Source organism: Cottoperca gobio, chromosome 10 (assembly GCF_900634415.1).
Source record: "Cottoperca gobio chromosome 10, fCotGob3.1, whole genome shotgun sequence".
NCBI lineage: Eukaryota > Metazoa > Chordata > Actinopteri > Perciformes > Bovichtidae > Cottoperca > Cottoperca gobio.
The window spans coordinates 20,849,737-20,993,915 of NC_041364.1; the positions used below are offsets into that span (position 1 = coordinate 20,849,737).

Consider the following 144,179-nt stretch of genomic DNA (forward strand, 5'->3'; position numbering starts at 1 on the left):
ACTGCTTTTGTTGGTTTAATTGCGGCAGTTAAAAAGTCTAACATACACTTTAAACCTGGTGTTTGGAGTCACAATAAAATACACCGACAAGAAGGTTGAAGCTCAGCAACATATGCAAAGAAATGGTCTCTGGCGTAACACAACAGAGATGTGAAGGTTGTTTGTTCTGCAGCCCCAAAGTCCGTCACACCTTCCATCTAACTTGCATGTGGTTCTTTTTGTCAGTTCAAGAACTGCTTTTTCACCAGCCAAAAAGGAAAGAGTGATACAATGTTTATCTGTGTAGCCTGTCATTATCCATCACTGCGGTGAGTAAAGAATATCAAGCTGAGTCTCTTTACATGAGAGACGACAAGTCCAGGGAATGACTTAAGTACGAGACTCTTAAAAGTAAAGCGAAAATCCACCATAAAACAATGTTCACGTAGTTACTGGAGAAGGCAATCTGTTCTACATGCTAGAAGGCAGACAAAGATGTGCTTTCCTTACAATGTTGAAACAATATTTACAATTTAGAAAATACTGTCAGATGACAAAATTGATTCATTTTTTAATTAGTTAAATTTGTACACAAACAGAAACAAGTTGTGGTTTTACAGGGACTTGTGTGCTGAAACTACCCTGACCTTTTACATTTCTGTTTGTTTGAAATAAACAGATGCAATATGACGTGTTCATGAGCTCAAGAGTGTTTTAGAAATTCAGAGGCTAACTATTTCACAAAACTTCTCATCCATTCCATTCCTGAACAATCATTTTGGGGTTTTAGCTTAAAATGTTCTAAACTTTTAATTGCGTCTCATAATCCTCCTCAACATGACCCCAGAACAATAACGCATTGATAAAAGTTTCACATTGAGTAGACTTCATCTGTTGAAGAAGACCATGAGACGTGGTTGAAAGCCCTCGATAAAGCTCGTTAGTGGACTTTGAGGGTCGTGTCTAGATGGTAACCCTTTATAAGCAAAACTCTCGAGAGATGTTTAGGGTTTGACATCGTCAATGAATAGTAAAGTTAAGGACAAGTTGTAGCGCAGTTTACCAAATCAAGTATTACGAAATAGACTCAACCTACTTGTGAAGTTTTTATTTTAGGGTGGGGGGTCAAATCACTTTTTCCCCCGAGGTCACAAATGTACATTTACACTCATCCACCAAAAATGTTTTAACATCAAATATTCGTACAAAGGTGGTTTTTAAAGGTGGCCGCTTTCAGTCGGTTACAGTGATACGTTTTCACAGTAGGAAAAGAAACATCCAAATATTCAGTGTGTTTCAAATGATCATATCGTCTTCAGTGCAGGTTGAGACATTGTGAAAATGTATTATATTAAAATCCGTTCTCCATGAGGGCGAACAACAAGCTACTTAAAAGGGGCCACCAAACTTACGAGTATTACTTTAAGCTTTAATGCAAATATTGGATCCATTTCATTGTTGTGCTAACTGGCGATAGGTAATTATCCATGTCCGTCAACATTCCTGTGTAACTTTTCATTCATGAATTCAGTTTTAGGATGGAATTTCCCCGTCAAACAAACTCACCCAGTTTCTGTAATGTAACGTAATTGTTCAAGTTCCGCAGAAATATAGACATTTCATTATTAATGATAGCTGTGTGTGACTCAACCCTGCTATAGAGGAAACTACATATTCACACATCATTAAGTTTATTATCAAGAGCTCTAGCATTTGACTGATATTAAACAGCAAAAAGAAAATATCAGGATAAGTGCACATTTGAAACAATGGTACAAATCTTTTCTCAGACAAATAATGACATCATTATATACAGTATGCCACCCTCCCTTCTTTTTACCAACATTTTTTTTTTTTTTTACAATACAAAGCAACTTCATACTGTTGATGCTCTATAGACAATATAGAGGTTACTTTCACTTCAGCCTTTGTCATCGCACTGCAGACAACGCTTACTGGGAAAACAAATGCAACATGGCTGCAGTGTGAACAGCAAGTGAAAGCAAAGGTCCTAACAGATTACTGAGAGAAATTGACACCAATAATACTTTTGAAAAAGAAAGATGAAGTTCTTCAAAAAAAAATCCAGTTTCATTATTCATTACTCGTGTTACATAACCGTTTCTTGTGACATTTTCTAAAAGGTAAAATTTCCCATTTGTCATCGACTCTAACTTGATGGTTGTCAGAACTCATCACTGACAACCTGTCTACTCCAGTTAAACTCAGGTCAAGGAGAAATGAGACAAAGTAACACTGATTTAAAAAAAATACTAAACTTATGTCATTTTTTTAACGTGTGTCCGAACCTACTGAAAATCTCCAGTCCATAATAAAGATGAACATGCATCGCAAGACTAGAAAAGTACACTGATCTCTGGTAAAAGATAAGACCTGGATCAAACTCTGAAATCTTTTCAGTTTCTAATATTAATTCAGCTCCTTTCCGAGAAAGAAAGAAAGAAAGAAAGAAAGAAAGAAAGAAAGGGAATAAAGTTACACTGGGGTCACACCATTTTGCATCTCAAGAGAACATTTTATAAATGGGTGTGTGTGGAGAAACAGCCGTCTTTGACTTTGGAACAGAACCGAAGGCGCCAAAGAAGCCGCTCAAGGTCATGAACTGCACTGGTACAAACTACAAAAGTAACTGAATCCATTTCACAGGTCAGTTGAACCAGGTCATAAGCTATGGGCTCATGTGTGTCTACTGTACATAGATACAACACTTTCAGTGTTAAAAAGGATCAGGTGGTTAAAGCAGGCATTTTCCTGGACCCAACCTTTGTGTCTAAAGGAAGTTCATAAGTACTCAGCGTTGCCAGCGACGACCCAGGGGTGAAGCAATGATGTCACGGCAGGAAGTAGCCATCTTTACACATCTGGTCCGTTAACGTCTCATCCTCCCTGATTTACATTTCTAGGTTGTGATACTAGCCACAATAAAAGGCACATGTCACACGAAATATGGTGAGGTTTCTCTGCGCAATCGCAGCTTTCTAGCTATGCCAACGGTTTGTTTCCCCAAATGTTAAGTCCATAAATCTGTTGCAGTTGGGGCATAGTGCTTAATTACAATTGTTGGTGTGTCCGTCTAGTTACAAGTTGATCCGACCTATTGTAAATTATTGTTATGCTATGCTCACTGAAGACGCCCAGAATGGTCGCTATGTTTTAGAGGAACAGTTCAACATTTTGGGAATGATGCTCGTTTGCTTTCTTATTGAGAGATTGATGAGAAGCTCCGTCCCACTCTCTTGTCTACAAAGTATTACGCTGCAACAAGCAGCCAGTTAGCATAACAACTGGAATCAGAGGAAAACAGCTAGCCTGGTCGAGAACTACAGTTTGCACACTATAAAACCACAAATGTGTTTTTTGTACAGATTAAACAAAGAAGAATATTACGTGTTGGTTAGTGAGCTGTAGGAGTGCTGGCAGGTGGATTTTGGACAGAGGCAGGCTAGCTATTTCCGTTTCCATTTTTTGGCTAAGCTAAGCTAAGAACTTTGTGGCTCTAGCTTCATATTTACCGTTCAGACACGAGAGTGGTGTCTATCTTCTCATCTAACGAATACGAATAAGCATATTTCCAAAAATTGTAAAAAATAATCCTTTTGAGCACCACAAAGAGGGAAGCTAAATTTAAAGGCTAACTTTACAAGGTTATTCCTGAACAAATCCTCAGCGACAAGAACAATTTAATGAGCAGATTAAACCTGTTAAGTATTTGATTCCTCAACATTTGCACATAGCAACAACACTAAAGATGAAGATCGCTGGTAATATTTTCCTGTCTGAGATTTGTTATAGTGAGATTTATGATGCAATACGGTATTTTCACAAAATGCCGATAAGCCTACGAATGCACAGAGAAACCTTTGTTTTACAGTGACTTTCTCCCTTACGTTTTTTAATTCAAGCTAACCCTATTATCAATCCCCCTTCAATCATAAATCCACAAATACTTTCTACACTAGCCCGTACAAGTTACTGCAGTCAGTTTAAATTTAGGGTACAAATTGGAACAACTGAGAATGTACATGATCTTTAAAGGTCTTCATGCCACCTATGTTGTTCTCTATTTATTTTGATGGTGATGATGATGAGGCAACTAAGGATGTTTCCATGCAGAAGATTTATGAAGTCAGTAACTGAGGTGTCAACCGAACAGCAGGTGGGGACACTTCAAGATGAGAGCCTGAAGTCAACACATAGTTTTGTCTGATGTTACTTTGATGTCTGAACACTTGCACTGTTCAAAGTCACTTCCAGCTATTGCATGTCCTAAAAAAAACACTGGGCTAATATGCAGTATAAAAATCTTTGATCTATTCAGAGCAGTCAGGTGCTTTTTTGCTGGGCCAAATTCACAGAAATGGAGGAGTATAAATCCAAGGCACTAAGATAAAAAAGAAGCCTCATTACGACCTAGAGGAGTGGCAGAAAGTGACAGACAGCCGCTCCCGGACGGTAGTGAAAACGTTGCTCTTAATCCAGAAGAGGATTTCACAAAGGAGGCTTACAAAACTGGAATTGTGGATGAAAAATCTTGCTTCATTAAACCTGACTTTATAATCTGTTAGCGGTTTCACTAAACTTTCTGTGACTTGAACTGAAGTCAGGTGACATGCACAGTCCTGCATTTTAAATGCAAGAAGTAGAGGAAAGTTCAAATCATGCAGGTAAAAAATGCATTGCACCCTTATTGTTGCGGCAACACAAGATTACGATTGGTTGTATTCGGGGTTAGAATTCAGACACTCCCTACCATTTACAAAAGGCAGCAAAACGGAAATAACAAAATCAAATAAGATCGATACAAAAACGTTTAAGTAGGAAGTAAGAGGGGCGGGCCAGGAAGAATAAAACTTACAGCAAATTTTTATTTTGTCACGGTATAACTCAATGAAACGTTTTTTTATTCTACAGTAATACTTCAAACAGATTTTCTAGGAAAACAAAAAGGTTAAATACAAAGGTTTCATAAATTAAAGAAAAGCTCATGTGATCGGGTGACAGGAGTTCTACATTCACGATGTTGCTGCCCTAATCCTGCAACCTGATCAAGTTTGTCTGAAAGCAAAAGTTACTGTAATTTCACTGGTGTCCGTCCAAAAATGCTTTTGATAAATGTGAGTGAGTAGAAGAAGCCAAAGGAAGTCTAGCTCAGCCTAAGCCCTGTCTGTGAATGGTCCCACTGCTGAGGCTGAAAAGGATTAATCAGTCTGGTGCCAATGAGATTAATGAGTAAATAAAATGGAAGGCCGATTTTCTCTCTACATCCGTCCAACCTCACACTGGGCGGGTGTGTTGCTGAGGATCCAAGGACATGCGATGTGATCTCTTGAGATCTGTGGGACATATTTATTACGGTTATGCTTCTATAATGTTCTGGAGAAATCGGCAAGCAGCAATAACGGAGGCCAAGCAATCGGCCCGTTACGCAAGAGTTGGGAGAATAATTAAAAAAGGAGAAGCCTGGTGCTGCTGGGGACACCTGCACAAATATTGCCATGAATCTATCAGGACAGCAGGATCCTTTGTACCACAAAGTGTTTGATAACTGTAGTAAAAGCTTTAGTCATGAGTCACTGTTTCTTTTAGGACTGTATACGATTGTGAAGGTTTTACCCGTTTCTGGCAATTGTACGCTAAATTTAGAATCCTTTTGTCAGTGTTGAGATTTACAGAAGCTACTGTGTCTAGTTTTGTGTGCGATTCTTTAAGTGTAAAACATGTCAGCCCAGGACTCCCTAGTCTGTTTCTGTTTCATCTCCAAAGACAGCTCTGAATCACAAATCTTCTGCCATTTTTATGTTCTGAACTTAAGGTTACACATTTAGTAATGACTGATCAAGGCTCCCAGTTTCACTGTGGACATACAGAGCTTGTTCAGCGAAGTAAAAACCAATGGATTGATAAATAAAAGCAATGTTATTGATCTTCATGCAGCCTACTTAAAAACTATTTTTTTGTACAGTAAATTTCTGACCACCGCTCACAACTTGCTTTTCATGTTGATTCCCAGTCACTGTGTCCTGGTCACAGGTCATTTATTTGAAATATAACAGCAGTGCATGACATTTTCTACCCTGTTGAAGACTCTTAGGACTTAGTATTTTTGCTTCTGTAAAAGCTTTTTGACAGTTTATTTGCATCAAAGTGCCTCAGACTTATGTTTCCCCATCAGTACGTCTACTATGTGTTGAATTCATGCTTCTGACAGTCCAAGAGACTGAAGGACATTTCACGTTATCTTGGCAACAGGAAACCAAACACAGATGATTTAAACAATGAGATAAGTATTCGTTGCTCATGCATACCTGCTTGGATTTCATCCTTAAAACATGGACACTTTGAACTCTCCACTTTGCCGATCCCAAAGGCAGGTTCGACTTGCTCAAGTGTCAACATGGTGATCCAGGTTCAAATCACAACCCAAAAGCAAAAGGTTCCCTCAACAAACATCTCCCCGCCTGAAAGCGCTGCGTGTTGCTTATATATATATATCTATATCTCTATATAGATATAGAGATATAGATATATATATATAAGAAGGTGAAAAAGATTTTGTATTTTGGAATTTATAAATGAAGTTTAAAAGTATCGGTGTGTTGGATTCAGGCCAAATTCCCAACCTGTGGGAAACACTGACGCCACCCCATCCTGCCAGATCATCTCCACAATAAACATTGTGCAGTGAAATATGTTTAAAGTGTTCAGCAGGAGGGAAGGAACACATATGTCATGCTGCCCTCTGAAGTGGCTGTAATTCTGTGTTTCCTTCTCAAGCAATTATTCTATTTTATTCTGGTGTAAGAAAGTCCAAAGAGGGCAGTGGCAAGGAAAAAGAAGAAAACATCAAATTTTGTTGATTTAAAAAAACAAAACAACAATCACAAAATGATTTGCTTTAGATGGGTGAAGGGAGCACATTTGGGGTTAATGCCTGTGTGAGAGATGAGCTTAAGTCAAATCCCTCCTCTTCTTTTCCTTTTGACCAAAAAGTACTGTTTCTTTTATTTGTCACTCCAGAGAAGAACAGTCAGGAACAAACCAGAGCAGAACACTCAAAGACCTCAACAGAGCGGACCAGCAGATACCAGATGGCTTCACTACGGTAAACTCTTCCTGCTGATGAAATATGTGTATTCATGTGTTTGACAAAGACAGAGAAAGAAAAAGCGAGAGAGACTCTACGATGTTTTATGACGAGTTGCCTGTATGTGTGTGTGTCTAAGTGAGAAGGTCCTCCAGTGGTGCATCTATGACACTCCGTTCACCAGCGGGGGAGCGTCCTGTTTGTCCTTCTTCATCCCTCTGTCTCTGATGGGTCTCGGATGGTGATGGCGAGACGGACCATCGCCGCTGGCAATGACGCCGCACTGGGATGAGGAAGGCCCTCCTCCTCCTCCTCCTCCTCCACGCCCCCCTGAGGAGTGCTGCACGCTGCGCTCATTGTTACCGTCCACACGGATCTGTGGGAGAAAGGTAATAGGTACAGTCTGGATCCACACTTCACAGCTACAAGTGGAGGGAAATATGATCAAATGCATGATCGCTGATGAAGTGGGAAACATTGGCCAACTGGTTGCATAACAACATTTATGTAATTTGACTGTTTTACAACCATAGTGCTGCATTCTGCATGTACTGTGCAGTATCACACATACAGCAATGATGTTGAGATCCTTCGGAGCAAAGTGGCACACTGCTCCATGAAGAAGCAGCACCATGTTAACTAATGTGGAAAGTCCTTTCAGTAAAGTCAACCACTCTAAAACACAGCCTAACTATGAAATAAATAATGAAATGACTGATACTTGAGTTAAGCACCAGCATCACCGTCTTAGCTCGGATATCCCTTATCATCATTTAGCTGTTCATGCAGGGGAACATGTTCAAATCAAAGTGTAGGTCCGCTCTCATTACTCATGCGCTGTACTGGAGACGCTATACGAGCAAAGCTTGATTATTAAAGTTGGTTGTAGCAGAAAAGGAGGGACATATGTTTTCTGCTCATTTTTGGCTCAGTCATCCAGAGCTCCAAATCATCTCTCCTTATATGGATAGTTTCTACCTGACATGTCATCTCCTCTGGGTCTATCCTATGCCTGAAATAAGAGTTATTTCCTGAGTTAAGAAAGAAGAAGAAAAAGGCTTTCATTCCTAAAAGTAGGACCAAATATGTCACAGAGGTTTTGGCCAGTTTGGACAGATTCTCTCCACGACACACTGATGAGTGCAGGAGCAGAATGATGTCTGTGGGTGTTTCTATCATTTGTTGGTTTCTTGAGTCTGTGTGTGATTGGTGAGGAGTGTTACTGAGATATTGTTAGGATTGAAATACAATAGATAATAACTTTTTAGTGCTGTGTGTGTGTGTGTGTGTGTGTGTGTGTGTGTGTGTGTGTGTGTGTGTGTGTGTTACCTGTAGAGTGTCTTCCTGCGCTCTTGTCTTGGAGTCTCTGATATGACGAGGTCTTGGGTCGCTCCACTGCATGTCATCACCTAAACCAGGACAGACCAATCCTGAGTCAACAGCTTGCTGGCAGGTAGCGCTTTAAAATGGGCTTAAATCTGTATTTAGATTCAAGTCTGGGGAAATATATATATATTTTAATATAAATGTGGCTCTCCTTGAAAAGGCAAACACTCAAAATGAAAATGTATTAGCGAAAGGAGTCTGCAGGGATCTCATTTTGTGATTCATTCTCATTCTTCTGGCTATAATTGTATGAACCATCCAAGCTGTTATTTATTTCAGCTCACCACAAACTCATTTATTTCTCCTTCTTGAACACATAATCTCCATTCATTATCATCAAAATCATCTGAAAATGGAATACAGTCTGAGAAAAAACTTGATATAACTTGCAAAAAGATGGATGACAGCCAATGAGAATTACTGCCTACCTTTATACCCTCCCCCTCCTCTTCCTCTTCCCCCTCGTCCCCTCAGCCCTCCTGCTCCTGCTCTCTTCCTGCCATCTGCCCGTCTGGGCAGGGTCCCGCCTCCTGTCATCAGCTCCTCGGTGGGGGCCAGCGACCAATCGCTGAGCTCGTCTTTGTGGTCCGACTCCGTCTCGGAAGCGTTGGAAGCCTCTGAGTTGGTGCCTGGGGGAACATCGGTACACCAGTCGAACCTCATTCAACGTCTGAATAATAGTTTTGTTTTATAATAAAGTCAGCGCCTGGGGGAGAGACTCCATTTAGTACTTATAGCCTTGCATTAGCTGGATGTATTCATGTACTTTCTATTGTAATACCAGAACCACTTATTGGACCACTGTGCACACAAAGGGAAGTAATTACCTTTCATCAAATATGGCTGAAAATAACCTCGATGTAAGTCAGAGAATCAGCTCTGGTCATTGTGCCTTTACATCCAAACCAATAAGAGCACGCTCCTTTTTTGTGCAACAAGCACAGTACATGAAAAAAAGCTGTGCATTATTGATGTAGTACCTGAAGCGAAAGCCGCACCCCCTCCTCTTCGCCCTCTGCCACCTCTTCCTCCTCCGTAGGGCTTCCCTCCTCCTCCACGTTCTCCTGCTCCTCGCCCCATCCCCAGCCCCATGCCGTTATCGAACACGTAGGTTTTGTCTTTGAGGTTTCGGGGCCCCGTCCCTCCTCCACCTCCTCCAATTTGTCTCAGCTGCTCGTCGATCTGAAGACGCTCCAGGCGAAGCTGATCCACCTCCTGTGGACACGACGATTACATAAGAAGATTTAAACGAAGTGGTGACTCCAGGTGTCACTGAATTGGAACCTGTTCTAAACTTTAAGAACCCAAAGCATTTGAAGGTTTCAGAGCTTGAAGTAACCTGTGAGCGGTGTATGGTCACACATGTTGCCCTTCTTCTCGTAGGGCTGAGCCGAATGTCATTTCTTTAGAAGTTTCTATTAAGGTTATCAAATGAAGCAACTATGGATTGAAGCAGGATAGTGTGTTAGATTAAAACATGTTGTGCATTTTGGAAATGATTACATCTATCTTGTTTTCAATAAATGTTAAGTTTTGGACTTCACAACGCTCTGGAGTTATTGGAAATGTTTGGATCACACGAGTCAGAAACAATCCTACGCAGCCAGCACTGGAATCTAACTCTGCACAGAGTATCATTATATTAGTGTAGCCAAATCTTTATCTCCATCTGTGCACAAATACTGGCTTTAAACTAGATGAATTGACATGTAAAAAGTCAGTGCAGCCCTTCCTCTTGTTTTTTGCTCTCCTCTGTTACTGTGGGTAGAAGACAAACCGAGAGCAGTCAGGTCATATGAGCCATCGCTAAGCAACATTACTTCCACGACTAACTTGACTACAGGCCAAAGTTAAACTTTGCTGTTGTCGGGTTTGTGTGCTCTCTGAAAACCAAGACTGTGTACTCCGCAACAAATTGTTTTGGTTATGAGGTAAAAGACGCATTACTCTGTCACACCGCAGTGCACTCACGCGTGTGACGAGTGATTCAGAGGCGTGTCAGCACCATGCCTCGTCAGGGAGCCAACACAGTTGTAGGCCTGTTGTCAGGTCGAACATGACGACCCCATTACAATAAAGGCAGTTTAATTGTTAAAAAGGGAATGCCTTTGAATTGTTGCATAATAAATAAGTTGATTAACTTTTAGTTGTGAATAAGGACACTTAGTATTTGGGGCGAGTCAGTATTTTAAATTGTTATTTTAATGTAGAAATACATATTTAATGAAACATTTCATATCTTCTGCTGAAATTCATATATTTAATTTCACTATGTTTACAGAGCATCTTTGACGTAAAACTGTCTTTCAGGGGGAGCGAACTTCCCCGGTAGTGAACATTAAATAGGATTCGACACAACTGCAGATGTCTTTTGTGGTGTAATATATTACGCATCATCTCTGTGACGCGTTACGTCGCCGTCAGAGGGAATGGTCTGAAATGATAACTGTTGTTACCGTTGATCATACGCACCTTAAGGTAGTTGAGGTGATAGTCCAGCAGTACTGTAGCGTTGGAGATGCTTTCCTTGGTCCCCACAAAGACAAATGGCACCATTCCCTGTGGAGAGGTTGGGAAGGGAAAGTACCATTAAATTGTGCATCTGACCCATTTTTAAATGATGCATCGTAGCAGTAGGAAAGATATATTCATTGTTTGAGGGCGATGATTTAGGGGGGGTGAGTGATTGACAGTCAGAGGTGTTGGGCTTTTCTTTCCCACTGACCTCGTCTATTGCTGCCGCTGCTGCTGCCGCCGCCGCTGCTGCTAAGGGCTTTTTGTCGTTATCAGGCTCAATACGAACCCGAACCACCCCAGACTTATCAACCACTTCCTGGATCAGCTTGCCATTTTTCCCAATCACCTTCCCTATAAGGGCAAAACAATATCTTCAGTCACAGTGCTAGGACTTTGAAGTTGAGCTAATTCTTAAATAAACTCAAGTTACCACATGAATAAGCTCATGGTCTCAGTCGAGGGATTTTCCTCACCTACTAAGTTCCGGGGAACTTTGATGACATCTTCAGAGAACTCCAGGAAACTCCTTGCTACACGGACAGCCTCCTGGTCCTGAAACAAACACACAGGAACTTCTGTCACTCCCTTACCTCACTAAAGTTTAACCATAACATGGAAATATAAATAATAGGAAGATTTGATTGGATGTTTAGTACAAATTTCAACCCAATCAAGTGAGAAATAAGCAAGTGGTGAGGCTTAGAATACACAAACGTCTTTTGGAGAAGCGCTATAGGACTTTGCAAGGCTCCACAAACTCAACAGAAGTTTTCACATATTGGTATGAAATGACTTCTATGTATTATAGAGACATCTACCTCTCCGTATATGTGAAAGGTGCACGTCTCCTCGTCCAGGTCTATGTTAGTGACCCCAGAGACTTTACGCGCCTGCTGAATGTTGGCCCCGTGGGTCCCGATGGCCAGACCCATTAGATCATCCCGAACCACAAACTGCTCATGAAACCGTGACGCCAGCTGTCTGGAACTCTGCAGAAACATAACCAGAGGGACAAACAGAAAAACATGAACAAAAACACATTATAAGTGAGGAAGTAGAAGTTAAAGAGTAACTTTAGTAGTTGTTTTCACGTGTCTTTGTGCTTAAGTGACTAATGGGGACAATGCTATTTGAAACTGCTCCAGCATTGGCTGCAATGTAAACACTTGAAGTGTCTCGCTCAATACTGGATACATTTAAAAAATATATGTTCTCCCCATTAGAGACAAATACATGGGGAAATAGGGTCCAGGTTAACAAATACCAGCGTTACCTCTTAAGTCATTCCTGATGAGCAAAATCTTTCATAAAGCTAAAATATTTTTTTAACTGCAAAATGATCAAATGACACACATGCATAGAAGAACACAGTTATCGGTGTGAGTGTGTGAGTGTGAGTGTGAGTGTGTGTGTGTGTGTGTGTGTGTGTTCTACCTCCAGTTGTCTGTTGGCCTCTTCGTTCCTCAGCATGAGTGACAGTTTGGTGCGGAGGCTCCTGAAGTGCATGTCACTCATCATATTGGCCCGCTTTGTTGTGACCTCATTCACAGACTGCAAGAACAATCAGAGCCTAATTCACACAAAGGATCTGACTCTGGAATGTGTTACTGATGGAGCTCATCTACAAAATCCTGTCATATTGTTTGAAGTCACACACAGATGGACCCCAATCATACTGTATCAATAGCAGAGTAAAGAATCTGATTTTGAGTATAAAAAGTCATTTAAGCGACGGACAGAAAACGTCCGTCTTCATGTTCTTCAGTAGAAAAATAGTTTAACGAACCAAAATGACCAGCTGCTTTTTCTCCGAGTCGTAGGTGACATTGAACGCTCCCACGGCCTTTATAAAGTCTTTGTGTGCCGATTCCTTAGAGCACCTGTCAACACAGAGTTGCACAAATAATGAATGTCATGTACACATGTAGCCCAATCATAACCATTGAGTACACGCTTATAAGAGTTTGACTCTTACATTTAAAGGTATTTCACAATATAACCTACAGGAATGAGGTTCACACCTAACAGTAATACTGTAAATAAATGTTAAGTCCCGGGTGTATCAACAGAACATGAACGTGTGATATCCCACTCACATCTGCCGTAGATCCTCAGGTACTTCCAGTCTGATCTTGATGAAGGTGGTTTTGGTGGCTGGTTTATTCGGGTTGACCGGCCGTAACCGCTCCAGTGTCACGATCTCATTTAGCGTAGCGTCACATGCAGCGTATTCTATTACGTAAAACTAGAAATACATGGAGACAAGGATAGCTTCAGTTCCTAATTTGGCACATAATAAAAAGCAGAATGATAAAATATACGATGATATTGTAATACAGACTTAGAGCCCTACCTCTCCTTTGACCATGCGAACCTTGGCCAGCCACCATCCACATGGCTCCTTGTCATTCGCCCTGGAATAAACCTGGAAACACACACCATACCATTAACAACACTGCTACAGAGAATGTAAATACACACAATTCATACATAGATAAACTGATGTGGGCTCATTTCTTTTTCATCGCCATTGAAAAGGAGACACTACGGACTTCTGAAGCCATATAAACATATTACATAACAAAGAATGAATGATTTACTCGTGATCATTATGAAGTGAACAAAGGCAGTTTCTATAATGATTTTTGAGGGAGGGAGCGCAACATTAAATTACACAAAGCCTTTGTTTTCAGGCGATTACACCATTGTACCTTAAGTTCATAGTTGTTCTTGTTGGTGATTTAACTAAAACTAATACAGCAATTTATTGTTATTCATTTTCAATATTGAAAACATGCTGAATATAAAAATCAGGAAAAGAAAAGAGTCATTCAAAGCTTTTTTCTTTTCACGTCCTGCTAATGGATGTGTAACTCTTGTCATGATGACAGGTGCACGTTCACTTAATGCTTTGGTGAACAATATAAACTGCAGCAGGAAACAGTGACAACAACTTCTTGTGAACCATATAATCCAGGCGAAGATCAAAGTTCATCAACTCCTTATTTCCATTTTCTGTGATAAATCTGTTATCGGCCTAACCATCATATACTGCATCTATTGCATCTCTTCTCTTTGGCTCAACTACACTGTCAGCTGGTCATATTCATTCTCTAAAACAATTGTAAAAAACATTGAGTCAGTCCCACCTCGACCTCGTCACTCTCATTGATCTCCTTGCAGAACCCTGTTGGAGGAGGAAAACGAACATCCTGGAACGGGATTTGGCGCTCTGGCTGCCAACTGGGACAGAGGGACACAAAGACAGTTACAAAAATAACCGTGAAATTCAACACTGGCAAAAAGGTTACATTTTATAGCACATTATATTTGGTTGTGTATTACTCACTTGTTTTCAAATGCCACAGTGACCGATCCTTCGTGAACATCCTTCACAAAGGCCTACAATAATCACAGAGGGGAAATAACTCAAATTAGAATAGTGGGGGTTTGAGATACCTACAGAAGTAGTCAACAGTTTTGTACTTTAATCAAATTTAAAAAGGTTTACACGTGTGCCACCGAAACCTGACCCAAGCCCAAAGCTTTTAGCAAAGAAACAGCCCACATTCTTGTGTTTGGGCTTGAATCAGGTTTGGCTCGCTCTCTCTCTGGTTGTACACAGTCATGTCCATGTGTGTCAAGTATTGCAAGTAGGACATGCAATGCCTAGAAGGAAAAGAGAGAAACGGAGAGCCTAGTCTATGGGTTGCATTAGCCTGGCAGGCTAACAGTCAGGAACAATGACATGGAGCTAACAATACAAAAAAAGACATTCACAAACCCCCAATGATTGAAGGAAAGCTTTTCTATTACACTAACATAAAATGACTTCCTAGACCACGCCTGTACAAAACTCCTTACATGATTATGACTACTACCCAATGACTGAGTGGCCATAAAGCATCTTTTTTTAGATGTTCCCAAAGAGGAGAGAGAGTAAGCACCCAGCATCTTTTTTCAAAGTGCTACAACGTTTTTGTGCGGCCTCTCCGAACGCTTGGAGTTAAAAATCTGTCAACCACATGGACACTCAACCTTAGTCAAACAAAACTAACACAATCACTGAGTCAAATAATGAGTAAGTCTTAGAAAACGCTTTCAGGTTTAAAACCTTTCTGCCCATCAACAAACACTTGCAACCAAGAACAAAACAACCTGTAATAACCTCCAACCTATTGCTCCATTACATCCTGTACAAGTGACAATCTGACCACTTAGCATCGTGGATGCAGGCGTCACAGTGAACTACTGCACAGCACCAGTGTGTCTGAAACCACCTCTGTATCCTACAGCTCTATATACAGTGAACATTTGACAATATTTAGTAATTGAGGAACTTATACATTACATTTATTTAAATGACATTTTTTTATCCAAAGCAACTTATAATAAGAACAATTAATCATGTGTACAATCATGAGGATACAAACTCCAAACAATAAGAATCTTGCAAGTACATTAGCTTCAAATAAGTGAAATCAATTTAAGTGCAGAAAAACCTATTAAAATCAAATACACTTTGATACTACTACATACTAGTAAATGTAGTACAATAGTCTCACAGTCTAGCAGGAGATCCTTCTAGATTCAGATGTACTGCTGCACAAATATAAATGTAGCACTTGAAGTAGATCAGCATAAGATAAGAGAAAGTTTTATTTTTTGTTTGTGCTGTCCTTATGTCAATTTGCACATAGTTCCACCATTGTGGAGCCACGACAGCAAACAGGTGCGATACCACTGCCCACACCTAAACACACGGATCAAATCTCAACACAGAACAGTATTGGCCATTTGCTATTCATTAGGACGTGAACCATAGTCCAAGAAAGGTATCTATTTTACGCCATGTACTGTATTACACTTATTACTCATTTCAAGACAGCTATTATTGTTTCTATGAACAGACTCAGAGACTGACTCGATGCTTGTGAATGCACCTCTGCATCACAGCCCACATCAGCTATTTCTTTTCCAGAAACTCAAATACCTTTGAATGAAGTGAAAACAAAATGGCAGTTCAGTCTAATAATCTAGCTAGCTCTAAAGCAGCAAAGGTTGAGCAGTTGGCAAAGTGCCTTTTATTCTAAGTGGTGATTGAAAAAGTTCCCTTTGTGGATCCTGTTGAAATAATCTTGTGAAAATTGGCTAATTGCCTTTTAGTGCCATAATTTGAACATCTGCCAAATAATAAAAAGGTATTAAAACTGTAAGCCAAATATTACAGTTTGCATCTATACAGCGATGTTTGGCCAGTGCCACACCCAACTGAGGGACACAAGTCCATCCACTGCTGATGTTTCCACCTTTGACTTGTCTTAAAGCCAAGGGAAATCTATTTATTTTTTGGACTTATTCATATTAATGTCCAATTTAAGAATTTGAATAAATGCTTAATTTCTTCATACATTCCCAACAATTTATCTGGCATTGAATACAGCATGATGGTCCATAATGAACCCTGCTACAGTGCAGGTTGGCAGGATGGTTTGCAGGCCGACTCAACACTGACTCATTACATTTCAAAATGTTTTCTGGTGGTTGTACTGCACATTCATACCAAACATATTCATTACATTCGTCTGGCAGCGACAAAGCTTCTACTATGACAATAAATACAATCAATCACAATTCTCCGCAACCAAACGAGTAGAGCTACTCTTCGTTTTTAACGTTGATATATTGGACTGCTACCAACTGTGGATCTTGGAGAAGACAGTCACCAGATGAGAGATTGTGTGATTTTAGTTACCAACTTTCTTCTTTTACTCTACTAATGCTACATTTTTTTCTGACGGCTATGGTTATTAGTTATTTTACAGATTTTAAGGTTTTCCAATCACAACATTAGTTTATAAAATCTGAGTAATCCTTTCCATTTCCTTCGTTCTATCTTTCCTGCTCTCCTTGTTTCTCCTCCATCCCTTCTTCGACCGTTCTCAAAGCATGACAATCCACAAAACTGGAAATACAAGATGCATCCCACAGCAAAACTGCTCAGTACCGTTGAGTACTTTCACTTTGGCTACCTCGGTATATCATTTTACAAGTAGTTGTTTACATTTATTATAATAAGCATCTTTTTTTCCCACACTGATAATAGGATCAACACCAGTAAATGTGCCCAAAGATCCATGAGCAGGACTCTCAGCCCCTGCAGTGCAAAAGACAAGGTCCTAACAGACTCTCCCATTGTCTGTGGTATAATATGATCAAATAGCTGTTCGACCCAACGTTACTTGTTGACTCTTGTCTTAAGAATAACACCAACACGCTCAGCAGCCTTGATAAAACAAGAGCTACCTGCCCACTAGGGGAGCATACAGGCAAAGCAACACAGCACCCACATGTTTTGCTGTTATCCTGAATTAATTTAGCTCGCAGTTACTTTGAAAAAAACAAATTACGACCGAATTTGGGCACTTCTGCCTCCTCAACCAACCCCTGCCCATCACTGTATAGATAACACAAGATTAAAATCACGTCGACATTACCAACACTACAACAATTACATTGGTTTAGCAACGCCATTATCAACACCAATAACTCACAGATTTAACTAGCAGCATTGAGGTCACAGCAGCATCTTTGTTTACAGATTCCCAGCCTCCACCGGACACAAGCACTGAGGCCCGGAGATACAAGCAGGTATCTCTTCGCTAACGCTAGTCCGGTAATTTCATGTCAGTGAGCCTAACGTTGTGCATGGTATGGTAACTGACATGACAAAGCTCATCATAAGTCACTAACTTACCTTATAAAAGGCCCCACTTGTTCCCCTCACTTCCACGACTAGTTCATCCATGACGCAAGTTACTACAGCTCGCTAGCTAGCTAACTACCGTTAGCGATGTTAGTAGCTAGCTAGCTAGCTGGCTAGCCTGACGCTAGCCAAGGCAGAGTTTGCTATCGATGGCTTCGCTAGCTAGCCCAAATAGCCTGCCAGTTGGATGCAATGAATAGGCCACGATAAATGTGTGTGACCGTAGAGTTGTTTTCCGTTTTGCACCGGCTATGTATCTTGCGTTTGTTTCTTGTAGATTTGCAATTCCGGATGTATGATAAATCCAAGGCGAATTATGTAGCAGGCTATGTTAGCTTGTACTAGCTAGTTATGTTAATGTTGTGTGATTAGTGGTGAAGCAGCTACTGCTGGTTGCATCTCTCCATGTGACGTCTCGGCGGTCTTCCTCTACGGAAATCTGAGACTGGTTACACTCATCTAAGCCTGTGCTGCTCTCCACAGGTAATATTAATAATACATTTTATTTATAGAGCACTTTTCAGGGTACTCAACCATATATTAAAATGGTCTTCTGTCAGTAATAAATAGGAATGCCTATTTCACATAGCAGGACAATTCATTTAAATATAATAAAATGACCATTGTCTTTATCCTGCAATGAACCTTCCTAACACAAATCAAAACAGATAATATTATTCCAGCACTATAGCCCACTTATTTACTCTAAGGAAACATCTTTATTTTACGGAAGCCCTGAGAGGCAAGTGAGAAAAAAGATTCTGGTAATGTATTTTCTACTCTGATCTATATTGTTATTTTTTTCCTGTGTTTATGACCTAAGAACAGGTGGAAAAAAAGGTTTTGCCAGGATAATTTAAATCTAAATTCTAATGGCAGATTAGCGTGGATTAAAATTAATTTCTAGCCAAAAGAAAGACATGGTAGTATTGTTATATAACTTGCTAACACATTCCTTGTGTTTAGAGTGCTTGGAGAAATAAAAATTCACCTAGAAGAAAACATGAATGCTTTAAATCCTGTTTAAAACATGGGGTAGTGGTGCGCTTCAGCCTCTTGTGGCCGAAATGAGTATTACAACAACACACCTGATTTTGTCCCCTACCTAATTTAACAATATGTATTCAACAAAATAAAAGCATTATTGGACAAATACTGATTTCGTTTTTCTCTTGTCATGATTTGCCTCCTCAACACCACCTCCCACTCTGGAAAAATGTATGGTACCAAAGCCCTTTCACCCAACAGAGGGTTTCAGAACCTAGGACAGCGAACATTTTCTGTTAATATTATTTCTCTGACCTGTTTCAGGTTTATTTTATGAGATACTTCACTTAACTTTATTTACTTTATCAGTGATTGTCACTGCTCAGATCTTCCTACATTTATTCATATATTCAGCATTCTTCATAACCTTTTGGTAGCAAAATCACTAGCGGTCTGTTTCCGATCAGTTATTGTCTGTCTCTTGATAGCTGACTTGCCAAACCACATCATCCACTCCAAGAAATGTCTCCCCACACAAAAGGCCTTTCTGGAATATTTTTAAATGAATATATCTATTACATGCTGCAAAACCCCAACATGTGAATGTCTAACCATTTTTGGTAAGCTGTCATGGCACAGTGCATATTTGATGTCTACAGACATCTGTTGATGCAGTTTGTCTAAATAATATTCATTCACCGGTGGACCTTGAAAGTCAGTATGAAGAAGAAATAAATTAAATAAAAGGTTTTACCTCTCTGATCTTCTCACACTCTCAACATACGGCAGCACTCGTCTGCTACACCCATTAATGGACACATGATCTGCTTGAGAATTAAATTTTTCAGCCAAAGACAAGGAACAAGCCACATGTTGGAGGCAGAGGTGGAGACAGACTGAGGCAGAAAGCGTGATATATGGAGAAGAAGGAGAAAGTATTATAGGTCACTATAGAAGCTCTGACAGTGAGATATGAGACAGGCATAGAAACACATATAGGGATAGCCTATAAGATCAGGACAGAAATAGAATGAAAGGGCAGTAGAAACGGTTACAAAGGAAATGTGAAATTAGAAACAGGACGGAGAAAAAACTAAGAGAACGGAAAAACAGACATGAAAACTGAAGTTCCTGTGTAGGAGGGAAACAATAAATACCTTAGTCAGGACTCATGGCCAAAACAGACATGTTACTGAAAACTTCATCATGGTAATGCTTAGGGGGCACATCATCTCAAAGCTGACCTATGTTTCAGGGAAAGGTCTGAAAGATTGAACAAAGAATGAGGCTCTGAGTCAAGTGGAGCTTCTTCAGCAGTTTTATCAGAAGTCCCTTTGTGAGATTGTAACAACGACAATGTTACATATGAAACACAAAGTAGAAGACACATCTGATACAATCGAAAACAATAACAAACTCACAGCCAAAAAAAACATTGTCATCTCAAATTTAACAATTATAACATTATGAAATCAAGTCACACCATTCTTAAGGCTTTTGTTAAAGGAGTAACTTAATATTTTAACTTTCAATCTTAAAGATTTTGGAGTATCGACTAGGTAGTATGTACTGCACTATAAGGATGAGGGTGCAAATCTCTGTTGTAACTCTGATGAAGAGTTGAAGAGCAAAGTGCTGCTGTTCTACAGCTGACTGATCTCCAACTTCTATAGTGTCACACCAAGCTCAATGTAGCATACACATAAATTCATCCATATTAACAACATGTTATATAAATTGTTAGCCACAAAAATGGTAATAACATTTAAAAAAGTTAACCAATCAAGTTTGGACCTGCGTCAAATACACAGGTTGCTACAGGTCTATGGGCAGCAGATGGGAAATATCTTGAGGGAATTATCATACGCAAATCATAACCAAGAGAACAAATAGGTGTAAATGTGTAATTTTACAAAACACGTATTTATACAATTTTTCGACCCCCCTACAAATCAACAAACATTTCAATAAAAAAAGTTTAAGCACGCTGACGTAGCTATGATGCGTGGAAGAGGGTATGTGTCCATAAGTCCATCAGTCTGACACTTTTTGTAATAGCCTACTATTCAAAAATGAAGGAAAGCTATCTCGTGTGCAAACTCTCTGAAAATGAGCATAGAGCGGCGGGGGATGTAGAACCACAGCCGTGCTTGCGAGTTACGTTGGACACCATCATAGCCTACACCAAACATGATTGGTTGAAAACATGTCATGTGAGAAGTGATGGGTAAACACCGGAAATGAATTAAAATGAGACAGTGCACGTTAAAACCCTCCAACTAACTGGAGGCGTCATCAAATGGCACTTTTTGGCATTATTGGTTGTACATCGTACAGAGGGCATAATTATCGGACAAATGCGATATTTATTGTACATCTGGCAACGCTGATTATATACAGTATTCCCATATTGTGTTGGGTTTCATGATAAACATTTCAGCATCACGTTCATACAATTATTTATCAAATGAAAATGTATTTTGCTGTTTTTTTTCTTTGTGTTTGCACTGTTGAGCTTCGTGTGACACCATAGAGCTCCTCCTGTGAAGGGGAAAGGGAATGTCTCCACTTAGATTGGCAAATATTACATTATTATAATTTTAATTGGGGGGTTAACATGTTGAAACTATCTTGATCAATGACAGGACAGCTGCAGGCTGACAGTTTAATTTAATTCTGAAAATAGCTGAAGATAATGCCAATGTCCCATGAGTGAGGGAAACCCTGCTGATGTGTTGTACCCTGTACGACTGCAATTATTTTCATTATTGATTATTCTGCCAATTACTTTCTCAATTAGTCAATAAAACGTTTGGTGTTTAAAATGTGAAAAATGCCAATCAAATCTTTGCAAGGCCAGGATGACTCATTCAGACCACCAACAGTTTAAAACCAGAAGATATTCTGTCATATAAGACAACGAAAACAAGAAAATATTAACATTTGAGAAGCTGAAACCGGAGAAAGATTTGCCATTTTTGCATGAAAAATCACTTAAACACAAAATCGATTATCAAAATGGCCATAGATACATTTTCTGTCGATTGACTAATCATTTCATCTCTAGGACCCTGAGCAACTAATCACACATTGTGTCCTGACCTCACAAGGACCCATTCCCCATACTGATATTTATTAATGCCACATACAAAAACCTTTTATTTTATTTTTTTAACATTGTGACTTTTTGCAGATTTCAAAATGTCAAGGCATCCCTTTAAGAGCAAACATGGGTTTAAAAAAAATACACAGATCAACTGCAAAAAAAACGGGCAGCAAAATATAACAAATTCAACATATTTACAGGGAAAAGGGAAGGCAAGCAAACATACTGTACATTTGTATTCTTAACTTTTAGATCTGGGTAAAATACAAACTGGTCATGATTTCAAATGTGTGAGAAAGAAAATTAAGAAAATACTATTAGCGAAGCTAACTTAATTATACCTTCCTTATTCTTTTTCATTCATTTGAAACCAAATGTTATTTTATTCAGATCTGGTAAGTTTATGAAGGAAATGCAGGCACATTCTTTTTTTTTTCCACAACACGTTTTTCTTCTTATTAGGCTAGTACAGTGGTTTCAAATGTATTACAGCGACTAAATGACCTAGGCTATGCTAACTAAAGGTAAACAGAGCCCCAGATATTTGTGAACAGATGAACAGTTGTAGGGTGTACCCTGTGCTGTGACTGCCTGGTCGCCCAGAAATGAACTTCCCATACAAAGAAACTGCATTGTCAATTACGATTAGAAGGAATCGTATTTTCTCCCGGATTATGACTGTTTTTGATGTATTATAAATACATTAAACTCTGTGTAAGTCCACACGGGAACTTAAGTTACCTAATAAACATACTTATTGTAAGTCAAACCATGATGTTTAACTAAACCTAACCAAGCAGTTTTGTTTTCTTTTAATTTACATCGTTAACCATGTGTTTGAAACTGTGAGTGATTCGTGAAAAGATAAGTTTCTCTGAGAACGCAGTTTAGTTGTTTGTGTGTTCTTTTGCCCAGCTTTTGTTGAACCTATGGCTCTAGGTTGCATGTCACACATGTGGGTGCTTGATGATAATGAATAGAGCTTTTCTGGTATTTTTACAGTAATGTCAATGTATTCAGCTGTAACGGCTGCTTGATCCTGCTGCTTCTGATACAAACATGTTTGAAACTGAAGAGTTTCTGAATTAAAAATCAACGAAACCTGTTGGAGCTGTGGAGCCACAGTAGATACACTAGATAAGCACCATGTACTGAACTCCATAGCAGCGGCCCAGGTTTGAATCCGAAGTGTGGCCCTTTGTTACATGTTGTCCCCTTTTCTGTCTATCTTCCAATGTAATATAATAATGCAGACAAAAGAAATCCTGATACAGCTCAGACAATACCTGGATGGATTTTACTTGGATGTGCACAGTGTTTACATCGCTCAGTCGGATGTATTAATTAGGTCATCAGACTGGCAGCTTGTAGGGACTGAAATCTAAATTGTTTACATATGGCATCCAAATATGTCTAGGATTTCAAAATTAGGCAACCGTGTTAAAATAGGGTAAGATATCAAAGTGACAGCATCACAGTCAGGCGTGTGGATTGATGCCTTATTACAGATGCTTCATAGTAGCACACTGCGTCTGTGTGCACAGTAAATAATAAATATGGCTTCCTACAGTTTTTCATGCGGCCTGTATCATCCATGGCTCGGAAACTCCGGGACTCATTCCCTTATACAGACACTGGGCTTAAAGGTCCCCTCATAATGTACACCCAGGCTCAGGATGTGTAGTAGTATAAATATATCCATTCTGTATACATGGGTCACAGTTTTCTATCATGTTCCCTATCCTGACTGAAGGCAGTGATATTGATGTGGAGAGCATATAATCTAAGACTGACAGAAGGCCTTTACTTTGACAAATGTTCATTACAGAATACGGAATTGCTGACTGGCTATCTTGAAGTACGGCAAAGACTGGATGGTCTTACATTTGCACGCAAAAGGAAATCTGGATAAGCCACTGTGCCAGAGGGTAATCATAGAGGGGATATGTTTACATCAGGATTAGATGAGAAAAAGGAGCCTCCCCTTGACAGCCCTTCATTGTCAGTAAGGGTAAAATGATCTAACAACCTCTGAATCAATACGTGACATGCTGCCTGACAACCTCGAGGTGCTCTGGAAACCTTGTTGTCAAGGTCTTCCTGCATCGGTCGTTTGAGCTCATCCTTAACTTTTTTGCCCCATATTTTTTCCACATTAAGTTTGTCCAAGAAGTTCTTTCCCATCTTTTGTATTTGTGATCTCACAGTGATTTTATGTCAACTGTCCTGCTTGTGAAGGATTGACCCAGATAGACACGTTAAAATTCAGAGACGAAAAAAGAGTCTCATTCATCCTCTGAACTTGTTGATATTTCCACAGAAGAGGCTGTCAGAGTGTTTGGTTGGTTGTATAGACCAAACTCATCTTGACTGGTTAAAATACTTTGAACCTCTTTGCTACTTTTGCCTGACTGAGACAGGGGCAGTTTTTAAGGCAGTAAAAACAGCTCGGAAATTCTGTTTTCAGCTAGCATGCAAATTAAAGCCAATAAGGATAAGGCAGCAAAAATAAGACTGTGTTTTAATATGTTGCTTCAGATTGTTGTTGTTAGTAATGGCGGTTGCAAACACCAAACCCAGGCTGGTTTAGGAAACAACAGCCTTGCATCAAGACTGTTTGTTGTAGATCCCCAAATGACGCATCCCCTGTGTGGTGTTTGCCTGTGCACCCGGCACGCTGAAAGTACATTTACTCAGTTTCTGTCTATGTTTGAATATATGGAAGAATGTCTACACTATGCTGTAGTCTAAAAGGCAACATCGTCTCACTTCTGAATTGTTAATGAATCCCTTTGTCCTCTTTCCTCTCTCCTCTCTATCCTCATCCTCAGGCTGCACGAGCGTTGCCACTTCCACCCTTTCCTCCTCTTCCTTGAAACACATTGCTCTTAGTGTCAGCCTTAACCCCCCATTCCTCCTCCTAAACCAGAAAAGTTGCACTTAATTTCAAAGACTCTTGTTTTAGCCTCACTCTCACATCATCCCTCTCCTCCTCTTGCTTGACATGTACAGTTACTCTTCTCTCTTCCCCCTTCATTATGCCTCCCACTCCTCCTTTTCCTCAACAAGGACAATTACTCTTTGTTTCAGTCTCTTGTGTGAGTCGGACCCTCCCATCCTCTCTCTCCACGTCTCTGTAGAGCAGGGACTTCTGGGCTTTCAGGCGGCAGGCCAGCGACATGAAGATGGAGTCGACATTCTGACTCTCCCTCGGGTCCTTGGCCGACGTCTCAAACAGCAGCAAGTTGTGTGAGTCGGCGAACTTCAACGCCGTGTTGGAGGGCACCTGGGAAAGCACAAATGTTTAGTTGTAAACCTTAATTCAATTAGGAAGGTCAATCAAGCATTATATTGAGCTGTGGTCTTTGCTTGAGTACACTCACCTGTATTTGGTCCACAAGGTCACACTTGTTTCCCACCAGGACTCGAGGTACGGATGCTGAGACCCGATGGCCATTACACTCCTGGAACACAACAGACAATAGCTTTATAAACGTTATAAACTGTGGCCATGAAATTGTGATATGTGTCTATAAATATGAGCAGCTAAGTGAAAAAGAACATTACCGCCAGCCTCTTAGCTGTAATTCGAGGTAATTTATGACAGCTAAAATATGTCCCAGTTGTCGTAAAGAACTTCCAGTGCAAACGTGGCTGCCTAGCCACAATTCCCAGCAGCTCAATATAAATAATATCCAACACTAAAGAAATGCTCTTTAGTTCCTTCTGGTAAACAGCTAGGCAGTGAATATTTCTAAGGCTTTCATTGGGAAAGGTAAGAAAGGAAGGAGTGGATCTGGTATGCCTTTGTCACAGTTGATGGGATCCTAAAGTTTGCATTCACATATCACTTTACTTCTACAACGGCTAGTGACACTACCTCTTTAACTAATAGAACTTGCATGTGTTTGAGGGGTGTCAGTTTTCATTTGTCATTTTTTTGAATATACCCGTCCTTTATGATCTTAACCTCAATGGTGGGTGTTAGTAAACTGCGCTATCACTGAGCTATTGAATCCCCAGTATTGCAAATTCGGCTATTGCTGTTCTCTTTGTCAACGCAAAAAAGGAGGAAACTAGCTAGCCATGCTGAACGCACATCATGACACAAAACAGCTGAGAAGTAATGTGCAGAAACATTTTGGATTCAACATTATACATGAAAAGTCTTGATAAAGATTAGGCCATTTGCTGCCTTTTAAATGTAACTGCCCCACTGTAGCGTTACCACAACAGCAAATCAAGTTAACAAGTTAACGGTTAGCTTGTGACTCTAGAGGAGGCTAACAGAAACACATCAAATTGACCACGTAATGTTTTTAAGGTAAGGTTCAAATGATTTCAAACTATGATTATGTTAGCTCTCAATTGTTCGAATTTGACTTTTTTGAAAAGTGACAGCTAAAGCCCTAATATGTACAGCTTATATTTCACTAATTATAGAACTGTTGCTAACACTAGCACTACTGCTATTACTGCTCGTGTTACCACAAAACACACTAATATTACTACTCATTCTGCAAGTAGTCCTACTATTACTACTATAGACTATTTGATGCCACAAATATTTCTACTACTGCTACTACAACCACCTAATGCAACAACCAATTACTACTGATACAACTAGTAGTAATTTTATTACTATTAATACGGCTGATGTAACATTAACTAAAGATTGACTATTGTACTGACTATCACAGGGAACACTAGTAGCCACAGTGCCAGTAGAGGTAGTTATAGAGTGGAAGTTGTAATGGTAGTAGCAGTTTTAGCACACACATTATAGAAATATCTTTCCTACATACACGACTACAAAAACCCGTTTGAATAATTTATTTTCTAAATGAAGCCACGGTGCCCCTCTTTGTTTGCAGTGATTAGATTTGCAGCATTAGCATTAGCATTAGAGATGCTAATGGATGGAAACATCAGAGTCAACATATGGCTAATACATAGTTTTAGGGACTAGCCAGTGGGAGCAGTGGAAACTGGAGAAAGGCTGATGAAGAGAACATAAGGTAGTGCCTGTGAGAAAGACATGGGTTGTGCTCCTTCAACCCTTTCTACACTAACAAAGACTATTTAATTGTTTTGCAATGTATTAAGCCAGTTACCAACCTCTATCCATGTCTGTAGGTTGCGGAAGGAAGTCATCTTGGTGACGTCGTACACAAAGACCACTGCGTGGACATTGCGGTAGTAGTGTTCCACCATTGATTTACGAAAGCGCTCCTGGCCTGCTGTGTCCCATACCTGTACCTGTGGAGATAGACAAGATGAGACTGTGTTTTGATATTACTGAGGAAAAGTGAATATCTATGTATGAGCAGTATTTTTTACCTCCGCCAAGGAGGTTATGTTTTTTTTATGTTTTGTCTATTAGTCAGCAGGATTACAGAAGAACTACTGCCCTGATTTTCAGGAAACTTAGTGGAAGGGTGTAGCATGGGCCAAGGAAGAACCCAGTAAATAATGGAGCGGTTCTGAATCACAGAGCGGATACACACATACATTTTGACTTATGGAAATAGCATTGGTCGGTGCTCTCCGAGTGCTCTTCTAGTATTGCTTATGGTTTTCAGGATATCCAGGCTAAAGTCATAAGTATGTCATGTCACAGCATCCAGAGGGACAGAATCCAGACATCCAAGCTTATTATGTATAAAACATTTGATAAATTAGAAATATGAATCTGGCTGCAATAACGTGTCTAAGCCTATAAGAGCTTACGAGAAGCAGTACATGGCACTGTACCATGTCAACAGGAAAGAGTGCTCAGATATTCCTGGTTATGTGATCCCAAGAGAGCACTGCTCTATAGCACTAAGGGCTTTTCACCAACAAAGGCCTTCGGCAGGTCTGCCCTGTGCTGTATACAGCATTTGATGTATGCCTAAAATAAATGTAGTGACACACGCCCAATGGTTTTAAAACCAACATAAAACACCACATTTGCACCCTTTGTCACAATGTGTACAGGCAGGCTTGCCAGGTTTATCAAATGTTTGGGGTGTTATTTACTACAATGTCAAATAGCTGACTGCATTTTTTTCAATGCCTGTTCTTAGTTTACTTATATACTGCCGTTTACTTCCAGTGCTTTACTCTACAGCTGGTATTATACTGTAAGGTTGTAGCCTTATTCCTCAGTCAGTACACCTGTGCAGCATGTGGAGCTCCTGCATTATTCCCCCCCTTATGCACAGAAGAAGATATCAATTTCACCTAAAATAAAATTCATGTCAGAATGCAGACAGGGTAAAAATGATTTATGGCTCATGGTTTGTCACATATCCCGTGCTGTGTATTGTGCTTGAATTGTCAGCTTGCTGAATGTCTCTGTGTAATCAGTAGCACTTTGTATATCAACATGAACGTCTCCCAACACTTAGCAGATGAAGTGTTAGTAGTAGTGAAAAAGGACCAGATCTGCTATTACCATTTGAAAGGACAAGTCCGGCTATTTAGCATCAGATGTTGAATGTTGCATTTAATAGAGCTCATAAAATCAAAGCTGGGTCTTCGTTGGACACTGTGTGCCCCATCATATGACAGCAAGTTGAGAAAATTAATCTCATATAATTCATAATAAGGCTGTTATGATGTTATTTATAATTTTGGCAAAGTGACAACTTGAAAGTGTGCTTTTCAAAACCAGCCTAAATGCTTAGAAGCAGGTGGCAGAGAGAGAAAGAATGAAGTCAAATTTAAAATGTAAAATCTTGTAAAATGTGGACAGAATCTAGCCTGTCAATAGCTATGAATGTGCAACTTGAAAATCATCACCATTACTTTGACACCTAACTCTGTTATCTATACTTAGTGCTGCGCTTCGCTATTTTTAGTCCTCCGCTTTTGTTCACCTGCCAGAGGACTGGAGGAAAAAGAATCACCCATCTAGAACTATGTACAGTTAGTTTTAAGTGATCTTTTATTACATAATCATCCCGTTATACGTAAACTGTGAGGGGCATTTTGACTTGTTGGTTCATAATCTTTTTTAAAGCCCTACTGCGCCAGTGAAGTAGCCTTTAGTTTTTACTCCAACAATGTAAAATGAAAGCGACCACTACAGAGGCCATGAAAACACCATCTGGATGACACACATAATAAGATTTAAGCTTCCTGTCTCAGCTCTGGCAATAAATGATCCTGCTGGATGTAAAACCCCTACCTGCTTGTAAACCGACGTGTTGACACAAATGATATGATGAAGATAGTGTCATACCCCAAAACCAAAAATACAAATGTTCCTCTTACCTGTAGTACTATTTATCAATCTAGATTGTTTTGGTGTGAACTCCCGAGTGTTGGAGATATCGGCCATAGAAAAGTCGACCTTCTCTCCAATATAATGGAACTGCTGGCACTCAGATTGTGGGTTTCAAATTTCAAATTTTAATAAAAAGGTCAAACTCAAGCGCAATGTCTCTTTCCATAAATCATGACCTGTGCATTTTCGTGTAGGAACTATTTTCTTTCTACCGAACCACACCCGCCAACCATATCGCCGCGCATCTACTCATGGACGAGAGGTTCTCCTGAGCTCACTACGAATTAGCGTTACAGCTCAGACAAGGAGGACGCCTTTAATGTTTACATCTCGCACGTCACAATACCACAGGGAAATGGAAAAATATGTTTGTTTTTTATTTTGGAAACTGTCCCTTTTAAAGGTTTAGTTAAATGTACATATAAAATACATTTACACTTTTTCATAATGCTCATCATACTGTATGTGTCTGTGAATATCAATGATTCAGACAGGCTGACCTGGCAGGTGTAGTGTGTTTGTGAGTCAGCATTAGGGGGCATCTGGAGGTTGCAGACAGACTGCTCTACTGAGACAGAAAGGGGGGAAGGGAGCCCATGTGTGCCTGTGTATGTGAGATGGAGAGGTTGGATGCACACTTACCGGCCAAGTCAGGAGGGGGAAGGTATGAACATTACTCAACAAAATAAGAGATCTCGATAAAAAGCCTAATATTTGTATTTTTTATTTTAATTTTCACATGTTGAACATTTCGTCACATGACCTGTGACGAAATGTTCAACATGTGAAAATTAAAATCTTGACTGATCTTCATGATACTGGCCCATTATTACATAGTTGCACCTAAATTGATTTTACTATGTATGTGCCAATAAGCTTCTAAGTATGTTGGAAATCATAAAATTGTAATTCAGCAATTACCAGGATATCCTTATAGTACTATAGTCTACATTAATAATGCTGTTGGTTGTACTTGTGTAGAATTTGTTGTGACTGATGGGATATGTGGTTGGTTGGTTGGCTGATTTCATTTATGGGTTTAAAAGAGGACATTGTTAGCAAATTAAATACACTGTAATATAATTACTTTGTAACCCTGCTGCTTATAGCTACACCTTTTCATTTTAATTCATTTTAAACTAATCAGAGGTGCTACAGTTGTTAACAAAAGGTACCTGGACTTTTTCAGTTATTTTCATTTTTGATTAGGCTGCCTATCCTTCTTGATTACGTGATTATTACATCCAAGAAATGTCTGGAAATAGTGAAAATTGCCATCACAGTGTCCCTGAATTCAAGGGGACGTCTTTAAATTGCTTTTGTTGTCCAACCAGCCGTCTAAAACCCAGTTTACCATCATAAAGCACAAAGAAAAGCAGCAAATATTCCCGATTGTTCAACTAGAACCAGGTAATGTTCAAGCTTTTGCTTGAAAACGTACTCATAAAGATTAATCGATTATGAAAAGAATTGTGTCTATTTGATTAATCCACAAATCCTTTCAGATCTATCAGCGATTATAGATATTTACAGTTTCAGGGGCACCAGAATTTAAAGCAGCGCCCCTGTAAGTTTCTCATGGATTTAATTGTTTTCCAAGCAACAAATGACAAAATACAGGTTGATAGGTTTGCCAGCATCAGCTGCATTTTCATTAACATTAAGAAACACAAAATACTATATTAATTTCTCCATAGAAATATGTCTCCCAAATACCCATTGGGCTTTACAAGTGAATTAATTGGTTTGTCTTCTTACATTAGGCTACAAGGACACACAAGGACTATGCCGTCAATATGTGTTACATTTCTCCAACATGTAAAATTACATTTTGAATAAAAATGATCAATAAAGAAAAGTGTTGTTATGTTAGGGTAAAATGGAAGAATAGGCCCTGTGTGATCCACTGGCAGACTTTGAGCTGCAGCTGATCAACAAAAAAGAAAAGAGGTGGGGGAGGGAGTGAGGAAACACCACCGATCAACATCCAGCCCCTCTGTTGCTTTTACCTTGATAGTCTCCCCTTCGATCACCACCGCCTTCTCCCTGAAATCCACGCCGATGGTGGCCTCGGTCTTGTCCGGGAAGCTTCCTCCGGTGAAGCGGAAGGTGAGGCAGGTCTTCCCCACGTTGGAGTCACCGATGACGATTATCTTAAAGATCCGCGTCTGGATGCTCAGCTCCAGGGAGGAGGTGCTCAGATCCACCGAGGATGTGATGCTCGGGGCGGCATCGTTGCTGCTGCTGGCTCGGCTCCGGCCGGCTCTGTGTAAATCCATGGAGGAAGTCAGGATGGTGACATTGTCGTCCGCTCGGTTCCTTCGTGTGATTCCTTTTCCACCACCACCACCACCACCTCCGCCGCCGCGCGGAGCTCGGGTCTCCTCCTCCGGGGAATCGTTGGTCATTGTGCCGGAGGAGGCGATGTGCAAGTCGGTGTGCGTGTTTGGAGAGGAGACGGGGTAGACGGATGGATGGATGAGTGAAGGGAGGGGAAAGGAGGAGGAAGGAAGGAGGAGACCAGCGATGCAACAATACCAACGATGCTCTCCTTCAGTTGAGTGTGGCCTTAAAGGGAGAAGCATTGTAAAAGACAATCAGAGTTTATATAGAATAAAAACATTTGTTTTCTATGTAGTAGGATGATGAATACAAAAAAGATATATACTGTATATATATATATAATTATTATAATTATTCATAATAATTATTTTATTTTATACAACCAGATGAAATTGGTGGTTTTAGTGTTACCCATAGAAATTACATTTAAGTATCATAGTGATACAATGAGAGAGCCAAATGTAACACAAAGTGCATATAAACTCGCCAGTGATCCACACATACATACATCTCTTTAGAAATATATAGAGCAATTTTATATTTTTGACCATAAAAGCCCATTAGGTGTATTTGAGCACTTCTGAGTCCCAGGGACACACTAATGATGGAAGATAGCATTTATAGTACTGTACTGAAGTATGGCAAAGAAGGGGAAGCTGATTTGAGTTAAACATATTTGTAAATGTTGATGATAAACAGGTATCTTTCAAGATCTTCACAATAAAATATTGTAAAAAAATAAATAAAATTCAAACTAGTAGTTTTCAATCGTTCATGCCTGTGACCCCTTGTGAAAAAGCAGGGTCTTGCTGCCTTCACACTTCAGATGTCTGTGAGTTGTTAGCAGTTCCACCAAAAATTATTTCTCCTCCAGACTTCTAAGATGGTTTCATTTACACAATCAAATAAAAACAAAAACAAAGCTTTTATAAATGTTCTTTACTGCCCCATAAATCATATAACACCCACTAATTTCGACCAGCTACAACAGTAACATGGTTACACATTGATGCATCAGTATTAACAATCTAATGTCATATGTGATAATTGATCATTTTACAGAGAGAGAAAGTGAAAGACATTTTCTCACACCATCTAGTCATGTGATCTGATTAGCTGCTCATATTATCACATTCCATAAACCAAGATGCCCGTAATGCAAACTAAGCAGTGTCACCAGGAGGCCTGCTTAGTGTGGCCTTTAAGTTGCAAAGAATAACAACACAGGAATGTGAAAGACAGGAATTCCCTTTAATACATTAATACAAGATCATGTTTTCATTGCATTTAAATGAAACATTTTGACAAAAGTCAGTATACTACTTTAAGTCAATGGAAAATACACAAATTAATTTCATCTCAGTCTTGACTAAGAGTCTATAGCCATGCTAGCCGTTCTGTGAGGCTGTATTTAAATGCTAACTTGACATACTAGCATCACAAGGAACATTTTGCAGATGTTTAGCAGGTACTATTTAATATTTATCATGTTCACCATTTTAGATTAACATGTTAGCATGCTAACTTTCACTGAGAAACACTAAACACAAAGTACAGCTGAGGCAGATGGGAATGCCATTAGTTTTTGCAGATATTTACTCATAATCCAAATTATTCGACTAACACAAAATGTTGACCAGATGGTGGCTCTGGATGACGGGGACATGAATGTCAGCACCAAATGTCACTGCAATCCATCCAATAGTTGGAAAAAAAAAAATGTCAACTTTCCCTGACAAGAGGAAAGGTCAGAGGATCATTAGTCATTAGGTTTCCTCTTCTGGGGATAATGAAAATCTGTGCAAAAATGTGAGGCGATCCATCCAATAGTTATTTCAGTCTGGAACAATGTTGTTGACCAATCAACGGAAATTGCCATCCCAGCAGTCACGCTCCTAGCATGGCTAAAAATAATTTTACAACCGTAGCATACGATAGCTTCCTTCCTTGCAGCTTTTTGACCAATCCCACTATTAGAACATTTCTCCCTTTGATTAGTATGTAAATGGTATGCTTACTATTAGCTTCCGGTCAGTGGTGGAGATTCCTTTCATTATGGTAATATCTGTTTATAGGACACTTCCGTGTGGAATTAGAGAGCATAATGTTTGAAAAGCTGTCGTTAGGAGGTGTTAAACGAAATGCAAAGATAGGGAATCAGTGTTACTCACCGTATGCAATCTACCCGTGGGAAGTGCTGTCGTGTGATAGAGACGCTTTGCTTCCATTTTGTCTAAGAAAAACAACACACACACGCACACTTGTGCACACAGACAGAATGCACGTAGACACACACTCCCTGTCTGTTGATATCAGACTGAAATGTAGACAGAAATACCAAAACACTTGTTTTCCATTTTTAAGTCAATGTCTCTCTTACACACACATATATACAGGCACACCACTCACTATGTTGAACAATCCCTCACACACGGACACAATCTCTTCCTCACAGACATACACACTGTCTCTCAAAAAGACACACATAATCTCTTTCTCACTCATGCACAATAAACACACACACGCTGTGTCGAACAGTCCCAACGCTTGTGTCTGACAGAGCTCCCTTCTTCCTCAGTCAAAGAACAGTTTGTCTGGAAGCAAGGCTCAGTGGGACATTCACATTCTGGTGAAGACAAACCAACAGTGAAATATAGCCTACATTTGCATACATACACACATTTGGATGCATACGTCGTAATTCATTTTCTAATTTGTGATCTCCTTTGATGACTTGATAGCAGCCGCCACTCAATCTTTAGGAAGAATATGAATGGATAAAATAAAGGATCAAGTCTGTCTGTGTTATAAAAACGAATGTGTGTTTAAAAAGGTGCTGAATCCTTGTATTTTGAGAAAAATCTAATTTTGGTCCAAAATCTCACCCTTCAGAAATAGATATCACAGACAAAAACAGACAAACAAGTCATTGCTCAGAAGTAGCTTGATGACGTAGTGAGTATACTCACTGGGCTAGTTGGTGAACTACTTCAGCTGGCGAGCTAATAGTCCGAAAATTGCTGGGGGGGTAGAAAATAAAGTATCTATCTATCTCAGCAATTCTCATGGAATGAATTTTAGTTTTAATTGCTGGTATGAGCCTGAAGGAAGCTTAGTGTAATACTCATCATGTCAATTTGAATTAGGCAAGGTTTTGTTGTTTTAACATAGAAAGAATGAGGCAACTGACTGACAACAATAAAAACCTGTATGTTTTATTTTTTACTCATAAATTATGAACTTACATTTTTTTTTTATGTGCACCTTCGTTTTTAGCTACTGTAATCTCACAATTTAGATATTATTAACTTTTTCTTTCCCACCATTATGAACATGAATAAATGACATTGATACATACAGTAATTCATTAGCTGATACACACAGTAGAGCAGCTGTAGCACAGCAATAGGGGGTATTTGTATCCTCATAGAAAAGAGTCTCTGCTCACTAAAAGTTGATAAAATATGGCAATTTATAAGCACGAGTAGAATAATTATGACACTCCACTACTCATTACGGCTTGTTGATTAATTGTTAAGTAGTAAAATTGTGCTGAAAAATGTATTAACAAAGTTCTAAAGCATTTGTTTGTGATGTGAGCAATCTAATATTTGCCATGTACAGCTAAAATCACTGTACATTGTAATTCTACCAGCACATAGACAATAATAGTCATAAGAAGGACACATTACATTTAGATATATCAATCCCAAGAGAGAAGAGTCTCCATAATTTCAGTTGCAGAACAAGCATTGTCATGTTAAAGTAAATTGTACAGGGAGGTAAAAATGTACATATTATATTATGTCGTATGATGAATGTGAAATTACAACTACAGGGTAAGGCCAGAAAGGTAAAGCTTGAGTAGTGAGTTAATACGGCACTTTGAGAAGTGAAAATTCTTTTTAGGGCCAGAAATGTAGAATCGTCTGCACCATAAAATAAAAAACTGTCCGTGAACTCCACATTTGAAACGTCACTGTTCAGCGGAAAGTGCTTTGCAAGGGTCCTCAAGCCCAGCTGCAAGTCAGGCAGTTTTAAGTCTCTCTCCAGAGTATTATGCAGAATATTCAAATCCTGTCGGAAATATCCTCGTCCAGTCTTAATTCTGCTGTGAAATTTTCCCAATAGAATAATTATAACTGTCACTCAGACTACTTGTAGGTAAGTAGATTTAAAGTCTGTCCCGAGTGCATTTTTAGCATTGCATTTGTAAATGCCAGAGTTCATGAGCATAGGGTTCTGTATGACCAGACTGCCTTCCTCCGTCATGTGAATTCCTCCCTGCACTGTGAACCGGTTATGTGGAACCAGCGTTGTGCGTCCAGGCAACGTCCATGAAATATCCGGCTTGGGAATACCAGTCGCAACACAATTTAACTTCACTGGTGATCCCCGGTTGACTCTTGTAATTGAGGTCAGCGTATTGGTGACACGTGGTGGGAAAACCATTACAGAAACTGGGTAGGATAAGGTTGACGAACCAAAAGAGTTGAAAGCTTTACAGATGTATGTCCCTCTGTCAAAGGTTGCAACATGCCTGAGTTGGAGGGTACTATTGGCAAGAAAAGTTACCCGCCCAATGGTTTGAGGTTTGTCCAAAACAAGACCATTAGGTAGGGTCCATGTGATTGACGCCTGTGGCCAGCCATCCACAGTACAGGGCAAGTTGAGATTGAGACCGTAAGTGATCTTCATCCCACCTGGAAAGTAAAAAATATAACAGTAAGTTAATTTCTAATTTTTTCAATATAATACAAAAAATACAATACAAGTGAGGCAATATAAACGGATTTCCAATCGATTCTTCATATGCTTTAAGGATGTTTTCAAACCAGCATTGTTTAGTCTGATTGATTTGGACTGTGGTTTGATTTCCCCCTTGGTACGATTTGTAGATCTGAACACACAAATCATCTTTGGGTGCAGACCTAAACAACCGCACCAAGACCCTTTAGTTTAGAGGAAGTGGTCTCGGTCCAGTCACAAAGTATTCTGGAGCGATTGGTTTGTGATGGGAATTTGAGAAGAAAGAACCATCTTCAGGACCTTCTTGCTACCGCCCAAGACACATCAAATCAATAAGCAAAGTGAATGTTCTTACGCGACTTTGACTGATGTGTTTTGGTTGATTAGTCTGTGTGAGAAGAAATCAAACCAAGTAGAAAATACAGCAAGTTTATTAACCCTTCCACTGATTTGGACCAGAGCAAATAGAACTAGAGGTTTGAAAACACCTTTAGTCTCTTTATTGATCAAACTAAGGCTCCTTAATTTAAGATGAAAAAACATACCTGTAGTTCCCCTGATAACTGGCTTTCTGCCTGCCTCCAGCGCATAACGTTTCTCTGCTTGTCCTGCCACATTTTTTGCAAGGCACCGGTACACTCCCTTATCACTTGCAACCGGTTGAGAGATCTGTAGAGTTCCGTTACCCGGATGATGTGTGAAGCGCTGGAGTCTAACACCAGGTGTTAACATCGTCCCGTTGGGTAGAACCCATGCAAATTCTGGGTTCGGCTTGCCACGAGCGGGGCACTCAAGCATGAATGCCCCAGTGTCTTGCTTTATTGGTAAGATTTCAATGTTGGGAACAGCAAAACTTGGTTTCTCAGCTATTGATACCACATCTAATTCAACCAAAAGTGAGGCTTCACCCAGATTGTTTTTAGCCAGACATATGTACCTCCCTTCATCTGCTTTCCTTACCCCTCTTAGCTCCAAGCTCCCGTTCCGGTGGACTTGGAAGCGACCGCCTAGGTACGGTGTTGGGAGTGAATGGCCATAAGGAGTAACCCAAGATAGTCTTGGTTCGGGTTTTCCTTCCGCTCTGCAATCCAGGTGTGCGGTTTGGTAAGAAACAGCCAAAACCTTTGTGGTACTCCTTCCTTTCATGCTATTGATAAAGGGTTCCTGGACTTCAGCTTCAAGTTTCATGTTTTTAACATCATCCCCAGCAGAATTTCGTGCCACACATGCATATTTTCCTTCGTCTGCCAGTATTACTTTTTTCACCACTAACATCCCATCATCCATGATCTGAAATTTGTCTGACGACATAGATATCACATCATTTCTTGGTGAGATCCACATGATTTTTGGTGTAGGTTCACCAGTAGCCTGACAACTCAATTTAGCTGATTCGCCTAACTTTATTGTAACCAGTGATTGGGATTTTGACATGATCTTTGGAGCATTCGGCCCCACTTTGACGCTCACTTTTCTTTCATCCTTGCCCAGTTTGTTCTTGGCATAACACGTGTAGTCACCCTCATCTCTTTTGCCCATTTGCTGGAGAAGTAAAGTTCCATTGCCAAAAATAACATAGCGACGGTTGCGAAGGCCGCTGTCGTCCGATTGAAGGGCATTGTTGATTAAAGTACCATCTGGGAGACTCCAGGTAACTTCTGGATCAGGGAGGCCTGTTGCAACACAGTCCACCTAAAAAATGAAGCAAAGGACAAAACATTTGTGAATGAGGTAGAAAAGAAGTTCATGGCTGAATCTAGGCTAATTTTCTGAATAAAGATCTTTTTGGTTAGGTTTGTTTTTTAAATCATAAAATGTTTAGCTTTGTTGTAAGGTTGATATGATTTTAAAATTATTCTTGAAAAATGTTCTTGAATGTAAAAAATGCTTTATTTTCTTTTTTAAAGAAACTGACTCAATATAATAATTTGTGTTATATACTTGTTACTGTGTATATATTTTAATTTAAAGCTGCACAAATCTATATTTTGGTCAAACGATTATGTGTAATTTGAATGAATTTGAAACCATTACAATACTATTTCCCAACTCTGCAGTTTCTCTCAGATCTATGGAGCGTTATAGCATCTTTCAGCTCATTGTTTTGGTATTGCAGCCCAAAGGTTTGTGAACACAGAGATGCATTTAGCTGCTAAACAGTCAGACATTTCCCTCAGGAGTTGATTCAGACCAAAAAAGAGAAAATATTGTAATTACACTCATAGGTGGACAGAAACTCCAAATGGATGATAATGATTCATATCTGCTGGATGTGTAAATAGGCAACTGTTTGCTAATACTTTTGCTATATACACTTTATAAGGTGTTAATGTGTCAATGTTGTGTTTACAGCTGCCCCCAAGTGGCTCAAAAATAAACAATTAATACTGCTTTAAGATGCTGTAGGGACCATTGTCTTATTATAAAATCAAATGTATTTGTACACATAAAATCGCAAAATGTAGAAAATTAAATTGAATATACTAGAAGACACAGGTAATATGTAAAAGGGACTACAGTGTCTGATCTGGCCTATCCTATACTACACTTTAAATAAACTTTGAGCTAGCCCTCGAAATCTACCTGGAAATTCTGTCCAAAGGTGACCCTGGTCTGTGCAGTCCTCACATGTTCGATTCTGGGAGGGGTCATTAACACTTCCACCTGATAAATCAAATACATTAAGAAATGCAAGCAAATACATTAAAAAAAATTCAGTGAAAACATGGAAAATACAGAGACAGTCAAGAATTGATCACTGAATGACCCGCTGTTACGGCTTTTGCAAGCCTATATGCTTAAACATTATATCCTATTCTTAGCTGTGGGGACAGACCACATCTTTAGTGGAAACAAGTTGGCAGCAAAATGAACATGCCGTTATCTGTCCTGTTCATACCTGGAAAAGCTCCATGTCCTCCCCATTGGGCCGCTGAAAGACACACAGATAATTTCCACCATCCAGCTCTGTTAGCTGAAGTATCCTCAGAGTCCCATTACGGAAAACTTTAATTGGTCTCTCCGGACTGCAGGCCAATAGAGAAGAGAAATAAGGTTAAATTAAAGCAGTTAGTGATGTTTAATGGAAACTAAAACCTTTAAATGTATTCATAATATGGTCAGTAGTGAACCAATTCATAAATTAATGGAACTAAGTTACCTGTATCGATGTTCCATGATGGTCTTGGAGGGTAGCTGCCAGATGGTCCCTCTTGTGGATCCGGTAGACTCTGGACAGTGGAGGTAGACAGCAGAACTGTACATAGCTGAGACAGAGTGCTGTTGGGATGGTACACCATGGCGTTGGGTTGGAGGAATGGGAAGAGGAGGAGGCTGGTGGGAGAAGGAGGGTGGATCTGCCCTCACCTCCAGCTGGACGGTTCTTTTGGCAATGCCCACAGGATTAGTGGCTAAACACTCGTAACTGTGGAAAGATTGACAGTAGCCTGGTCAGAGCTCAGATCAACAGTCAGAGAAGAATATTTTCAAATTCACATTGGCCTACCTAACTTTAATTTGTCTTACATATAGCTTCAGAGGGATCTCAAACCTTAAATTGAGAGGATTATTTGACTAGGTTGAGCGAATAAGAACACATTCTGATGTAGCTAGGTGGGCCAACTAAAACCAGAACTGTATCTTATTATAGGGGTCAGTACACATATTTAACCAGAAATGTGACCAGTGCATAGACAGAAAGACTGAATAAGACTAAAATAAATACACATCGCATACCTTCCAGCATCAGCTGGTGAAACATTCTTCATATACAGCGTCCCATTGGGGAAGACAAACAGCCTGCGTCCAAGATACTGTGTTGGCTTAACATGGACACCTGCTGGGAGCGTCCATTTCAGAGCAGGCACTGGTTCGCCCTTCACAGAGCAGTGGACATACACACTCCTGCCTGGTTAAATGTGATTTTATTAGTTTAGATTACTTGTGACATTGCGAACATTTTATTGTCTTTTACCAGCCATATCATGAGGAAAGCTTTCTGTTATGGGAAGTTTGGAGATGTTAAAGTTCTATACTATACCTGGCTGAATGATCACAGTATCCATGGCATCTTCTCTGATGCTTGGAGGAAGAGCTGCCACATGGAGATGATAAGTGATTGTATCAGCACCTGCTGCATTGCTTGCGATACATTTATAGTCCCCTTTGCTGGAGAAATTGAGAGAGTGAATTTGAAGGGTTCCATTTTGAAGCAGAGACATCCGAGAAAGAGGAGTGTGAACACTCCCGATGTCACGTACAAACGTCCTGTCCGGAAGAATCCAGGAAATTTGGGCAGGTGGTTTTCCCGAAGCGAGGCAGTCAAGAATCGCATTTTTTCCAAGGTAGACTGCTATTTCTGTGGATGTGGGCGGCCGGATCTTGGGTGCCTCAGTCTGGACAGCTAGGGTAATGACCATGCGATCTGATCCAAAGCTGTTTTGGGCCGTGCAGAGGTACTGGCCTCTATCCTGAAGCTGGATGTTTTTAATAACAAAAGTTCCATTTTTGAAGACTTCAAAACGTGGACCATGCTTAGTGTTGGCTGGGATGGTGGCACCTGAGAGGGAAACATACAATAATAAAGAGACAATAAGTAGGGAGCAATTTAAACTCCGTCTATTTCCCCCAGAATTGTCTAATTTTCCTACATTCTGTAATCTGCTTTTTGACTTGATTCCTTTTCTCTCCCTTACCTGTGGAGACTTTGGTCCATGCAATACTGGGTTCAGGATTCCCGGTTACTTTGCAGGGTAGGAACACATCACTCTCCGCCAATACTGACACACTAGCTGTGGTTACCGTGTTAATATGGGGCTTTAGCCCACCACTTCCAGCTCCGAACACCCATGGGAAAGGAGGTGCAGCTGTGGGCCGCCGAGAGCTGATCCGTCCTGCTACAAAGATACATTTAAATCCCAAAAATAATATCATTATTACTTAATAAAATTCTATTTCTAATATAAATACATTGCATTTATCTTTTCAATAGTGCATCTACCTCCAACAGGCCACCAACCTCCATACAGTACTCCAGGGGTGGTGGGGTGGTATGGACGAGGGGTGGGAATGAAACCAGAGAATGATGATGATGAAGGTTTTGCAGGGTTCAAAGGTTGCAGGTTGTAAGTGTAAGAACCAGTTGGTGGTGGTGGTTTGGAGTTGTAGGGTCTATGTGGTGATTGAGGGTTGGGTTTAGGTGTGATTGGGGATGGAGGATTGTGGTAGCTAGTGCGAGGTTTGGGTGTCACCATCCTCCCCAGCTGTGCGATTCGATCGAGCTGTGCCTGGAAAAATTTAAATATTATATATAGGCCTACCTACATATTTGAGTATTAACACATTTTGGAATTAAATCCCATTTATGAGAGCTGGTTCATCATCAATGCCATCATTACCAACTCTGCTGCTATCAAAGCCAAATGTTGCTCATTCATTTTGTGTTTTCAAAGCACGAATAAACATTTAGATGCCATTAAGATTGATCATATTGTGTATACCCGCAAAACCACACGTCATCATACCTGTCTGTATCTATTCCTCAGCCTTGATAGAAAAAGTTGATCTCTGGTTTGGGTCCTGCCATCCACATGATGATTTTGTTGTTGATGATGATGTGACAGATGAGGATTTGGGAGCGTAACTCTGGAGTTTTCTGTTGTTCCAGAAACTGTAGTTGTGGGTTTCACTGTTTCAGCCGTGATCTCTGGCCGGTTAGTAACAACCGGGATTTGAGCCCAGGGGTGGGGGAGAGGCCAGGGTCGGTGCGTAGACACAGGGTGTGACCCAGGACCTACAAACAAATTGATCAAATATATATCATCACATTCCAACCAGGATTAGAGTGATGTCATAGAATAACATCAAACCAACATAATATTGTCTTTTTTTGAGTATATTAGCTTGTCATACTCAAGATAACCATATTGTTCTTTTTCCTGTATCTCTAACACTCTTTTATCAATCACATTTGGTAATCACACCTCATTTCAAAACAGTGTTTAAAAAAACAAATAATTACACTGCAGCTGTATTTACCTTGCCTTGGATGAGAAAATGGCCTTTGACCTGACCAGGAAGGGTAGAGGGGGTAGTGATGATGGTGTGAAGGCCAGCGGGAGGTTGGGGGGATTCTGGGAGGTTGGGAATGTCTGCCTGGGTTAATTTCCCCTTGTCTTCCTGTATTTCTGTCTTGGTTTGTGTGTGTTGTTCTGGAAGTAGTAGTTTGCCTTCCTCCCTGTTTGTTCTGATGGAGCCAGGGATGAACCGGCTCTATTATTGGGAACATATGGATCTCAGGCTTTGCTTTTGGCTTATTTACCTCTTTATCCTCTTTCGGTGTGACTTCTTCTCTTGTTCTGTCTCTTGTTGAATGCGAGGTAATAACCTTGGAAGATGAAGTTCTTACCTGGGTTGGTGTATTTTGTTCTGGTGAAGTTCGAGTGTTAGGTCTTGGTCTATTTTGTGTAGTTAACTGGATGTTATCCTGTGTATTGTAACCCTGTGAAACCCACTCCTTTACAGATTTATCTGCGTCTTTCTCACTGCTTTCTGAGTCTAGTTTGTGTTTTCCTTGCCCTTCCATTGCTGTAATTACCTCCCTCTCCGTCTCTCCTGCAAGATCTTTATTTTCTCTGCCATTTTCTTCAGTTTGAGTTCTGATATCAACCCTTTGGCTCTCAGATTCCTTCAGATTTTCTTCAACAATCCTTTCAGTTGGATGACGGGTACTATCAAGCTTTGGAGTGACAATCATCTTTGGATTAGGGGGAGAGCTACCTACATCCTTTTCTCTATCTGATGGTAATGTGGTACGACTGCTGTCAAGATCATGAGTGGTATGAGGGGTTTTACTGTTTAAATCTTCCTTGGTATCAGAACTACCACCATCCTTGTAATTATATTCTTCATAGTATGCACCTTCATCTTCCTCTGTCTGATACTCAGCAGATGAAGTTTCATAGTTTTGCACTGTGGTTGGAACAGGTGTTGTTGTCATAGTAGTAGTGGTAGTAGTCGTAGTTGTGCTTGTTTTTGGTGTGGTGGTTGTTGTTGGGGGAACAGTTGTTTGGGGCTTGTTTGATGAATGGTAGAAGGGGTGCCCGTGCGGTCGAACTCTCACCATTGGGGGTTTTCTACGTCTATAAGGAGGCCTTCTTCTGTTTGACTTACCAGGAACGATGTTGTGGTTCCTTCTCCCCTCTCCAGAGTGCTTATTTTCTGACTGATCGACTAGCTGAGGAGTTCCAACAGCAGGAGGGTCTGTTACAGCTTCTGCTTTTCCTGCAGTCCCACCAACACGGTTTGGGGTTGGTTCTGTATTTCTGGGAGGCGGAGGTAGTAAAACCTCCGGCAGACTTTCCGGTGTTTCAGAGTTATCCCCTTTCTTCTCAGTAGAATAGGCTTCAGTCTTAGCTTTTGTGATGATGGGGACATTTGTTGTCTCTTTCCTAATAACAGGAGGGGTGGTAGTAGGGGGTAAATTGTTCAAGGTAGTAGCAGTTGTAGTAGTAGGTTTGAACGCAATTGTTTGGACAGCTTCAGTGCTGGGCTCTGGTAGCGACTGCTCTGTGGGTAGGGCAACACTTGGTTTAGCATTAGCTTTAGCCAGTATTTCTGCCCAACGATTTGGATCTAATTCCTTAACAGATTTATTGGGTTTTCTCTTTGAATCTTTAATTCTTATTCTTTTTGAAAACCCATTAGGATTCCTTTGCTGTGTTCCTACCTTCTTAGGGAACTGTGTAGCAAAAGGACGTATAATTTCCTGGTAATTTCCTCCTGAACCCTCGCCCTCCTCCACGCCAACTAGCAAGTTCTGCTGCTTTTTTGCAGTCTGTAGTTTGGATCTGTCAGGGGCCTTTTCTGCTGTGACCTCCACCATGTGTGACAGCATGTCAACTCCATACAGATTTGAGGTCAAGCAGGTGTATTCCCCTGCATCTTCTGGTGTCAACCTCCTTACCACCAAAGTCCCATTTTTCATCATTTCTGTCCGTCTTGTCTGTTGCGTGGGGAGAAGAATTTGGTTTTTAGGTAAGTACCACATAGTTTGACTGGGCAGGACTGAGGTCACATCACAAGGGAGGGAAAAAGAGTGACCTTTTTCAACTACAATTTTCTGACCATTGAAAGCGGTGGGGCTGAGTGAGAGTCCTTTAATGGTGAGCCTCAGAGGCATAAAGTCCACACCGGCTTTGATTCTGACCATACAGTGGTAAAGGCCAGAGTCAGACTGTGTGGCATTTAAAATCACAAGTTCTCCTCTTTCAGAAATTTCAGTCCTATCAGTTGCATCTTCCACAATGGACAAATCTGGAAGCATCCACTCCAATTTCACCTCCGGATCTGAAGAGACAACATTGCACTCCAAGATAACCTTTGAACCTTCGAGAGCAGTCTTAACCCGTCCTGCTGTCCCTCTGCGAATTAGAGCCCAGGAAACAGCGAGGTCATTCTCATCTTCCGGCCCTCTATGGCTGTTGATGTGCTTGGTAATTACAGTAGTGAAATCCATCACCAGTTTCTTGGTTGTTGTCTGCTGTCTGTTGAGTCTCAAAGTGACTCTTGGTTGAAGCAGCCATGAGGGTTCAGCTACCAAATACCCTTTTAATTCTGTGAAATATGGGGAATTTTCATTTATGGCTTGGACATATTGATAGGTTACTCCGCTTGCATTTCCTCTCTGTTGACCTCTCTCCAAGATAGCAGGGCTTTCATAGTAATATGCGACCAATTGCCATAGATTTTGCAACGTCTCTCGATCAATCTCACACTCAAGGACAGTCACCAGTGACACATTGACAGTCAACTCCCCCGGTGAACGTGGATTTACTGTCCAAGTCATAGGTGAACTGTCTCCAGGGTGTCGCACATCACATGCCACATGAGCACTGTTTCCATGGCTGTCGGAGAGAACAACGGTCAGATGACCTAACGGCTTCTCAAAGTCACGGGTGTAGGGGAGGTCAGGCTCTGCTTCAGATTCAGCCCAAACAGGATTGTCCCACTGTTTGAGGGCGGACTGAAGAGCTGGTCGTTCACAGGTAAGCTTGTCTGGGGTCAGTCCCAGCCAAAGAGTCCCATTCAGAGTTTGAGGAGAGGAGCACTGGGGGCAAGTCTCACTGGAGCCACGTTCCTTCTTGCACTTTATTACGCCTGGGAGAAAGAGGGAGAGAGAAGAAGAGTAGGAGGAACAATAAGAAATGAAGGAAACAATCCAAGGAAATGGATGGAAAGGTAAAAAATAATACATGTATCTGGGATTCTAGGGGTTTGGAAAAATGCGTATATAATTTTATCTCTTCATGAGTTTGAGTTCAGTGAAGGTTCATGCATCCACTAATAAGGTTCTGGCAGTAACATAACCTATTTCAGATGAATCAGTCCATAAACACAATGATATATTATCAAATGTTCTTTTGATACAAACAGCTAGCATATGGGACTGGTTACAAGAAATATGAAAACGTAACAAGCAATGACAAAAGAGACAAAGCACATGTGTTATGGTAAATCTTTAATGAGAAAGACGGATAAAGAAAAAGTAAACAATTTAATACATTTTCTCGACTGCATGTGGATCAAATACGGTCAATTTATGAGTGCAGTTGTGTCCTTCTTATGTCATGCAGAAGCTGGATGGCTGACATACAATAATCTCTGCCAGTACTTTGTTCTACATCTGGTCAAAAACATGCATCTGAAGCACAGAAACATTGTTCTTTGTGTGCATATGTTCATAATAAAGAAATAGGTTACAACCAGTTATTAAGTTGTCTGTCTTGCCTCTTGGATGATTCATCTACACTAGAGTTTATTTAAAGGTTAAAAAAGTTTAATATGGCAAAAAGTTTAATATAACATAGACATGTGAGTCTTGTGTTCACAACATGTTTCCACTTCCAACAAGCGTCCAAACAAGTTAGCAGGTTTAAAGCAGCCCAAAAGTTATGATGCTTACTTTTATGTCATGTGAATGGAGGGGGTTGCAAATAGACCTTTTCTGTTTTGGTTCACTCTCAGCGCTCAAATAAAGTTGTTTTCAGCTGCAGCAGGTAGCTGTTTTTGCCGACAAATCGTTAATAAAAACTACTTGCCCAGCCCCAAACGACAAGCACACTAAAATATCACACAGCTGGTGAACATAGTGGAGCATTGAACTGAAAAAAGACCCATATATTTCCCTCAGGACTTGGTTGACACTGAAACTGCTAAAAGGGGGGAATGAACATCTGGTGGAAACAAACACACTTCAAAATGACTTTGTATGTTATGCTTTCAGCTAGTTCTCCTTCCCTCAGGTGGCCAAAAAAATTATTAATGCCACTTTATAAAAAAATAATAATCTCCCTTACGAACCTTAATATAGTTATGCAGCTGTAGATGAAAGCTTTTGGCACGACAGGAGTGAAGGAAATAGTGTTCTAATGTGAGAACATAAGATTAAAGCATTGATTCATCCTTACCGTCACGTGTGGAGCTCCATTCTACCAACCAGTGGAGCTGGCAGTCACAGGTCCAGGGATTACCATGTAGAGAGAGGAGCTCAAGCCTGGGAGCTGTCTTCAGTGCTGCGGCAGGGAGCTGCTCCAACAGATTGTCTGAAAGGTGTAAGTGTCTGAGACAAAAACATTGTATCATTTCCTTCATTCATTGGTCTGCAGGGTGACACTGGGATGGTGAATTGTGCAGAAGGTAGGGAAACAAATATACTGTAGTAACCTTAAGGTATGACATACAGGTATTTCAACTTTATATCTTTGAGCAATTTAGGAAATCTATGCATCTTTTAACTCTTATTAAGAACATGCAAACTCCACTAATTAAATGTTTTAATGACATTCCTGTAAGCAGGGTCACCTCCATTAAACAGATATAAATAGATGCTTCAAAAGTCCAAACTATTTATAAAAATAATAAATATTGTCTTTTTATTTCTTACTTGAGTCCAGACGTCCAAAAGCTTCCTAATAGTGACACCGTTATGAAGGTATGAGGGTGGATCTCTTTGAGAAGGTTCCCCTCCAGCTGCAGGAGTTTTAGGGAGGTCAGGCCAGAGAAGGAGTACGGCTCTATAAAGTCAAGGAGGTTGTGGTCCAGATGGAGACGGATCAAACTAACAAGGCCCTCAAAAAGACCAGGGTTCACCGACGTTAGCTTGTTGTAACTCAACTTCAAGATCTGGAGAAAAAAAAAAAGAGTTAGTGTTATACTGACATTTATTGAACATTAAAACTATAATAAGCAACTATCAAGGGGACACAAGGGACCGGATTGTGTAAATTATGATCCCAAATTATGAAGGGGCATCCCTTCCTCATAGTTTAATATTAGTGGTGTTTGTTCCAACCCAACACAAATTGTGACTGCTTAATATCAAATTGTATCTGCATAATTATGTTCCCATACAACGAAACTGAATTGTCAACTGTGTTTTGAGGGGAATGTATTTTACGTTACTTATTTACGTTTTTATATAAAAATCCATGGAAAACCCCGCAGGGAGGAGGTGGGGTTGTATGGGTGAGTAACCCACACACAGGAGTCTGGTCTTCGTGTCCTGTGTGAAACCAAAAGTCAATGTTGACTTATTTTAGTCTATAACGGTAGTCGGTAACCTTAATAACCCTAACCCTTTTTTCTAAACCTAACCAAGTAGTTTTTGTTTTATTTTGTTTCAATTTACAACATTAATCACGTGTTTAAAACTGCAACCGTAAGTATGCAGTTTAGTTGTATGGGAACGTAATTCTGTAGGATACATGGTTGGATGTATTGGCATGGATCTTCAGTCTATTTAGAGTTTAGGTTCTGATTGGACCCATCTGGACCCAACAAGTCTCAAGTGTCAAGTAATCAAAGTGCAACTAATTATTGGCTTTATTGTGGTTAAGGTATTGGGAGATTTGATTTGGATCCATTTGGACATACACAGTGGTGTTAGCCAGCCCCAGTGTGTTTCACTACTTTTACATATGCTTTCGCTACAAATAGCTCCAGCTATGATTTAGAGCCAGATATGGAGAAGGTAACAGATGCAAACATTTAAGAGGGTTTGAAACAAATCCAAGACACCACATCAACAACTGTAAGTATTTTACTACTTTGGCTTTACTTTGATCTTTTTCAACCATTGGACCTGAACAGAGTGCAGGAGAAACTGCAGACTCTTGAAGAATTCAGTCAAATAAGTTAAGATAGATATTTCAGGGTCGATGACTCCAGAGGTTGTATTCAAAACGGATCCAACTTACTTTTTCCACCTTTACATAAACAAACAAACTAATCTGTCTGATTTGAAAACACATTTAGAGATGTTAAGTATTAATTCTGTAGTTAAAATTCTAGGATACACACACACACACACACACACACACACACACACACACACACACACACACACACACACACACACACACACACACACACACTCTACCTGTAGTGATCTCAGGCTGTAAAACGCCCCAGGATTGACTGTGCTAATGTCGTTGCCATGCAACATGAGCATTTCCAGTTGCCGTAGGGACCTGAATTCTGACCCCTCTACCTCCGTCAGGCTGTTATAGCTGTTAGAGAGAAGAAACAGGACCAGTTACTGGAATGAAAGAGTAACAGGGGGTCAAATAGGGGGGTCAGAGGGATAGGAAACTAATATCAGTTAACAGTCGGTGCTTGAATGTGTATCTGGGCAATGTGACCTTTCAAATGACGGGGGGGCTAGCTGGAAAGAATCGATGGAAAGAAGTAGAGAGGGATCACAGAGACTCCTCAGTCAACCTTTGACCCGCACTTATTTCATCATTCGTCAGAGGAAACACACACATATCAAGAATTACCATGCTGTATCTACCTCACAACTTACCTCACACGTTTTGTCATCTTGTACACAAGGTGCATAGGAGCCATGTTACATATTTATATAAGCAATCAAAATACAAAGAACTATTGAAAAACCCTTCTTGGAGTCTTCAGGTTTCAGCACATTACAGCAGACATCTGACAAAGAGTCAAAGTGATTGCCAAATACAGTACTTAGAACAGTAGATTCCAGAGCCACAGACATTATTCATCAAAGAAACGCAACAGAGCATGTTGTCTATTGGCAGGGGCAGACAGCATTTGACAGATTTCAGTGAATGAGACTAAGTCAGGCCTTCCAACAACGGAAATCAGCACAGCACATTGTCTAACAGAGTGTACTATCCTGTAGTAAGTTCTTCAGCTGTAAAACTCACAGCATTCCTGGGTGCAGTTATCCCGACCCAATTGAATACATATGGGAGATTCTGCGTTTTTCCACTGCCATCAATAAACCAGCTCACAATATATCACCTAGAGGTCACTTTCATCCAGAGTGTCTTTCAGTACCATGATGCACATATTTTTAGTTCAGGTTTCCCCATTGGGAACTGAACTTCGAACCCTGGCAGTGTTGGTGCTTTGCTCTTATACCATGACCAAAGCTGTTGCATTCCTTCAGTACAGAGGAGTTACAAGCACTCACAGGATATATTTCATGGCACACTGAAGCAGGTCAAATAAATGTGGGTCATCTCATTAAAGACACTTTTGACTATGTAAAGAAAAAAAGTATAATAATAGATGCTCAGACACTGTTACTTGCAGTATTTTATAGTTTAGCAACAATTGTCTGTGACTTTTGCATATGTTTGTCTCGATCAAATGAATCGTACAAATGGGGTGATGGCTCACACTTTCGGATAATCTCCCCTCAAAGGCATTCAGGGTGGTGCACTCGATGATACAAGCAAAAAGTATCAACACTAGTTTAAAAAGGTAGGTAAAAACAGCTTCACTTTCTTACCTCCATATACACCTGGACAAATTGGGCAGGTTTTTTGGATCCTTTTATTCACAAAGTTACAAACATTTTTGGATGCAGAATCAGAAGTCAGACATGGTGAAAAATGGGGGGGGGGGTCATTCAGATGCCAAGCATGCCAAGCACTTATTGTAATTTGAAGCATCCTAAGGCTTAAAGTGCACAGCTGCACCTTCACTTTGTTTATTCAGTCCAGTTTCCTTTGTTGCACTTTTGTATATAAACTTTAAATTTCAGCAGCACTAAATTTCAAGGGAGCTAGACCTCTTCACCAAATAATCCACGCTCTTCCAATGAGACAGATTGCTATGAGAGATTGCTGGAGGGAGATAATTTGATTTCAGTTTTAATCATGGCAGACTTGTATGTGCTGTTTTCCATAATTCTTTCTTCTTTTGAAAGAGAACATGATGGCTGCATTAATTAGAGCAGCCACTTTTTAATTCAAACCGCATCTCTCTAAACTAAAGGAAAACAGGCCCAGAGTGTAGATAACACACTCCAATCATGCCTGGTGTGAACGTATACCAAATGTTTTGCATTAGAGAAAATCCCCTGCTCTGCACCCCAGTTTGAAGTGTGTTCCAGTGTTTAGAAAGTCAAGGGTGGTCCCATTCCAAATGTCTGTTTTGCTTAAGTGTCCTTGAGAAATTCCCTTTATTTCTATTATAACAGACTCCGCCTTCTACCACACGCAAAGAAAAGCCATCAGCAATCAATAGGGAATCAGAAATAGAGTATACAAAAGTGCAACAGTTCTCTGCAGTACAAACTGTGATCGTTAATGAAAACTGTGACTGAATATGTTCATCAACAACCTTTTGCAACATGCAATATTTTTTAAATAAAACCTTTACCAAAATGTCTCTTTATTTCTGTTGAAAGAAAAGGAAACAAAATATTATAGACTAGGTTTTTCTTTTTAGTGCAGCAGTTCTGTTTCTTGTGCTGCAATATCAGGACGACAGCGACAGTGCACAGTGAGCAACATGAGTAACTTACTAACTAAAGTTAAAGTTAACAATGACAATAACAGGTCATGGGCAAAGAAACAAAGATACTCTATTGTGGCTGGATTAGATTGATGTTACTACATAATACTACATTACTTTGTAGAGTTAGGTAAAAAACACTTTTAATGTATTTCCACACAGTTTTCTTTAACGGAACTCTTCAGAATAATGTAGTAGAATAAAATGCCCCTTGGCCTTGGAAGTAACACCGTGTCAGGTCACTACTGTAGCTAGTGAGCTGGACATGCTAATGTCTGTAGCTACATTAGAGCAGACAAACAAACTTTGTTTTTGTCTTACTTTGATTATTTGTTTTAGAGACAGAGACTGGAAGCAGGGGGGGAGGGAGGGGTGTGGCATGCAACAAAGGTCCCAAGGATGGAATTGAATTGAAGTTGCGGTAATGTGACACGTGTTGTAACCTCTCAGCTCCTGCGCTCCTACAAACATACTCTTTAACCCATTCCTTACACCATATGCTGTTCCTGTATCTTTGTTTTTGACAGGCTAAAAGAAAGACTCCATCCTCCATATTCTTCATATACAGAGTAACATTTTTAATACAACCCCATGCACACTGCTTTGTAGTAGATACATCCAAAGCTTGATGGGCCTGCTGTACTGTTCAGGAGAGGAGTCAAGGAGCATTTGTTCAATGTGGAATCAGCCTCTCACTGATTGTTGCTGCCATGTGGAAATCATATATTGTCCATTTTTGTAACTTTTTGATAGTTATAAGGGGAAATGATATAATATCCCATGTGTCTGTTTATGTGCACTGTATGTTTCCACCCTGCCATATGTCTTTACAATGGTTAGATCAAATCCATAAAAAAGGCAGATGTATGAATCTATTACTTTATTCAATTTGACCTGAAGGGGGTGGTGTAATTTAATATTAATATAACGCCTGCTGTTGCCAAACCCTTCCTAATGTCGTCCCAGTAGTGTAATGCTGGCTATATAAAACAGTATATCTGATTCGAGACCAAGACTATCACATAGCTCCCACAGTCCTGCTCCTTCAGTACAATGAGTTCATATGTAGACAGTTCACCTCATGCGGACTGCAGCTTGGCACCACATTGTAGCCTTTGTGAGCGTTTACCTGATGAAATGCTCTATCACATCACGGCATGTATGCAGTAGTGAAGAGCGGGAGAGCGACTCTAAGCACAAATGCAAAACACCTGTAATGCACTGATATCTGTTTCCACAATGGAGCCCCACATGCAAATGGAAAGCCTGCAGTGAACTATAGCATAGCTCTGGCTGCTGCTGGCCAAGTAGTTTACCATGTAAATATGTATTGTATGGAGCCAATTATTAGACAAAGCAGTTTGTTATACAAAACAGTGGCCAGGCTATTTTCCCCCTTTCCTGTAGGGCAGCTCCGTCCACATGGAAGTGATCAGGAGATGTATCCCCTCCGGAGTCAGCTCAGTACCACATGCTGGTGCTAAGCCCTTATCTTCTAGGTTTGAAGCAGATGTTGTCAAGTCAAATGTACCATAGGCTACTGATTATCTCGACTGTTCTCTTTGGTGTAAAATCGTCTTCTTTTGTTCTTAAGGAAGGATGACAACCAATGGAAAGCAGCAATATGGTTTCATGAGCTAACCCTTTAAGGCAAGAGATTAATTCCTCTCGAATCCATGGCATGAAAAAGGTGATCTCGACAACGAAAAAGCACTTGCCTCAGCATTTTGGTTTGAAAGTTATTAGAGGCTGTGTTGATAATTTGTCAGCCAAAGAAAACACTTATCTGACAAATCACCTACTCCACATTCCACATTAGTTCCTGCAGAGTGTTTAGTTTGCTTCCCCATGGGCTGCCATTGATAGCAATGTCTCAAGGCTTCTGTGTTCACGTGTGTTTATGCATAGTGAGTGAGTCTTACCCGAGGTTGAGTCTCTCTGTGTCTTTTGGGAAGATTTTTGGTATGGTGGTGAGGTGTCTGAACGTGCAGTGGACCTCTTTAACACCTGGACAGCTACAGCTCTGTGGGCAGGATGGGATGGCATGTATCGGGGAGATCTACAGAGAGGAGACGTTAACAACAGAAAGTAAACAGAGGGAGAAGGATAGGAATAAAACAAAAGACAGACCAGAGAAGATAAACGAGGGAAGACATGAGGAAGAAGTGAGCAGTAGAAACAAATTCAGAAAGTTAGAAAAGATGAGATAAGAGAAGGAGAAACAAACAGATGAGTTCAGACCTGTGCAGGCACTGACAATTTGGAAAGAAATCAATACTAAGTGGAGGAAATCGACTTGGGGCTTATATAATGAAATAGACCAGGTGTAAAACATTGTGCCCTCCTGTGCCCAATTCCCTCAAGATAAATAACAGATTTTATTAGACAAACTAAGGGGGCTCCATTTAACAACAACAAAACAACAAAATATTTCCCAAACACATGCATTTTTGCTAAAACCTTATCAAACACATCTGTTTGTCTTGTCTGTGTGAGTCCAAATTGTTTGAAATAGTAAGGTTTTAATTCAAAGAGCATGTGTTTGGGAGGTAGTGAGCACACGACTGGATAAATGAGACTTGGATTATACTGCCTTTTTTGATTCTTCGTTGACCATGGACACATTCGATTAAAACAAAGTATTTATTAAAAAGATTCAGGGTCACACGGTGTGAGTAATTGATGTACAAATGGTCATTTTGTGGGTAAAGTATTCCTAGTAATAATAACACATTCACATTGTCTTCACAGCAATGGAAACTGCTCTTTTTTGTAGATTTATGGTCACTTTATAAGTTACTTTTATCAGTCAAACTTTGCTGATTTAAGCAACAACAAGAAGTTGAGAGCTTCCACAATGAAGATTTACCGTTTGCCATAGCAGTGATGAGAAGAGCAGGGGAAACCACGCTGCAGCCAACCTGCAGAAGATGTTGGCGCACCACCACAGCGCCATGACTGGATGGCTGACCGCTCACGTCATTAATACACCTGCAGGAGGGGATGAAGTGATTTAGATGCAAGGATTTATGTCAACAAAAAGTAAACATTAGAAACATAACAGAGATAGGATTTATTGCAGGGCTGTCATGGTGGATTGTATCTTGTACAAGTCTAATAGTGTTATTATTTATTTAAACATCCAGCAGATACGGAGCAAAATTCCTTTGCGTGTTTTTGATCTCCAACAACTCTTGAGGAAAATATCCGGCCTCGTCTCATTCCCAGATAGTCAAATACCAACGTTTTGTTACGCCCCTCGGCATCTGATACCAACACACAAGGCTCCCTTTAGTGTCTGTGGACGCACCGGGCTTTCAAGTAACTCACTTTTTGCACAGGGGTGAGGACAGTGAGGGTGGACGGATGGGTCAAGCAAACACAGGACTTTCCCCCAGGAGATCACTGTTCATTTCCTGTGTGAAGCCAAAACTCAATGTTGACTTGTTTTAAGTATATAAGTTAACTTATGTAATGCTTACATTACATAATGCTGTACATACTTAACGTACGTACTGATTTGAACCCAAACCGTGTTTTCCTTAACATAATCAAGTAGTTGCCTAAATCTAAGTAACACCAAGGGGTACCCAGTGTGTTAAATCTGTCTGCATTGGGGATTAATGACTCAAAGTTACACTCCGTTACACAAATACTGTACAATACAACACAATACAATACAGCACTGACAGTAGAGTGGAAAATAACCACTTAACATGGGCACTTGTGGTTTGCTGCAGTGCCAGGTGGTTTGGCACTCACTATGTTTGTTTAAATGTTAACATGCCTTTAAAAACATTACATACACACACACACACACACACACACACACACACACACACACACACACACACACACACACACACACACACACACACACACACACACAGAAGCATTCACAGGTAGAACCAAGTAACGCACATACATACTTTGAAGTCATTAGAGGCCAGTTTGGGGTTTCTGGTTTCCACTTCTATCTCTGTGTTTTCTCCTCACAGCAAGGCTAATTCACCTAACAGCTGTGTGTGTGTGTGTGTGTGTGTGTGTGTGTGTGTGTGTGTGTGTGTGTGTGTGTGTGTGTGTGTGTGTGTGTGTGTGTGTGTGCTTTTGGACTTCCTAATCTGAGAAACATATTAGACTACATAGAGGTCAGTCAGGCTCACCGTTAATTTCAGTGGTGACAGTTCAGAGTAAATGAATTGTTCCAACTGAAAGATTATTTTCAGATTGTAAAAACTGACAACTGGTGAGAAGAATAACAAATGGAACAATCTCAATGCCAAGAAAACCATGTTTCTTTAGTACGAGGGTCCACAAGGTGAAAGCCAAGGACATGTTGGCTGTCCAATGTAACAATGTGATGATGTCAGAGCGAATGAGCGAATGGTAGTTACTAACTACCTTTTTGTTGAGCTTTTAACCGTATCTTGCGGTCGTCATTACGAGATGACCATGACATGCATTTGAAATATCTGAAAAAAGCTAACCTGCATTACCTCATTCGACCAATTGGGGGCGACGAGCTGTGAACACAACATTGACGTTTTATCACCTTCCAGTAAAATATTCACTCTCCTTTTAGTTTTGTTTTTGGTCTCTACCAACTCCTGGGAAATTATCTGGCTCTTCAACTGCTAATGTTACCTGTAGCTAAATGTTACCTGTAGCTAAATGTTACCTGTAGCTAAATGTTACCTGTAGCCAACTTTGTGCGTTTGACATTTGTTGCTGGGAAGGTAGTGCACAGAACCAACAGCCGAAAGACTCTGTACTTGGTAGAGCTGAGGGCAGCTGCCGAGTGGAGTGATAATACCTACGCCAAGGAGGTTATGTTTTCGATTATGTTGGTCAGCAGGATTACGGGAAAAACAACTGTCTAATCTTTCCTCAAATTTGTAGGAAAGACCCCGAGTGGATCCAAGTCAGGATTGGATACACGCATTATTTTTCACTTGTTGTTTGCACTCTACGAGTGATTACCTTTTACAAAGACATGTTTACACAATTACACAAAGAGTTATTGTTAATTTGAAGTATAGATTACAACATCTTTAAATTAAGATTATTGTGCCAAACTACAAGTTCAAGAAGGAACTTTCATTCTCAAAATATAAACATTTGCTGTTGATACTGTGTGTGCAATTGTGCATTAATTACCGCTGTGATAACAAAAATCTATTGATCCGCGTCCTCAGAGGTCAGGGTCAACTACAGAACAGACGCTCATTGTTGTGGTCAAGGATACTCCAGCAGCAGGAGGGATGCTTTGTGTCACGTGAGCTTGAACGTGTGCCCTCGTGTTTCTAATGACTTTGCCAGCTTGTGTCCAACATCATAAAAATTCATACTTCACATAACTTAACTTAAAAAGCCAGTAGCTGACATTGGTCATAGGATATACTATACCTATGGCTCACAATGAATGTCCCATATTGTCCTTGTAAATGTGGTAATCAGTTCTATAATTTCAATGACATGTTGAAAGGATATTGAATGTATTTTATTAGGTGATCTTCAGTGATCTTCAGTGAACCGCACTTATAATATGTCTCAGGTAGAAAACTAAAACCTGTTACTGCTATAGCTTCTACCTTGACTTTACGGAGCAATAAAGGTGTCCATTCAGTCTGTCTGAAGTGTTGAGGGTTAGGGTGATCACAGGTAAACACTGTCAGCCAGCTAGTTCTCTGCTCCTGCTCTCCTATAATGGCTTCACCAGATCTCCTGTGTTAGCACTTTGGAGACTGAGCAGACAGTAAAGGAAATTAGAGAGGAAGGGAAGGGAGGAATGATAGAGGAGGAGAGGACATCAGCATAGAAAGAGAAAACAGATGAGGAGAGATAAGACGAGAAAAGGGTGTCCCTGTACAATGAAATCACTTAGTACCCCCCAGACTCCCACCTGACAGAGATAAAGTACCTCCAGTGAAAGAGCCAGAGCACTCCCGCTTATCAAAATCATATGTTCACTGGCACATGGTGGTTTTACTCAAAGTCTTGCCAAAATTCATCATTCACTCCTTTGTTTTGTTCTATATGATCTTTCTTTACATTTTACAATCATCCACTTCTTCTGTGGTGTACTTTTGAACTTGATCAGTGACTGAACAACACAAGGAGTCATGCTGTCACAAACAGAAAAGAAAGGAAGCAAAAACAATATTTAATGAGCAGAAACAGGAAAGGCTGTAACTGCACCATAAAGGAATATACAAAAAGAAGATGGATATCTTGATAATAAACAGTTGTGTATTTGCCTTTTGGGCTTCATTAAACTCAATTTATCTCATGGGAACGTTTGATTTGAGAAGAAGCCTGAAACTTTCTCATAGCAATGTAACTTGCAGTGTAGATAAACAAATAAACAACAAGCTAATATGTTCCACTCATATCTTGTGGTATCTAGATATTTATTACCTCTGCAAAGAGGGTATGTTTTTGGTTTTGTTTGATGGTTTGTTTGATGGTTTGTTTGATGGTTTGTTTGTCAGCAATATTACTGAAAATACTTTTCATGAAACTTGGTGGTAGTTTGTAGCATTGGGCCAAGGAAAAACCCATTAAACTTTAGAGCGGATCTGAATCACAGGGTGGACACACACATTACTTGTCACTTATAGAAACTGCCTTAATTGCCGGAGATCTGCTCTCTCCAAGTGTCGTTCTAGTTTAGTTTTGGTTTCACTGACCAAGGTGTTAAGATCTCCAGCACTTACACTTGTGCCACCAGCAAAACAAACAGCAGAACAATGGAGCTAATTAAGCTTTGGTGATTAGGTTCGACATGATATGGCCTGGGAAGCAACTCGCTTTGTATTTCCTTGGCTGCATTGTTGACGTTGTTTCTAGCGGAGCGCTTGTGTTAACTAAGTCTGCAATGATGTTGGTGAGAAGGATGTTATGCTAACCTATGGTTATAGTAGCAAAACCACAGCAACAATAGGTAAAACATATATCTGGTAGAGAACTGACATTATTAGTCTTTATTAAACAAGGACCATGCATACAAAAACCTTAATCTCAAAGAGAAGATTTATGTCAGATTTAGCTATAAACTCATTTCTATCTGCAGTCCCTTGGCAGGTACACAGAACAATCAACAGACACTAAAACCATTCATTTACATGCAACATTACAGTCTCTATCACAATAACAATTATACAGGCAAATCTACAAGCACACATCAACTTATAAATATCAGCGCATTCATCCAGTGCAACTGTAAAATGACAATTATTTTTTATCAAAAAAGATGAATCACGATCAAAGTGTCAACAACGTCGAGAAGTTCTGCTCATGTGCTCAGAGTAGAAAAAAGCTCTTGAGACATTCAAAACTAAAGAAGTTGTATTTGAACAATATGTTATGCGAATAAATTCATTTCTATCAAAAACTTTTAAGGCTTGTTTAAAAAGAATCTCTGTTGGTTTCTGAACAGTCTTACTGGCCTGGGACCAGCAGGATATACAAAAACTATTTGAAAAATAATAACACGCATAAAATGTTTTTAGTGTTTCTATTGTTAATGACTTTCCAATGACAATGTTATATTTAAATGTTTACTCATGTTTTTGATATGTCTTAACTGGAATCCAAGATCAAACCAAACATTTAACCTGATTAATGTTTTAGATTGTTTGTCCATTAACACCAACCTGCGGATACACGGTTTGTTTTGTTTATAAGTAAAACTACTTTGTCACCTTTTTCGTTATATTCAAGGTAAGACACAAGTCACTCAGACATTTAGCAATTTTCAGAAGCGTTAATGAGAGCTCAGTGGCCACTTCTTCAGCATCACTCCCATGAGTGTACATGACTGTGTCGTCAGCATGCATCTGGATTTCCTCATCCTCACACCGATGACAGATCATTGATATATATGTGCGGTGCGTGTGTCTGCTATGTCTACATTAATGGAGGTGAGTACAATGTTATGCTAACCTAATATAGCAAAATCTATGATATTAAGACCTAGATTAATAAAGTGCCAGAATTTCCCAATGGCTTCTACTGGCTTCCTACTACTAGCTAGCTAAGGAGAGATTTTAATTAATGTCAATGTAATTAATGTGTTTAGAATGACGCTAAAGCACTTTGGGCACTTACCTTTTTATTGACCATCTCACACTATTGGAGGAGCTTTCTAAGTGTCTCAAATAGAAAAATGTATGTTTTGAACAAACACTCTAGTTAAATCCATATCTGTCGTACAATCGGCCTTTTCTTGCCAGACATTTTTACTTGTCATAGCAGGAAAAGCACATAATTGATAACTTTCTTCCATTATGTCCCAGCCCCAGTCATTGTCTATGGTATTAATTACAACTGTGTTTTTACTGCTATGATATATCACTCAATGGAGGAAAAGGTGGAAGTTTAACAGAGAGAAATTGCCACACTATTAAGGGCATTGGGTAGGTTCTTTGAGTGCTTATGCTGGCACATAAGTAACTATGGAAGAGTCACCTACACAGTTTCCTACTTGAGCAAGACATAACATATCTCACAGCCTAAAACTCACTAGTATAATCGGAATAATAGTCGCAGTGACGAAAAACATTACCATGTGTTTTTTTTTTGAGACGTCCGGTGCGGCTTCAGCTAGCATGCAGCACCACCAGTCAATAATTTACCAATCACACATGGCAAAGTTTGTTGTCTAAACTTAATCACTTAAAACAGATCAAAAGCCCAACCAGTCTCTTTAATACATGGTGTATCCCTTTAAGAATGTCTGAGTCAGGCCAATACATCTTTTTGTCAAAAGCATTACAATGACTGCCAGCCAAGTCACAGCTGCTCTATTCAAGATAACACATGTCCATTGAAGACTACAATGTGATTACCACATGTTTTCATGCAAGTCTTTAATATCATGTGCTGCCCATATACACACATTCAGAAATGTCTTTCCACATATTTCAGCAAGTTGAAACATTATGTTTAATGATTGACAAACGTATCTTTGATCATTTATATTTAAGTTATTCCGGCGTATGGTACTTTATTTACATGTATTACATAGTGACATACATGTATCATCGTCTTTAGAGACTGCTGAGGGTAAACAGAGTCCACTTACAAAACGTATAAGGGTAAAATTATGAATATGTGGGGTGAGAAACAAAATCCTCGTACTGGAGGTTAATTAGTCACTTAAATGTAATGTGCAGATTCCTTTGAGAATTCCTTTCCAGGTAATGGCTGTAAATCTCTCAAAGTTTGAGCAAGGCTTGCTGCAGTGGCACGGAGAGCGATCAGGTGGCTTTTAAGCAAATCTAAAATACTTTGTACTGTCTAGGCAAAGTTCAGCAAGCTTTATTTTGTCTGTTGCTTATAATTACTGAAAGCCCCTTTTAGTAAATCAAAGATGTGTGTAGCTAATAAATACTTAAAAAGTATTGAAACTGAGCGTCGGGTTGCCTAAATGGCACCATCATTATTGAATTGCACTTCGCTAATGGACCTGGTTGTAGTAAACAAAGGTTCCCAGGAACAGGCTGCGTTTGAAAGAGATTTCTTTGTCTTGCACACAGAATATTCAATCAATTAGAAATATTTGCAATCTTCAGATGATCTTTGAATCACATGGGAAGCCTTTTTACGGTGGGTTGTGGGCAAAAGTATGTTACATATATGCCAGAAAAGTAGAAGCGCTTTTGAAGAAGAGCTCTATATTACAGTTTTCCCAATAGTTGTGGACAAAGACTTGCTCAGTAGACCAAAGTAAACAGACTGTTCTCTCCTGCTAATTCCACTTAACACAAGTGAATCCACAGATGAGTTACTGTGACGCAAACCACATCTGTCACAACATGACAGGCGATATGAAATCAGATCATCAACATTTCAAAGTGAGACGACATTCCTCCAAGTCGCAAAGACAAATATGGCTCTAAAACTGTCACCTTTGAAATCTTTTGACACTCATTAAACAACCTCAAGTTATTTAACTGTCACTTTTAAATGAGGACAATTAGTCATCAGCCATACATCAACTTCTGAAAAAGACACTCAATCAATGCAAATGCTGGGGCTGTTGCATCAACATGTAAAGAGACATTTTAAATAAGCATCTCTGCATTAAAACCAGAAACAGAAAACTAACAAAGCTCAACACAAACAGCCTCTGTTAAAGTTACTTTTACATCTGGGAGCATTCAACAAGTTCTCATTATAAAAACCACAAGAGACTCACCTGGAAATAACTCCAGAAGGGGAAAGAAGAAACAGTTGAAGTGCAAAATAGACCCCAAAACAATTCCTTTAGTTTTCACAGCAGGCTGGAAAGTCACAGTTTTACAAGAAAAACAGACGTAAAAAAAGTATCCAGTTGATGTTGAAGCCTGGTGGGTGTTTGCTGACTTGTACCGAGTTTCCAAGGTCTGTGAACGAGAGAGCAGGAGAGAGGATGGAGTTCTATGTGTGTGTGTGTGTGTGTGTGTGTGTGTGTGTGTGTGTGTGTGTGTGTGTGTGTGTGTGTAGATAGGTTTGACCCTCTGTTGGTCCTTAAGGCATCTGGGTTTCAGATTAACTTCTTTCCCTCTTTCTCGTCCCGTTCTGTAACTGTGCAGTCAGGAATGCTGCTTCTCCATCCCCTCCTACACCTACGCTCCTTCCTTCACCTCCTCCATTTATCTCCTCTCCCTCCTTCGCTCTCTGAGACTCCTGATTTCCGTTTCACACAGGCAACCCTGCTGGAAACATTATCACTTTTCTGCTTTCACACTCCTCTTTGTGTCTTTCTTTTCCTCTCTCTATCGCTGTTTTCTTTCTCTTTACCCGCTCTGACTGTTTTTCTCTTCACCTTCCCAACCCTCCACCTTTCTCTCTCTCTCTCTCTCTCTCTCTCTCTCTCTCTCTCTCTCTCTCTCTCTCTCTCTCTCTCTCTCTCTCTCTCTCTCTCTCTCTCTCTCTCTCTCGTGGTACATTACAGTTTTTGAATACATATTAGCCAATTATTATAATCCGCCTATATATACGGAGCCTGTGCTAGCAGCTACACATACTGACACGTACTTTAAAAAAGTTGGCAGGCAGTCAGTATCATTCATGTGAGCTGCCTGGATAACATTACAGTGAATCCAGCAGGATGGGAAGGTTTTAACAGTCCAATTGTCCTTTAAGCCCTGATACTAAACTTAATACCTGCAGTGTTGAAACACCGTGGCACCATACCTCATCTGTGTGTCTGTGTCAGGATTGAAGACAGTTTTTGTCATGTAGAAATGTAAAGTCTGGGATTTTCATAACATGACTGGTGGCATGGAACGGGTAAATACGAGTCATTTTGCATGTTGACTGTGTAATAGGTTTGATCTTGTTGCGAACATTTGGAAACACTTAAGTCACTGACTTGCTCATTTGTTGCTGGAGTCAAATTCTAAACAAATCTATATGAATAGGTCTTTTGTACCAGAGCTCTTTTGTTATTGTGCCCACTTTTATTTAGTTTACTGCAGTTAGAGAAAAAAGAGCCGAAGCCATTCATGTTCGTTACACAAGCCAAAGCTTGTAAAACATTTAGAAACAGCCTGTTGGAGCAGCTGAAGAGTTGTTTGTTTTTTTCTCTTCTTTTTGTTTTCACTACCTCCCCCATATACTTTCCCTCCCAAAAAATGACAATGTAATGCTTCAGTAATACTAAAGAGAAGAGACGCAGCAGAGGAAATTGAAGTATGTGAGTTATTTCAGTTGATTCTAGCAATTCACCAGCCTCCTGCCAATCCCGTCTCACTGCATGTCTTGTACTTGTCCTTGGTTTGTGCAAGTAATGTTTCCACGGTACGTTTTACAATTGATCATCAAAATATAACAAGCTGTAAACAACTATTTATGGGCTGGTAAAAACACACAAATTGGACAAAACATTACGCGGAGGCCGAGGTCTTCCCCATATATACTGGTATCATTACGCTTTTTGTTTGGAACGGTTATCAAACCTATACATGACGGCTGAACAAGCTTCAATTTGGATGTATAGCAAAACACTTTACATATCCTCATAATCGTTATCCCTTATAAAAAATCCCTTTCTGACCTTTTCACAGGAAGCATGAAGAATCTCACGTAAAATGCTCCAATCCTGCTTTTACACCTAAAACGTCACTATGGCATTATACAACCCTTCATGTACTTTTTTATCTTTTTATTTACTGAAATTGGGAATTGTTGATTGTGAATTGGGATTTATTTAACGGAGATCAATTTATGTCCTTTGAACAATTAAGAAAAAAGTATAAATTCCCAAATAAGGACTTTTGGAAGTACTTGTAGCTGAGGAGTTTTATTTTGGCGCGCCTTTGATTATTACCGCTTATATCTAGAACCGAGCTACAGGACAGGCTAGAACAAGATTGGCACTTAAAAAATGAAAACTTAATTTCAGCTTTTATAACCTTTTGAGGGTGTGAAGGCCTTCAGAGATGCTGGGAGAGGGTTTCTCTTTAAAATCATGGTTTAAAGAGTCAAGGGAAAAGCAGACAAGAACTAATTCATTATAAAATTATCAACAGAACTTAATGTACCCAAGTAAAACGGTACAGCGCTCACAAGCACTGGCTTGTGTTGGACAAAACACCGTTAAAACAAATCAAAGCTTTCAGTTTGTAAGTTTTCCTCCATGTTGAAGGTAAATACTCCTACAAGGAGGATGGTCATGCTCACCCATAAACAGATGTCCAAGTCTACCTTTATATTACATTGATTCAGATATATTTAGATGTCAGTCCAAACTGTGTAACTGGAGGCCAACATTCAACAGCAGCACAAGAGCTTTGTTAAAAATGTCCACCGTCTGGGTAAAGTGATACCCACAAAATGACAAATAGAGCAAACGTTCATAAGATTCTTGCTCATCTGGGTTTAAGTTAAAGAAATGTCATCTTTGTTCAAATGATACCACAGATTTCTTCCATCATCATTCTCTGCTTCCAGACCTTGGCATCGCTGCCCATTTCTGAAATTTTTTACAGTGATTCAAATAGGTGTGGTCATTGACTACTGTTTCCCTGTTTGGAAAAACATCTGAACCATCACCATGGTGTGTTTCTTCTAAATACAATGGCACATGAACATAATGTCAGATGGAATATAAATTTGACAAATGATAGAGAAGGCATTCATATCAAAGAGAGGGCTCACTATTGTATATTTAGATGATGTATCATGCATTTATATAGAGTGACGTGCTTCATCACCTGTGTGCCAGCTGTACTACATGAATTCATTCATTCTTTTCTAATCCTTAGTTGGCTTAAACCGGAGACACCTACACTTTTACATCACTCAGCACTTTCTCTCTGCATTTTTCTGGTATCCAACACCATTGCATACACACACACACACACACACACACACACACACACACACACACACACACACACACACAAACTCACACACACACACACACACACACACACACACACACACACACACACACACACACACACTTCAGTCATCAGCTCATCATAGTGATGATGGCGCCTGGTGCCAGTACGATGGGCCAAATCTCACTGGCATTCCTGTGCCACCTTTTCTAACACACACAAATGTACATACACACATTCAAATGGGTCATGGAAGTAATAACAACCTTTGCATGCTGTTTTGACAGGCTTCCTTTCTCCCTCCTTGTAGTGTTTTATGATGTGTGTGAGCATGTGTGTGCATTTTGGAGAGGCACACCTGAACATCTCTATGACTCTTCCACCGTAGAGTTAAAAACCTCCTTTTCTCTTTCTTCTTAAGTGCCACCAACAGAACAATGAACAGACCCTGGGCAACCTGGATCAAACACTAAACAGGGACATTTTTTAAATTTGTTTTGCTGTTGCGGTTGCACATATCAAATCAAATCAAACCAAATGTATTTGTATAGCCCAATATCACAAATTATACATTTGTCTCAGTGTGCTTTACAGACTGTACAGGATACGACACCCTCTGTCCTCAGACCCTCGCATCGCACAAGGAAAAACTTCCTAAAAGAAACCCCATAATTAAAGGGGCAAAAATGGAAGAAACCTCAGGGAGAGCAACTGAGGAGGGATCCCTCTCCCAGGACGGACAGACGTGCAATAGATGTCGTATGTACAGGAATAAACAACATAGTACAAATACAACATTTGACAGAAATGATGTTGTGTTGAAAAAGAGAAAGTTTGGATGAATCCAGGATAATGTCAAAAAGGCTTCCCGGTGTCCAGCAGGACCAGGGCAGCAGGCACAGCCACGATTCCTGATCCTGACGTAAACTTTATCAGTGGCAACCTGCCACATGAGAGACACAGAAACTCCAGGGATGATGCCCCGGATGATGAGTTAGTAACATATATTTACATAAATGCATACAGATAGAGAGGGAAAAGAAGAGAGGGAGGGGAGGAGAGAGGAAGAGAAGGAGGAGAGCAGGGAGGTGTCCCCCGGCAGTCTAAGCCTATAGCAGCATAACTAGGGGCTGATCTAGGGCAAACCTGAGCCAGCCCTAACTATAAGCTTTATCAAAAAGGAAAGTTTTTAGCCTGCTCTTATATGTGTCTGCCTCTCGAACACAAACTGGAAGCTGGTTCCACTGGAGAGGAGCTTGATAGCTGAAGGCTCTGGCTCCCATTGTACTCTAGAACTCTATACTCTAGGAACTACAAGTAACCCTGCAGTCTGGGAGCACAATGCTCTAGTTGGTTTATAAGATACTATGAGATCTTTAAGATATGCTGGAGCCTGACCATTAATTGCTTTGTAAGTCAGGAAAAGCATTTTGAATTATATTCTGTATTTTACTGGGAGCCAATGCAGAGCAGCTAATACAGGAGTAATATGATCCCGTTTCCTTGTTCTTGTCAATACACGTGCCGCTGCATTTTGGATCAACTGAAGAGTGGGAGTTAAAAGACAGATCCTGATCAAAGATGACGCCAAGATTCCTTACAGTGATGCTGGAGGCCAAATTAATGCCATCCAGAGCTTCTATGTCATTAGAAAATGCGTTTCGGAGGCGTTTAGGGCCAAGTGTAATAACTTCAGTTTTGTCTGTGTTTAACATCAAAAAGTTGCTAGACATCCAAGTTTTTATGTCCTTAAGGCATGCTTGAAGTTTAGCTAATTGATTGGTTTCATCTGGTTTAATTGATAGATATAATTGGGTATCATCCGCATAACAATGAAAGTTTATAGAGTGGTTCCTTATAATATTGCCCAAAGGAAGCATATATAAGGTGAATAGAATAGGTCCAAGTACAGAACCCTGCGGAACTCCAAGACTGACTTTGACTGTCATGGAGGATTTATCGTTTACACATACAAATTGAGATCGCTCAAATAAATAGGACTTGAACCAGCTTAGTGTGGTTCCTTTTATGCCAACACAATGTTCCAGTCTCTGTAGTAGAATATCCTGATCAACAGTGTCGAAAGCAGCACTGAGGTCTAACAAGACAAGAACAGTGACAAGTCCTTTGTCTGATGCCATTAGAAGGTCATTGGTAACTTTCACCAGTGCTGTCACTGTGCTATGATGAACTCTATATCCAGATTGAAAAACCTCAAATAAACTATTATTATGTACAAAATCACATAACTGTTTTGTAACTGCTTTCTCAAGGATTTTAGCGAGAAAGGGTAGGTTAGATATCGGCCTATAGTTGGCTAAAACCTCTGGATCAAGACTAGGCTTTTTAAGAAGTGGTTTTATTACAGCTACTTTAAAGGATTGTGGTACGTAGCCAGATAATAGAGCAGGTTGATCATATTTAATAACGAAGTGTTAATTAAGGTTAAAACTTCTTTAAACAGTTTAGTTGGAATCGGGTCTAAAAGACAGGTTGATGGCTTAGACGATGAGATTGTTGAAGTTAGTTGGTTAAGTTTGATTGGAGTAAAACAGTCTAGATATATTTCAGGAGTTACAGATGTTTTTTAAAATGAAGTTAAGTCATTACCAATTGAGGGCAGGAGGAAATTAATTTAGTCTCTAATAATTATAATTTTAGCTCATGAAGTCGTCACTACTGAGAGATATAGGAACAGAAGGCTCTGTAGAGCTGTGGCTCTCTGTCAGCCTGGCTACAGTGCTGAAAAGAAACCTGGGGTTGTTCTTATTTTCTTCTATTAAGGAAGAGTAATAAGCTGCTCTGGCATTACGGAGAGCCTTCTTATACGTTTTAAGATGATCTAACCAGACTAAACGAGATTCTTCCAGTTTAGTGGAACTCCATTTATTTTCAAGATTTCTCGACTTTTGTTTTAGTTTGCGGATTTGTAAATTAAGCCATGGAGCTTTCTTTTTCTGTTTTATGATCTTCTTCTTAGAGGAGCGACAGAGTCCAGTGTTATTCGCAGTGAGGCTGCAGCACTATCAATAAGATGATTAATTTGGGAGGGACTAAAGTTATCAATGGAGTCCTCCATTATATTGATATTGAGTCCTGGTATTGAATTAAGTGCTGATGGAATCACTTCCTTAAATTTAGTCACAGCACTTTCAGATAAACATCGAGCGTAGGATATTTTGCCTACTGGCTTGTAGTCCAGTAACAGGACTTCAAAAGTTATTAAAAAATGGTCCGATAAAAGAGGATTATGTGGACACACTGATAAACTTTCAATTTCAACACCATATCCCAGAACAAGGTCCAGAGTGTGGTTTAAACAGTGAGTTGGTTCATGTACATTCTGACTGAACCCAATTGAATTGAGTCACCTACAATAATTACTTTATCTGTTTTAAAGACTAAACTTGATAAAAATTCTGAGAATTCAGATAGAAATTCAGAATAGGAGGGCACACAGTACACAGTACACAGTAACAAATAAAACTGGCTTTATTGTTTTCCATGTTGGGTTTGAGAGCGTAAGAACAAGGCTTTCAAAAGAGTTATAGTTTAGTTTAGGTTTAGGATTGATCAAGAGGTTTGAGTCAAATACATATACGAATCTTGCTAAAGGTACAATGTCTGGTATTGAACTCCTGACCTTTTCTTTTTTTTGTTTGGAAGGCATACCACTAGACCACTAGGCCATCACCACCCAATTATGTGTGACTGATGTATAAATGATAACATGTTTTATATTTCACAAACATCCATTTGTTCATATTTTATTGTAATAATACTCCTTTTTTGTATATTTATTTCGAGGAGTCTTATTTTGTTAAATATGCTTTTATTTTGATACTCCTAAAACTGGCACTTTCTGTGTTCGCGCCACTTTTGGGAGACTGTTTTCGGGTTCTGCTGAGGAGAGGAGGCATGTGGGTAGAGAGTTGCTCGGCGCTGGATGAGGCCTCTCTCCGAGCCTTGAGACAATAAATGCTGGTTAAAAAGGCAGATGTTCTCCTCATCGTTATTTCCTGGTTCCACACAACACAACGCAGAGTCCATCGTGGTGTCAGTAGCAGACCGGCTACATATACATTTTAAATTGATTTGTGGTTAGTTGATTTAACATATTTTACACACTCAGGTTCATGCTTTGAAGCGATTTTGCCACTTTACTTTAATTAGAAGAAAATAAAAAGATTGTTAAAGATAAATTCACCAACAAAAAGCTAAACTGAATTAACATCGCCGTTTGTATTTTTAACATGAGTCCTTCTAATTAACAGTATTTCAGTGCAAAACTTTCACAGAAAGTGGAAGCACACATCTCATAATTGAAACCAGGTCTGGACGTGGTCGGGTCAAGAGATCTTTCACTACATTGAGTTGACTGTTATCGGCCTTAGTGCGGATTTTAAATTACGTGTTTTGTTTGTTTTCAGGGTACAGTTATATTATTCTGTCTTAACTTGTCTGTGATGTTGTCGGTCTCCTCAGCTCCCGGTCGTTCCTTTTAAATCTCTCACCTCTGGTCTCTAATCTCACAAACTCAGAAGTTCTTTATCATACAGTCTTTCTCTCTACTTAATCTCTCCGGCTTCATATTTCTATAATCTGCCTGCTCTCTGTCTCTGTATTTCTTCACCCTATATTACAGTCCTGCAGGCTGATAAGCAGATTTCAAAACGTATCCCTTTGAAAGGAGCTCTCTAGTTTATTTGGAGTGGCTTTAGTGCAGGAGAGGCTTCACTCCAAATATTAGCCCGTGGATTACACTTGTTGACTGGAGCTCAACTGAGTTCTTGATTCAGCTGGCGCTCTGGTGTATCAGCTCTGGCTCTAAACCTGTGTTGTTTGTTAACTTACTCTGCCTCTGTGGCTCAGAGTTTCCAAGTTAGAAAGTCAAATTGTTAAATTACAATTACAAAATCATACAAATTACAATTTCTTTCTCCACGACACATCCCAGGCTTTTCTTCTAGTTAACGTGTGTAACTACAGTGGCTGCGTCTTGTGCTCCGAGTGCTTCCAAAGTGACCTCCTGTGTGACACTGACGGAGGTATCCTTAAAGCTAGGGTTGATAATGTCTTTTTTTAAACTTTTCTGTTATATTTGTTTAAATACATTTTACTTGACAGCAATCAATAACTCAAATGCTCTGACAAAGAAAGAAAAAAGTCTGGTATCTGTGGCTGTTACAGGACTGTAATAAGTCCTTTCATTTGGGCCGAACGACCTGCCTGTCTACCTGCATGGACTCTGCCTGTGCAAACAATAGCCATGTTAATTTGTTTATTTTCATTATGATGTTGACGAAAATCTGATATTGTGACAGCCCTGTTAAATACTTAATTCAAAATCATATGTCCTCTGCATTACATGAAAAGCATATGTAGGGTCTCAAGACAGGAAAGATGGACACTTGACACTTGCAAGACACATGACACTTGCTGAAAAAATCTGAATGAGTAATGAGCTTTAATATGATTTAGATTTTAAGGAATATAACTTAATCCTTCCACGTCATCTTTGTTTCACTGGAATTTGTGGTGCTCAAAACAGGTTAATGGTCAAATTCCATGCTTAGTATACACATTAAATTTAATGCTTTGCATTAGTGTGCATCTCAACACATTTTGTCATGCTGAATTTTATCACTACAAAAATACTTACAAAGTATTTCTTAATCAGTCACTGTCAACATTTATGATCTCAGGTAGATTTGTCAGCAGTGAGACAGAAGGACCTGAAGCACCAGTATGTTTCTCAGCTACTTCTCTTGTCACACATTTTCTTCTTCTCTCCTTTACTCGCTCCTTCTCAGATCCAAGATTCCTTCAACTGATGGACCATAAATCAGTCTCACGCTCTCCATTTGCGGTGAGTTGCACTATTTTATGTTTCCACAATTTCAAGTTTTTACATTTTTGGGAAAACAGAACTACATTTTAAAGGTTACTGTTAAAAAGTCACATTTTGTACGCTGTGAGAGTCTGATTTCACTTTCACGGCTATGATGTAATAAAAAAAAACTGTAACACAAACTAGTAAAAAGTAAATATCACCCTCTGTGATAGAAAGTCAGTCACTCTATATTTATTTCTTTTGAGTTGGTTCAAAATGTAAAGTCTGTTGTCAGGGTGCTCATGTGGTATGTTACACCTGTAACCGTAGGTCCTTTCTTCCTGCAGCAGTCAGACTGTATGATCACCACGGCCCCTGGTAGACCAGCGCACCAGGAACAGACTATTCCACCACTGTGAATATTGCACATGGCAATTATCACTGCTATGTGCAATATTCACTTTTACAACTTTTCAACTACAGTGTACTTACACTACTTTTACTGTATTATTTTCTATTTAATTATTGTGTACTCTCCACTTTACTTTCTTGTTCCTTTGCTGTAACAAGGTACATTTCCTCGTCGTGGGACTAATAAAGGATTTCTGATTCTGATTCTGTAACCAGGGCCAACAGTGATGTCACAGTGTACTGACACCATGGAGTACACTTCTACATCACCATCACTGTAGCAATGTCGTCATCAGCTCATGGCATTTCCTCACTTTTCATCACATGACATAAGACTTCTGTCCCATGATAACAGGTGGTTCAATATTGGGGGGGGGGGGTTCGGGGGCGTCGTCGTAGCTTATGTCTCTGTTGACGGCTGTGAATGGTCTCTATTTTTCTGCAGCTGTTCATTGGCATCCAGACGATGACGATTAGATACAATTGAATATTTATGAATATCAAGTCATGGCTAAACAAGTCTTTGAAAAGGACGCGATGGAATGGGAAATTACATGAGTCAGATGTCCAATTAATCCACGCGTGCCTAAAGCCAACTGTATAATTAGATAACCCTTTGATCTTATGGACCTTTCAGATATTTTCCAAAGACATAAGGTAGTAATTAATAAACAAAACATTAAGTCACTGTGTGGGTGTTACTGTACCAAACAGAGTTGACTGTATATCCTTCACCATTAAAAGATCTCTTTGACTCTTGGCATTTCTTCAGCATACCTGTTGCCTCCTGTAAATCCAGGTTCCATCCGAGGAGAGCTCATCTGACAAGGCAAACCGCAAATGTGCACATAATTATATCAGTTCACAAGCAATTACATAAAGGCAAGGTCCTGTGGTTACTATGTTTTTTCATCAAAATCTCCTGACAGCCAAGTTGCTTTAGATTTGTTTCGATTTGTTTCCAAACAACTTTCAGCCCTGCCTGCTTCAACAGGTTTCTCCTGGTTTCATGAAGCTTGATGTTGCTGAAGCTCATGGTATTCCTTAATCACTATACACAGATATCTGCGTACAAATGCAAAATCTGTAGACCATGGGGTCGGGAGAGTTCTTGTTTCACTTTGTAGTTTGAGTAATGTTGACCAATCACGTTTGAGCAGGATTTGGTTGTATGCAGGTAAACAGTCCGTGTAGAGAGCAAGAGAGGTAGAACGCATTGGCCGAAATGCAATCTCTGAACCCATCAGCTATCGTCTGATGACGATTTAGCTTTTTATTAGCTAAGAAATAAACTGTTGACTGAGTGTAAACTGGCTACTTGTGAAACAATCCGGTCGTGGACGTCATCTTTCAACTCCAATTCCATTCTCGCATCTCAAGTTGCTAAACGCTCCGTAAATACGGACCGACGCACGGAAGAGGAAGTCTTGGTCCAGAAATATTGGCCGTCGCCTTCAGAGGCAAAATTAGTTATTCCTCAAAGTATTAGCAGTTTGTTTTGAGAAGATTATTTTCAGTCCATTTAATTTCTCCCTAGAATCACATAAAAGCCTTTTTTAGTGTTGGCAGTTCAACTATGTTTTATAGGTTCTGGAGTTTGGTTTTCGATGTCTCCTGAACAGCAGTCGGTGAGCACTCCACTTTAATTTGCCACAACAGCCTCAAGGGTGACAACACGCTTCTCTCTTTCAACCTCTCCTGATTTCACTGAATGAGACATAGATAAATGTATTTCTTGCAGAGCAAAACTTTAATCTAAGGCTGTCAATGTTATAGTTCTTCTGCAGTGCCCAAGGCAACGCAGCAGTCTATTCATTTTGTTTTATGGTCCAAATATTTAAAAATCATTATAGTAGATCAAAATAAATATTGAGCATTTGCCAGATTAAAAGGGGAGAACACTGAATGAATACTGAGACACAAGAGAAGAACATCTCCAGTGTCTAACATTGATCTCTCAATTAACCCCCAAACCCCTTCCTCTCTGCTGGCCATCCGTCAATCCACTTTATTAAAGAGCTCTGAATCACTTCTGTCGTGCTCTAAATCTAAAACAGAGCCAGATTACTTCACACACAATCATAATACAGCCCTGAACACATCTGTAATTTGATGGTTTTTGGCGTTTGTTTGAATGGCAACTTTTATGGATATGAGTGTTGTACTTTGTGATACAGAATGATTTATATTGCTTGTATCCACTCAGTGATCTACTAAATACTATTAGCCATAGGAGCCTATTAGCCACACATAAGGAGAAAGAATGGACATTTTCTTCTCTCTAATCTCAAACATGCACCCACTACCAGATATTATTAAGATTATTGTGCCAGAACAATGCCCCGCCTAACGTGATCTCACGTTATCTCATTGGGAAGCAGTTGTAAGCAAAAAAGAGACTGCTGTCGTGTAACAACGTGCTGTAGTAATGCTTTGCAGTGAGAAAAAAATAAAGCAGAATGCTAAACGGTGGATGCGAACATGGTTGGGGAGACGTGGTCAACGCGGGTTGTCTATTCTTAAGCGACAGTCGTATGCTAGCTATCGTTAGGATGTTTAGTGTAGCTTGGCAACACCATCAGCTGCTCCGGCTTGTTTCTTTAATTGGTTATTGTTGTCGCGTTTGGAAAGTACTGACGTAATCATAATTTAAATGAATCTTTTTAAGTCTGCTAACAGTTTGGGAGGTTTAAGACTAGATCTTTAAACCCCTCACATTACCAGATAATCTGGGCCTAACACCGGTACTGACCGATGAGTTCTGCTCCGATTGTTTGGATAAATTAGCCCAACATTTCTGTAGTCTGAGTCCAGTTTAAGAGCCTAAAGCCTTGCTAGTGGCTCTATGAGGTTGCATACAGGCAAAATGCTGTTAGCTAATCCTTATCTAAATGGACGGTCTACGCAGCGCTGGTAATGAACTCACAACCGTCCGGTGTTTGGTTTGGAAGGTGTTCCACTAGGCCACGGATAGAAGGTGTTGTATTCTGTAGCCTACACATTGTAAAGCCCTTTCAGGCAAATTTGTGATTAGGGAGGTTGTGCTATAGGTTGACTTGACTCAACGTATATTTTGATATTAAATAAAAAATGTAATTACCTGGGTTTTCAAGTTATAATGTGGCCCCCAAGTCATGTTTTGAAGCCATACATGTGTTTCCATGTTATGGTAGCAAATGTCAGTTGCTAAGCATTAGAGTAAGCATGAAGTGGACAGCATGGGAATAGCAATAATCCGTTCAAAGGGGAGCTTGGCGTATTGACAAGATGTCCTTGTGGAACTGGTTAACATTTGGAGTGGACTCATTGTGAACTTTGTGAGTTACAGTCAAAAGATGATCTACAGCTCATATCATAGTCATGAATCATATTCCTCATTGTATCTTTATAAGCCCTGAAGGAGCCGGATGAGCCGCGATTTTGCTATTTTTCAAAGTTTGTGCAAGTTGCTTTCCTTGAACAAACACTGCACGCTGTTGCTACACAGCCTGTGACTCTCTATATTGTTAATACTGAAACACAGTATCTGATCCTCCTAACATCGGCTCCACTTTTAGCACACTAAAGCTGTGTAATGCAGCTCTTATGTTATGACTCTTTATTAAACCCTTAGCTATCCTTAGTTAGTTTTTACAGATAAACACAAGACAGCATCTGATCCCGTTGCTGCTCCTGCACATTGGTGGTTGACTACGTGCTGTAGGTCTGCTGGGAGAGGTTGAAACAGACCTGCGGCTCTTTACTGCATGTCGTACCCTCTCCCTGCCCGTTTCCTGTCTGTCTTTGGCTGTACTAATAAAATCAACAAAGCCCGAAAAGATTATCTTAAAAAACACACCAGGGGCGGAATTACAGAAATGTTAAGATCTTGGTTTTCTGTTTCCTGTTTTATTTTTGAAGTTTCATTCCCCCTTGTGTGTGTTTTACTTTCTGTCCTTGTGTTTCCTCTCCCAGCTGTGTCTCGTTCTTGTGATTAGTGTCTGCCTATATATCCCTGTCTTCCCCAGAGTTTCTTGTCAGTCCGTACATTGATGTTACCTGGTGTCTTCCCTGTGTCCCCATCGTCGCTACCTCGGGTTGGTCTGTGTTTCTCAGTGTTATTTTGTTACTTTTTTTTTTGTAAGCTTTTATAAAATAAAGCTCTCTTTTGGTTTAAATCATCGTCTGCATGCTGCATTTGGGTCATCACCTTCACCACACCATAACAAGAAACTACTCAACTGTTTGGTGATTAGGGTTAGGGCTTGGTTTGTATCCTACCTAAGGTTTGTAAAATGTATTAAACTAGCATCCTAACTTCCCAAAATATTAAACTCTCCTTACTGTCCTAACTTTCACTTTTTCACCAGGTAGTGTTAACAGTCCTTGGTCCTTGTGGCTGCTCTTTTATTTCTTTCACACAACAATGTCCACAGGCGTTACTGCCATCTTCCCCCGCTGTCTTTGTTTTATCTCCAGAGATGGTGTTGTTGGAAATTTACCAAAAAGAAAAGGGGAAAATCCTTAAACTCGTCCTATTTTAAGATTAAGTGCATTTTCGTTCTTTGCCGACACTCCTGGCTACACCTGCCTGCACATTCAACAGCACTCTTCAAAGCCTCTGTTGGTGGAATGTAACTAAGTACATTTACTTCAGTCTTTTCTTTTCGTACCACTTTCTGCTTCTACTCCACTACATTTTAGAAGGAAATATTATGTTTTACTCCAATACAATTACCTTTGAGCTTTAGTAACTAGTTGCTTTACGAATGAAGAGTGTTGCTTGTTATAAATGTAACTACCCAACAGTGCTGTATATCCAGGAACAGCTGAAAGGATTATTCCAATAATCGATTAGGAAGAAAATAATTTGAGTTATCTTGGTAATCTTCTCAGTAATTTTTTTTTTTTTATGCAAAAAACATTCCAGCTTTCAAAATATGATTTTGTTTCTTTCCCTTTTTTAATTATTTTAAAATGTATTCTTAATAAATTTAGAGGTTTGGACTATCGATTGGACAAAGCATAGTGAAGATTTCACGAAGTAACGGTTTTGATGTCACATAACAATCAATTGCTTAAGCAAGAAAATAATCTGTAGATTAATCCAGGAGGAAAATAAACATTAGTAGCAGTCCTAGATACAAAATAGTTGAAAATGGGCTCATCCAACTACAACAGTGAAATCATGCTTTTGTATCTATTTATAGTGTCACAGGGACGTGTTTCTGCATTGAGTACTTTTACTTTCTATACTTTATGAGCATTTTTTCTTATTATACATACTTTTACTTAATGATAGAATTATGTAACATTTCTGCATTAAAATGTCATCAATCCGCTTGATTGTCAGTATTGTTGAGTTGTGTACTTACAATATCCAAAATGTTTCCAAAAAATATTTCTTGAGAGAAATTTTTAATCAAAGTAACTGTCCATTTTATTTGGTCTGTTCTGGAGCATGCGTCAGCGTTTTGGTTGTCTGCCAGAAGTTGTCATAAATTAACTTTTTATAGATACTTTTTAGATCTTGATTATTTTTAACTGTATAACCGGTTGAAGATTTTGTCATCAGACAACAAAACAAACTGAACAAATGTTAGTGAACAGTGCCGGAGAAATGCAGATTTCTTTTTATGTGAAACTGCTTTATTCAGTGTTTTTACCCATTTTAATCACCAGGTCCGTTTGTTTTTGGAGAGGAGGAGACTTCTGCGGATAATTTGGCTCTCTGTAAAATCCTTCTGAAAGATAAACAATGAAGGAATCATAACCACGGAAAGCTGACAGAAACAACAACTCCCACACTACTTCAGGTAGTTACTTTACTTACTGAGATCTCTAGTAGCAGAAAATGACAGTGTGTGTTTAAGTAACAAGTAAAGCGTTAGTACTTTTAGAGTGTTGTATTTGCACTTTTACTCAAGTAGAGGATCTGAAAACCTCCTCTGTTGCACTGCATCCTAAAAGATGTGATTCTTGGAGGAAGTGGACACTGATCTTTTCTTTATGTTGTCGTTATCACACATGGTGCGATTCTACACATCTGTCATGCAGCAGGTGAGGTCATGGATGATGAAGACCCCGGGGAGGTCTCTATCCTGTACTGCAGCCAAATGAAGTCATTGGAACATAATGGAGCACTGCATGAGAGATGCAAGGGCTGCTGGGAGTCGAGTACCTGTAATCTGCAGGAGTATTGCATGACTAAATCGTGTTAAACTTCAAATCTCTATAAAAACTATTTTTTTATTCAACCACACGGTGCACATTGTTTTCTGTATTGGACAGACATGGCTGTTAGGCCAAGAAAATGTCTTCCTGTCTTTATTTCACACAAGGAATTGGAGTGAATATAACAAAAAATAATCTATTTATATTGGTATGTTCTATTCTATTAAGATTTGTTATGTTCTCATTCTAGTCACATATGGACGTATGGTTAGGACCCCCTGGTGCTACTTAGGTTTAGGCAACAAAACTACTTTGTGAGGTTTGGGAAAATATCATAGTTTGGGTCAAAATTTACTTTTGATACTTAACGCAAGTTACATACGTAAGTTAAGTATGTTACACAAGTTAACTTACTGTATTTGACGACCTGGGAATGAGTGTGGGCTGTTTTGGTGTATGCTGGGTGGAATCAGTGTATATCCTAAAGAAGTGAGGCTGTTCAGATGGCCTCAGAAGAAAAAAACCCAGAATGTATTTAGCATAAATAAGGGGGATTCCAGGTTTAATCTAGTCTCCGTAGCACACATACACTAACACAACCCATGCCTGAAGCTCACCTGTTGAACCTCCTGTAACATCAGGAATACATAATGCATAAACCATTCAATCCAGGTAAGCTCTGCCATTTAGCTGCAGGCAGAGAAACGCATAGCGGGGGAGAGAGCCACTCAAATGAACATCAGACATTCCAACAGCCGACAAGCCAACACACATTCTGTAGAGCGAAGGCGAGGCAGCGTTGCTCTGAACGATACACACACACACACACACTTTAAAGCAACATAATGTAGGATTCTTTATTTTGTCAATTTCTTTGCCACAAAGTGCAGCAACACAAGACATAGCAAGCCAGCTAATAGCAGGCTACTTACTAGTCCGTAAAGGCTGCTAAAGCCGGTTCCGTTATCTCGCTCAGGGTTCTGGTATGACACTGGCGCCGCTCCGCACCAGCATCCCCCAGACAACTTCATCCTCCCAGCGGTAGGCCTACACACTTCCCTGGTGCTAAAGCTCCCAGTCCTTGCAGCATGGCTAACTGACTAGCTAACGGCAGCTACTCTTAGCAGCAGTTAGCGGTTAGCGTTACTTTAGCAACAAGTAAATGTTTCTGTCCATCAGGAAACTCTCTGAAATAGCAAAGTTGAGGCAAAGCAGCCAAAGGACATCAGATGGGAAAACCAGAAAACCTTTTCTCCATTAAAATATGATCCCGTTTCACCAAAATTAACATAGTAGCCTACTGTAAACAATTAGTTGCATAGTACAAGAAGACACAATTCTCCCTTTTACCAGTCAGGGTAGCACCAAAATGATTTTAAAGTTGTTACTTTAAGGTAAAATAGTCACATAATGTTGCTTTAATTTCCACGGAGACAGAGATTTAATAAAACATATTTTCCTTGCATTAACTTGTAAGTGATAAATTAAATCCATTATGTATTCTAGTATATAAATGACCTAACATCAATGCTACTGTGGACGGTAGATGTCATTTCACATTACAATCAATATATATCATGATATGGTAAAACTTCTGTTTTTAGGTAACTAAATTAAAGACCTCACAGATGAAGGTACTTTAGTACATTGAAAAAACCCACATATAAGGATCCAATGTTACCATAACATACTCCAGCTCACTGTATTTGCAACATTGCCCTCAATGGCCAGTATGGACAAATCTGACAATGGACATATGTATATTGTCTTACAGTACACTGTATACCACATTGTCCAACCCTACCTAACCCTATACTTATGCATGCGTATGACTTGATGCTCCACCAACATTATTAGAGTTGAGTTACTACCATTAGGACTGGGAGAAGATTACTACTGAACATTGCCAAAACTTAATATATAGTATTTGGAATGCACAAATGAAGCATACTACATTAGTCTGAATCATCAAAGCATCATAGCTGCTGTTTTTCTAATGTGTTGGTCTATATGTTGTGCTTACACCGACACTAATGGTTACAATTTTGGGTGCATTAAGGCCTTTAAATATTTCATTCAAATAATTTAACTATTATTATTTAATCTTTTACTTCAATTATTAAACGTTCTGCACACCCAACTCAAAACTCAGCTTTTTAGAACTCATGCTCAGGTTGATGTTGGGGGGAATTACATGAAGCTGCCCAACTGTGTAATAATCAGAATGTCAATAGTAGGGTGAAGGAAATGCCAATCAAGCGTAGTCTGTACACACTCACATAGTGCTGAGAAGAAGTCTAATCAGGCAACATAAGTGAAATCACCTGTGTGGTGCTGTAATTCACAAGTGTCCATCGAAGAAAAAAAAGAAAAAGGATTCTGTTAACAGTCGATTCATTGATTACACAATCAACAGAAAAATAATTGAAAAACAATGAAAAGTGATTCATTGTTAAAGTTTCTAACAATAAAATAATGCCAAACATTTGCACTTTCTCAAATAAAAGGGACCTGCAGCTTTCATGTGTTTTTATATCGTTATAAATTTTATATTTTTAAATTTTGAAGACATCTCCTTGGTTGATGAAAATAATAAATGAATTATTAGTTGCCGGTAAAGTGAAAGAAAACAACAACACTTTGAAAGCTTATCACTCTCAGCAACAAAATCATTCACTCTTCCTACACTCCTCCAGTCATGTGACGGCAGGAATTACAGATAGTGTTTAGAAGAGTGTACCAATGATTCACTCTGAAATTCTCTCAAGCATCTAACTGTCACTTTTATACACACACATTTATGCAGCAGAGACGATGCAGCGGACATGACCCTGTGTATGTAAGGTTGTGCTGGTAGACCTAGGCACATCTGCTCTTGCCATCACGCACACACACGCACACACACGCACGCACGCACACACACACACACACACACACACACACACACACACACACACACACACACACACACACACACACACACACACACACATATTGATTTTTTTACAGTGGAAAGAAAGAGGGGAAGGGTGGAGAAGAACCGAAAGACAGACTGAAGTAAAGAGATGGAGGAAATGAAGAAGCAATTTCAGTTGGAGCATCTTTGAAAAACATTAAACCCCCTTGGGGAAAGAATACAAACTATAGTACGCATGTGTTCGCAGGATTTTACTGCATGTGTGTGCATCCTGTGGATGCAGAGTAACAAATCTGCTTTGTGTTATAACTCCTGCACCTTCCTTTCCTCCACCAGTGTAAAATCTAGTTTATTTCATTGTATGATCTGGAAAATCTCATCAACCTCCATCAACAGGTGTTAGAAATGTGTTAGAAATAAACACAGTAACACATGAGTAACTCTTTATTGGATTCATGTTCAAGTTATTTTGAACTAAACCTGCAGAGACGTGTTATTCTGCCTGACATTACTAGATCAAGATCAAGTGATTAACAAAATAATCCTTTGATAATAGCTCATAAGCCACATTTAAATCCATGACTGGACACTGCCAGCACACATCACATTCTTCACCTGTAGCTGTATTTTTTGCCTCTGTCAATCATAACACCAGTTGTTTTCCAACTTTTGGATACCAATGATAAGATATAATCTTGGCTTCTGAAAAAGCGTTTCAGAATTAAACCCATCTTTATGTACTTTGTTATATTAGGGGTGTGTCAGCAGATTTGACTCTAAAGGTATTTTAGAAAACAAAACAGGCCATTTTGGGTTTATCAGTATTATTATTATTATTATTATTATTATTATTATTATTATTATTATTATTATTATCTTTTTAGCTTATGATTTTTTGAGTATAAAACTAACTTCACTAAATAAATAATACAATAATAAGGCTGTGTTTCAAACCCTAAAAAGGCACACATATTTCTGGTTGATCGAATACAGCATGAGCTTGGTGCCTGGTGCTACATGGTGCTTGGTGTTACATCATATGTTAAAGAGGTAAAATGTTATGCTATTGCCATAGTGAAGGCCACAAGCCAAAGTTGTTCTGTATACTACAAGTGTTGTTTCTTGTGTCCTATTCCTGTCATAGAAGACTTAGGCATAGTTAATGCATCACAAAAACAAATCACAACACTTCTACTGGTAGCAATAACTACTGCATTTTTTTTAACAATTCAATAAAAAGTACACTATACGCTCTTTATAGGCAGACCGAACAGAATAATATTATTGTTGCATAATGATTTATTGAAATGTATTTCTCCCCTCATCCATTTCTATTTATTTATTTACTCATTCATCCACTCATTTTTTTCTTTCTACCGACCGATTGTCCTTTTGTTTGTTCCTTTTATTACTGCTGCCACAAATATCATTATCATTGACTCAAATACTTTTATGTCCAAACTGACTCCACACAGCTGCTTCCCTACAACAATTATTCAACACTTATACTCTTCTCCAGGCACATCTAGTTAAGCTCTCTATTTCAATATTCCATATGTTGTCAAGCTGTATCCACCCCTACGTTCATATCTTTGTTGTTGAAAATAAAAAAATATACGTGTGATTTCATATTTTGGCGTTATTAGAGATAGGCTACACATGTAAATGAAAGTTCCTGTAAATACGTGTTGCAATGGTTTATTTATCAATTTCTTTAACTTTCATCATTGGAGCCTTAGAGGCCCACACACATGTTGTGCCCTGTGGTAAATCCAATGAGTATGATAACAAACACAGTAGCCAGTAGGCAATTATATTTATGCCAGAAAATGCCGGTTGGTAATGTCCGTAATAAACATAATAAATGCAATTTAATAAAGGCTGTAGTCTCTTAGCACACGTAGTTTTAGTGCTGACAGCTGATCGGTTATTTTATATTACTTTTATTTTGTCAGCCTCTCCTCCTCCGTGCCCCCTCCCCTCCCCGTCAGTACTGTCCCTCTCTGATGACGCAGTTCAGTCGGTGTTTACCATGGCGGCTATCTGCTAATTGATAGCAAAATGTGTGTTTTATAGCTGAAGGAACAGTCATAGTTTTTCTAAAAAGTCAGAAGATATTTCTCTCACAATGAACAATAGAACCTCTTATTTTTATGACCCGGACGTGGGCAACTTTCATTATGGTGAGTTTGGTTGTCGTAGTGAACGGGCCTACAAAGGGAAATGATGCTAATGCAAGCTAGCCGCATGCTAATAACTTCAGAGGTGTTTTTGTTATATTTAATATGATCATTTCACGCCTACTCTGTGCATTTGGAGGTCTGGTGTATAGGGTTTCACTGGAGCACAATTTAATATTTATTACTATATTTTGTACTAATTCCAGAGCATCTGGTTTGTTAGCTAGCTAACGTTAAGTTACTAATTATATTGTCATTTATTAAAATGTCCCATCATGTGTCAGTCTATTTTCACTATCTGCGTGGGACGTCTCGGTAGTACAGTACAGTAACTTTAACGCTTTAAAATGCTCAGTTTGTAGTAAATAGTACATTTCCGACAGTATGCACCGTAACCGTGATGATACCTGCTTTGTATCTTTAACCTCATAGGATACAAATATACAAAACATCAGCGCTGAAGATTAATTAAAATATGTAAACAGCATATGATATACTTTGTGCTGTTATTGTAAGTTCACTTGATATTGAATATCTTTAAAGAGATAAGAAATAACTGCAGACTATCCATTATCCGACTATTTGTCTAAAGTGTAGCAAAAATATAACCACGTCCTTTAGTCAGTAGTGATTTTATTTATTTGCACATATAAAGTGTCGTTAGAAGATACCCCACCTATTAAATATCATTGGTCTTACTTAAAAAAGGAAGAGGATAAACATCAAAACAAAGATTGTACATTTCACAATGTTAAAACATTTATATAACTGTACAATTTACATAGTTTATGTTTACAAGTTGAAATGCATTACAATGAAACTTATGATGCGTTATACATCTTCGCTAATTAAAGTCCTTTTCAGATGTTTTCTGAATACTGTTATGTAGATGTTGACTTTAGTGATGGAAGAAGGTTGGATGGTCCTCTGTAGTCCAACAAAACACAAGATGAAAGTCTTTGGAGTGTTTAGTGAAATACGAGTGAATGTCTGAGCAAAACTTTAAAAGGTTTTGCAAACCGCTAAGCAAATCCTAAGTTATGTGTACATATTTATTTATATACAAAGGTCTGGTATATGTTCACATAAAAGATTGATAGAAGTCTCTTTGCATTCTGAAAATCATTTTGAGATAAGTGGGACATATCTATATCTATATATATATATATATATATATATTACAATACTTTTTATGAGCATAAATTAAGCTGTAATAAAAAGTTAAATTACCAGAATGATTAATCAATGAACAAACTCAAGATACTAATTTACTTCATAGTCATTTTACAGACAAGTTCAGTGTGGTATTTCCATTTTAATTTATTGTCAATTTTGCCTTCTCTATAAGGAACCTGAATTATTTCTATTAATACTTTTTTTGCGTGTGTATCTATGTACGTATGTATTTATATATATTTTAAATGTTGCTGCTCAGGTGGTTATTTAGATGACTTATTTCAATATTAGGCATCATAGAAGTCACTCTCATACACTATGAATGCAACTATGAGTCAAATATCTGTAGTGTAATGTGTAAACTGTGTCTGCCAGGTGCTGGACACCCCATGAAGCCTCACCGTCTGTCCCTGACTCACAGCCTGGTGTTGCACTATGGACTCTACAAGAAAATGATGGTGAGCAGTACAGAGAGATGGTGTTACACATTCACACCCAAATAACATCTGCGCACTCTTTTTATTCAACATAAAACACTAATATCAAGAGATTAAACTTATACAAAACTTCACACTGTATTTAATCAATTATTATTATTTTGTATTAGGTGTTCAAGCCATACAAAGCATCTCAGCACGACATGTGTCGGTTCCACTCTGAGGACTACATAGACTTCCTGCAGAAGGTCAGCCCCAATAACATGCAGGGCTTCACGAAGAGCCTCAACACATTCAACGTGGGAGACGACTGGTGAGTTTTACTCTCGTTCATAGAAGTGGATTGTTTTAGAGAACTTAAGGCCTAAAAGTGTTAAAGATTTTTGACACTTTTGCAATGTATTGTCATTGCATACTAAATTCTCACGGTTTCATCCATAGTCATCAAGTCTCAGGTTTAGTTTGTCTCATTTCCTTTGTTACCAGGACATTTTATTATCTCAACATCTTTAGGCAATGCTATTGCTCTTCGCACTCCTCTGAAATATTAGTAATCAGATGCCTGATTCTCCCCCTAATAGCCAGATTGACTGTCACTGTTATTAGAGGACTGACTAAACCATGACTAAAATATGTTGTGCCTGTGTGTTTCAGTCCTGTGTTTCCAGGTCTTTTTGAGTTTTGCTCAAGATACACTGGAGCCTCTTTACAAGGAGCTACACAGCTCAACCACAAGGTAAGCTGTCGACTATTCGACGATGCAAACTAAAGAGTCTGTTTCAAATGCCAATCTCAGTCGAATTGTCTCAGTGGCGGGAAAATGTGGTTATGAGACAAAGGAGCGTTCTGTCCGGGCTATATGATGAATGTCTGAGTTTACATAGAATTTATTTGTCACAGTAAATCCTGATATATACCCTATTTTGGTATAAATATCATATTAAGAATACTGTTAATGAAAATGTGTGCTTTCAATCAATCTCCTTAGTGTGCGTGAATAAATCAACATGTAGACTAAGTTGCAGCGATCCACATTGGCGGGACCGTCAGAGCAGCATCTTGGCGATGGCTCAGAAATGCTGCATAACGGCAACATAAGGCTGTTTCAAAACCAAAGAATACATTTATTAATCAGAGCACTCGCATAAGAATGTAGAATTTATCTCTGTCAAAAACAGCGACACGTATAAACATCTATCTCTCTCTCGCTGACTGTCCAGCGTCGTTTCCTTTTTGTCTGTCGATTGCTACAATGGGGGAAATGGAATTATGACCAAAAGTTTGTTTACAACCACGAGACGCAAGCAAGTTAATAAACCGCGTTCTGAGTGTCTTCTCCGATTCATTTCAGTACTATGGACAGTGCTGCACGTCGGCCGATCATTTTGTTGTTTTTGCTATTTCTCTAGAGCAGTGTTTCTCAAACTTTTTCAGACCAACGACCACTTAACCAATAAAAAAACACTCACGGACCATCTCACCCCAAATATCCAAAAACAATAGGCCTGCTTACCACTCCAACAATATATTACAAATGACAGCCTAATAAATGAGCTTCATGTGACCTTCTCTATATCGCTCGCTCACACATTAAATCAACAATACAAATACAACTACGGATTCTACAAGCATTTCGTTCATATGCGATTTAACTCCAGATAAGAAGACCATCTGTCTCTCCTGCAAACCACCATGTTGTGTGAGAGTTTGTACATCTTTTTTATGTATAACTCTGCTCTTTCTTGCAAGAATATTGATTAAAACTCTTATTTGATTTTGATCCTGACTTCGTGGGTATATTTTTCCAACAACGGTAAATGCTGATTGTACACATCAAATGAAACATAGACTACATTTATTACTGATTTTATTACTGAGTGTCAGAGTGAACTTACCCTCAGCAAGATACACAACATGCACCACATTTAGTACGACACAAACTTCTGCTGTGGATTTTCAAAAATAAAATACAATAACACTATGGTGGCAGGTCCAAGTTTAACAGGAATTTAACAATAAACACAAGTTAATTATTAAATGTAGCATAAATGTACCTTACAAAACACAGCAGATTTGCCTCATTCCCGATATCAGTCAACTCGTCCAGTTGCAGTGTGAAAAACTGGCTTTGGCGTAAACGTGTGATCAGCTGATCTTTCACATTTTCAGCCATGGCTGTTATTCGCCGCTGGACAGTGTCATTGGAGAGGGGGACCCTGTTAATTCTGTTGTTTGCTTTCTCCTCAAACAATAAATTAGTTATGATCTTGGCAGCTGGTTTGACTAAATTCTCACCTATCGAATGAGGTTTACCTGTTTTTGCGATGAGAAGGGATAGCCTATATGATGACTCTGTAGCCTTCACATTTCCCCCGGTGAAAGAAACTGTGACGGCGCCTTCGTCATTTGTTTCTTGAGTTCATCCCGTTTTCTCTCAAAAACACTTAAAGGTTTCCCAATGTAATCTTTGTGTTTGCTCTCAAAATGTCGCTTGAGTTCGGCGGGTTTCATAGCCTCGCTCGGCGGGTTTCATAGCCTCGTTCGCCAACGACTCGTAGCACAAAACACAGTGTGGATTGGGATCCTCTTCACCTCCAGTCCGAAAAAATCCAAATCTTATGTAGTCGCTGTGATATTTTCTTTTCACTTTAGCGCTGGACTTTCCACGTTCAAGCCGAGTTTCACAGCTTTCAGCTGGGTGGTGGTTACACGGTGAACCGCTCTCCTGGGAATCAGTAACGGGCACAAAATGACTTGTTGCTGCGGCTGAAGCACTTGAGCTGCTGAATCACCTGCATCAGGACGATGCACCTTGCCTGTCGCGTCAGATTGTTCATTTAATTTTCTTTTAACTGACCTGTCTTTAGCCATAGATCCATCTTTTCAGTTGACCGCTCAAATTGACCGCGCAGATCATTTATGACGTAAGAACATTAAACGAACCTTAAACGTAACTAGGCTACATCTATGCTACACTCTATACTAGTCATTTTTAAACAGTTTGAGAAACACTTTGAACTTATAATAAATTAATTTCAAACGTGACATTTTACCAATATTCTCGCGGACCACTAGGGGTCGCTCGGGGGTCATTGAGAAAAAGAAGGCAAGCTTGACCAATCAGATTTGACTATGTCAATTCTTAGTCTTGGACACGCCTATAAGACACACATGCAAACACACACCAGTGAAAACAGTGGCCTGCAGATTAAGCAGTTCCCTGTCACAAGCAGCACAGGCACTGATTTAGTAGAGTGTGTTATTATTTCAGTTGCAGCCACGTTAACTTCCTGTCCTGCTCTGAGGCTGCTGATAGCAGATGATGCCCAACTCGCTGCTCACCATCAGACAGTGTTACACTTCCTTGTTGAACTGAAACAGCAATACAGGTAGACGGGTCAGGACTGATTGTCATGGTGATTCTACTTTGTTTTCCAGATCTGCGACATTGCCATCAACTGGGCCGGGGGTTTGCATCATGCCAAGAAATTTGAGGTCAGAACAAAGTGCAGAATGTTGTTGTCATTCCTCTCTGCGAAACTCATTACATTTAGCTGTGAACAGTTAAAGGACTAAAATTATATTTCTGTGTTTGCAGGCATCTGGGTTTTGTTACGTCAATGACATCGTCATCAGTATACTGGAGCTACTCAAGTAAGAGGACACTTCTCTGAAGAACCTTCATCAAGTGTTTGCTGTGTCTGTTTCTCTCTTTACAACTCTGTGTGTGTGTGTGTGTGTGTGTGTGTGTGTGTGTGTGTGTGTGTGTGTGTGTGTGTGTGTGTGTGTGTGTGTGTGTGTGTGTGTGTGTGTGTGTGTGACAGATACCACCCAAGGGTTCTCTACATCGACATAGACATTCACCATGGTGACGGCGTACAGGAAGCCTTTTACCTGACTGACCGTGTCATGACTGTGTCCTTCCACAAATACGGGAACTACTTTTTTCCAGGAACAGGTACGAGCTGCTTTAAACATCAGACAACACCATCTGTTGATCAGACAGGGAGGGGGGTAATATATGAAAAAACTGAGCTTAAAGTTGTACATTTTCAAGAAGGAACCCCACCCTCTGTAAAAAGAAAAGAAAATAAGTTTAACCTACAATGGCCTTAATACGCTGTCGTAGTTTACTTGGTTTGGAGTACAGCCTGGACATGTCTGCACAAATTATACAATTTTCATTCATCTGCTTGGCACTTTAACTTTGGTATAATCACTACAAAGAAAACAACAGGTTTGTTTGTTCAGCTATTCTTTTATTTTGTGTCCAGCAAAGCAAATAAATGAAAAATCTAAAATAATAATATAAATAAGACGAACTGTTATCTGAGCTGCTTCAACGTGTGTGTGTGCGTGTGCGTGCTGCAGGTGACATGTATGAGGTCGGAGCAGAGAGCGGCCGGTACTACTGTCTCAATGTTCCTCTCAGAGACGGCATCGATGACCAGAGTGAGTTCACTTCGTTATTAATATGTAACATCTGTAGTATATAATAACACATAGAGCTCAGAAGATTCATACTGCTGTGAACTTGATCCTCATGTGAGCCACGGCCAACATCTGTGTGTGTTTCAGGCTACAGGCAGCTGTTCCAGCCAGTTATTAAGCAGGTGGTGGATTTCTACCAGCCGACCTGCATCGTTCTACAGGTCAGTGTGTAACTCTGAGTCTCTAATGCAGGATTCATCTGTTTAATTAGCACTTGTCTTCTCAGCTAATGGATCATGGATCGTTTGGTCTGTGTGTGAGAGAGAAAATGACAGATGTCTCAGTGTGATCAGGGCCAGATAAATCAGATTATAAAGCTGCATGTTTCATTCTCCTTCCAGTGTGGAGCAGATTCTCTGGGCTGCGACAGACTCGGCTGCTTCAACCTCAGTATACGAGGACACGGGTGAGCGGCTTATTTTAAATCTCAGTTTCCTAGTTAAAGTGAAGTGTCTCTTTTGGAAACACCGTCAAGCAGCTCCAGGTTTATACCCGTAGGGGAAATTGGGTTAAAGCGACAGCAAAAATTGTTATTCATAAGGTGAAATGCAAACAATACTGTATCATCACAAAACTAGAAAAAGAAAAGCTGTGGAAACATTTAAATATTTCCTCATGTTACTCTGAGCTGCAGAGCAGAGTGGAAATAAGAGTGTAAGAACATCAACGCAGTCCTTCTGGAGAGAAAGACACTGTGTAATTTACTCCTTTTGACACTTTCACTTCCCTGTATACATGTACTGTACACATGTACAGTACATGTATACAGTACATGTACAGTATACATGTACTGTACACATGTACTGTACACATGTACAGTACATGTGTACAGTATACAGTACATGTACAGTATACATGTACTGTATGCAACAGATTACTTCTAGCTCATGTTTAGAGTTCAACTTAGTAATAATGGAGGGCCTTTTTAAACTTGTGTGTGTGTGTGCGCGTGTGTGTGTGCTTTGTCTTTCAGTGAGTGTGTGGAGTTTGTAAAGAGTTTTAAGATTCCTCTGTTGGTGCTGGGAGGAGGAGGGTACACGGTGAGGAACGTGGCTCGTTGCTGGTGAGTTTGGTTTTCTACACAAAATGTGATGTTCTGGAGCTCCTGAGTTTAGTCATTGTTCACAAAAAAATGTTCTGTTTGTGTCTGTTGTAGGACCTTTGAGACTTCTCTGTTATTGGATGAATCCATCAGTGATGAGCTGCCTTATAGCGGTGAGTTGTACTGAGATATACCAAATAATAAGCTTTCAGTTAGTATAATGATGTAACCACACTGCACCTCAGTGTCTTTTTGTTTTCCTGTTGCCCAAAATGGCTTCAGCATCAGTTATGTGTTTGTAGAGTAGAGCTGACTGTTGATCATTTTAAATCTTTGGTGCCATCTGTTGGAAGAACAGTGTTTTGACATTTTGTATCCATGCTTTTTGAAGGAGTGAGAACTCAATGGAAATAATTTATCACAAACAGTTTGAACAAAACATCTCTCTTCTCGCCTTAACGTCTCTGAGTTCTGACCGCCCTCCTCCTCTTGTTTGTGTCCTCTGCAGAGTATTTTGAGTACTTTGCTCCAGACTTCACGCTGCATCCTGATGTCAGCACCAGGATAGAAAACCAGAACTCCCGACAGGTGAAACATCATCCCACTCTAATTAGCGAAAGTGTTGTAATAGTGTAGTGTGTCTGCTGAGATGCATTACTTGTATTTAAAGGGTTAGTTCTGATGATCAGGTACTTATCCATAGTCGGTGTATTACCTACAGAAGTGTACGCTATATTTAAACATTTCTACCACTTTACCTCGCTGTCAGCCCTTTCAGACGGGGAACTGAAGCTGTCATCTCTGCTCTCGTTAAAGCCACCAGACTATCGACACGTACAGTCATTTTACCTCTGTCTAAAATGTGTTTTGCTGCGTCCACAGCAGTACATCTAATACACTGACTATGGATAAGTACCTCATACAACCCAACTTTAAACACTCCGAACTATCCCTTTAAACCGCTTTAACACAGCCTGTAATTGTTATTGTTACAGTTATGTGAAGATAATAAATCCACTGTGCACTCGTTGTAACTGTTCATGTTGTCGCAGTACTTGGAGCAGATCCGTCAGACGGTGTTCGAGAACTTGAAGATGTTGAACCACGCGCCCAGCGTTCAGATCCACGACGTTCCCTCTGACATTCTGAGCTACGAACGCACCGACGAGCCCGACCCTGACGAGAGGGGAGGCGAGGAAAACTACACCAGGTCAGTACAGCTGCAGGGGGCGCAGATCAGGGCAATGATATTTTAATAACATTTTTATGGCCAACTGCACTATGACTTTTTAACATAATTTTTGTTATGTTATACTATACTATGACTTTTCCTTGGCATACCATACTTTACATTTTATTCGTGGCAAACGATACGACTTTTCACGTGACTTTTTTTTATGACTTTCATTGTATTTATTTCTGGCATACTTTACTTTAACTCCTGTGGCATACTATACTGTATGGGTATTACAATATGTTTAATGTATTAACTGTTGTTTAAAATGTTTAAAACTTCCTGTTCCTAACTGGCTGTCAATAATGCCACTCCCTCAGGCCGGAGGCAGCCAATGAGTTCTACGATGGTGACCACGACAACGACAAAGAGAGTGACGTAGAAATTTGACCTATGCAGAGGAAAGGAGCGGAGCTATTCCTTACAGTGTTCTGTTTCATCGTCTCCAAACATCACTGCAGCTTTAACAGAACCTCAAATATTTCTGAAAGGACTGAAAAGACTCAAGCTCTGCTCTTTTCACTCAGTAGGTTGTTTGTAAAAGTCCTCAACCAGCCGCCCTGCACACCGACGTCTCGGTTGTTCCAACAGCGTAACTCATCAGAACACCGGAGCACCAGAGCCTTGTTTATAATGTCAGTGCACACAGCAGTATTCCCTTTTCTTATTGGGGTCGTCAACTACTGTTACAGAGTCCAGATTACACAAACTGTAATAATGCTGGCCACTGAATCATACATACTGTAATGTAAAAGATTACAGGATCTGATGTCCCTTCTTTTGAATTTACAAGCACCATCCTCTGTTATCAGGACTCAAAACACATATTTTAGGTTTTGATAATAGCATTTTGTTTCTTAACTTTCCCCCCCACTTATTAACCTCATGTTATCACAGTAATGAAATGTATTTGACTTTTGAAAGAGAAAAATGTCATCTGAAACACTTTTTTACAAGTTATTAAATCAACTGTTGTGAACTTGTAAGCAGCAGACGTGACATCAAATGGCCTCAAGAACAATGTTTTGAGCATCCAAAAATGTCAACCCCTAAGATTTAAGAGCAGTGTGACATGTGAAGGCACTGGATGGAAAAACACACCAGGTGTTAGGAGTTATTTCTTCTTACGAGACACGTGTCCAAGTGCCTGCCACGATATGTTGGTCACACATTAGCCCCTTCAGATGAGACAGAATCTCAAAAAGACTACTTATTTTACAGTCCTTGTGCAGTTGTCAGAATGTTTTTTAAATGAATCCTAGCATTGTCCATTATTCTTACAGCTCTGAAAAGTCAAGCATTGTTGTAGAGCCGGTCACTTCATCAACATCCCGTTTAACTTGACATGGATTTGGATTGGAACATCAGCAACTGGACTTCTTCTTTTCATTCCTTTTTTTTCTCCTGAAGTCTCTGCTCATTACTGTGTGTATATATACACGTATAAATGTATGAACTGTGAGTGTGTTCATGATGTAGAGGACTGTGGCGATGAGGCTGGTAGTTTGCTTTTGAAACATTTTGTACAGAAGCAGAAATCTGTTCTATCCGCCCCACCTCCGCTCATCTTTTAACCAGAAACAGGTTTATTGTACTTTTTTGATATTGTTGTCAACTTTTGCTTTTAATAAAAAAAAAAAAATTGTATCAAAGCCTGTATGTAATATGAAAGTAATTTAAAGGCAGGTCTTAATCTGCAGGTTTTGAATTTGGCCACCAGATGGCGACATTAATGAAAGTTATTTTTAGTTCTTGAACCCTCATCTCTCTGAACATTAAACGGGGCCAGACTATTAAAACACACACCAGGAGGGAAGGTCACAAACTTTATTCCTCATTCATCCAGTGATATGTAGAACTTACACAACAAACAAAAACACACTACTACAGTTTAAAATCTCAACAGAAAGGGCCTAATTTACCAAAACTATTATAGTGCTTTAAGCAAGTCCAATGTTTAACCCTGTTTGTATACTTTATCTCAAACCATTAGTTCTGAGTGAAAAGCAGTTTGTGGCCACACGGTTAAATACTAGCCTTTCTGTTTGCATGAAAATCCTGCCAAATATACCTTTTGTTGGTGACATTACTTCCTGGCTGGCTGTAACAAGCAGTTCCAAGGTAAGCCAGCAAATCAAGCTTCTGTTTATGTAAGGTGCTGGTCAGAAATGGAGAGTGTGGCTGACATACTGATACCTGTTTTTTAACTGAACATACAGGATCAATTAATGCATTAAAGGTTTTCTCCTCTTGAACAAAGTGTAAAAACATGTCTTATCCGCACTGCAGATGTGATCAAATGTAAACTTAAGTAAGTTAGTTCTGTGCAGATCAGGTTTTGTGTTCAGTCGTAGAGGCTGGGTATCAGCATGACAGTCTGTCTCACTTTGTCCAACTCGATGTGATAGACCACAGGCCAAGAGAGTCCCAACACTGATAACTAATAACTCCATTTCAAATAAATAGCTTCATTCACATACACTGTATATTAGAAACCAACTTTAAAAACACAGTACACTGAATTTATACCACAGCAGAGAATCTGAGCTCTTGGATCTTCAGTTTATGGAGCTTTGCAGACACACATCAGAAGCAACAGCAGCTGTAATTTAGGGACAAGAACTGAAATTTGGAGGCTCAAATACAAAATCGTCCTTATTTAGGAGAGCAGGATGAGAGAGAGCGACAAGCGGACAGTTGTCAGGATTAAAGTGCAGTGACAGGTCTGACTCCGCCACACCGTTTCCAGGTCTATTAATACATCAATGACCTGGACGCACCATGAACGCAGATGAAGAGAGGCTTATGGGCATGTATCAAACATCAGCTCTGCAGAGGAAGGACAGGCACAGTGGTGACGCACAGCAGCAGGTGGACAGTATGAGGTTAAGGCACATGACTGGAAACATTTCTCTCAAAGCAGCTACCAAGTGTTCCTTACGGTTTGAGTTGTTTCCTCAACACATAACATCTAATGGATGGAGGTGCAAGACCAATTTAAACTTTTTCCAACGAAGGAAAATTCTCAAATTCAGTTTCGTCAAAAGATGTATTTGTACCTTAATCTCAAACGTACAATACAACTTGATTTGTTCAAGAAATTTGAAATGAACCTATATAGATTATTGGCCTAAATGCTGGTTGGTTAATTAACCTGATCTGGATTGGCCTCAAAGTGTTTCTGTCTCCTGGTCTGCTGCAATGCTGATAATCTGAACCAAAGTATGATTAGTACCATATGTGCCCTGACATACAGGCTCCGGCCCAGTTTTACAGTTCTGAGATATATGTGCTAGTTATCTGAGGATGTGACTGGGGTTAGTGAGGGTTCTACAGCTCTTCACTCTCGTACAGCGGGGCGGTGTGCTGGGCGGGGCTCTCTACTGTCAGAGCAGGCACGTGTTTGAAAGAAGACAGCAACTTCAACGTCTTCGAGCCAGGCGGTGCCGTTTTCATGGCCGGCGTTGTGCGAGCTGCAAGGGGCAGAGAAAAAGTGATTCATTCAAATGTACCTTTACTGATCAATGACACATGTACTCATTTTTGATTATTGTGTTTAAATGTTATGTTGTTTCACGGACATCAGTTTTAAACATGAAGCCAGCCAGCCAGCCCTTATCCGGGGTCGGGTCACGGGGGCAGCAGCTCAGGTGGCATCCTTACTAGATGCCCGAACCACCTCAACTGGCTCCTTTGAACGCATTAATTAAATCAAATCAAATGTATTTATTTATATAGCCCAATATAAAAATGACACATTTGTCTCAGTGGGCTTTACAGACTGTACAGGATACGACACCCTCTGTCCTTAGACCCTCGCATCATACAAGGAAAAACTTCCTGAAAGAAACCCCATAATTAAACGTTATGTTCTAAACCTCAGGGAGAGACTGAGGAGGGATCTCTCTCCCAGGTCGGACAGACTGTAATAGATGTCGTGTGTACAAGATAAAGAACACAGTACAAATACAACATCCATGTGACAGAACTGATGATGTGATCGAATAAAAAGGATGAATCCAGGATGATGTCAAAAAGGCTTCCCGGTGTCTCCAAGATATATACAGTATATATATATTAACGTGGGCGTCAGGCAGGACCAGGGCATGATCCAGACGTACACTTTAACAGTGGCAATAGAGTTATAGAGTGGTTCCTTATAATATTGCCCAAAGGAAGCATATATAAGGTGAATAGAATCGGTCCAAGTACAGAACCCTGCGGGACTCCAAGACTGACTTTGGCTGTCATGGAGGATTTATCGTTAACTAGTGCAAACTGAGATCGCTCAGATAAATAGGGTGTCTTGAAAGGCGCCTCCAAATAAAATGTATTATTATTATTATTAATCCAGGATGGAGACTAAAGACGCCAGAGCAGTACAAGAAGGCTACTGGTGTCCGACCCAAAATTTCAGACTGGATTTTTTACAATGTTAAAAGTTTGGATGAAGCATTTGAGGACGACTTAGAGGAAGAGGAAGAGTACAATGACGAGGACAATATAGAGTATGGAGACAGGATGGCATTTTTAGATTTACTGGAACGGTTGCTCGATCTGGATCCTGCAACAAGAATCACGCCCGGACAAGCCCTAACACACTGTTTTGTCACAATGGTTCACCTGGAAGAGGCCATGGACACCAGCTCTTATGCAGAAGCTGCCTTTGAGTTGATGGCCGTCTCCACCCTGGATTATTCATATGCATCAGATGATGCTTTCAGCAACTCCGCAACTGACATGGAGTCAACTGACTAAAGTGATAAAGTCTCCAGTTATGAAGAAACATTCCCTACTGGATTCTGTAATGATCCTCCACACACAGCTTGCAGGACTCACTTACAGAGAGAGCTATCCGGGACTATAAGAGTCACAGCCCCGATTAAGACACAGAGAGATCAAGTGATGAATTCTCAAGCACTGAGGGCTCTAGTGCTGATGAAACAGGCCCTACTGGATTCAAATATGACCCTTCATTCATAGCTTGTAAGAACTGCGTAAACAGAGAGCCATCTGAGACTATCAGTGTCACAGCCGCTCAGACCATCACCACTAATTCAAATGATGATTCTGCAGCTGCCATTATTGATCTAGACCAGGGGTGGGGAACCTCCGGCCTCCGGGCCGTATACGGCCCGCGAGACCATTTGATTCGGCCCTCGAGGTAATTCATAAAACGCACGCAAATAAAATCCACTAGCAAAAAAAAAATAGACAGCAATATTTTAAATGGGGGACTGACCTGGCCAAGGTCAGGGTCCTTGAACACAAGACGAGCGCAACGTGTCATCACGTGGTCACGTCATGTCAAAAAACTTCAATTTTAAACGAGACTGTCACTGACATCAGCGAACGCAGCGTAGGCGAGTGTAAAACAGAGAAAGCTGGAAGTAGAATGTCGCACTTTCCAGGAGAAATAATCTCAAGCGTCATTACAGCACAAAACATGCCGAACTGCACGAGCTGAAAGGACGAGTGTTTGGATAAAGTTAACGCTCTTCGGTGGAGTTTGGCCCAACAAGCAGCTCTCTGCAGAGCGTAACATACAAACATGGAGAGATAGAGAGGTAGACCAACAGACCAAGAACACACTGTTCCACCACTGCTGCAATACTCACTTTATTTTCTATCAACCACTTGGTACTTATATTATTTGTTATTCTATTTAATTATTGTGTACTGCCTTTTTACTTCAACTTTTACTAAAAAAAAAGTGAAATGAATGGGCTGCGTCTTAAAAGAAGTTGCAGAGGTTATGAGTTCAATAATTAGTATGACCCTCGAAGGATGTTGTAAAAAAAAAAAAATGGCCCTTGATAGGAAAAAGGTTCCCCCCCCCTGATCTAGACGATGTCAACACTGACACCTTTACAGCGGGCAGGATTCCGAGAGGACCTACAAATTCTTCAGCAAGTGAAAGGGGAAGTGATTTACTTTATCAGACAGCAAAAGAATGATGTTCTCCCGATTGGGTTTCCTCCGGGTGCTTTTCTTTACCATGGTATTGTGAAGTAAATAAACTCCTGATTGTATTGTGTCACATTTAATGATTATCACATGTACTCGTCCACCTCAATCTAAATGTATTATTGCACAACATGTATTTCTGCACAAATGTATAATGAGCACTATATTAGTTATGAATGTGAAGCACTGTAGGTTCTCTTCAAAGAGTTTCAGGTCTACCTCCATCTCGTCACAACAAGACGGCCCACCAAGGGGCATAACCACGCCAACATGGACCAATGAGGGACGACGACACCCTTCTGTAGAGAATATAGCAAAATGTTTATGATGTTTTTGGACCACTTTCACTTACCTGTACCAACAGACAGCTAACTGGCTCTTTATTGATTCGGGACTGTGGACTTGGTGTGTGAAAGTGTCCTCGGCTGAGGGTATTTTTGACATTGCTGTCATCATCACTTTAAATAAATAAGTATCTTGATCATCTAGAAGTTTACTGGATTCAATTGAAAGACTATCTCAGCGCCCTTTGGGCTTCAAAACCCAACAATTCAAATTAGAACCATTTAATTTCACTGGTATTGAAAAACACATTTTTAAACAACACAGTTTTCCATTCCTGCATCAGAAAATACCATATGTATTATATATGTAGAGAACAAGAAGAAGAAAAACGGCGCAGAAAAGGCCCTGTCACACATATCCGTATGGCAGAAACGTATGCTGGAGTCCAAATACGTCCAACTTTTCATCGGATCGGATCGTAAAAGTGAACGTATACAGATACCAGTGTTTCCCCTACCATTGTCTTGGAGGGGCGCTGCGCCCCGCCTGAAATTCAAGGTGTTTTATTTTTTTTCCTCACAATGTTTAAAAATTAAATTTGTTTTATTCACAACTCACTTTTCACATTGACCGGTCTCTTTTATTAAAAAACTAAACGCTTATGCTATTGATCTAATTTATGTGCACGTTTCAGTTTGACGTTTCACATGCCCCCCCCCCCCCGGTCGCACGGTGAGCACCCCTCCAAAGCAGTAAACCTAGATACGCATGTCTAACCTATTGATATCGTATCACTTACTTATACACAAAATGTATCAGACGAATACCCAACAAATGCATAACGTATACACAAACGATCACAACTTAGCCTTAATTTATATCAACCTATTGCCGATATTTCGTATGCACCGGCATACGTTTCTGTCATACGGATATGTGTGACAGGGCCTTAAGGGAAGAACTTTCTTTCCTAGTCATCTCGAGTGTCAGTTACACAGCTATCAGGGCTGGGACATGTGGACACTTGTCAAAGTTTGACATAATAATAATTGTTCATCTTTAGAAGTCTACAGAGGTACGTTGCTATAGCCACAGTTCCAACCGTTGCTACGGGGGGGAGTTTACAGATTACTTGCTTATTTATATTAATAATAGGAATAACACTACTGGTGTCACAAACAGCAGCAACAGATTTGTACTGGTGGACGACTAGCTAAACATTCCTTTCATGCCAGGTGTCTGAAAATAACTCTTCTGCCCTGCACGCCATAGCACAGGACAGCATGGCTCAGTGCCAGATTTGGAACCAGCACTCATAAGACATAAGTGTATTATACGTGTCCTTTGGGGTGAGTCATTGTTCACAGTTACTGTATGTGTGTATGGCTGTCGCTGCAAATCAGTTGTAGTATTAATCGTAATCAATCACTAGCCTTTATATTTCATCAAGACTCAAAATGTACAAAAACTAAATAATATACAAAAATAAAAGCCAGAGTCCATAGCCGTGTTTCCACAGTATAGTACGACTCGACTCGCCTCACAGAATTTGGTTTTCCAGTACTGATGGTACCACCTCAGTGTAGGCCAGGTGATCAACTGGTCGGCGTTGCGATGCTGCTTGAAACTTTCCGTGTAAAAGGGAGACTTGCTAAATCAGGGGTTTTCAACAGGGGCGGTAGCGTCTCCCCAGGGGGCGTTCAGAGAACGTCGGGGGGCATTTATGTGTTTTTGGGGGTCGTTTGTTATATAGGCTCTGCTATGTTGTTAAATCTAAGATTTGAAAAAAAGAGTGCGGCAAATTCCTTGTATGTGTAAATTTACTTGGCAATAAACCAAATTGTGAGTTGATTCTGACCAGTGTTCAGGAAACTTTGTGTTGCTTTTAGACTTGAAAAAAAATAAACAGCATCCCACCGCTCGAAAACGCTCTGGTTGGGACTTGAACCAGCAGCAGACGAGCTGCACTCTGACTGCTCGTAGCAGCAGAGCTAACATCTGCATCACTGGTGCTGGATTCAAGCTGAACGTTGGGGTCGACGTCGCTCCATTTATAATTAATGTGTTGGATTTTTTACTTTTTTGCACTTTGTAGTTCTCTCCTCTCCTTTCCTTCGCTCTTTGTCTGACTGGAGGTGTGTCGGGAGCGGAGCCCCGCCCTTTGCGAAACAGCGGAGGAGAGAATGTGAATGCGCAAAGCAACGCAGTAGACACTGAAACGTGCACATAAATTAGATAAATAACATAAGCGTTTAGTATATTTAATAAAAGAACACCTGTTCAATGAGAGTTGTGATTTGGCGCTATATCTTTTTTTTTAAAACGGGGTTCCGTTGGGCAGCGCCTCAGACTTGTTCCTTTGTGCTCGTTTATTGTTGGAACACTTAAGAGTGCAAATTGTTTCGCAGTTCAGACAGGGTGCTGTGTTTAATACCAATGAAAGTTTGAATGTCTGACACGTTTCTGATTGGCTGCAGTCTGTGACACAGATTAAACTTCTTACCTTTGCATTTGTTAAACACTAAAATGTCTATTTACATGGCTTTTCTTGCTCCCTGGGTGCATGGCGTATTAGGGCAATTCAAGGTAAAAACAACAACAAAACAATATAAAATGTATTATTATTTAGAAATGTTATTATGTAACTTCAATCTCAGAGAATTTGAGTTTTTATAATAACATAATATAGCAGCCTAATAATAAGAAAAATATTAGAATTTAAATACAAAAATAATATCATCAATATGTATTATAAATAATAAATACTAAGAATAATAATCATAATAATACAAACAGAATAATAAATCAACATGTACGGCGTAGTTTGACCGGCTGCCATTTATTTTAAATATAGGGTTGAAAACGTGATCGCTATTGACAGTTGTTTGCTATTTAAAAACGCTGTGTGTGTGCAGAATCTCCTGTGACGCGCTAGTGACGATGCTCTCTGACTATCAGTGGTATGCAGCGTTTTAACACCACCTTTTAGTATCGGCTCAGCTCGCTTGGAACGTTGACTGAGGAGGTACTAAAAAAAGTACCAGGTACTATCCCTAGTAATAAATACAAAAAAGAGTGAGCCATAGACGTTTGTGTCTCGGCTTCAGAACCGTTATATCCTACTATTTTTACACCAACTATAAGTCCTCAGTGATTAAGTATTAAGACTGATATGAAACTCTTGCACACACTGTAAAACATCTGTCTTGCATTGTTATTAGGTCCCGTTTAACTACACTATCTGAGTCCTGGTTCAGATGAAGTGGTCAGGTTATACAGTCAGGCTCATATGCAACAGAGGGTCAGGTAGTTTTTCTGCACGGCCTTTGTCAGCTCCTCTCACTCAGCTCCCTCTCCACAAAGCAGATGGTGTGTTATGTGATCGAGCAGTAACTTAATAGCTGTGTTGTATTTTCCTCCAGTGAGTGCTCGCTCATCAGCGGATGCACTTCATAATTATCTCTCTGACTCGCTGATGATGCAGTATTCTTTAGGAAAGCTCGATTGCCTCATACATTCATCGAGTTTCCTGCTCGATCACATAACACAGCATTTGTTTGACGTGTTCCAGGCGGTAGAGCTGGATTCACTGTAGCGTATGGTGCATGGCATTCTCCATCTGCTGTTTGATTTTACAGCCTGGGCTACTATGGTAACTCCAGGGCTATCGCATACAATAGATAGCCAAGGTGGGCCCTTTGCAGCAAATTTGCGTGGAAAGATAAACACAAAGTGGACTTACTGCCGACGTCCAGCCTGGCGTTACATGTGGACATGCCTGCTTCATTGATGGCAGAGAGAGTGTACCAACCAGCATCAGACTTCATCAACCTCTCTAGCAACAAGCACTGCCGGCCTGAACCGTCCTGATACAGACTGGAAAAACAAAGAGAGAGTCTTAAATGTCTATTTCACATCAAAACATGCAAGTTATTAACACATGGTGGCCAAAGCTCCTGATGCAGGCTGAGCCTTTAAAATAACAAATACACAATTAAAAAAATAATAGAAGAAAAATAAACCTGTGTATAGGTGCAGTTTTCTTTTAAACATATAGTTGTAACCCACCATCAGGAGTCAGACCTATGATATACATCTCTTTATTCTCAAACGTGTTGTTTTAAGCCATGGCATCCTTTTATAGAGATTATATATTTCATTGCACCGACCTATTTATTTTTGTTCTGATGTGTTTAAAAACAGAAATATTGGTTGTTTTTTTAGAGAAGCATATCCTAAAAAGGTTGGTTTGATCATATTAAGGGAAATATTGAGTCATACTGCTCTCAAGTTAACATGATTCAACAACAGGATTGAGGTAGAAAACTAAATTTGCGTTGTAAAATACTTTGATATGTTTATCAAAGGGTGTAGCTCGAGTATGATCTATTCAGTTTGATGTGCAGTAGTGGAGGGCAGTTAAGGAGAGGTTTGGTTGTAATAAAGTACTTTATTCGACCCACCTCATTCTGTTTGGGTCAATGCGCAACATGTCTTTATCTTTCTTCCAGAAGAGCTGTGGAGGCGGGGAAGCGTCTACTTTACACTCTAATCTCACAGTGTCGCCCTCTAGAGCTCTGGAGTTCAACATCTTCTGGACAAAGGTCGGAGGACGGAGAGCCTCCTGGGCTGCAGAGAGGAGATTGCACAGCACAGGTGATTAAAGTACTGGTATAGATGAATCAATCATCGTGATTATTAGGAGGCTGCACTATGATGAATTTCTTTATAAAAAGACAGCACTTTCCACCTTAAAAACAGGATGTATTGTAATGACATTTTTACCTAATACATCGAGCCTCATTGAAAATCTGCTCTCCCCTGCTCGGTTCCTGGCCACACACTCATAAACCCCAGCATGGTGCACTGTGACGATCTCTATGATGAATGAAAGCATCCCTTTCTCACACACCAACATCTTATGGTAGTCATCTGGACGAATAGCTTTACCATCCAGGTACCAGCAGACGTCTGGTGTCGGGAGGCCTCCCACCTGGTTTAAGAAAAGAGAGAAGTTGCACTTGTACTCCCCCTTTATTTGCCTTTACATGACCGCACCATTATTGCATTGATTTTTTTATATTAGTTATATGAGGGAGCCTTTGCCCTTGTAATACAGGCTTGAGTGTATTAATACACTTGAAAATGTGAAGCCCTTGGTGTTAATGCATGCATGGTTTTGAGTGATTCACCTTGAAGTCAATCCTACAGAAGCGTCCCTCCTCTACAGTGAGGTCTGGAGGGATCTGCAGGAAGCGAGGAGCGTAAGATTTCTCCTGGATAGCTGAGCCCTCATTTCCCCTCTCATCTGTCCCTGAGTGGCGCCTCCCCCTGCAGGGAGAGAGAGATTATGTATTCATAATAACCTGATTCCAGTACTGTCCTCTGACAGCATGGCTCCTGAATGAGCCCTTTCCATCTCCCCTGACAGACAGTGGAGTTATAAAACACTTGGGAGTATTTATAGCAAAACACAATGTGGAGATTAAGTAAGCACCAGCTATAATTGATGAATAAATACTTTCATGGAAATGTTCAATCCTTGTGTAAGAAATCTTCCCATTTCTGCCTTGAATCCCATTAAAATGGTGTAATGTTGCAAAATTAGGAATTCCTTGCTTGGGGTTTATTTCAACCGGTGGTTCCTACTGCAGTGCAACAATCTCAAAAGTCACCTGGCTTTGCTTTAAATCTCGTTTCTTCTTGGTGCAACAATCTGCCATCGGGACGGGAGTGAATACATTTCACTTTGGTACGACATCGTTTCCTCTGTTTTAAGAACTCTACAGAAACTATTAACACATATTTGGGAAGTGAGAAAGTATTTCAAAAGGTCAATTGGTATACAAGTAAACCTACCTCAACCCAATGGAAGATTTATTTCACATTACTTCACACTAAAATATTAAACCACTGCACAGAGCAACTCGCGGCTCAGTTACCAGACTCAAAACACAAATGTATCAAATATTCATGAGCTGTATAAATATGAAAAGCAAAATGACCAATATAATTTGTATTCAGCTATTTTTGAAATACTGATTTTGTTTTACAACTGCATGAAGTGAGTAAATACTGCCATTGTTTTTTTTACTGGAATTGTGAATTAATAATTATGAGCATACATAAAACAATAAAAATGATTTACCATAATCCACCTGTGTGTCTTCCTTCTGGTGAATCTGGCTGTAAAATAAAACAGACCAATATAAACAGAGGCAACAATTGCAGGCTTGAACTTTGAAAACAGACCGTTTTAGTTTGACAAAATACCAGGAGGGTAACTGTGTGTGTGTGTGTGTGTGTGTGTGTGTGTGTGTGCTGACACAATAGTCCTGTTGTCACCAGTGAAAGGGGCTGGTTCTCAGAAAGCAGGCAAGAAATAGCCTCTGACAAATGTGTGTGTATATGCATGTGTAGTGTGTTGGTGTTGTGTGTGAAAGAGAGAGAATAGATGGTGCAAAGCCCTTTGAGCAACAGAGGCTTTTTGACAGAACAATCCTGCGCACACACACACATACATACACACTCAACTGGTCAAAATGACAGCATGAGACAGCTCACTGGGGCTTTTTCAACTTTGGGCTCGGGAGCCCATCAGGAGGCCCTGAGAGGGAAAATGTGCAGCCATTCAAACCAAAATGACTGCAATGTGTCTATATAATAATATGTCTTTACTTAATAGCAAAATTAAAACTAATGGGTTTTGGACCAGGGCCAACATAAATGTGTGTGCAACACACATCCATACAATCTGAAACACACGGTTAGAAATGTTAAGATTTAAGGTTTTTGTAATAATTATGATGTCCACTCACTAAATGAAAGTTTGTTGTCGTACCTGGTCGAGTTGTGAGTCTGATAGACTGTCTTGGTCAAACATGTTGTTGGCGTTGTCTGGACCCAGAAGCCTACGAGCCATACGCTCCTCATAGGACAGTTTCTGTTCGAAAATGAAGCTTTAAAATGTTAAATCGTAATTCTTTTCACGCACATAGAGAGCGCGATGGAATTGTTTCGTAAACTTATTTTACCTTCAAACAGGCACACTGTGTAAGCGTGAATGGGCTGGAGTGTGTCTGTCATGAGGGGAATGTTTTTATTTTTTTATTCTTGCACTTCCAACACAGTTTGCAAGACACACACACACACACACACACACACACACACACACACACACATATACACACACACACACACACCTGGCTGCTTCTCCTCCTGGCCTCCTTTGAGCGCAGCTTCTTCTCCAGATCCTGAATGAGGGCGTCTTTGGAGCCCTGGATGTCTTCATCTGTGGAGCGAGAGGAAGAAGGCCGAGGAGCTACAGTCTTCTTTAGAATGGGCATGGGAAGGCTAGTGGGTAGAGAGAGGGATAACAGGAGGGAGGAACAGAAGTTAAATAGAGCACAAAAAGCAGAGATGAAGAAGAGAACAATAGGTACTACATAACTTTTATGCTGCAAGAAACCTCAATCAATTTTATTAAGGAAACAGTTCCTTTCCTTAATGTGAAATGTGCTACGACCTTTATACAAGTTGTGGAACATCTGGGTGGATTTATTTTTACAAATAGATGCTATTAAATGCATGTTGTGCAGTGACTGCAAATAACTGATTGCAATGCTTGCTCCAGGCTTTTAAATAACAGTGTTCCCACCATGGTTTTGATGTAAAATACCATGTATTGTTGTCGATAAACTTGCATAACTAAGCCAAAGTGACTTCCAAAGAATTTTTTATGTTGTTCTCAATCATCCAGATGGTATGAAGAGTGCAGGAACATGCATCAAAGTAACTGGCCTACAGTTTTGCAGTTTTGCTCCTCAAAGCAATGTTTTTTTGTAAGTGTGGGAACGTTTCACTTGTCTGTAAACATGTGCATATTGATGTATACTTTGACTCACATGCTTGGTGCTGCCTTGTAGCTGCTAGGCAGGGAGACCACAGCAGGAGGTACTCTGTTCTGACCGTTGGGAGTGTTGGGCTGTGGGAGAGAGGAGGAGGTGGGAGAGAGAGGGGAGCGAGGGAGGGAAGGTGACACTGGGAGAGGCTGCTGAGGGAGGGGGGTAGGAAAGGACGAAGCCCTCATGGGGAAGAGAGGGCTGGAGGGGGCGAGTGGGGAGCGGGAGGGGGAGATGGAGGGGCGGGGAAGGTTGCAGTTGGGAGACAGCTTGGAGGAGGAATAAGGGGAGAAGGCGGACTGAAACGGCAGCACGGAGCAGAGGTAAGCAGCAGGTCCTGACATGGTGTCCTGGTTGGCTGGCAGGGTAGCGCTGCCGAGGCCGGTGGCACTGGGGATGCTGGGGGTGAGGGTGATGGTGGAACGCATGGTGGTGCGGGGGAGAGAGGATAAGGAGGCTGGGAGAGGGGAGGAGGAGGTGGCAGCAGAGGAGGCTGGGGTGGAGACAGGAGAGCTGAGACTAGATGAGGATGGAGAGGACTTGCTTGTGCCGTTGGCCTGGGTCTGAATCTGGGTCTGGATCTGGGTGTGGGTCTGGGCCTGGATCTGGGTCTGGGTGTGGGCCTGGGCCTGGATCTGGGTCTGGGTGTGGGTGAGGGGCTGGATCTGGGTCTGGGTGTGGGCCTGGGCCTGGATCTGGGTCTGGGTGTGGGCCTGGGCCTGGATCTGGGTCTGGGTGTGGGCCTGGGTCTGTGCCTGGATCTGGGTGTGGGTGAGGGGCTGGGTCTGGGCCTGGGTCTGGGCCTGGGTCTGGGTGTGGGCCTTTGTCTTGATCTGGGTCTCGGTCTGGGCCTGGGTGTGTGCCTGGATCTGGGTGTGGGCCTGGGTCTGGGCCTGTGCCTGGATGTGGGTGTGGGCCTGGGTCTGGGAAACAGACTGGGTTTGGTTCTGACTGAGGCTTAGTGACTGAAACTGTGACTGGGTCTGTGACAAAGACTTGGACACTGACTGAGTTTGAGAAAAAGACTGACTTTGTGCAGACATGACTTTAGCTTGACTCAGTGTCTCTGCAACATTTGGACTATTTTGGGAGCTGATGAGGTTCTGTTGATGGTTATTTTGGTTCTCCTGGGAATCTTTCAGAACGCTCTCATAGCTGGGAGCCTGAAAGGATGCCTGTGATTGAATAAAATGCCTCGGCCGCTCATAGTTAAAGGCACTGGGAGGGAAGACGCTGGGAGTGAAGGTAGGCAGGTCTGACATGTTCATGTTGTTGCCTCCTGACTGGGAGGACTGGAAGGAAGAAGACACACACATTTAGTAAAACTGAATAAAGGTGGAATTCTACCATTTCTAAATCTAATGAAGAAGCGTCATTCAGAAACGTTTACACATTTCTATTCATTGGAATGCAGCTTCTTGAATACCAAATGTAAAAGAATATTCAAGGTGAAGTTAAGGCAATCCGTATTGGGGACGTTGTTTGCTCTGTCAATCTATTATATTTTCTGCTGTTCAAAATGTAAAAGAAAGCTCTCTGAAATATTCTAATGAAAAATCTAAGAACTATTACCTCAACAGACACCTGGCAAGAGAGGAAAAAGGAGGCAGACACTGTATATCGCAGACTACCTTTATTTAGTTATTTATCATCTAGTGCTTTCTCTTTAAAGAGTTTTAATTTGCAGTTCCATTTAACCTTTTAAACTTCACAAATGAGGTCACACAAGACAGTAGTTAAGCATGATGGCAGCTATTGACAACTGTAGCAAAACGCTACAGAGAGAGCTCAAAATGTTGTGTAAGAAATGCTCTTACGCTGAAACTGAGCTTGCTTGGGGTGAACAGCTTGGGTGTTTGGGTTTTGTCCTTGACTTGGGTTGGTGGTGGTGAGGGTGAGGGTGGAGGGGGAGGGCTGGGCGTGCGGGCTCGGACAGTGACCTGCGGTGACCTTTGGCCCTCTGAGCGCAGGGCACTTTCCTCCTCGCTCCGACCAAAGAGTTCTTCAGAGTAGTAAGCCGGCTGAGGCTCTGGAAAACTGAAAGACAAAGACAAGTAAACTAAATGGGTATATTCATAAAAACACCTGGATAAGGAAGCCTGAGAGCACAGATTAATATATCCAATATTATGGAGAGAAAGTCTATTTTTGAAGGGGGTCATAGGGATTTGTTGTTGTTGTTCAATTAAACTACAATACAATGTTAAATTAATTAACTCATTCAACCAAACTAAATTGTGGATTTTGTCATTTATATTAGAAGTGTTTGTTTACAAATATCTGATGATGATATGGAAAACGTTTGTTTCCATATGCATAGGACATGATAAATACACCCAGAGCAAATAACCCCCTCCTGTCCATTTTATTCCCATTATTTCCTATAATTCCTGTTAATTCCCATAGAAGGTTTCCACCTTGAATACTCATCATTTTGCAACCTTAGGTGAGATACAGAAATAGTTGTGATTAAAATCCTTCCAAAAAATTAACCCTCCTGTTATATTTGTTTTTCTGTAACAGCAAAAATATGTGTGGGTCAATGTGACCCAGTGTATGTTTATTATCCAAAACATCGTCAGAAACCCCAAAATCCAGATTTTTTGTCTGTATATTATTTGTACCTCTTATTACTATCAATTCAACCAATTTAGTGCAATTGTGTGATTCACCTCTCACAGATCATGGTTCCATTAGGATCATTCACTTTCACAAAAAAGAGACATTCAAAAAAGTTTTTCTGTACATTGGCAAAACCTAGATATGAAATACATTATTTTTATTGAAAGTCAACTTTTAGTGCCATGTCGAGCACAATCCTCATGCCCTGATTCCTCTCTGGGGCTCCTCCAACCGGCTTTCCAGTGTAAACCTGGAGGTTCAGTGCATAGCTGGAGTTTGCAACCCATGATGCCCATATTTTTATGCCATATTTTACCGGTTTGGAAGGCAAACTCTAACTTTAACGGGTCGCTACCCCTGAATGCCACCAGCCTTTCATCCACCGTGACATTAGGTCCTGGGTTATAGAGTAGTGGAAGCCGCTCTACCCACTTGTCCCACACTGTCCTAATAGCTGCCAGCTTGTCTCTCTCACATTTGCCAGCTCTTGTCTCACGATTATCAAATCGTATTACTCTGGAGAAAATGTGAACGGTCCCCAGAGACATTGTGGCTCGAAATATGTTCCTGCCTGTGTCTGCATCCCACAGGATGGCTGTTGATTCATTATTGGACTTGCAGACCCCAGCCAGGATGAGGAGACCCAAATACGCATGTAAATGCATTTTGTTCAGCTCCAGTGTTTCCCCTACCATTGTCTTGGAGGGGTGCTGCACCCCGCCAAAGGAGCCCCACGCCCCCCCTGAAATTCAAGGTGTTTTTTTTTTTTCACAACTCACTTTTCACATTGACAGGTGCTCTTTTATTAAATAAACTAAACGCTTATGTTATTGAGCACGTTTCAGTGTTTACTTCATTTACTGCGCATTCACATTCTCTCCTTCGCTCCGTCTTGTGTAGGGCGGGGCTTCGCACCTGACGCACACACACACCTACTGAGTGGAGGAAAGGAGAGGAACTAAATAGAATCATCATCATAATCATCATCTTCATCATCAGAATTTACCTCAAGGTGATCTTCATCGTCAGATGCATTCTCCTCTATTTCACTGTCGTGATCATCACCTCGATTTTCACTGCTGTCTGTCTGTGTGTGTGTGTGTGTGTGTGTGTGTGTGTGTGTGTGTGTGTGTGTGTGTGTGTGTGTGTGTGTGTGTGTGTGTGTGTGTGAAATAACAATATGTATGACATTTGCACTTCTGACCCCCTTTTAACCTCCTACTTTCACTGCCGGGTCAGATTCGAATTACAATCGCTGTGATATAAACATGTTTGCAAATACATGACATGAACCATTTTCATTTGACATGTTTATTGCACTAATTAAGGCAAGCAGAAGAAGTTTCATAGAAAGAAAATACTTTAAAGTATTGTTCCTAGATTTTCAAACTTTAAAACAGGTCAATTTGACCCTGAATGTAACAGGAGGGATTTTATCAGTGACAATCCCCCGATCTCCAGGTAGCTCAAACCTAGTGTCAGCTCCGAAGAACCTCAGATGCACATTACCACTCTTTTATGACATATTCAAAGTATCTCTATTGATTTGTACAGTCACAGAGACAGTGCACATTTATAGAAATTTCTGTAAATGTGTACATTTAGCCGACTCATAATCACTCATTTTAAACACTCTATTTAGGCTTTTCTGAAAACACCAAACTGAGACAAAAAATATCAAAATAAAACAGTAGTTAGCAGTCGTTTCTAAATATAATGCAAAAATCCCATTGTATAAAGGTTGAGGGATTGCATGGAGGAGAACTAGAACAAGATGCATGGGTCTTCTGATAAATAGATTCAAGCAACATGGATTCAGTGTGATCGCTCTGCTTTTAGGAACTCTGAACAACAGTAGTTACTGTTCAGTTGTTTTGAAAAGTTTGACCCAGGCTGTACAAGCTAACATGACAAAATATGTATTATTTATGTACACAACGGCAGCCAGCGTACTACTGGGACTGTCTAATGAGAGTAACAGATATCAATGGTTCTGCCCTCATTTCTTCCTGTAACACCAAGCCTGGCTGTTACTCCACTTTTATTCTAGGAAAGAATGTTGTTCCCATGACTACCACGTAGTCTGGACTACGCAGCAGCATAATGACAATAGCAGTCCCTCTCATTGCTCCCTCTCACACACTAATTTACTTACACACACTTGCTCACTGTTTTTCTGCGTTTCTCCTGGTCCACTAAGGGCACAAGACAGTTTTGGCCAGCCAGCATCAGCTGACCTACAGTAGAGTCTGAAAATACACTGTTGGACAATCCTGTTTTACACCCTCTACATACCAAAGTCCTGAGAATTTGAGGTTTCTAAATGGTAGTTGGAAATTACCTTTATGGATTGATACATGTTAGACCAGGCAAGCAGTTCAAAATATAAGAATTTAGATTCTATATTACGTAAGTAATTAGCTAAATGTTGAGTGTTTGAGTGGCCAAAGGTCAAATCAAATATCCCACTAACTGAAAGACAAATGGAAATCTAAAACCTTCTTTGATAGGGCTGCAACAGTTTGTGTATTTGTGGCAAACCATCATGGTCCAGTGCGCTCAAGCAGAATACACGTATGTAGATTGCTGCATGTAATGTGGAAGCTTGAGTTCCGCCCCGGAAACCCTTCGCTGTACGCCGTTAGCAACATGTGTTTAGGTTAGTACAAAAGCGGACTGGCGTGCGAGACAGTCAGACTATGGCGAGCACAAATGAAACGCAGGAGCTGCAAGACTTGCCTGTGAGTTCCCAGTCAGCTACAGCAGGAACTTAAAGAGTTGTGTACAAGACAAGGATTGTTTGTCGTTGCTCCATTGTTTTAGGTTATGTGAATGGGAACAAATGATAACGCACATTCAACGGCAATTTGTCAATCACAGGGACGAGAAAAAAGCAATTTAACATTTTCAATTTCATAGCATAAGAGATGCTTTTCAGTTGTATAGCCTATTGTACCTGTTGTCTGCATTTGTTCAGTGTTCGTACGGTGTAATACGGAAATGTTCCTTATTGTTTTAATGAAAATAGTATACCAAAGTTGCAAAATGCTCCCTCCGTCCCCAGCAAGAAGATTTTGTCTGACTTTGACACTTGCACCACTGTGTGTTCAAAATAAATGATAAGTACCGTTATCATGCAGCAATAGTCTGACTTATACTTTTTGAGAGATTTAATTTGTAATGAACCATTGTGGAGTTTAAGATCCTCGGACAGAGGATCTTAAACTCTTCCAGAGTACTAGAGGGGACAGAGCATTTGCGATTAGAGCCCAGAGGCTCTGGAACGACCAGTCCGAGGAAATAAGGCTGTTTGAGTCACTGACTTCTTTAAGTCCCGGATAACATACCCTGATTTTATCTGAGTTATCTTTCATTTTCAAACTTATCATTTATTTTGGTACTTTATTTAATTATTTTCTCTGTGAAGCACTTTGTTTTGATAAGTGCTCTATTAATAAAGTGTATTATTATTATTATAATTATATTATTATTATATTTACACAGAAACCATAGTATGTAACTTAGTATGTGTTGTACTTCAAATGCTATTACGTGAAAGTAATGTGTGTGTGTGTGTGTGTGTGTGTGTGTGTGTGTGTGTGTGTGTGTGTGTGTGTGTGTGTGTGTGTGATTTAGTACTGTGATGGTATACAGTATGCATATTTGTGTGATTAAGTGGGGAAAGCTATATTGGTCTTGGAATTCGGACATCAGCTGGCAGGTGCAGATGGTCTACTGGTGAGGCAACCCTTTTAAAAACACACACACAAGATCTGCATGGCATTGTGGGTAGGAGGATGCTAAGCTATCTTAAGTCCTCTGTACGACCAGCGACAACAGAAGGACAACAATATAAATCCTTAGCCAAATCTAGGGAACTTTTAGAAAATAAAAGTCTCTGCTTGATTCTTAAAATACTTTAACAAGCAGTGCGATACATTATTCATATTGGGTGGTGAGAAATAAAATAACATACATTTCATTGTAATAGGGATAATGAATGAGTATCATTTTTCTTCATTTCTTCATTTATCTTTACCTGATCAGAGACAACAATGGATTTATTCTAATGAAAGTTGAACAAATTAAGCATCTCACCACTGTGTAAGACCTTTTCAGAATAAAGTACTGATCAATTATATAAATCATCTGCGGTAAATTACCTTAAACTCAGCCTAAATTACTGCAATAAACTGATCAATCAAGTTAAATAAAAAGTACAATTCTATTTTTCCATATTTGGTGACAGCTAGTTAGAGTTACTTACATGTTCCAAACATGTCTCAATGAAAAAACACAATTTGTTTTCACTGTTATAAGTAATATTTACCCAACCACAACAACTACACCTTCTCATCATTTATCTGAGATCATGATTTTTACTGTAGGCAAAAAGTCCAAACCAACAGAAGTACCTTACGCTACAGACAATTCAATTCATCTTCCTCGAATAATCAAATCAATACAACAATAAGAGGAACTTCACGTTGGCCAGAGAACCTCAACATGACCTTAAAAGCCGGACCACTGCCAGCAGTTTATGAACAACTGTTGTTGTGTGAAGCGGCTCTCAAGAAGGGGGGTCTGAAGGACACAGACACCAGGGCTTCACTTCGCATTACAGATGAGATCGCAGCCCTGGACACGGATATAAAGTGGATACATTGCACTCAGCCAAACATACTTCACACACCATTAAAAAAACGGACTGGATTTAAATATGAACCAATGTATCAAGTCAACATTAAAGATACACTTACTGAACTGAATCAAACAGCAATGAAATGAGGACAATGATAAATTGTTACTTTATATTCACTAAGTAGCACCTGTCTGTATTTGTGGTGAAAAATCTAAAACTGCAAAACAGCATTGTATTTGCATACCACACATGTCTGATTATATGACTGCACGTGAATGCACCATCCCTGCAGACTTGTTAATTAGTCCCTTCAGACTCCTCAGTGTTATTAGTATTTCCTCATTCACACATACAAAAATATACAAAAATAATAATACTTTTGGCTAGTGCAACAATGATGTGCTCTTCTGTATGCCTGCTGGTAAAGGGTCAAGTCTGAAGAACATAAAGCCCATATCACCACTTCACAGAGGAGCTCAGAGCACAATCTAAGGTACCACTTGGCTACAGTGTGGGTGTACCAACACAACTCAACAGCACAATAAAGACCCACATTGTTGGTGCTTCCCTAAGTGGATCCCTGAAGCAACTCCAGAGGAGTTTTCCCAGGAAAGTGAGAGTTAATATCAAGTCAGTTTACACTAATATCTCCTTAACTTTACCTGCACCATGGTTACAGCAGGCGTCGAGCTAAATTACACATCATCTTACGACCAAAAACAAATATGTTGGGGGTCTTCAGTGACACTTTTGCTCAACTTAAAAGACAAGTGTGGAGAAATATATACAGAACATTTCTAATGGGGAGCTCTAACCAGTATTCAATACTTTTCACTGACTGTTTAAAGAAAATTAGGAATAACCTCGTTTCCTAGCTTGATTTATATCGGTATTTCCTCCTAATCTGCTTGAAAGAGCACCGAGCCAGATGACACAAAGCCCCAAAATAGACTAAAGTCCATTTTCAAGCGCTCTCTAAACATAGTTTGACCTTTTCAGGAGGACATAGCGCATTACGTTTCTATGAAATAAACAAGGAAGGAAAATTGGCGTGTATAAAGATGAACGTTCATGTAGAAACACATTACAGAGGTTAAAACTGAGACTGCAAATAGCAAAGGTTCCCGGCGGCAGGTTGAAAGACAGCCGTTAACAACCGTTAGCAACCGTTAAACGACGAAGAGGATTTGTTCTTACCTGGTTCAAAGTTTTTGCACCACTTTCCTTAAAGTTCAATACTGTCTGAATGAGTTTGGACTTTCCCTTCTGAAGGGGAATCCAAACTCCGATTTGCAGCGGGAGGCTGGACTGCTACAGGTGACACCGCTCGCTCACGAGGGGTGTGGGAGACGGGGCCGCGCGGGACCAGCTGATTGGCTCAATTTTCCAAAAGCTCATCACAACTGCATCTATTCAACCTCAGAGCGCCTCTCTGACTGACTCCTGACTGACCTTTTTAAAAATATGTTAATTATTTTTCTTTACTTTTAAAACATTTTCTTTACTTAAATATGTGTTTTAAAGACATTCTCAAAAGCTGCATTTCCTTTTCTCATTAATAGGCCTTATCAATATAGTATCCTGAATATCATTAACTTATCACTTGGTACCATTAGGTAAGCCCCATTAAAGAAAGAAAGAAAGAAAGAAAGAAGAAAGAAAGAAAGAAAGAAAGAAAAATGAACTTGAAAATGGTCTTGTTCTTCAACCACCAGCGACCTCTTCTGGATTTAAAGAAGAACTGCAACGGTTTAAACTGACTTAATTTATTTGAAATGTGTCCTGACATTGTAACACCACACATTTGTAAATTATTTCCTAAGTGAGTGACAGATTGAATAGATAGGCTAAATACATACATGCATGGGACTCTTCCAGTTTTCTTTAAATATAATAAAGTCAATTGATCAGGATCTTAACATTTTAGCGATTGATAACGACTTACAGTGAGGACAACACTGCAAGTTGTATAAAAAAGCTTGGACTACTAAATCAACTGTGTTGTAAGTAACAAAAAAAAATAAAGTCATGGGTCTATAAAATAATGATATGTGCATAGACACTGGGGTCAGGGTTGTATAATGTTCACAGACTGACTGAGATTGATGTGTGTCTGTGTGTGTGCGTGTGTGTGTGCCATGTACTCACTCTGCAAGAGGGATGTTATCTTCTAGAGGGCTGTCAGGCCACTCAGGAGGTGGGAGGGTCATGGAGTCAGGCAGCTCAGACGGAAAGTCCTCGCTGCTCTCTCTGAAGGAGGAAGTCTCCTGTTGGAACTCCGCCTCCTTTTCCTGTCGGAGAAAAACTTCTTCCTGATGACGAGTGGCCTCGACCTCGAGCTGCTCCTCCAGGTCTGCAAAGCAAGAGATGAGTGACTCTAAAAGCAATGCTGATCATTTCTTATTGTTTAATACAGTTCAACAGGTGAACTTGTAATAGATGAATTACGGTGCTATATAAATGGACTATCTCACCATTGTAAACTTCCAGGATTGCTGAGCAGGAGGCCGTGCCGAAGGAGTTGATGGCCTCACATTTAAACAGTCCGGAGTCTTCTGGAAAGGCCTCTGTGATCACCAGTGTGCACAGCTCCTCTGCAGAGTGTAACACCAGAACACAAATGCAGTTTTTCATTCAATAAAAAAAAGTGTAATTTCCACACAGGATGAAAGCTGAACTGTTTGTGGACCAAGAGAGGCGACAGACCATATTACAAATTCTCTCTTAGAATGAATGAGAAATGATGGAGGACAGAAGCTGCCAAAATAACAAATAAATAAATATGTCTGACTACAATTTCTGTAGTGAGCTTGGCGTTGCGGGGAGCGAAGGCATGTATAGTCGATCTATGAACTCTGATGTTGATCAACCATTAGGCGAAAAGTTGACCCCATGACACACTTTGAATGACAGCCACTTAATTTGCATAATAAAGAAGAAATGCATAAATAAATAGGGGGAAAATGCAAAGGGAAAATAATACCTAAATGAATACATTAATAAATAAATTACTAAGTAAAATTTAAATACAAACATATATAAATAGACAAATTAATACAATGGTAAATAAATAATGAAGCAAATACAATATAAACATCAATATATGTCACATTTTATCACTTATGTATGCTTACATTTATTTTTAATATTATTGGTATTATTTGTTTACATTTAATTGCATTTTTATTTATCGAGTAATTTATTTATCTATTTAGATTTCGGCAGCTTCCGTCCTTCATAAAAAAGCACCCATTGAAAAGGCTATGTTAGATTTGACCAATTCTTAATTTGTCACTTCTTCCTTGATACATGTCACTTACTAAATCTTACATGATAATCACACAACAATTGAAGTTTAAACTATGTTCAAGTTGTTCCTTCTAGCTTCCACATGGAGCCGCTAGTGGCAGAGTTCTCAATAACAATAATATTTATATTATATTGAAAAGAAAATGATTTACAATATATTTGAACAGTCCAGTAATGAAAGAATTATTAGCAGCAGTATACTCACTATTGGTATAAGTAGTTTGTTTTGGGAATGTGTTTGTTATACATGAAACATGAACACATATGCTGTTAAACTTCTAGGCTGTCAGCCTTGTTTCACTCCCCACTGATAGCAATTCTGGGCACAACATTTTAAATATGATGTGAAATATGAAACCATATACTGATAACTTTATACCAGGGGTTCCCAAACCTTTTGGCTTGTGATCCCTTAAAATAAAGCAATACCTAACCCCTCTGGCCATGAGTTGCGAGCTGTTCAACAAAGTTTGAAACAATATTTCATGTCGGATTTCTGCATTATAAAGACTATTAAGGGAACAAAGAAGTCAAAGTATCCATTTCCCCAAAAACTAAACTAAAGTTGATGAAGCAAAGAGATAATTAGTTTACACTCTTTTAAAACCATTACTGTACAAAATCAATATTCTGTACTTACCTGGCACTGACGCAGAGCTGGCCTCTGGGAAAACAAGAGAGAAAAGTCACTTATTTTGTGAACTCTTCACCGTGTATCTAAATCCAAGCTGCCAGACATCTGAAATCAATCACTTAGTATATCAACAGTACTGTGCATATTAGGAATGAATAAATGTTATTTTCCTGTAATAATATTGCCAGATAAGGATTCAGTTTTTACAAAATGTTGAAGTGATTTGTTCATTTAGCTTCATAAACCCATATAAACACCATATTTAGAGAGTGCTAATATTTAACAGTCTATCCGGTGAGAAATTGTGGACTTTTACAAAAGCATCTCTAATCTGACTCAATGTCAGCCATTAACTCAAAATCCTACTGAACAAAATTTTGATCAATTTATTTCAGCTATAGGGTGATGATCACGGAAGCCCTGAGAGGCAAGTGAGAAAAAGAAAATCTGTTGATCCAGTTTCCCCTCAGTTTGTGATTTAAGAACAGATGAACAAGATTTTTCCAGGATACTCCCTCTAAATTAATTTTCTTTAAAAAAAAAACCCACACATTTTAATCTGTGAAGCAGTTGGGAATTATTTTTTGCTGGGTAATTTATTTAATTTTTTTGTGAGGATCATTTGGTGTTTGTTGTTGTAATACTCATTCTGGCCACTAGAGGCTGAAGTGCACCACTACCCAATGTTTTAATAGGACTAAACTAATTCATGTTTTCTTCCAGGTGAGATTTATTTTCATGCACTCCAAACACAAGGTACATATGTTGTGTGTTAGCCGGTTATGTAACACTAATGTTACACAACTTTGTGTTTAACAAACTGTGTCATAAATACACAGGAGAGAAAACAATGTAGATACTTTAGAGACTTAATAAATCACCAAAAACATTTTTTTCTCACGTGCCTCACAGGTCTTCCGTAGAGAGGATCTCTATCTATAATATAAATTATTTTGGTGTTAGATTTTCAACCATGGGCTACGGGAGTATATTTCATGTCAAAGTTAAGATTAATGCATTATCAGCTTCGTAGTCAAAGCTGAGTTGCAAGACTTTTGATTTGGTTAGTGTAACTGGAATCTGAAGTCAAATTATGACTTGTGTCTAAGTCATATGACCCCAGCCCACTGCAGACAACACACAAACACATACTCACTCTTGCGTAGTATCCTGAAATCATCCGAGTCCAGGACTTGCTCGTTCTCTCTGTACCACATGACCTGCAGAGGAGGAGTTCCCCTCAGTCTGCACTCCAGGACCACCAGCTGCCCGTTCACTGTGGACACGTCATGGAGGCACTGCAGAGGGGATGATGATGGAGGCAGAGACGGAGAAATGGAAAGAGGACAGAGGAAGAGGAAGACCAGTCTAATGAGATAGTATTGTCATCAATAATCAGTTTCCTGATTGTATTTATATTTTTTCTCTGTAATAATTTACAGTATATGTGTAAGTAGAATAAATGTGTCTTACCTTAACAAAAGCAGGGGCCACTCCATTACCTGAATACTGTTGATTGTAGATGGGACTCTCAGTCTGGAAATGGAAAATAATATATTTAATTAGTTTAATAATCATTTAACTTATTTGTTGATTTGTTAAAGAACGTAACACTTTACACATTTACTTTTTGAAATAGTAAATCATATGAACAGCCACCACTTATTCTATACTATGTATCAACCTTTGTGCCTAACTTTTAAAAACTTTGACAAAAATGTCTGTATGATATATTAGTATTAAAGCTTTTAATCAACTTCAGTCCTGATCATCACAACCAAATATTATTTTCAAAATTTTGTTTAAATAATGGAAATAAATAAATGAAAATACACTAAAAAACACAAAAAATGCATTTAATTATTTTACGTATACTAAATGTAGATAGTAATAATGTTTTTCACAGTGAGGGATATGTCAACGATTAGCAACAACATTGATTTTGATGCATTTTTTAACATAGATTGCATGGTTTTATGCTTTAATGGACGTGCGATCAAACATTTGTTTCAACTTCCCAAATACGAAAGAAAAAAGAAAAAAAAACCTTCAACCCGTTGCAATATTTATGCCATGTGCATTAATACAGACAAAATTAAAAAGTAAAAAGCAAAAGATGTGCCTGGTGAGACAAAAAAGATCTATTTATCTTGGTCCCACTATAATGTTAAATATATCACATACTTCACATCCAAAGTTCCAAAGTTTGAGTTTTGAATTGAAATCTCTAATATACGTTATCGTGTCTAACATGAGGGGATTCATTTGAACCGGGTGTAATGTAGTTACCCTCTGAGGGCTGACACACAGCGGCTGCACCAGGCTGGAGTGTCTCTGAGCGAGCACGCTGGAGCTGCAGGAGAGCTCTCGAGAGGAGGATGCAGAGGAGGAAGAGGAGATGGTCAGGGACATGCTGCTGGTCTTCTTCTGCACACTCTGGAGGCTACACAGTCAGGAACCAGCACATGAGACAGGAAATGATTACATCTGCGTATGTTTATTATATTCTTGTGCACTTCACTTGGTAACTATGTAGCCTGGGGACGTTCATTATAAAAAGCTATTGAGATTTTATGCACACTGGAAATTACTGAGCTTAAAATTTGTGTTCATAATTATACATTTTTATATGAATATTTGCTTCAATTGAGTATCAAAGTTTCCAACATACCCACAAAAGTTTGAACTCAGTTTATTGTCTTTCTGTGTGTGTGTGTGTGTGTGTGTGTGTGTGTGTGTGTGTGTGTGTGTGTGTGCATGCGTGCGTGCGTGCATGCGTGCGTGCGTGTGTGTGAATGAAACTTACTGAGCCATGTTTCAGGCGTTCCAGGAGGCAGCTCCAGACGTTGCTTTACTCTCTACAAAGACAGAAGCAAACACTTTACATTCTCTTCTACCTCAGCTTTTAGCGTTGTAGAAACCTGTATGTAACTCTGCCGTCGACCAGGTGTGAATACATTTTTTCAGCTGCAGAGGTGTTAGCAATGTTGAGACCAAGCAGCTGCATGATCCAGACGTTTTCTGCAGAGTGAGGACATTTTTATTTCTAATTGTACAGCTAGAAGGTAAACTAAAATATGTTTCTGAAAATATCTAAGGCGAGAAATAAGCAATGCAGTTACAGGTTCTTGGTTCATATTTGATCCGCGCTGCATAGTTTGACAGTTTGATCGTAGTTCAAGAGCGTTGATAAGAGCGTTAGAGACTCCTGGGCTCTGATTGGTTGTTTTCCTTCAGGTGGAATCTTGCAAATGCCATTAGGAGGAACCTGGTTTCTATCACATCACATGAAACTACTGTCAGGATATAGTGACAGTTTGAGCAATTTTATGACAAAAAGTTGTTTTTTATTAAAGTTATCACATAACAGACATTATTTAATTTTAATAATAATAATAATACATTTTATTTGTAAAGCGCCCTTCAAAGCTAAAAGCAATCTCAAGGCACTAAAATGCAGGACAACAACAACAACAACAACAACAACAGACATAAGATTTTACGGAAAGGCTTTTGTGAAAAGAAAGGTTTTTAAGTCCTTCTTGAAGGAGTCGGTGGCCTGTGGAGCCCTCAGGTGTTCTGGGAGGGAATTCCACAGGTAAGGAGCGGCTGAGCAGAAGGCCCGATCGCCCATGGTGTGGAGCTTGGTCCTGGGGGGATGGAGCAAAGTTTTTTTAGAGGAGCGGAGGTTGCGTGTGGAGGTTTGTTGAGGGAGGAGTTCCTTGAGGTACGGAGGAGCATTTCCATGTATGCACTGATGGGTGATTAGGGAGATTTTGCATTCGATCCTGAATGCGACAGGAAGCCTGTAGAGGGAATGGAGAATGGGTGTGATGTGGTTATATTTCCGCACCTTCATCAGGAGCCTAGCGGCGCTGTTTTGGATATATTGGAGCTTCTGAAGGCTCCCGCTTGGAATCCCGATGAGGAGACCGTTGCAGTAGTCCAACCTTGAGGAGACAAAAGCGTTGACGAGTTGTTCAGCATCTGACAGGGAGAGTGTGGGGCGGAGTTTTGCAATGTTCCTGAGGTCTTGCACAGATGTTTGATGTGGATGTCAAAGGTCAGATGAGGGTCAAATCTTACACCTAGGTTGGTGACTGATGGTGATAGGGGTATGTTTTGACCAGAAAAGGTGATGTTGGTTATGGGGGAAGACTGGACCTGGTGTGGTGTGTCAACTAAAATAGCCTCTGTTTTTGAGCTATTTAGTTGAAGGAAATGTTCTTTCATCTCCTCAAGACAGGTGTTCAATGATGATAGTGATGATGATGAAGATGTCGACAGTGGGGCTGCATGTGGCATCGGGTCGGTTTTTATATATAGCTGTGTGTCATCAGCGTAGCAATGGAATGATATTCCATGCTGGCTGATGACACGGCCAAGGGGCAGAGTGTAGAGCAGGGGTCGGGAACCTATGGCTCGCGAGTCATATATGGCTCTTTCGATGACGAGATATGGCTCACAGACAATTTGAGCTGACATTTTTTAACATGATTAACAAGTAATAAATAATTATATTGTGTCATTTTAAAGTAAAACATTTAGCAGCGGATTTTGTTTTAGTTCTCCCCTCTCCTTTCCTCCACTCTGTCTCTGACTGTAACTGTGTGCGCACGTGTGTGTGCGTGTGTGTGTTTGTGTGTGTGTGGGGGGAGGGGGGTCGGAGCCCTGCCCTTCGCGAAACAGCTGAGGAGAAACTGCGCAAAGCAAGCAGTAGACCAGGGGTGTCAAACTCAATCACAGACATTAAGGCATCGTTTCGCGGGTGAAGCTTGGAAACTGCAGCGCCCACAGAGTCATGCTTTGCCTTGAGTGTGTCGTTACACTGGAGGTCAATCAGCTCCATTTGGATGTTCACATGTGCTGTTTCCACATCAACTGCAAACGGATTGCTGAACAGTTCATGCGCAGTTCATGCGCAGTCGGGAACACAGCAGTGGAGATGGTTTATCAGTGTTTGGAAACACGTAGTGACCAAAGTTTCCTGCTGCATCTGAGTCTCCCACAGGCAGCTGCAGGTTTAACAGTGAGATACTGCATTATGTCGCACATAAAGGCCAGCTCACATCGTCCCAGAGATCTGTGGTGTGTTTCCCTTTGCTTCCAAAAACGGCCAGATTTCCTCACGCAACTCTAAAAATCTATTCAGCACTTTCCCTCGACTCAGCCATCGCACCGCCATGTTCAGAATGTATCTCCTCAGGAAAAGACTTACATTGACTATAAAGTTTTCTGTATGTGTTACGGTGCTTGTTACATGTTCCATCTCCAGAGCTTTACAACACAGCGCTTCCTGGTGTGTGATGCGGTGATACACCGTCAGCTCACCTGCACAGTTCTCCCGCTGCATCTTCTCCTGCACTAATCAGCTCTTTTCATCACATCACAGGCTGTCGTCAGTCCCGTCAGTTTGTCCCGGGCAGTTTCATTTCATTCACACATTTAGATACTTCCTCAAATATGTATTTTCCCGTGGTTGTGCCATGCATTGATTTAATTACCAAAACCGGCGGGCCAGTTATGATAGAAATTTGATATTTTCACAGACAATGGTAGGGGAAACACTGATACCGCTTTTAGTACTAGGAGACGTGATATACTTACAACTCAATTTTATTAAATATATGGCTCTCAAGGAAATACATTTAAAAATATTTGGCTTTTATGGCTCTCCCAGCCAAAAAGGTTCCCGACCACTGGTGTAGATGTTGAACAGAGTGGGGCCGAGAACCAACCCTTGAGGGACACCACAGGTTACTGGGTGTATCTGGGAACCAAGGATATGTACTCGGTTCTTCCAGAGAGGTAGGACCGGAACCAGCTCAGGGCGGAGCCAGAGAGTCCGATGGTATAGTGGAGGCGCTGAAGGAGGATCTGAAGGTCGACCGTGTCGAACGCTGCAGCCAGATCCAGGAGAATGAGTAGAGATGGGGAACCAGCATCAGCCGCCATCAGCAGGTCGTTTGTGACCCTGACCAGAGCTGTTTTGGTGCTGTGGGTGGAACGGAATCCGGACTGGAATTTCTCAAAGAGGCAGTTGGTTTTGAGATGGTCCTGAAGCTGGGCTGTAACTACTTTTTCCAATACTTTTGATAAAAATGGCAGGTTGGAGATGGGCCTGTAGTTGGTGAGGACATCCGAGTCTAAGGTGGGTCTTTTGAGAAGTGGTCTGATGACGGCAGTTTTTAGAGAAGATGGGACATGACCAGTCTGGAGCGAGTGGTTAATGACTTGGGTGATCAGGGGGCTTAGAGCACATATGTTGGATTTTACCAGGGCTCTGGGAAAAGGGTCCAGTGCGCAGGTGGAAGGTTTCATCCTGTGGATGACGTCCTCAACCTCTTGCTGAGAGATCTCCAAGAAGACGCGAAGAGGCGGGAAAATCCCAGGCTGTGGGTTGACAGCAGGGACAGACTGAGCGGAGGAGCTGGAGAGAAAAGAGCGGATGGTGTTGACTTTAGTCTTGAAGAAAGTAATAAAGCTATTGCACTGCTCTTCTGTGGTGTCGGTGTGTGAAAGAGTTTGTGGCCTGAGGAGATGATTTATGGTGGAGAACAACTGCTTGGAGTTTCCAGGATTTTTATTGATGATATTGGAGTAGAACTGTGTCCGTGCGTTTCTGAGTGACTCTGAGTAGGTTTTTTGGTGTTCTTAAAAGGCTAATCTATGAACACTGAGTCCAGAGTTTGTGAAACGCCTCTCCAGTACACGCCCAGCTGCCTTCATGTTCCGTAGCTCTGAAGTGAACCAGGGGAAATCCACTGATTTTCTGACTGTTGTGAAGTTTGCAGAGGGGATTTGCTGAAGGTCCAACGTCATGATATCTGTGTTGATGTTTTTAAGATTTCTGAAGTGAATTTGGCATTTGGGCTTGGTCTGGTGAGACAATTTCTACTCCATTGAAATGACCTTGTAATCAGACACTCCCAGATTGTACACCAACAGATTTGTAATGGGGACTGAGTCAGTGATGACCAGGTCGAGTGTGTGCCCCCTGGTGTGTGTGGGGACATCAACATGTTGTTTTAGGTTGAGAATGTCCAGTAGTTGTAAGAACTCAGCTGCAGGGTGGCAGGAGGGGGTATCGACGTGAATGTTCAAATCCCCAAGTATGACAGTATTTGCAGATGTGGTACAGAGTGAAGTGAGAAGGTCATGGGGAAGGGGGGTTTGCATTTAAATGCAAGGCATTCAAATGAGGACAGGTCAGGCAGAGAGATGGGGGTCAATTTCAGGTCACTGCGGTGTATTATGGCTAAGTCGCCACCGCGACCAGTACGGCGGGCTTTCTCCAGGTAATTATAGCCAGGAGGACAGGCTTCATTTAGGGCAAAATAGGCCTCAGGCTGATGCCAGGTCTCAGTAAGACACATGAAGTTAATCCCCTTGTCTTGGATGTGATCATGTATGAGACAGGATTTATTTGTGAGAGATTGTGCGTTAAATAGTTCTATTTTGAGGCTTGACGGAGTGGTTGACTGTAGAGACAGGAGTAGACTGAAATACACTCCACTTTTTCTGTCCCACTTGGTGTGTAGCGGTCTCGCTGTGTTTCCCATGCTACTAACACCAAGAGTGTCAGTCCTCTGATGACGCGGCAGACGTGCGACAGTGGTCCATATGGAAGGAATGGATGACACAGGCGGGCCAGGCTAGTGGTAAACAAACTTTCTACGGGAGCCTCTGTGGGTGTAACGAGGTCTGCATAGGAGTCCAAGTTGTTTGATGGCTAAGATGCACGTTGGAGTTGTGTAGTTGTTGAGACTCAGCAGTTGGGATGGAATACTTGGACATCATGCCGGTAGCCACAGGTTTTAGTCTGGGGCTAGCCGTTAGCCATGGACAGAGATGGAGAACTGTTAGGCAAGGCAAGATGGTTATCCGTAGCATGGCAGGAGGAGATGAAGTAGGGAGAAGCAGTCCGTTTCGAAGCAGCAGTTTAGCCGGCAAGCTAGTTGACGGCTAGCTGTGGAGGCAGCGGTCCTAGCCAACAAGGGCTAATCGCACCGGGAGAGCTGAAGGGATGTCCAGGGGATACCTCACAGTAGCGGTGGTGAAACAGTAGTGGACGTATTGTGGCCCACTGGCAACAGCAAGCTAACCGTAGGAGCTGACTGGCTCGTTGGAAGCCGACAGACTGCTAGCTAGCAAGCTAGCATTAGTTGTCCGGGAGCTGTCGATAGCAGTGGAAAGTGCCAGCAACAGGTAACAGGTAGCAGCGGTTATCTAAACATGGTTTGTAATTCAGTAGAATCCTAGTAGAACAGACTTAAACTAGAACTAGAACTAGCAGGAGAAACGGCGAACAACAAACAACAGAAGAAGCAGCACAAGCAGCACCAGCGTAGCAACAATCAAAAATACTCTGTACACTCACTAAACTTGACAGAGTCAGAGGATTGGAGTAGGTAATTTCTGATTGTCTCCAGTCCGATTGTTAGAGGTATTATTGGTCCCTGGGAAGTAAGGATGGACGGAGTACCATGGTCACATGTAAGTAGTTTATACAGTTTTGATAATCTTGTTTAAATTTCATTTGAGCAAGACATTGAAGGCTTGAGATTTCACAGAGCATGAAACATGAGCATAAAACTGAGCGAGAGGTTATTATTGTGTGAATAATGGAACACTCAAATATATTAATAAATTAATAAACAGAATAAAGCTAAAATGCAGGATAGTTTCGCTACAAAAAACAACCTTTTTTCTGAGCATAAAATATCCCAGCACACTCAGACACAAATATAATGCCAAAGCCTACACTACGCTATCTGAGATGTCTATGTGGCTATTCTATTGGACATCCATTGTTGGCAAAACGCTTATTTAAGCAGAAACACCCAGACCGTCCTCTCAAAAAAACGTCCCTGTGCAAGCAAGCAGTTCATGGTGACCCATATTTAAATTTTTTGTTAGGCTACGACCTCATTATGACGGGAGCAAAGGAGGAAGTCAGGGGACGTAGTATGACAAAGTACGCACAGGGGACAGGTGGGAGTGGAGGGATGGGTATAACATTCACTTATCACTCACTTAACTTACATCACGCAACTTAAATTACGAAGTCAGGATTCAAATCAAATAAAAGTCTTGATCAATATTCTTATAAGAAGAAGCTGAGTTTTATTTCATACAAAGGATGATCAATAAAACTCACACAAATACTTTTGTTTGTAAAGTCTGCTGTGCTGCTCCCAGAAGCAACTGTCTCAGCCCTAATATATATACATATTCACAGGATCAGGTCTCAAACTTGCTAATTCAATAGACTTCGCTATCAGACGTGTTAATTTACTAGGCTGAGAGCCTGTTCTTTAGAAAGTGCAGTACACCTCCTGTCCCCTGCTGGGCTTAACACTTCTTTGGTAACCCTGTCTCCTGAATTGTCTCCTGTCTCCTGCTGTGCTTTACACTCAGTATCACAATCAGTATTATAATCAGTATTTTCCTATCAATTTCTAAACCCAACCAGGTGTTTTTTTTTCAATTCACAACATTAATAACTAATTAAAAACTGCGTCCGTTTCACAACGTGTGTCTGTCACAGTACTCTTGGTCATATATGTCATTGGCAAAACACACACACACACACACACACACACACACACACACACACACACACACACACACACACACACACACACACACATGAATATGAACACAGCTTTGCACTTAAACACACGTCCACACGTGTCACAATGTCACAGCTTTGTCAACTTTCAGGTCATTAGGAAGTGAACTATTCAAATCTAAAGGTGCCGCTTGCAACAGGTCCTGCCTCTGACACCGGGTACTCTTTCATCGCCAGGCCAACAAATGCATCACAGTCATTGTACCAGATCGCTAAGTGTGTCTATCATGGTCTCACTTAGTTCAGCAACAGTATGGAGTATTGCAGCTCATCATTAATTTCTCGCCCATCATTAAAGACCCCCACAGATCCCAGTCTGCTGCTCTCGCTGTTTCTGGGCCCAGAGAAGGAGCTGACGGAGGAGGTTGAGGTTCAGGTTTCCAGGCTAAATTAAACTCTGCCACCTCCTGAGCAAAGCAAAGACTCTCTGACCTGTGATAAATCTCAGTGTCTCCATTAACAAGACACTTACAGACAAACAGTGGAGGGGGAAACTCTCCTTCACGTCAGATATTTGCCCCAGCTTGCTCCCTTATTTGAGTTTTTCCTCTCTGTCTGTCAGTTATAATTAAAAACTTATATCAACATAAACCAAACACCATCTAAACCAAAGGATCACAGGCTTAGAATAAAAAAGCCACAGCATGTACAATATCCATGTGTACATCACCATGTGTGTGTGTGTGTGTGTGTGTGTGTGTGTGTGTGTGTGTGTGTGTGTGTGTGTGTGTGTGTAGGTTGGTTAAAGCCTCCTGTTGATAAACAACAGCTGCTGCCGATCCCTCGTATCAATTGTCTCTCGAGTTACATAAACAAAGGATTTATGTCAGTGGCAAAAAGCTGCATTCAAACATCACCTCTAATCTGTTGCCTGGCAAACAATAGATGGATTAAGACAGGCAGGAAGTGGTGGACAGGTTCAATCACGACCAAAACAAGCATGCAATGTTTATAATATAGAATCAAGGTGCAGAAAATGTTCCAAGCGTTACTCCAGGGATTTGGTATTGCATTTCTATAAAGAATTAGACAGATTTTTAAAAAGAATGGAGCCGCCGACAGGATATCCTGACCGGGTCTCCTGGGTGTAGCCTGCAGTCTGTGGCTACAGCTAACACACTCGACCACTCTGCCCGGCTGGTTTTGTAGCCTCCTCGACCAAACTTTTCACATGGATTGCTCTTTGTTTCGTGTCTACACTATATCTCTGGTTTGTGTTTGTCTGCTCTCCCTTTCATTGTTTTGCTGTTTTTATCTCCTGTATTTTTTGGTAAGCTGTCCTTGGGTGTCTTGAAAGGCACCTCCAAATGAAATGTATTATTATTATTATTATTATTATTATTATTATTATTATTATTATTATTATTATTATTATTATTATTATTATTATTATTACTTTTAGTCTTTAGTGAGGTTCCAAAAACACTGGGTCCTACATTTCCCATAATGCAACTTGTATCATGTAGATGACCTAAACAAATGATACTTTGCAATGGGATTCAGCAAAAAGGAAATACTCGTGATTTTAGCCCAGAATCACCATATTATTATATGCATCCAGACTTTGGAGAGACATTTCCGTGACTTGGGTCCATTCAGAAGAATACAATAGAAGGATATCGCCCTGTTACATAGGTTGCACCTCACTAAAGTATACCGGCAGCGTTTGTGGTGTGATGACATCGATTTAACCTTGTAGAGTGAAGCGAAGTGGTTCCTTGACAAAAAGAAAACCCTACTATTTTTCCGAGGTTTTTTCTAGCAAAGTTTTGACTTTATAATTTCAGAAATAATGAATGTTTTTCTTCGAAATATCAGAGTGTTTTTCTCGTAAATGTACAACTTTAATCTTGCAAGTTTTTTTCTCTGAATATTACCTCCACCTCCATATATTTTTTTTTACTTACAATGGCCCTAATACGCAGTCATAGTCATGAATGTGTGGAATATAATGCAAAATTACCAAAGCAATAATATTAATCAAGATTTTATTCATAATTTAACAAGAACAGTATTACTAGTGCTATTATATCCACATATTAATGCATCAGTCTGCTCCTGTGGGGACCAAAGGGAGTGCACTGTAGTCTCTGACTGACTCAATAAACTCCACCAGTGACCTTAACTCATGTGTGAAGCTGCAGGCTTTTGGATCTTCATCCATAATTTAAGAAACACATTGTACTAACAGATTTACACCACAAATAGCTGCCAATATAGCTGCCTGTTTATATTCACCTGCGTGGTTACAGGAGCGGGTTTTTTACAAAATCATTTTAGAACTGTATTTAAATGATTAGGACCTCTGTGCTGTTGTTTGCATGTCGCACTGACGGAAGCCCTGAGCGGCAAGTGAGGAACACAAACTGGTGATCCATTTTCTGCATATGATTAAGTGTTTTCTCTCCTGTGTTTATAACTTACAGATGAAAAAGAATGTTTTGCCAGGACCAGTGTTGTTGTAATACTGTTTTTGGCCACAAGAGGCTGAAGCGCACCACCACCCTGTTCTTAATAATATCATTCATGTTTCTTCATTCCACCATGCTTGCTGACACAAAGTATATGTGCCTTGTGTTTAGACTCTTTTTTTCACCTTTTCCTTAATTTCCTTAAACACAGGAGAGATTTCTCATTTGTCTCTCAGGGCTTCCGTACACTGTTTAATAGTCTACTACTACTCAAAAATGGGAAATTCAGGATTTGTATGGATGATTTTGACTGTAGTTTACATTCTAAAATATTATCTCTGCCTATAATAGGTGGAAATCAAATCCAGCGTGTGCAAATACAAAACATAACACACCAAACAGATGTTCTGCTATTGCAGTTCAGTGGCTTGACCTATGACATAACAACTCAGCAACGATGTTCATCATCCCACGTGTTCAGGAAACAGTGGCTGCACTTTCGCCAACGTCAGACTTCTATATTACTGTGTTTCCGGAGGCAGAGCCACCTGTTCTCACCAGACAAGAGGGACTTCAGGATTAGTCACAGTTTTCATTCAGTTTCCTACCGTATATACACGGTTTAGTGTTCAGATCTGGCAGCATACAGTAGATGGAGGATTGGGTAGAAAGATGGAGGGAAATACTGCAAGATGATTCATGTGTCAGCTGTTGCCATAGAAATATCCTCTTGCCTGCATTATTATGGCTTCTGTAATCGATTTCATGCATTTACAGCATATAGTGCGTACAGTAGATTATATTCCTATATTTCACAATCGACACATTGAAACAAAAAACATGCAGATGACTGTATTGTTATTATTCATTAAAGAAAAAAATCTTGAATCCTACCGACAGATTCTGACATAAAGTCAAACTTGAGGTAGAAAAGAGGAGGAAACCAACACCAACGTCTACCCAGAATCCAGCTTTATTTAAACAAACCACCCACTGTGTAATTGTAGCTCTGCATACAACACCATGAATCCTCCAACACCCAGCAGCTCTGAGCTGTGGACGGATTTAGCGTAGCAGCAGAGCAGCATATTCTCACAGCAGAGCTGAATCAGTGTTGAGGTCTACCAGTGAGCAATCATTACATAAGTCTGTGGGCTCTTCTTTGATTGACAGGGTATCAAAAGCTATGGAACAATACAATCAGACACTGCAGGAAGCTTGCATCCAGTGGGCAAACAACAGTCACAAGCAAATTAATAATTAGTGCACAGTGTAAAACTGTGCACCCTGCATGTACTGTATATACATCACTGTGAATCAACACATATACAGCAACAGTAGCAGAACCACAATGGAACCCAGTCTGGATTTTAGCCTGAACTAACTGTTGCTTTTCTTGGTTGCAATAATAAAACTAAAAGGGCACTCGGAGAGCACAGACCTGCGCAAAGCCCTAATAACCTTTCGAGCAATGATAATGAAAGTGAATTGTTTTAATTATTTTGTTATTTGTAATAGTTATTCTGCTGACAGACAGACAAAAAAAACTAGTGTTCCATGATACATATATTGTTGAGGCAAATTGTTTTTTATTAGTGTGACGGACAGACCGAAATTGCCCTCCCTTGAGCCATGGCAAAAAGAAGAGAATATGAAACTGCATTATTTCTAATAGCCAGCAGGGGCGAGTCCACTGGTGGCAAAAAGAAGTCCGATTGTATAGAAGTCCATGAGAAAAGAAATCCTAATTCTCATTTGATTTATTACCTCAGTTAACGTTTTCCTCACGAGTTGATGTTCTCAATATTTAGTTTGAATTATTTTCAATACAGCATGATGTTCATTTAGTAAAGTATGGTCCCATTTAGAGTAACATAGATGATAAAGCAGGGTATGCTTTACCTTGTGATTGACAGGTCACAACTACACTGTGTTGTCCGGTTTTTCATCTCAGAACCCAAACCCTGTGTTTTCATGTGTTCAGCGTTTCGGTTGTACTTGTAGCTCCACACTCTCGTGTCATTTCTGGTTCAAAAACCAAGATGCCGACAGCCAAACAGAAAATAAATGTCATCTGTGTAAACAATGTTATCTCAGTTGATGGGGAGGTGACACCCTCACTTTACAGGCCCCACCTGGGATTCATACGTGTGTATGAGAGCAGCTTTAATATTAGGTTAGTGTGATTTCAAAGGTTCACCGGGATATAAAGAGACTATTTGTGGAGGAGAGGAATCCCTCGACTTGTTGTTAGCCCATTTTGAATATTTTCTGCTGCATCATTCTATAAAAACTCTTCACCCTCCACCTCCATCTCTCCAATTCTCCTACCTCCTCAACTTGTCTGCTTGTGGGACCGATTTAGCCCGGCCTGGATCACCTGATCTCTCTGTCCACCAACCACGGCTCGGTGGCTGATCACTGTGTCACACAGGCATGCCAGGCTTGCACAGTGAACCCCCCCACTCTGCCACCCACTCAGCTTTGGATGGTATGTCATGTGTTGCCTCACCCTGCTGGCTATAATATAACTGACATACTTTTATTTCACTTCTACCCTTTAAACTCCCAAATGGATGCAACAGATTGACGGATGGAGACGTATATAGATTCATATAGATTGATACAAAAGCTATAGTGTTAGCTAAACAGAGACAGATATATAGAACATTGTACTATTTACTACACTACATTTATTTCACAACTTTAGTTACTTTGAAGATTCAGATTAATAATACAACATATGATCAAATATTCAATTATGACATTATTATAGATCAGGATACGCAGCAGTATATAAAGTAATTCAAATCAGCTCCATATTTACTAAAGGTGAGAAGGCCCTACGATACGATATTATCACAATGTTTATGTCACAATACGATATTTCTTATATTTCTGATTTCCTTCTCCGATGTCTCCACCTTTGTTTTGACTAATTTCCTGCCAATCCCGCTGACGTCATCAGAAATAAACTCTACTCCATAATCTAGTGGAACGGAAAAGCAATTGTTACCCAAAAGTTTTATTTGTATTTGCAATATTCATAATTTATAAAAGATCGATACATGCAAAATATCCCATTACTATACTGTATCTACCCGCCTCCCCACCCCTAATATTTACCAGCTGCAACATTAAAGTGAAACATTAATGCATCAATAATTATAATCCAATACTATAATATATATGTTACTGTGAAATAGGACGTTCTGCATGATGAGTACTTTTACTTTTTGATGCTTTTAGTATATTTTGATGCTTTAGTATATTTTGATGCTTTTAGTATATTTTGATGCTTTTAGTATATTTTGATGCTAATACTTTGACTTTATTTCAGTAACATTTTTAATGCTGGACTATTTTACCTTTTTACTTTATCACCTTAATATTGTTAAGTAACATACCTGAATACTTCTTTCATGAGGAAGATATATTCTTCCTTTATCTTCATAGGAAGTTAGAGAGATAAATAAGATAGATAATCGGGCATACGGACATATGACACAGCATATAAATTTAGCTCCAGACTGATCATCCCAGCTGTCCTCTTCTCTCTGACTGCACACTCATTCACCACATTCAAATCCAATGGTGCCTGCAGTGTCAGGAGCCTTGTGGCCCTCGACCAAGTGAATTACAACATTTGATCATCTGATTACCAAACAGTATCTATCACGGCAGAGAGCTACGTATGACCCGTGACACAGGACGTGACTTTAGTGAGTTTCCAGCCTTGCTAGAATTTGTAGTTTTGCTCCAGATATGTGCAGCAAAAAGCTAAATATCTGACATGACAGCTGAATCAGACAGGTGCCTTCACCCTGCAGTGAAAGGATCTTAGGAGTTATTGTATCTTACGTTCTAGTTCTAGTGTCCCAGCTGAAGGCCCAGCTGCACCTTCAACACCCAGCTGTATCCCACCTGTAGAAAAGTTTCAATAAAACATTCTCCTCCTTACCTGTCTGGCCTTTTCCCAGCAGGCTTACAAATAACATCAAATGTATTTATCCAACAGGTGCGAATGATCCAAATGCTGAACTGCTATGTGACTGAGTGGCTGCCAGTCATTGCTTGGTCGCTCCCTACTCTGGCCGAGCTGAAACACACATTTACACACAGACATGTGTGTGTGTGTGTGTGTGTGTGTGTGTGTGTGTGTGTGTGTGTGTGTGTGTGTGTGTGTGTGTGTGTGTGTGTGTGTGTGTTGAGGGGGGTTGTGTTGGTGGAATGGGGTTAGGAGGGAATCTGAGGCTGAGGGTTAAGGGGGGTGGGGGTAGGAGGGCTTCAGTCGGAGAGGTACTAAAGGGGCACATTTAGAGTGGAGTATAGTGTTCGTCAACAGTGACAAGCTCATCGCAGGGCAGAGCTCCAAGTCAAAGGCTACAAGCTCAAATCTGCTTCACCTGTCTCCGCGTTAGCTAATGTTGGCAGCTAACACCAATCCAAACCAACTAGAGGGAATTATAACAGATAGAGATCATCTGTAGCACTGTGCAATCTAATAGGGACCACAAAATATATGTTTTAGACAATTTCGAAAGATAAAAATGTGGCCGATGTGTTGCGTCCGGAGGCTCGATGACCTAACTTCATCCAAGAGTGTGAGCCAGGAGCCAGGAGCCAGGAAACCTGCAACTGGTGCCAGTGAGTCTTCAGGGGATACATGAGATGAGACCTCTGGAAATGAGAGTGAGGAAGAGAGACAGAGAGACAGAGAATCACAGAGAAGCACATGCAGAACCATGAGGGTGTAGTGGAAGGTAGTACTGTAATGTTGATGGCAAACTTAGTAGCATCAAAGGATTTGCCACCATTTTATTCAGCACTACATCATTTTAATAACTGGGAACACATGACAAGAACTAGAAAAGCCTGTTAAAGTACAGTCAACAAAAGTAAAAAACGAGGCAGAAAAAAAGGAAAGAAACTGAAAGAGAATTTATTTGGAAAGTTTTCAGCACTCCAAAAGTCATAAACTACTGAATGTTTTAACATTAAGTCATCACAGCTACTTCTGGCCACAGGTGCTGCTGTTCAGCAAAAGTGACATTCAGTAAAGGACACACATTTATAGTATATCTAAATCATCACTGAAAAGCAATGAATATTTATGTTGATTTCCACTTGCAGAACTCAGAGCAAATGTGCATCTGTTACCGCCTGGCTCAAGGCCGGCAACAAAGAGGGAGGCCACACAGTCATAAAAAGATTTATTTAACTAACAAACATAAACATAACAAAGCAACTAATAGGATGTGTAACCAGGTAGGTCAGGGGTCGGGAACCTATGGCTCTTTTGATGACGCCATATGGCTCGCAGACAATTTTGAGCTGACATTTTTCTACATGATTAACAATTAATAAATCATTTTATTTTAAAGTAAAACGTTTAGCAGAAATTAGTTTTGAAAATAAAATTCCAAATATAAAATAGTCGACACCAAACATTTTAATTAGATAATGCGAAACGATTCATTGAATGGGTCGAGAAATAAACTTCTCCTTTTCGTCAGGTAGCCAGCGAGTTTATCTGCTTCCAACCCTTAAAACAGAAAAGATGTCGAAAAGAAAAAAATATGAGGAGTATCGTCTGTTCCAGGCCGTGTGGACAGAGGAATTTGCATTTGTGGAGAGAGCAGGATCTGCGGTATGTTTGATATGCAACGATAAAATTGCATCGATGAAACGAACAAATGTAAGGCGGCACTTTGATACACACCATGCTTCATTTGCGTCGAAATATCCAGCTGGGGACAGCAGGAAAAGGCCTGCGAAGAGCTACAGCGGAGAGTGCTAACCAGTCAGCAGCAACTCCTTGGATGGACCAAGCAAGGTGACGGGAATTCGGCTAGCTTTGCTGGTGCTTTGGCAATAGTAAGGAATGAAAAGTCATTCACAGATGGCGAGTATGCCAAAAATGTCATGCTTGATGTGGCCAATGAACTGTTTGATGACTTCCCACATAAAGACAGGATAATCAGCATCCGGAGCTAGCTAACACTGAGTGGCTCCTGCAGTTTCACTAACTCGTGGACATAACTGACCATCTGAACCAGCTCAATGTGAAAATGCAAGGTGTTGGAAATACAATCTTATCCCTTCAACAAGCAGTGTTTGCATTTGAAAGCAAACTGGAACTCTTCATCAGGGACATTGAAACAGGTCGTCTTCTGCACTTTGAAACACTGCAACAATTTAGAGATGCGGGCTTATCAAGTGAGCCCACTCAACATGTTGATCTCCAGCAGCTAGCTGGCTTTACGTCCAATCTCCTGCAGTCATTCAAAGCGCGTTTTAGAGAATTTCATGAGCGCACTGATCTTTTTAAATTCATCACTCATCCACACGAGTGTGCAGTGGACAAAGTCGACCTGAAATGCATCTCTGGGGGTCTCCATCAGAGACTTTGAGTTGGAAGTTGCTGACCTGAAGGCGTCAGACATGTGGGTGAGTAAGTTTAAGTCCCTTAATGGAGAGTTGGAAGGACTTGCGCGCCAGTGAGCAGAGCTGGCGAGTGAACAGAAATGAAAAAACTTCAACCTGAAGACCAGACAAAACTTGGAACGAGCTTCCGGTCACATACCGCACAATGCAGCGTGTAAGTATTTCCATATTGACCATGTTTGGCTCTACATATGCATGTGACCAGTCTTTCTCGCATCTGAGAAACATTAAGACCAACCTACGCTCACGTTTAACTGATGGAAGCCTCAACGAAATGTCCCTCTTCAAATGTAGCCAATAAAAATGCTGCATAACTCTATCATAGGTCTTTTTCACACCTAAATGACCTGCAACCCCATCATGCGCAGTCTGAAGAACAGTTAGACGTAACAGAGAGGGCAAAACAAAATAGTTTTTCCCTCTCTGTTACGTCTAACTGTTCTTCTCATCTCCCATCTCCCAAACAACAGTCTCCTTGGGGAACTAATTTTCTCACCAACAGGCGTCTTGGAGAAAGTAACCATGGCCTGCACTCTCCACCTCACCATCTGGTAGAACTTGGCTGTACAGTGGCTGAAGTGAGGGATGATCTTGTTGCTGTTTTACAAGAACACTACAAGATACAGGTAAAGGAAAAGCAGACACAGGAAACACAGGCTCTCTTCTCTTAACTGACATGTCCAGAGATGAGCTACCACCCACACGGCTCATGGCACGGGTGACTGCACAGGTGGGTATTACTACAGGAATATTTTTGGGAGACTCAAACCCTACCTGAGATGTTGGGGTGCCCACCACTGCAGGTGCAACAGGCCACACTCGATTGCCATCCAAGTCATTCCCTAAGATGACCTGTACTCCCCCCATAGGCAAAGAAGGCCGCACTCCCATGGTCATGTCACCTTGCACCAGATCTGAAAATATTGTCAGTTTATGCTGAGGAGCTGAAAAAACAGTCAACCCCATTCCCCGAACATCAACACTGGAACCGGTGTCTGTCTCTGAAGAGAAAGGCAATGCAGAGTCCACAATAAACAAGTCCAGTGATCCTGAATCTCTCAATATATTTACAGGTACTTTCCAATTGCTCCCGACCAGTGAAACATATCCAGCTGATACAAATGCAATATAACCAGGATCAATCTCGTCATTAAATGAAAAATGTTCTCCTTCTTGCTCCACAATCGGCACCTTAAACACCAACTCTGAAGAAGAGGGTTTTGTATGTGTAATGGCACCACGTCTTTCTTCTGCACGCACAGACGCCACAGCACCAGACGGTTTTGCGGGAACATAACCAGGCTTCGATCTCTTCGTCAACACTTCGTCAATGTCCCTTACCAAAACAGTAGTTACAGACTCGGTTAGGATCCCATTTTCCACAAAAACTACGATCTCTCTTAGCTGAAAACCTATCCGTCCCTTCTGACAAAGATTTGCTGGCAAAACACCCCCAAAGCTCTCCCAGGCGCCAAAGTCGCCACGACCACGGCTCTTAACAAAAAAACTTTTATGAGTCAGAATAAACTTATCGGCCAATTTAGCAGCATCTGAAACCTTGCTTACTTTCTGTTCATTTATGCATGTAACAACACGATCGGGCATATCATTTTTAAACTGTTCAAGCAACCTCAGTTCCTGCAAATCCTCCAAGGATTCTACCTCAGAAGCAACACACCAGCGGTTGAAAATAGTGGCTAACTCACGAGCAAATTCAGTGCAAGACTGCTTTTCTTTCTTAAGTGACCTGAATCGCTGACGATAAGCTTCTGGTACCAGCTCATATGCCTTAAGCACCGCAGCTTTAACCAACATATAGCTACCACTATCTGTCGTACTCAAGGCTGAGAAAGCCTCCTGGGCCTTGCCAGTGAATACACATTGAAGCAATAGCGTACGCTCTGCATCAGACCAATTATGTGCGTTGGCTAAATGCTCAAACAACACGAAGCCTGGACAAAATCTTCAATCGAAGCCATTTCACAATTTCACCACCAATGGCCGCTTTTTCCAGCACTGAAATTTTCACCACACCACAGATAGCAACTTCAAACGCAAAGTTCTCCAACACAAATGCAACAGGGTTAACAGCTGCTTTTAAATATGGAATCCCATCCCTCTGGCTACCTGCCTAACCAATACTAACTGACTCACTCAACCCTAGTCTTCATACAGGATTGTGGCAGGATGGATTAAGCACAAAAACCAGCAACCCGGTTAACTTCCAGCATGCTGAAATCACCTAGACAGTCCTAGAAGTGCCCCCGAGCAATACTCTAACCACTTACTGCACAAAAATAACAAACAAAAATAAAAAAAGAGATCAAATAGAGATAGCCAGTGCCCCACATTGCTTATGCCTAACAAAAATAAGGGTTCCAAATTACTTAACAGCCCTCAAACCCCTAATGGCAGCTCAGGAAAACATTTATTATTTACAGACCCAAATCTATGGAGAACACTTACTGGAATTCAAGTAACTAACCAACAAAGTTGTCCCTAGAAATACCAGAGCAACAACAATCTGTGCAAACACTCCCTCAAAAAAAAAAAAAATATATATATATATTTACCAGATTCCCAGCATTAGATCTCGGACGAGCCCCCATTTGTTACTGCCTGGCTCAAGGCTGGCAACAAAGAGGGAGGCCACACACAGTCATAACCATCAAAAAAGGGTTATTTAACTAACAAACATAAGCATAACAAAGCAACTAATGGGATGTGTAACCAGGTAGGTTAGCAGTGTGTGGATGGGTGAAAATATGGTGTAATGTGTGTTGTAAGGTGCAACAAACCAAACAAAAGTAATTTATGCTGCAGAAGGCCAGCTGACACTCCCTTCCAGCTCCTCCGTAACTGCAAGAGAGCCGAGTTAGACATGCAGCCATACTAACGAGGGTCGTCACAGCATCTAATAGCGTTTTAATTCAAACAAACATCTCGTGATGGCCTTGACGGACGCTGATGCTGCTCTCTAGTCAGCCACAAGTTTGAAGGTGTTGGGTACCAAATCATACCTGTCAACCCTCCCGTTTTTCCCGGGATTATCCTGTATTTTTTCTTCTATCCCGCTGTCCTCCCGTAAAGATAGATAGATAGATAGATAGATACTTTATTTATCCCGAGGGAAATTCAGGCATCCAGTAGCTTAAAACATGACATACAACAATTACCCATCTACCCCCCCTCCCGCCATTACAAATGTACATTTCAAAAAAGACTTACAATAAAATTAAAAGTAAAATTAAGTGATAAAGTGATAAGTGTTAAAACTATTATGAATACAAAGTGAAAGTAAAAGTACAGGCTGTTATGATTTGAAATTGAATTGAATCTGAATCCCCCTGCCATCACAGAGGAGTTGTACAGTCTTATGGCCAGGGGAACAAAATAGTTCTTGAGCCTGTCTGTGGAGCAGGACAGGGACCGCAGTCTGCCGCTGAATATATATATATACGTATATGTATGTATATATGTATATATATACGTATATATATATCCGTATATATATACGTATATATACATATATATATGTATATGTACGTATATATATACGTATATACATATATATGTATATGTACGTCTATCTATACATTTATATACGTATATATATATATATATATATATATATATATACGTACATATATATACTTAGACATATATATATATGCATATATAGACGTATATATATATATATATATATATATATATATATATATATATATACTTATATATATATACATATATATATGTCTACATACATATATATATATATATATATATATATATATATATATATATATATATATATATATATATATATATATATATATACGTATATATATGTACGTGTAACCGATGTATAACTGATAACATGTTTTATATTTCACAAACATTTGTTCATATTTTATTGTAATAATACTCCTTTTTTGTATATTTATTTCGAGGAGTCTTATTTTGTTAAATATGCTTTTATTTTGATACTCCTAAAACTGGCACTTTCTGTGTTCGTGCCACTTTCGGGAGACTGTTTTCAGGTTAAGGAGGCATGTGGGTAGAGAGTTGCTTGGCACTGGATGAGGCCTTTCTCCGAGCCTTGAGACAATAAATGCTGGTTAAAAAGGCAGATGTTCTCCTCATCGTTATTTCCTGGTTCCACACAACACAACGCAGAGTCCATCGTGGTGTCAGTAGCAGACCGGCTACATACGTGTACATATATACATTTATATACGTATATATACATACATATACGTATACATATATGTGTATGTATATATACGTATATATATATACGTATATATACGTATATATATATATATATATATATATATATATATATACGTATATATATATATATATATATATATATATATATATATATATATATATATACGTATACATACGTATATATGTATATATATATATACGTATATATACGTATACATTTTTTTTTTTTATTATTATTACTTTTTTTTTCAAATCAATTTTTAGGGCACAATTGGCCCCCCTCCCCAATCATTTCGCCCCTCCCCATGACCTCCCATGTATAGGGCCGCCTTGGCTCATTTGACAGCCGCTCGCACCGGCTTATTAGGCCCCCTGGGGTTTTATTGGCAGCCGGCGATCGGGCAATTGCGGTCGCCAAGACTCATTTGGCCTGCCCTGGTGTGTGGTGTCTGGCCGCCCTGGTGCTTGATGCTTTGTGCTAGCTGCTTTGAGTTAGCTGTCAGCTGTTCGCTGTTAGCTGCTAGCTGTTTTACTGTCTCATCTCCTCTTGCTGAATGACCAACGGCCTCAAGCCGGCGGCTTATATAGCCTCATCTCGTCGCTCATTGGCAGTTAAAATCGGCCGTTGCGCGTCGCTCATTGGACAGTTACAACTGAACACGATCGTCCATTGGTCAGTTATAGCTGAACACATTCGCACAATCAAAGAAGTGTCAAATCTATTCGAACTGATAGCAAAGGAGTTTCCCTTCATATAGATGTCAAATAAACCTTATTAGTTTTCTGTATTTTGATTGGGAAGCCTTTAAACCTCCCCAACTACTGCTGTGTGAGGCACTGATCTGTGACTTTTCCCTGTAATATCGCTGCTAAATGCTTTAAATACTTTTTTTTTTCTAAAGTTAGTTTTTAAATGTATTATCTAAAGGTGATTAAAGTTTCAGTCAGAATGTACATAAACCAACTCACCGTTTAAACCACACCCTGGACCTTGCAAAAAGTCTGGTGTTGAATTAACTCCCAGAGTTGATTTCAACACTTTTTCAGGGTTTATATAGGTCCACACTTTTCAGAGTTAAATTAACACTTTCATAATAGTAAAATAACACTAACTAATATGTTACTAAATAATATATTAATTGATTCCATTAAACAAAGCCATTTCCATGGTATAATGTACAAACTTTCATCTGAAACATTGTATGAGATTTGAATATCAAATGGTGTACTGAGCAGTGGATGAAGGACCATAACTAGAAGCTGAACTCTGCCGGCTGGCTTCACTGACAGGACTGTCAACAAACGTTGTTTGGACAATTAAAAATGAATTGTAGTTATTTTCTAATCTGCATTTAGTTTCAAAGATGTTGCCCTCATTAAGACATTAAGATCACTTTCTTCAGTGGCTGGGCTAATTGTTGGACTTTAAAGAAGCGCATGGATGTTCATATAAAAAAAAAAAATGAGACTTTCTGACACAAATTGTCTGATTACCCATAACATGATATTTAACTGATGGAATTTAAGCTCAGACATTTTTATTATGAACCTTTCCTCACTTTGTAACACTCGACATGCATGATGATGGTCATCAAAAGAATTCTCGGTGAATAGCTTGTTAATAAATAAAATGTGTTACCTTCAACCAAAAGTACATCACATATTTGACAAAAGACAAACAAGTCCACATGTATATTCTACACACCATCAACTTTAACCCAACTAGTTGAGAAAAAGTATTTCATTGTTGACCACATTCACATCTGAGGGAATAAGTCTTAATTGGTCCATACTCTTTGTTTGAGGGTGAAGGTTTCCCAGTGATACTGAATAGCCATCTGATGCTTTTTAGCAAGTGATTTTGTTATGTTTTTGAAATAGTCTTTAAACATCTTGTCTTTGGCTTCACACCTCATAGACCACATATACAGTGGGTCATAAAATGATGCTTCGGTAGCAAGTTTCTATGTGGACACAAGTGCTTAAATAGTTTGTGGTGGTCAACAATCAAATGCTTTAAATATATTGTCGTACCTAGAGTGAGAAAAAGTGACACAACCATGTTCATTATTTTAAGTAACAACAGTAACACATTCCAGTTTTCGTTCCCTGCAGGAATGATGTCACATAATTTCAAACATGGAAATACTTCAATAAGTTAAGTGTAGAAGTCTTTTTCAAACCATACAGAGTTCAATGGTGGGTTGTCTTGGAGACATTTGTAATGCATATCAAACATATTTCTTCCACGAAGGATCACTTTGGGATCTTCCTCACTGTATACTGTTTGAGAATCATTCCTCTCAATCAAACACTACTAAGACTAAGGCCTTGGGTTTTCAGTAATTTTATATCATTTATCAACGGCTCCAGTATAACACCATTAACTTCTGGCTGCTGGGATACAAATTCTGACACATGAAACCGGTCAGTATTGTTTCAGCCTCTTACTCAGAGAGTGAGACCGGTACTAGCTGGTCAAGCAGTCTGGCTCTCAAGTCTCTGACTCTGACTGACTCCTTCATTTTCTCCACATCACTGTTATACACTGTTGTCTGTAAGAATGTGTAACAATTCAGTAACGCAGCATCGTACGACAAATTAAACACACAATGGGTTTTGGAAAGTTCGTCGAAAGCCCCGAGGTAGGGAGCGGTTTGCCTGGCGTGGGATGAGATGCTTATCCATGGTGATGTAGAAGCTGTCAATCTTGCTCTTCTGACGCCCAACAGCGAGGAGGTATGGCTGCCGACCCTGCTGGTTGCGGAGATGCTGCCTCCAAACTGCAGCATGACTAGGGTTGAGATAAAGAAACCGAACATTACACACAAGAATAATGTGCAGACACAGAGAAAACTACATTATAGAAGTGATCAGTTACTCAAACATCTTCTTAAGGCTAGTGCAAGATGGGAATGCTTGTGAAGACTTCATTTCAATTTCATTCACTTTTTAACAACCCTCTTTTACACATGTGGCTAAGTGACCATTATAATCACCTTAATAATATAATTGCCATATCTCCAAAAAGACTTTTAGTCTTTCATAAGGTAAGTGCTTTAAACAAGCTAAACAAATACAACTCACTTGTTGTCTCATCAAGATCACTTCCTGTGGGACTCTCTGCTGCAACAAGCGACACAACTCTGGGTGTTGAAGTAAGCCACTCTAGCCTCTTTTATGACATTTGGACTGAAGAACACATCACATTTCTGAAGGAGCCTGGAGGATGTGTCATCAAATAGGAGGGGGAAGTCTTGATCCACCTTTACGAGAGAAGATATTACTGTTACTACTACAGGAAATGAGTCAAGCCATTGAAAACATTTAATTCCAAACTTACCAATCCGTTGGTAATCCTCGTTGGACATTTGGGAGAAGTGTCCATAGGGCTATTTGGTGATGGTGCAGATCCTTGACAAATCTTTCGTTTGATTGCTTTCAGACGCCAAGAAATATATCCTGTGCTGCCTGCAGCATCATGGAAGTGTTCCTGGAATAAAACTAAAAATTATTTTGGTCATACTTTAAAGAACTCAAATGTCAATGTCATACAAACGCTGTTGTGTCACAATATGCACGTTTGATATGCAACTTTCATGCAAACAATAATAAGGAATATTACAGAGTCTTTCTTGGTATATGAATCATTGAGGGAAGGGAACGGCGTCACTATCCCAAGAGCATACTCTTCTCTTATAGCTTTAGTGGGGATGTGCCCGAGAGGAGATATTAAATTCCTCATCAAAATGTGCACAATGGGCATGCAGTTATTTGGCACAAATGAAACAATATAAAAAAACACACTTGTGATTGTCAATCATGCGAGCTACTAGTATGTTAACCATTTGTCTTCTTGTGGCATCTTTTAATGTTTTTATTGTTTGGTATTCATGTAATACTTCTTCACCACCACACTTGCCTCAACACAGCTTCAATCAACTACCGTAATTTCCGGACTATAAGCCTGCGACTTTTTCCCCATTTTGCGACCCTGCGGCTTATATAACGGTGCAGCTTATCTATGGATTTTTACAGCTAACGGCCACTAGGGGAATTCCTAAATCTATGGATTTTACAGGTTACAGTCCACCGGATGCAGGGAAAGAGCGCGCAAAAGTAGCGAGTGGTACGAGAGACAGACGGACATTACGAGAGCGAGGCAGTGTGTGAGACACCCTCATTATGGAAAATTTTTTTCGAGGAGTCTTATTTTGTTAAATATGCTTTTATGTTGATACTCCTGAAGCCGGCACTTTCTGGGGGTTCGCGCCACTTTTTCGGGAGACGGAAAGAAGGATACGCTGAAGAGAGGGGTGCATGTCCAAAACCCCCGACTGTGGAGTTACCGTATGATGATGACTTTCCTTGTGTTTCTTCTGTTTCAACGGTAATTTATGGACAAATTAAGGAAAACACCAACGGTCAGAGACAATAAATGCTGATTGAACAGGCAGAAGTTCTCCATCGTTATTTCCTGGTTCTACACAACACAACGCAGAGTCGATCGTGGTGTCAGCTACAGACCGGCTACATACACATCAGTCAATTTAGCGTCTGCGGCTTATAGCCCAGTGCGGCTTATATATGTACAAATTAGTCAATTTAGCATCTGCGGCTTATAGTCAGGTGCGGTTTATAGTCCGAAAATTACGGTAATAAAGAAAACATGACAACACAAAACATAATGATAAACAGCTTTTCTAGAGAAAGTGTTAAGAGACTACTGAGAAACAAGCTTTGTTATGACCTGTTTAGCAGACACTGCATCAAGTGTATCCTCGATTCTTTGTCTCTTGCTTGGAACCTCATTGACATTCGCAGTTGATGCACTTGAGCTGAAGCTTGAATCGGACTTAACAGAAGCAGAGGGAAAAGGACCATTCAGAGAACTCTAAAGAAAAAGAAAAGATATTGATCATGTTATTCTGTTCAGTGAGGTATTTGATTATACTGGCCTTTTTATCTTACAATCACCTGAGAAAACTCAGCACCACGTTGCCTCGTCCAATGAGGTCTCTGAATATTTCTGTATTAACTTCTGTCTCCGTTGCATCCTTGTATACAACCTTTGCATCAGGTGGCAGGCAAAATCTCTCAACGACTAGAAAAGATAGATCAGACTGAATGTGCTTTGAAGTAAGAAAGCACAAAAGCAAGAAATTTTCCTATTAAATACATTGTTCGCATAAAAACATGTTCACCATTGTATAATAAATAGACAAATCAAGCATTTCCCCTTCACAAAACCCATTCCTTCTTAAGTCTGGATTTGCTTTTCTGAATTTACTGCTGAGGTATACATTATGCTTTACGCGCACGCGCACACACACTGAAACAGACACTGACACACAGACACTGACAGACACACTCTTACACGGACACACAGACTGACACAGACACACACACTCTTACACGGACACACAGACACACTCTTACACGGACACACAGACTGACACAGACACTGACAGTAAGCCAAGCTGAAGTAGAATTACACACCTTTTTCATTGAAATGTAGAAAGTCAAACTGTCCTTCAACTGCATCCAATTTCACATACTTGTGCTGTTGTCTGTACTTCACCTGGACCAACATTTTTACTGAAACATGCAAGAAAGTTTGACAAAATAAATTGAAATGTAAATAGAACAGTAAAACACGAAATAACTTAATACAGTGAAGGCCCAGTCTTACGGACAACTAGACAAGTTCAACAAGTGAGCCACTGTATGCACGTTGAGACAAGTTGTTTGGGGTCTCGCTGATGTTAAGCCTAAATGTAAAAAAAAATGTTTTAGGAGCAAGGGGATTTTATTGCAGTTATTTTCATGTTAACTGTTGTTCA

General features: G+C 40.1%; 5 protein-coding genes and 2 long non-coding RNA genes across 14 annotated transcripts in view; 2 read left to right on the forward strand and 5 right to left on the reverse strand.

Moving 5' to 3' along the window:
* Positions 1-1,653: 1,653 nt before the first annotated feature.
* Positions 1,654-18,203, reverse strand: fmr1 (fragile X messenger ribonucleoprotein 1). Its single transcript, XM_029441007.1, has 15 exons — positions 17,745-18,203; positions 14,337-14,389; positions 14,137-14,230; positions 13,341-13,412; positions 13,084-13,232; positions 12,774-12,867; positions 12,422-12,538; positions 11,806-11,976; positions 11,461-11,539; positions 11,196-11,338; positions 10,943-11,029; positions 9,451-9,685; positions 8,899-9,099; positions 8,414-8,493; positions 1,654-7,460 (listed from the first exon to the last, which is right to left on the reverse strand). The coding sequence occupies exons 1-15, from the start codon at positions 17,793-17,795 to the stop codon at positions 7,248-7,250; spliced, it is 1,839 nt and encodes a 612-aa protein (XP_029296867.1). The 5' UTR covers positions 17,796-18,203; the 3' UTR covers positions 1,654-7,247.
* A 1,837-nt stretch (positions 18,204-20,040) lies between these two features.
* rab33a (RAB33A, member RAS oncogene family) lies at positions 20,041-33,873 on the reverse strand. Of its 2 annotated transcripts, XM_029441896.1 has the most exons (5): positions 33,634-33,873; positions 31,129-31,687; positions 26,965-27,105; positions 25,230-25,310; positions 20,041-25,132 (listed from the first exon to the last, which is right to left on the reverse strand). In XM_029441896.1, exons 2-5 carry the CDS (start codon positions 31,525-31,527, stop codon positions 24,908-24,910), a joined length of 846 nt encoding a protein of 281 aa, XP_029297756.1. In that variant the 5' UTR covers positions 31,528-31,687; positions 33,634-33,873; the 3' UTR covers positions 20,041-24,907. The 2 variants fall into 2 exon arrangements, with proteins under 2 accessions (XP_029297756.1, XP_029297755.1); XM_029441895.1 differs by lacking the exon at positions 33,634-33,873 and having other exon boundaries at positions 31,129-31,707.
* An 828-nt stretch (positions 33,874-34,701) lies between these two features.
* LOC115014709 (matrix-remodeling-associated protein 5) lies at positions 34,702-54,002 on the reverse strand. The gene is made up of 16 exons (XM_029441747.1): positions 53,916-54,002; positions 52,969-53,105; positions 48,648-48,777; positions 47,154-47,392; positions 46,678-46,829; positions 42,248-45,367; positions 41,734-42,002; positions 41,211-41,496; positions 40,906-41,106; positions 40,251-40,769; positions 39,947-40,118; positions 39,372-39,635; positions 39,111-39,237; positions 38,795-38,875; positions 36,757-37,903; positions 34,702-36,165 (listed from the first exon to the last, which is right to left on the reverse strand). Exons 1-16 carry the CDS (start codon positions 54,000-54,002, stop codon positions 35,612-35,614), a joined length of 7,485 nt encoding a protein of 2,494 aa, XP_029297607.1. The 3' UTR covers positions 34,702-35,611.
* Positions 54,003-74,640: 20,638 nt separating this feature from the next.
* On the forward strand, positions 74,641-76,860 carry LOC115014893 (uncharacterized). Of its 2 annotated transcripts, none has more exons than XR_003832952.1 (3): positions 74,641-74,697; positions 76,283-76,416; positions 76,658-76,860. It is a non-coding gene; the product is annotated as an uncharacterized LOC115014893 (long non-coding RNA). The 2 variants fall into 2 exon arrangements; XR_003832953.1 differs by having other exon boundaries at positions 74,642-74,701.
* Positions 76,861-81,669: 4,809 nt separating this feature from the next.
* On the forward strand, positions 81,670-91,903 carry hdac3 (histone deacetylase 3). Its single transcript, XM_029441149.1, has 15 exons — positions 81,670-81,874; positions 83,423-83,505; positions 83,655-83,797; positions 84,139-84,220; positions 86,923-86,979; positions 87,083-87,138; positions 87,309-87,442; positions 87,856-87,936; positions 88,063-88,136; positions 88,317-88,381; positions 88,949-89,038; positions 89,132-89,190; positions 89,526-89,605; positions 90,070-90,227; positions 90,572-91,903. Exons 1-15 carry the CDS (start codon positions 81,820-81,822, stop codon positions 90,639-90,641), a joined length of 1,287 nt encoding a protein of 428 aa, XP_029297009.1. The 5' UTR covers positions 81,670-81,819; the 3' UTR covers positions 90,642-91,903.
* A 161-nt stretch (positions 91,904-92,064) lies between these two features.
* On the reverse strand, positions 92,065-131,741 carry myot (myotilin). 5 transcript variants are annotated; one of them, XM_029441146.1, is made up of 21 exons: positions 131,618-131,741; positions 118,418-118,469; positions 117,901-118,054; positions 117,085-117,147; positions 116,768-116,909; positions 115,618-115,641; positions 114,143-114,262; positions 113,817-114,021; positions 106,222-106,441; positions 105,322-105,696; positions 105,130-105,285; positions 104,408-105,039; positions 103,706-103,856; positions 103,538-103,582; positions 103,345-103,446; positions 102,652-102,689; positions 101,696-101,834; positions 101,289-101,496; positions 100,967-101,132; positions 100,246-100,379; positions 92,065-93,724 (listed from the first exon to the last, which is right to left on the reverse strand). In XM_029441146.1, exons 2-21 carry the CDS (start codon positions 118,423-118,425, stop codon positions 93,582-93,584), a joined length of 3,225 nt encoding a protein of 1,074 aa, XP_029297006.1. In that variant the 5' UTR covers positions 118,426-118,469; positions 131,618-131,741; the 3' UTR covers positions 92,065-93,581. The 5 variants fall into 5 exon arrangements, with proteins under 5 accessions (XP_029297006.1, XP_029297005.1, XP_029297004.1 ...); XM_029441145.1 differs by having other exon boundaries at positions 104,408-105,027; positions 105,148-105,696; XM_029441144.1 differs by having other exon boundaries at positions 105,130-105,696.
* Positions 131,742-140,667: 8,926 nt separating this feature from the next.
* LOC115014657 (uncharacterized) overlaps positions 140,668-144,179 on the reverse strand; it is a 4,092-nt gene continuing 580 nt past the window's right edge. The window contains exons 2-7 of one of the 2 annotated variants that reach the window (XR_003832925.1): positions 143,836-143,934; positions 143,314-143,440; positions 143,087-143,230; positions 141,680-141,840; positions 141,424-141,602; positions 140,668-141,130 (exon numbers count right to left, since the gene is read on the reverse strand). This is a non-coding gene — a long non-coding RNA (uncharacterized LOC115014657). The remainder of the gene's footprint in view (positions 141,131-141,423; positions 141,603-141,679; positions 141,841-143,086; positions 143,231-143,313; positions 143,441-143,835; positions 143,935-144,179) is intronic. The other variant, XR_003832926.1, reaches the window with a different exon arrangement.

What these genes read in the sequence shown, in the direction of transcription:
- myot (XM_029441144.1), bottom strand. An exon ending in TTTCAGGATACTACGCAAGA is followed by an intron (nt 115,642 to 116,767) that starts GTGAGTATGTGT and finishes TTGTTTTCCCAG; the next exon opens with AGGCCAGCTCTGCGTCAGTG. An exon ending in TACAAGGCAGCACCAAGCAT is followed by an intron (nt 103,857 to 104,407) that starts GTGAGTCAAAGT and finishes TCTACCCACTAG; the next exon opens with CCTTCCCATGCCCATTCTAA.
- LOC115014709 (XM_029441747.1), bottom strand. Translation starts at nt 54,002, where the DNA reads ATGGCGCTGTGGTGGTGCGCCAACATCTTCTGCAGGTTGGCTGCAGCG. An exon ending in ATGGAGCTCCACACGTGACG is followed by an intron (nt 45,368 to 46,677) that starts GTAAGGATGAAT and finishes TCTTTCTCCCAG; the next exon opens with GCGTAATAAAGTGCAAGAAG. An exon ending in AGGACATGGAGCTTTTCCAG is followed by an intron (nt 38,876 to 39,110) that starts GTATGAACAGGA and finishes TTGATTTATCAG; the next exon opens with GTGGAAGTGTTAATGACCCC.
- fmr1 (XM_029441007.1), bottom strand. Translation starts at nt 17,795, where the DNA reads ATGGATGAACTAGTCGTGGAAGTGAGGGGAACAAGTGGGGCCTTTTAT. An exon ending in CAAGTGGGGCCTTTTATAAG is followed by an intron (nt 14,390 to 17,744) that starts GTAAGTTAGTGA and finishes TGATTATTGTAG; the next exon opens with GCCTTTGTGAAGGATGTTCA. An exon ending in CGCAGGAAGACACTCTACAG is followed by an intron (nt 7,461 to 8,413) that starts GTAACACACACA and finishes TTTCTCCCACAG; the next exon opens with ATCCGTGTGGACGGTAACAA.
- rab33a (XM_029441895.1), bottom strand. Translation starts at nt 31,704, where the DNA reads ATGCTTCTCCCTTTAAGGCCACACTCAACTGAAGGAGAGCATCGTTGG. An exon ending in TCGAAGGGGAGACTATCAAG is followed by an intron (nt 27,106 to 31,128) that starts GTAAAAGCAACA and finishes CTATCTCCACAG; the next exon opens with GTACAGGTATGGGACACAGC. An exon ending in ACCTTGTGGACCAAATACAG is followed by an intron (nt 25,133 to 25,229) that starts GTGAGTGTACTC and finishes GTGCTTTCCCAG; the next exon opens with GTGCCCTCCAACACGGCGTT.
- hdac3 (XM_029441149.1), top strand. Translation starts at nt 81,820, where the DNA reads ATGAACAATAGAACCTCTTATTTTTATGACCCGGACGTGGGCAACTTT. An exon ending in ATCATGCCAAGAAATTTGAG is followed by an intron (nt 86,980 to 87,082) that starts GTCAGAACAAAG and finishes CTGTGTTTGCAG; the next exon opens with GCATCTGGGTTTTGTTACGT. An exon ending in AGTATACTGGAGCTACTCAA is followed by an intron (nt 87,139 to 87,308) that starts GTAAGAGGACAC and finishes TGTGTGTGACAG; the next exon opens with ATACCACCCAAGGGTTCTCT.